General features: G+C 51.6%; 1 protein-coding gene across 1 annotated transcript; it reads right to left on the bottom strand.

Moving 5' to 3' along the window:
• Positions 1 to 22,749: 22,749 nt before the first annotated feature.
• LOC116957024 (cadherin-7-like) lies at positions 22,750 to 90,597 on the bottom strand. Its single transcript, XM_032978938.2, has 13 exons — positions 90,444 to 90,597; positions 78,900 to 79,459; positions 74,271 to 74,369; positions 65,930 to 66,128; positions 61,448 to 61,567; positions 57,205 to 57,372; positions 51,324 to 51,511; positions 44,647 to 44,900; positions 36,471 to 36,595; positions 34,213 to 34,331; positions 31,350 to 31,458; positions 30,598 to 30,900; positions 22,750 to 26,758 (listed from the first exon to the last, which is right to left on the bottom strand). The coding sequence occupies exons 2-13, from the start codon at positions 79,242 to 79,244 to the stop codon at positions 26,103 to 26,105; spliced, it is 2,685 nt and encodes an 894-aa protein (XP_032834829.2). The 5' UTR covers positions 79,245 to 79,459; positions 90,444 to 90,597; the 3' UTR covers positions 22,750 to 26,102.
• Positions 90,598 to 132,324: the final 41,727 nt, after the last annotated feature.

Genomic DNA, 132,324 nt, shown 5'->3' with positions numbered 1-132,324 from the left:
ACTGTTCTCAGGTGGAACAGATACAGCAGGAGAACTGTTCTCAGATGGAACAGATACGGCAAGAAAATTGTTCTCAGGTGGAACACATACAGCAGGAGAACTGTTCTCAGGTAGAACAGATACAGAAGGAGAACTGTTCTCAGGTGGAACAGATACAGCAGGAGAACTGTTCTCAGGTGGAACAGATACAGCAGGAGAGCTGTTCTCAGGTGGAACAGATACAGCAGGAGAGCTGTTCTCAGGTGGAACAGATACAGCAATAGAATTGTTCTCAGGTGGAACAGATACAGCAGGAGAAGTGTTCTCGGGTGGAACAGATACAGCAGGAGAAGTGTTCTCAGGTGGAACAGATACAGCAGGAGAACTGTTCTCAGGTGGAACAGATACAGCAGGAGAGCTGTTCTCGGGTGGAACAGATACAGCAGAACTGTTCTCAGGTGGAACAGATACAGCAGGAGAACTGTTCTCAGGTGGAACAGATACAGCAGGAGAACTGTTCTCAGGTGGAACAGATACAGCAGGAGAACTGTTCTCAGGTGGAACAGATACAGCAGGAGAACTGTTCTCAGGTGGAACAGATACGGCAAGAGAATTGTTCTCAGGTGGAACACATACAGCAGGAGAACTGTTCTCAAGTAGAACAGATACAGAAGGAGAACTGTTCTCAGGTGGAACAGATACAGCAGGAGAACTGTTCTCAGGTGGAACAGATACAGCAGGAGAGCTGTTCTCGGGTGGAACAGATACAGCAGAACTGTTCTCAGGTGGAACAGATACAGCAGGAGAACTGTTCTCAGGTGGAACAGATACAGCAGGAGAACTGTTCTGAGGTGGAACAGATACAGCAGGAGAACTGTTCTCAGGTGGAACAGATACAGCAATAGAATTGTTCTCAGGTGAAACAGATACAGCAGGAGAACTGTTCTCAGGTGGAACAGATACAGCAGGAGAACTGTTCTCAGGTGGAACAGATACAGCAGGAGAACTGTTCTCAGGTGGAACAGATACAGCAGGAGAACTGTTCTCAGGTGGAACAGATACAGCAGGAGAACTGTTCTCAGGTCGAACAGATACAGCAGGAGAACTGTTCTCAGGTCGAACAGATACAGCAGGAGAACTGTTCTCAGGTAGAACAGATACAGGAGGAGAACTATTCTCAGGTAGAACAGATACAGCAGGAGAACTGTTCTCAGGTGGAACAGATACAGCAAGAGAACTGTTCTCAGGTAGAACAGATACAGCAGGAGAACTGTTCTCAGGTGGAACAGATACAGCAGGAGAACTGTTCTCAGGTGGAACAGATACAGCAAGAGAACTGTTCTCAGGTGGAACAGATACAGCAGGAGAACTGTTTTCAGGTGGAACAGATACAGCAGGAGAACTGTTCTCAGGTGGAACAGATACAGCAAGAGAACTGTTCTCAGGTGGAACAGATACAGCAGGAGAACTGTTCTCAGGTGGAACAGATACAGCAGGAGAACTGTTCTCAGGTGGAACAGATACAGCAGGAGAACTGTTCTCAGGTGGAACAGGTACAGCAGACGAACTGTTCTCAGGTGGAACAGATACAGCAGGAGAACTGTTCTCGGGTGGAACAGATACAGCAGGAGAACTGTTCTCGGGTGGAACAGATACAGCAGGAGAACTGTTTCAAAGATCCAAAGAGTATGGATTCCTGCAGTCACGAAAGCCGACCGTGTCTGCCATAGCTTTTGCCTGGCTCGTCACGTGACTGGCCCGCTGTCGCTAGCATTTGATTGGCGGACTTAGCATGATGAAAGGTGTAGCATGCGGCAGTGCACCTTTAAGCTGTGTGAGAGGGATTAAGGTGCCTTGACAAAGGAATTAGCGTAAAAATTTGCATTTGATTGGCGGACTTAGCATGATGAAAGGTGTAGCACACGGCAGTGCACCTTTAAGCTGTGTGAGAGGGATTAAGGTGCCTTGACAAAGGAATTAGCGTAAAAATTAGCATTTGATTGGCGTACTTATCATGATGAAAGGTGTAGCACAGTGCTTTTTACCTACTTGACTTTACCGAATAGAACCAAAGAGTATGGATCCTTGCAGTCACGAAAGCTTCAAATCTAGAATGGCCCGTGCCTCTCCAATTGTGTCCACCTGTTTGGCTCGTGACCAGCCCGTCGTGGCGTGCGTCTGGCTTTTAGAGTTTGCGACCAGCCTGCCGTGGGCTCGTGACGCCTGTCCATCTCGCCTTGGTGAGGGCCCAGCTCCTCCGTGTGGCCGTGCTGCGCTGCCTGATCAACGCCAGCCCATTGTGGGTCTGCGATGGCACCAATGGTGATGCTCACGCGTGCTGTCCTGAGTCTCCGCGCTACATGGCGTCTCATCCCTGGCATGAAAGCCAGAAGCTGTTGGTCAGGGCCCACCCCGTCCGTCTCCTTCTGTGCATCGTCGCGAGGGGACAGGTCGGCTAAATAGGCAAAAAAATACTAAAGTTCAGGAGACGAATAGATACGGTGTGTTCTGTCCTCCTGAAAGGTGGGAGGCTACGCAACAGATGAGGACCAGATGTTTGTGAAGCGACAACGCTTCATTTCGAAGTTCAGAGGACCGTTTGCGTGCCTGCAATCATGACCAAACACACCCCTATCACCCGCCGCGTCACACAATACCTCAGCCAATCAGCACGGAGTTCACCCCAAATATCAATTATGATAGTAGCCACTTATATCAAATAATGTTTAACATTTGATAAGAAACATTTTAACGTCAAACAAACATCTGCCCAAAACATCTGTAGTGCCTCCTAAATTTCCTACAGTGTGATAATACTGCATAAACGAAGCAATACGTGCTCATAATTAATACTGCAATATTTAATATAAAATTATATGAATATGTAAATTATAGAAAGAATGTAACCTCTACAAAAAACACCTATTTTGCTCACCCCATTGATTCAATGTTAAATTACTCCTTATGCATTCCCAATTAACATCAAACGCAACACATGAACACCAAATGTGATCAACTATCACAAATCAATTTACATTACTAAAACATTCTAATCCTCATCCAACTCCGTTGTATTTATTGATTCGACTTCAGTTGATCAAAATAAGGCATCGTCATCTTATTACATTTCCCGAGCCCAAAAAAACCCGGCAAACTAACGCAATTAAACTCATTAAGTGAGCATCTCATTTCCTGCAATAATGACCAGACACACCTCATCACCCTCCACGTCACACAGCACCTCAGGTCAGTCCCTCTATTAATGGGATTGAGCACCATTCTTAACGTTGTAGACGCAATTATACATAAATCAAATTTAATATCAAAGTCTCAAATGTGAATATATTCATCACCGCGGGGAGTGAATCATTTTCTCCTGCGGCTCTTTCTTGCACACATCAAGCTAATACATCAATAAGTGTGCCTGACAGCCTCATGTTTGACCCTCAATGTGCGTTCTCTTAATAACAAAGCGAGATTTCGATTTAAAGCTTTCGTGACTGCAATGATTCATCTTCTTTGGTTCTTTCGGTAAAGTCACGTAGAATGAGAATAAAATAAGAAATTGATAAAATAAAATAACACAATAATATTCTCACGACGTTTCGGCCACAACACAAGCGGCCTTCATCAGGTGAAGGGACGAGACTGTCTGGTAGGACAGCGCTGGAGTGAAAGAGCCACGTTCAGATCACGGCCTTTAAGCTTAGAGTCGCGGCATCTCTTCAGAAAGGTGAGAGACTCGATTAGTTGAGCCTTCTTATCCCGGAGTCTGTTGAATGATCTTAAGGATGTGTGGAATCCCTCCCCATAGAGGCGGTTAAATTTCGAGACTCTTATCCCGGAGTCTGTTGAATGATCTTAAGGATGTGTGGAATCCCTCCCCGTAGAGGCGGTTAAATTTCGATTTAAATCGATTTAAATCGAAATTTAACCGCCACTGAGGAGTGAGATGCCCCTGTTGTTGTTACAGTCTGTGCGGTCCCCCTTCTTAAAGAGGGGGACCGCACAGACTTCTTAAAGAGGGGGACCACCAAGGCATCATTCCAATCCTGCAGAACCCATCCAGTGGTCCAGACTGTTATTTGATGCCAAGTAGGGCAATCTATGCACAAACGTTACCATCCCTCAGCATTTATCTTGGAAGATCATCTCTGCCCAGTGCCTTCCCTGGATTCAGACTCTGGATCGCCTTCAGTACTTCCTCACAGATGGCACCTCAGCCAGCCACTCACAGGGGGTGACTTCTTCTTCCAATATTTGTGGCACCGCAGCATCAGCAGGGTCATCCCCACTTTGTGCCATGATCTTTGCCAGGCTGAGGGATTTCCCCTCCCACAGAACCTCACAGAAATGCTCAGCAAATCTGATCACAGGCCATTGAGGCAGACTCCATCTCCTCAGCAACCCACAACCACAACCCATCCTTGCAGCGCTTCACGGCTCTACGAGCTAAGGCTGTGGTAAGCCTCCTCATTCTCTGACATGGTATGCTGTAGTCGATGAGAGTGGGCCTGTCGCTTTTGTCAGCCAGCTTGAACACCTCATCTGTCAGCCAGGGTCTCTGGGGAGGTCTGAACCGTGTACCCGAAAGCAGCCATTGCAGCTGCATGAGCCACAGTCATAAACCTCGCCCATTTCCTTTCGACATCTGGACATCTGGAGGAGTGGGGGACGATGCCAACCCCAGCCGCAAGCGATAATTAAATTCTCGCTTGTCACTTTCATCAGCTAGCCGAGACCATGCCACTATGGGTGTGAATGTGATCCTGGGTGTACCCATCACTGGAGTGGAAGAATGGCAGGAGCATCTTACAGATGACAAGTCGATGGTAAGTGGGCAGATCAGCTCTACGGTAGGTCCTGGTGTCAAGGATATGGGCCCGCATACGTTATTCCGTCACTATGTAGTCCAGCAGATGTTCTTGCTTGGACCCGGCACACATACATGATGTTGTTGACGCGCCGATGCTGGAACAGCGTTTTGGTAATTACAAGCCCATGGGCTGCACAAAAATCTAGCAGCCTCTTGCCGTTCTTATTGAGCTGATCTGGCCCATGCCTGCCAATCAATCCAGACAGGTGCCAGCATCATTAATAACTCGGGCATTGAAGTCACCCAACAAGATTTCTCTATCCTGAGGGGCCACTTTAGCTAGCACCTGTGACAGGAGGTCATATAAGGCATCTGACTCATTGGCCTTGCCTGCATCCCTCCACGGATGTTCGTCTTCAGTGGGGGCATAAGAAACCACGACCACCACTCCTTGCCTCCGATTGATGGGAAGGGAAGCCCAAAGTAGCCTGGAGCTTACAGCTTCCCACACCTCACCACCATGCTCCCACGCCCCCTTCATTATTTTAAGAAGAGCCACTCCTTGTTGCTTGGCAGTCTGGGCTGTCCACCTCTCATGGTGGCAGGAGCCAGCGCCGGTCCACCAGACCTCCTGAATACCACGGAGATCTAGGCGGTACTGGTCCAGCTCCCGACAGAGGAGTGGCAGCCTCTCCTCCGCAGTGAGCGTTTGAACAAACCACGTGGCCACATGTAGTGGTTTTTTGTTGTTTCTGGCCAGGAGACGTCTTAGACGCCTGTCCCCCTGGGGCCTCTGGGACAAGCTTATTAATTACATTTTTCCATCGTGGTTTAGCGGTAATTAATTGAAGGTGGAAGGGTTACCAGCCCCACCCATCCAGAGCCCCCTTTTGGCCGCTGTCGTGGTCACAAACGCCATAAGGGGAAAGGCCAATCGGAATGCACCCACTCACCCACTCACTCAGCCACTCGCTCACTCACTCATTGATTCGTTCGCTCACTCAAACAGCCACTCACTCACCCAGACATCCACACACTCACACATGTATCTACCCACCCAGCCACCCACATGCTCACTGACTCATCAACCCACTCACTCACACACACACCCACTCACCTATTCATTCACTCACTCACAGTCACTCACCCACTCACCCACTTACTCACTCGCACATCCACTCACCTCTTCATCCACTCACTCACCCACACACTCACACACTCGCTCACTCACACACCGACCCACTCACTCAACCAGCCATCCACACACTCACACACTTATCTACCCGCACACCCACACGCTCACTCAGCCCTCCTCCTTCTCCTCCCTCCTCCTTCTCGACGCCCACCCACAGGAAGGGAATGTAGGACAGATGAAGATTTGTCCACACTTTGATGCACTGCCATCTCCTGGCAGAGCCACGATCTTGCTTCCTCATATGGAACAGATGGAGATTAATCCACAAACTCTACTGTAACACCACATTCTCCTGGCCAGAGCAAGGGCTTACAGCTCCTCCTCAACACCCACCCACGGGTAGATGGGAGTGAGATGGAACAGATGGGGATTAGTCCACACACTTTTTATCGGCTGTTTAACGCCGTGTGGAATCTACATGGCCAGTCACTGCATCCCACAACCTCTGGGTATTCATGGCCACCGTGATGCCCTCACACCCATCTGTGCCTTCCCAAAATCAAAGTTTGGCCCTTTGCATCGGTGTAACAAAACACAATGTTTTGAAAGCAAGATGTCAAAAGTGCAACAGTACCCCACGGGAGGCAACAATCTGCGTCCAACATTTATTTGTCAAACGGAAGTTTGACCATCAACAACAAAACGCAGAATGTTAGCATCAGTCCAGCTGTCTCCTTGTGTGTGTGTATGTGAGCCGTGTTTCAGTTCAGGCCTGTCCATATGAGCAAGGTGCGGGACACAATGCATAAGTGGGCGGGAGAATGGAGAGGAAGAGGTGGGGCCTATGTAAAAATTGGTGTGGCCTCGGGAGCAATGGGGCCTCATCAGGCAGAGTTTGGGATGTCGATGGCGATGCACAAGTTCCGTTGGTCTCCTTGGCCTCCTTTGCAAGCAGCAGGGGTGGATTTGAGGCCAGCAGTGGCGGTCGCAGGGGTGGTGGCAACGGCGATGGTGGCGGTCGATCCGCCGGCATTGTCTGGAGTTGCCATGGTGGACTTGCGGGCGGTGGCCCACCAGTGAAAGTTCCGGTAGAATTTTTGAAATCTATCGGCCCTGGTGGCTTTGCCACGGGCAGAGGTGGTGGTGGTGGTGGTGGTGGCGGCGGTAGTGGCGGCGGCGGTGGCATCAGCAGAGGCCAACCTGCCAGGGGCAGCCGGCGTGGCGATGCCGGTGGATGATTTCCCGGTAGCGGCAGCCGACCGAGGCCGTTTTATCACAAATCTCGGCACGGCCGCGGTTGGGGTGTCAATGCCGGTGACTATTTCCCCAGCAGCAGCCAACCGAGGCCGTCTTATGACAAGTTTCGGATTGGTGGCGGCAGCTGTGGCGGTTTCATCGACGGCGGCAGCGGTCGAGGAATGGTGCGATGTGGCGGATGTGGTGACCGTCATGTTTCCAGCTTTGGCGGTGGAGCCTTCGGTGATGGCGGCGGCGGCGGCGCCGGCTGGGATGGCGGTGTTGCCATCCGTCGTGGCGGTGGCTCCGACAGCGGCGGCAGAGATGCTCTCAGTGGTGATGCCGTCAGCATCGTCGGCCCCGACGTTGAAATTGCCGATGCCAGACATGAGGGCTGTCAGCTGAGCTTGGGTTTTGCGCAGCTGCGAAAAGAGGCCCCCCAGATCGGCCTTCCTGGCCTCCTCCGCCCGGAGCAGGCGACGCTGCGCCTTGACTTTAGTACGGAGCGCCACGTTCTCCCGTTTGTAGCCTGGCATGGGCGGTAAAAATCGGCATTCTGTCAGTCGCGGCAGGAATAACTGATTACGCATCAGGGCATTCTTATTCATTGTCATTGCTGCATTGCTAATGGCAGCCCCCTGGTGTCCTGTCATGCGGCCCTTGACATGCGGTTCTCGACAAAACACAAATGTGGGAAACACCCCATCGTCGTGCAGTCACAAACCCCAATGGTTTGATATGTGCGGCGTGCCATCACATTGATGTCTTGTCGGCGAAAGTGACCCTCTTCTGAAAAATGGTGAAGCTCACTACATCGGGGCTGTGAAAATGTCGGCGCCCCGTGAGCAATGTGCTGTCTGACGAGAGAGACCGGCACACTGAAGTCGCATATGAGGGCTCATCGAACTCACATAGAGTGCCCTAGAATCAAGTTGCACAGACGGGTCCATAGATTCACCCAAGTTGCTCAGACAGACGTGTAGATTCACGCAGAGGTCTGTAGTCTCAAGTACACACAGATGTATAGATTCACACAGAGGTCTGTAGACTCAAGTTGCTCAGACAGACGTATAGATTCACACAGAGGTCTGTAAACTCAAGTTGCACAGACAGACGTAGAGATTCACACAGAGGTCTGTAAAGTGAAGTGGGTCAGACAAACGTGTAGATTCACACAGAGGTCTGTAGACTCAACTTACACAGACAGATGTATAGATTCACACAGAGGTCTGCAAACTCAAGTTGCTCAAACAGACGTATAGATTCACACAGGTCTGTAAACTCAATTGCACAGAAAGACACACAGCTTTACAAAGGGGCCCATAGACTCAGTCACTGACAAGGTTGGACAAAGGCTGAAACACCATTTTGGGGATGAAAATCTGAACTCGACTGTGATGTTCCCCAAGGAAGCAGGAACACGTGTAATGGCGGATCGTTTATATACACATTTGTACCCGAGACTGAGACACTCAGAAACCCACAGACGCACACAGAAACTCACAGATAAACACAGATACCTTCAGACAATTACAAAGACGTAGATACACTCAAAGAGACCCACACGTATGCACAAAGATGCACATACATGCATAGTAACTCATAGGCTTGCACAGAGACCCACAGGCAGATGAGACACACGCAGATACTCACAAACAGATAAAGAGACCCACAGAAACGCAACGAGACCCACAGATACTCACAGAGAACCATAGACACTCAGAAACGCATAGATACTCACACAGACCAACAAACGAGCACAGAAGCCAAAAAACACTCACAGACACCTACATACACACACAGAAACCCGAGGATGCCCATAGAGACAGACACATAAAGAGGCCCAAACATTTCCAGACACCCACAGATACTCACGCAGTTCCAGACACATTGACAGAGACAAATAGACACGCATAGAGACCCGCAGATGAGCCCGAAAACTCACAGACACACGCAGAGACCAACAAACACTCATAAAGTGTGCACAGAGACACAGACACGTATAGAGACCCACAGACATGCAGGGAGAACCACACATGAACACAGAAACCCACAGACACACGACGAGACCCGCAGACACTCAGGGAAACCCAAAGACCCACACAAAGCCCAACAAAGACAAAGATCCCCCATATAGCCTTAATATACTGTAGGGGAAAGTGCTGTTAGCGAGCAACTATGAAGGCCGGAACAGTACACGACGGGGTGGGTGGCCAGCACCACGCCCGACCGCCTTTGTCTTCCCAGTGGCACAGAGCCCCACGTATGCACGCGGAGACCCATGGACGCACAACAGGGACTCGCGGGCACCCAAAGAGACTCACAGATGCCCATGGAGGCGTAGAAACACGCAGAGAACCACCGACACTCCTTAGGCACTCGCGGATACTCGCAGACACTTACAGAGACTCGCACAAGGAGCGGCTTTGCTACTCACCACTGCTCCTGCGAAGAAGGACGAGGATCAATGTCCAGGATACGGCGAAGCCCACGGTCACCGCGACCCTCGCGGCCGTCGCCCCCGTAACCTCCATGGGGCTGCCCTTAGTTGGGGGCAGCTCACACGGGCAGCTGTTGCAGTGGTTCTCAACAGCTCCTCCTCCTACTCCTCCTTCTCCTCCAGTGCTGAAGCAGACCGACAGCGCTAGCCAAACGAGGTCGAGTAGCATCTCGAATTTGCGGTATAGCTTGGCGTCGTCTGACTCGCTGCTGTTGCACTGCTGTAGTCAAAGCAGGATACCACCACAGTCAGCATGGACTGCTGTAATCATAGCAGGTACCACCACAGGCAGTATGCACTTCTGTAATCATAGCAGGTACCACCACAGTTAGTATGCACTGCTGTATTCATAGGTACCACCACTGTCACCGCGCTTGTTGTGAGCCGTGTGAGATTTGCCGTGACGAAAGGGACTTCTGCTTTCGTGTGTGATGGTGTGGTGATGTGCACTCTGTGTGTGTGATGGTGTGGTGATGTACACTCTGTGTGTGTGATAGTGTGGGGGTGTGCACTCTGTATGTGTGATAGTGTGGTGGTGTGATGGTGTACACTCGTGTGTGTGTGTGTGATGGTGTGGTGATGTGTGCTCGTGTGTGTTCCTTGCGCAGCCTGAGTGAGGCCTAGCTAGATCGTGCGCCTGACGCAGCCTGAGGCCTAGCTAATAGTGCACCTGGCGCAGCCTGATTGAGGCCTGGTTAGTCGTGCGCCTGGCGCAGCCTGAGTGAGGCCTGGTTAGTCGTGCGCCTGGCGCAGCCTGAGTGAGGCTTAGTTAATCGTGCACCTGGCGCATCCTGAATGAGGCCTAGTTAATCATGCACCTGGCGCAGCCTCAGTGAGGCCTAGATAATAGTGCACCTGGCGCAGCCTGAATGAGGCCTAGTTAATCGTGCACCTGGAACAGCGTGAGTGAGGCCTAGTTAATCGTGTACATGACACAGCCTGAATGAGGCCTAGTTAATCGTTTACCTTGCGCAGCCTGAGAGAGGCCTAGCTGATCGTGCACCTGGGCGCAGCCTGAATGAGGCCTAGTAAATTGTCACGTGACACTGCGTGAGTGAGGCCTAGCTAATCGTGTACCTGGCGCAGCCTGAATGAGGCCTAGTAAATTGTCACGTGACACTGCGTGAGTGAGGCCTAGCTAATCGTGTGCCTGGCGCAGCATGAGTGAGGCCTAGTAAATCTTGCACAAGGCACAGCCCGAGTGAGGCTTCCAGTTACTGTAGCGGCCTAGTGCGTGCTCCGTCCACTGCTGCCCTGAGGGAAAGCCGTGCTCCGTCCACTGCTGCCCTGAGGGAGAGCCGTGCTCCGTCCACTGCTGCCCTGAGGGAGAGCCGTGCTCCGTCCACTGCTGCCCTGAGGGAGAGCCGTGCTCCGTCCACTGCTGCCCTGAGGGAGAGCCGTGCTCCGTCTACTGCTGCCCTGGGGCAGGGCCGTGCTCTGTCCACTGCTGCCCTGAGGGAAAGCCGCGCTCTCTCAACTGCTGCCCTGAGGGAGAGCCGTGCTCCGTCCACTGCTGCCCTGAGGGAGAGCCGTGCTCCGTCCACTGCTGCCCTGGGGCAGAGCCGTGCTCTGTCCACTGCTGCCCTGGGGTGGGGTCGTGCTCTCTCCACTGTTGCCCTGAGGCAGGGCCGTGCCCCGTCCACTGCTGCCCGGAGGGAGCCCCGTGCTCTCCACTACTGGCTTGAGGGAGAGACGCGCTATCTCCATCGCTGCCGTGAGGGAGCCAGACTCTCTCTCCACTGCTGCCCTGAGGCAGGGTTGTGCTCTCTCCACTGCTGCCCTGGGGCAGAGCCGTGCTTCTGTCCACTGCTGCCCTGAGAGAGAGTCGCGCTCTCTCCACTACTGCTGCCCCGAGATGTCGCGGGCGCTGCCCCAGAGCAGGGAGGTGCGGCTGCAGTCGTTCAACAAGCGGCTCAAGGACGACGTGCGCTCCATCCTGGACAACTTCACGGAGATCATTCGAGACGGCCAAGGGTTGTGAATGAAGAGTCCCCTGTGTGGGCTTCAGTGGGGCCGTCTGGACGGGCAGCAGAGACACGAGAGGCCAAGAAACGACATTCCAGTCGTGGGCTGAGCTCAAGGAGGGCTAGCTCGAGCACCATCCTGCGGCGGGGAAAGGAGGCGGTGCAAGCGGTTCAGCCGAGCCCACAACAGCCAAGAATCTGCTGTCTGGGAGAGGGGGGTGGGTGCTGTTCAACCCTAACACATGGGCGAGAAGCCGTGCATGTGTGACGAGTGCGGCAAGACGTTTTTCTCACGCTCGGCCTACAAGTATATATATTTTTCTATTCCACTTGTGTGTAAATCTGTGTATACCCCGGATATTTTAGAGATGGCAATTCTCCTGCTGTGTATCCTACTGCTGTCCCTCCCAGCCATATCTAGTGCCACACTCAACTCTACAAACGGCTACCCTCGTTATTTTGCGTCAATACTTGTTGCTCGATTTGCCACTACACCTGCAAATGAAACAGCTCAATGACACTTCTACACTCCATCATTGTATCCTTTTAAACCCTATCTTTGTCCTATTACTTCACCAGCACTTCTTCCAAACTTCATTCTGCTCTTAAAAATAACACCATCTGCGAGCTGCTGCTATTCGTCCAAGGTTCGCCGTTCTTCATCCTTTCACAGAAAATACTTATGCAAACTGTTAATTCTACTTTTCTTATTTCTGGGTGGTATTGAGCTTGATCCTGGCCCAAATGAAAAGAGCTCGTATAATTCTGTAGATTTTTCTGGCAGGAAAGGTGTTGGTGTTCTACATGTCAACATCAGAGGGCTTGTGATTAAATTAAGTCAACTAAAACTAGAAGTGGCAAATCTTGACCCGGACATTTTTTGCCTAACAGAAACATTTCTCACTCCTGCTGTCAATGACTTGCAGATTACGATTGAAAACTAAAACCTTTTTCGGCTTGACCGAGGATCTAAAGGAGGTGGAATTGCCATCTATGTTCGTAACACTATTGCATGTTCACCAGCTCACTCCTTGTTTAAAAAATGTTGCTTTGAAGGAGTGTGCGGCTATAGACCGCCTTGTGGGAAGGATGTTGAAGCTGCGTCGGCACTGAGAGAGCTTTTTGGGGGCCTCCCTAAAGGTGAAATAATTTTAGTGGGTGATCTAAATTGGAATTGGCTAAACCCGCCGGCCGTGGCCACAAATTTTACAGATGAATTTAACTTGTTTCAATTAAAAAATGTTCCCACAAGACCCAACCTAAAACATCCGGGACAGTCAACTCTGCTTGACGTCCTATTGACAAATGCCCCTCACAATTTCGCACTGACTGGTGTTCTGGGTAATAACCTTCGTGATCACTCCTTCATTTTTGGTGTGAGATCATCAGCCAGACCCAAAGCCCCCCCTAAAATTGTTGAGAAGCACTCTTTGAGGCACTTCAGCACTCAGGCATTTACAAATGATGTGCTTCACTCAGATATTGATAAGGTCTGTGATATCCCCAACCTGACTACGGCTTGGGAGACTTTCAGGTACACGTTTCTCCAAATTCTTAACAAACATGCTCCGTTGGTTAGATTTAAAACTAAAGGCAACCGCCCACCATGGTATGATCCTTTGATTACAAAGCTCATGAAAACTAGGGACAAGGCTTGGGCATGTGCTCAGAAAAGTAATTTGGTAAATGACTGGCTAGAATACAGGATTTTAAGGAATAGATGCGTAAAAAAAATACGGCATGCAAAAAATGCCTATTTTTCCTCCACTCTCCTGGAATCACATGAAAATGCCAGGATTTTTTGGAAAACAATCAAATCTATCGAAAAGGCATCCAAAACAGAAAATCTGCCCGTTGGACTTCACCGAAATGGGGAACATTTTTCAGATCCCAAAAAAATAGTTGACAATTTTAACCTTCATTTTTCTGAAGCTGGTAATCTTTTTGATAATGTATTGGGGGTCACCCCTGCTCCTGCAAATTCCTACACCCCTGTTCATACATTAAACGAATTTAGTTTCCAACCAATCCACGAAAGTAATGTTCTGAAACAACTGTCCTACCTCAAAGGGTCCTCCTCTACCGGAGCAGATAGTTTTCCCGTCTTTGCTCTACTAACTGTTGGTCACCTAATGTACAAACCTATAGCCCATATTTTCAACCTGTCCATCAAAGAAGCATCAGTTCCTCTAGAATGGAAACATTCCTATGTCCGTCCACTTCACAAAGGGGGCCCTAAAGCTGATCCCAATAACTAACGACCTATCTCAATTTTGTCCCCATTGATGAAAATTTTTGAAAAATTATTGAACTACCAAATTAGCAGTTTCCTGTCCACCAACAATCTACTACATCTAAACCAATCTGGGTTCCGGAAAAAATACAGCACCACATCTGCTGCATTAGACTCTTTGAATCAAATTTACAATAGCCTTGATAATAAGCAGTACTGTGCCTGTCTTTTTCTTGACCTGTCCAAAGCTTTTGATACAGTTGACCATAACACCCTGCTTAGTAAACTAAGTTGCCTCGGTTTTTCCGAGAACACAGTACAATGGTTAAAAAATTACCTCTTTTCTCGCACCCAAACTGTATTCACAGATGGTTGGAGGTCAAACAGTGTTAAGATAACAAAAGGGGTTCCACAGGGTTCCATCCTCGGCCCCCTCTTGTTCTCTCTTTATGTCAATGACTTGGGCACTGAACTGGATCATTCCAGGGTAAATCTTTTTGCAGATGACACGATACTGATTACTGCTGGCCTCTCTCCGGATGACGTGATTGCTAAGCTCCAGGGTGATTTCAACAAACTACAACATCAGCTAGTTTCTCTTAAACTAGTCCTGAATACCTCCAAAACCAAGGTGCTATGCTTCTCTCTGGGATTAAAGCAGGAAGTTATTTTTCCCCAATTACATTCCTTGAATAATTATCAAATAGAGCAAGTCAAGATCTATAAGTATCTTGGGGTCATCCTGGATTCAAAACTTAGTTTTGAAGATCACATTGGTTATATTGGTAAAAAGACAAAAATAAAAATTGGTTTTCTGTATCGACACAAGCACTGCTTCCCCACAATGTTCCGTTTGGAATTGATGAAAGCTACCATACTGCCTCTACTTGACTACTGTGACATCGTGTATAAATCAGCCCCAAGTACTGTACTGAAGAAGCTTGATTCCATCTATCACTCGGCCTTAAGATTTGCATTGAACTGCCCATATAGGACTCACCACTGTGATCTCTACATTGGGTCAAACTTAACATCTCTTAATGTTCGACGGCTTGTGCACCAGATCCTATTTATTCACGATGTACTTACAAAAAATTCCGCAGACTACCTACTGGATCTCCTCTCTGTTTCAAAGAACAAATTTGACCTCAGGTCTTCGCTCATTTACCAGCTTCACATTCCCTATTGCCGTACTAAAACTGGAGGAAGGGCCTTTGCTATTGATGCCCCTAGGGTCTGGAATGCTATTGCCAATAAACTGCAACTTGAATCACTACCTATGAGATCTTCACTCAAAACTGCTCTAGAGGAGTTGTACAACCCTAGCTGCCACTGCTATTCAGTGGCCTAAAATATGGCTCTAGATTTTGGTGTTATAATTAATTTATGTAGTTTATTGTAATAAATTCGGTCACAGTCCCTATGATCACTGTTACATTGGATTTATGGCTTTTATTTTGGTGATTTCGAAAAGTTTTTTTGTTTTGGCCATGTTTTTGTTTATTGTAGTACGGAGTTGACTGATGGCCTTAATCTTAGTTGTCTTGTGGTTATTGTTGTTGTTATTTTGACTTGCATCCCACTGGGATTTTTGCGCACAGCGTTGGTGTATGGTGCTATTTCAGGAATATTTTGATATTTTTTTCCTGTATTTTCTGTTTGCACAGTCACATAATCACTTTAAGACTTTTTTTGTTCATGTTTTTGTTTGTTGCGGTTGCACCCGATTCAAGTGCCGAATGGCTCACAGGGCTATACCAAATAAATGAACTATGAACTATGCTGGCTGTGGCTTCTGTGTGAGAGGTCACACTGTAGCACGTCACCGGAAAGGGGCGGGGCCTCGGCGACATCCCCGTGACGACACCCTAGAACGACGGTCACGTGGGCTGCTGCCTGCACGCACCTTGTGATGTCACAGACCCGCGTTCTGTGCTGTGTATTGCCCTTAAAGATAACACCCTGGTGGTGTTTTATTATCACTGGTGGTGTGTTACTAACAAACACTGGTGGTGTGTTATTAACACTGGTGGTGGTGTGCTACTAACACTGCTGGTGTGTTATTAACACTGGTGGTGTGTTACTAACACTGGTGGTGGTGTGTTACTAACACTGCTGGTGTGTTATTAACACTGGTGGTGTGTTATTAACACTGGTGGTGGTGTGTTGTTAACACTGGTGGTGTGTTATTAACACTGGTGGTGTGTTACTAACACTGGTAGAGTGTTATTAACACTGGTGGCGTGTTATTAACACTGGTGGTGTTTTGTTAAAACTGGTGGTGTGTTATTAACACTGGTGGTGTGTTGTTAACACTGGTGGTGTGTTATTAACACTGGTGGTGTGTTGTTAACACTGGTGGTGTGTTATTATCACTGGTGGTGTGTTGTTAACACTGGTGATGTGTTATTAACATTGGTGGTATGTTGTTAACACTGGTGGTGTGTTATTAACACTGGTGGTGTGTTGTTAACACTGGTGGTGTGTTGTTAACACTGGTGGTGTGTTGTTAACACTGGTGGTGTGTTGTTAACACTGGTGGTGTGTTATTAACACTGGTGGTGTGTTATTAACATTGGTGGTATGTTATTATCACTGGTGGTGTGTTGTTAACACTGGTGATGTGTTATTAACACTGGTGATGTGTTGTTAACACTGGTGGTGTGTTATTATCACTGGTGGTGTGTTGTTAACACTGGTGGTGGTGTGTTAACACTGGTGGTGTGTTATTAACACTGGTGGTGTCTTGTTAACACTGGTGGTGTGTTGTTAACACTGGTGGTGTGTTATTAACACTGGTGGTGTGTTGTTAACACTGGTGGTGTATTATTATCACTGGTGGTGTGTTATTATAACTGCTGGTGTGTTATTAACACTGGTGGTGTGTTATTATCACTGGTGGTGTGTTGTTACCACTGGTGGTGTGTTATTAACACTCGTAGTGTGTCGTTAACACTGGTGGTGTCTTGTTACCACTGATGGTGTGTTGTTACCATTGGTGGTGTGTTGTTAACACTGTGGCCGAGAAGACCTGAAGCTTCATGTGGCGCAACAGACCAGGTAGCTTTCACACAGCATTACGCAACAGATGAAAAGATAATGCCTCTGCTGTAAAGCTGGAACCCGCCATGAGCACACTGGCCAGGAATGGGAAACTCTCCACTCTCTCCACAACTGCCCTATCACCAATTGGGAGTTGTGGGGGTGGAGTGTCCGATGGTACAAAATACACAGGCAGGTGCTTAGTTTTAGTGGGGCTGATGGTAAGGCCCCACCTCTTTGTGGCACGCTCCAGGTTCAACAGCAGGGTCTCCAACTCCTCCTCTGAGTGAGAAGCAATTACCAGATCATCGACATACGTCAAATGGTTTACCGATACGGGAGCCATCCTTTAACCGCACCCGGGCATCGATCATTCTCCCGTTGTATTTGTACCAGATGGGAATTCCCCTGTTACAGCCATCGAAAGCTTCACAAACTACGTGTTCGAAATAGATGTTAAATAATGTGGGAGCCAGAAGACATCCCTGTCAAACCCAAAGGTATACGGAATGGCTGCGACTCCTAACCACGCAGTTTTAGCTGGGCCCTCTCACCATCATGAAGGTCCTTAAGGATTGTGAGCAGAGAGTCAGGGACTTCGAAAGCACGAAGAACAACCCAGTGCCCAAGCCTACTGATGGTATCATAGGCCTTGACCAGGTCAATAAAGCAGAAATGTAGGTCTTGCTGGAATTATCTACACATCTGCTTTAGCAGACAGACATAAAACATGGCATCTGTGCAGGACCACCCTTTCCTGAAACCACATTGGGGCTCTGTAAGGCTCTGCTCAGCGTGCCTGGCAAGGCGATGTTGAATAATCTTTGCCAGGACCTTTCCCGGCACACTCAGGAGTGACATGCCCCTGTTGTTGTTAAAGTCTGTGCGGTCCCCCTTCTTAAAGAGGGGGACCACCAAGGCATCCTTCCAATGTTGCGGAACCCATCCAGTGGTCCAGACTGTTATTTGATGTCATGTAGGGCAATCTGTGCACAAACGTCACCATCCCTCAGCATTTCTCTTGGGAGATCATCTCTGCCAAGTGCCTTCCCTGGGTTCAGACTCTGGATCACCTTCAGTACTTCCTCAACAGATGTCACCTCAGCCAGCCACTCACGGGGGTGACTTCTTCTTCCAATATTTGTGGCACTGCAGCATCAACAGCGTCATCCCCACTTTGCCGTATGATGTGTTCCAGGCTGAGAGATTTCCCCCCCCCCCACAAGACCTCAGAGAAATGATCAGTAAATCTGCAAACCTGTTCCTGGGGATCGGATATTGGATCACTGTTCTTTCCTCTAATGATTGTGATGGATGTGCATTGCAAGTTACTTTTTTGAAGGAATTCAAGAGCGATTTGTTATTGCAGGCCACTGTGGCAGATTCCATGTTCTCACGGCTCTCCAAACCTCTGAGTGAAGACTGTGGTTAGCCTCCTCATTCTCTGATGTGGGAGTCTGTAGACGATGAGAGTGGGCCTGTCGCTTTTTCTAGCCAGCCTGAGCACATCCCCTGTCAGCCAGGGTCTCTGGGGAGATCTGGTCCGTGTACCTAAGGCAGCCATTGCAGCTGCATGAGTCACAGTCCTAATCCTCGCCCATTTACCCTCAATATCCGGATGAGTGGGGGATGATGCCAACACCAGCTGCAAGCGATGATGAAATTCTCACTTGCAACTTTGATCAGCTAGCTGAGACCAGGCCACTAAGGGTTTGAATGTGGTCCTGGGTATACACCCACCACAGGCGTGGAAGAATGGCAGGCGCATCTTACAGATGACAGGTCGATAGTCATTGGGCAGATCAGCTTCACGGTAGGTCTGATGTCAAGGACATGGGCCCGCATCTGCTGTTCCGTCACTATGTAGTCCAGCAGATGTTCTTGCTTGTACCCAGCATGCATCCATTGAAGTCACCCAACAAGATTTCTCTATCCTGAGGGGCCACTTTAGCTAACATCTGTGACAGGAGGTCATAGAAGGCATCTGACTCATTGGCCTTGCCTGCATCCCTTCATTGATGTTCATCTTCGGTGGGGGCATAAGTAACCACGACCACCACTCCTCACCTATCGTTGATTGGAAGGCGAGTCCAAAGTAGCCTGGGGCTTACAGCTTCCCACACCTCACCGCCACGCTCCCACGCCCCCTTCATTCTCCCTGCTGTTTGGCAGTCTCCTGCCCCGGGTAGAGGACTGTCCACACCTCATGGTGGCAGGAGCCAGAGCCAGTCGACCAGACCTCCTGAATACCGGAGATTCAGGCAGTACACTTCCAGCTCCCCTACAGAGGACTGGCAGCCTCTCCTCCGCACTGAGCGTTCGAACATTCTCACGTGGCCACCCGCTGTGGCCAATAGAAAGTGTCAATCCCCCCACCCCCACGGGCACTGCTCATCACAGCGTTACCGCCCGGCACCAACAAGGAGGCAGGGGGTTGCTTTGCTGGACAGACACACATAGACCCACAGACAGACAACAGAGACCCACAAAGCGGTGTGACGCTACTACTCACCAGCAGACGACGATCATTTTCCAAGAGACGGCGAAACCGCACGGCCAATGCGGCCTCTGCCGGCTTCAGCGCCGTGCCCTCTGCGGAGCTGCCCTTAGTTGGGGGGCAGCTCACAGGGGCAGCTGTTGCAGGGGTTCCTCAACAGCGTCCCACTCATCCTCCTCCAGCGCTGAATGAAGATGGACAGCGCTCGCCAGACGGGGTCACGTGGGCTGCTGCTGCCGCGTGCCAAGTGGCAGTCTACCTAGACATTGCATGTCGGTGTTGTTGTTGTTGTTAACAACACACCACCAGTGTGTTGTCAAGAGCAATTCACTAGCCTCCTGCCTAAAATCACCTGGCAGTTCACCTGCATTGGTTCAAGCAAGACTGACTTCTGCCGACGAGACAATTAATGCTGAACCGAGTCCTATTTGGAGGAGCTTTTTTCTTCGATTATGCTCATCATTATGAGACCTCCTTTGCCAGTAACAAGATATAGTAATAGGTTTTACCCTTTTAACTGGCACAGTTAAAAGGGTAAAACCTATTACTATACTCATCATTCTTTGTTTTTTTTCGGTAAAGTCACGTAGAAATAAGAAATAATAAAATTGCACAATAGCATACGACGTTTCGATTGCAACACAAGCAATCATCATCAGGTACAGAAGAGCTAAATTTAAGAGAGAGAGAGAGGAAACGCATAACCGCAGACATACACACAGACACCCAAGCAGAGGGAATCAACATAGACACAACAGGGGATACAGAGGGAGAGACGGAGGAGCACACCAAATCAAACAGGGCTAAGCAAAATTTGGAAACTATATAAAGCAACACAGACGGTCGGTCAAAACACAATTAACGCATGGTCTGGTCGAATACGTTATTTCAAAGATTGCTAAATTGTAAGTATGCTATTATGTAATTTTATTATTTCTTATTTCTATCGTGACTTTACCGAAAAAACCAAAGTGTAATTCCTGCAGTCACGAAAGCGCCAAAATCAGGTTTATACTTATCATCATCATCAGCATTAGCCATGATTGATCCACTGCTGGATGAAGGCTTCCAAAGATAAGAGGGGCGCGCCCGTTCGCTAAAACACAGCGGGGTGGTGGGAATCAGTGATCGTGCATCTATCAGCGATCTAAACCCATGGCACCTCGGTCTATTCCGTGACCTACTGCTAGCGAGCCTTCGACACTTCGCGTGGCCTCAACGCGCACCTAGCCCGGCACAAGCGCCGTAGTGACGTGGCCGCCACTCAGTGGTGTTGCACTCAGCATGTGGGGAGTGGTGGAGCAGCAGTTAGCAAGCTCCAATGCACTTGGGGCGTTGTGCTGGCCGTCCATGGGTCTCTATGGTAGTCTATGGGTCTCTGTGTGAGTCTTTGGCTTTTAATGGCAGTCCATGGGTCTCTATGGTAGTCTATGGGTCTCTGTGTGAGTCTTTGGCTTTTAATGGCAGTTCATGGGTCTCTATGCGAATCCATGGGTCTCTATGGTAGTCTATGGGTCTCTGTGTGAGTCTTTTGCTTTTAATGGCAGTGCATGGGTCTCTATGGTAGTCTATGGGTCTCTGTGTGAGTCTTTGGCTTTTAATGGCAGTGCATGGGTCTCTATGGTAGTCAATGGGTCTCTATGGTAGTCTATGGGTCTCTGTGTGAGTCTTTGGCTTTCAATGGCAGTGCATGGGTCTGTATGCGAATCCATGGGTCTCTATGGTAGTCTATGGGTCTCTGTGTGAGTCTTTGGCATTTAATGGCAGTGCATGGGCCTCTATGCGAGTCCATGGATCTCTATGGTAGTCTATGGGTCTCTGTGTGACTCTTTGACTTTTAATGGCAGTGCATGGGTCTCTATGGTAATCTATGGGTCTCTGTGTGAGTCTTTGGCTTTTAATGGCAGTGCATGGGTCTCTATGCGAAGCCATGGGTCTCTGCACAATTCACTGTAGACCAGACTAGGCCCATCATCTCACTACACTTGAAAACCCGGTTAAATCACGGGGCCTTAGATTCAGATGATAAACGAGGATCTCACCATTGCCGGCTCAGATATAAATTCTTTGTGCTGCCATACCTTGTCGTTTGGGAGTTGGATATTCTTGAATTTACAGCGACTTCTCTACTGACAAACGAGTTAGGTTGCAGAGGTCTGTTCGTAAATCCAACTTTACTCTCTGTCGATTCCAAACACGTCGCACGGCGTGTACACTGAGCACGGGGAATGGCTTTAAAAGTTGTATAATCTCCTGCAGATGTAGATGCCACTGGTTCTTCATGTTCTACAAATGAAAATGCCACTGGTTCTTTACGTTCTGTAGATGGAGATGCCACTGGTTCTTTACGTTCTGTAGATGGAGATGCCACTGGTTCTTCACGTTCTACAAATGAAGATGCCACTGGTTCTTCACGTTCTGTAGATGGAGATGCCACTGGTTCTTCACGTTCTGTAGATGGAGATGCCACTGGTTCTTCATGTTCTGCAGATGCAGATGCCACTGGTTCTTCACGTTCTACAAGTGAAAATGCCACTGGTTCTTCACGTTCTGCAGATGGAGATGCCACTGGTTCTTCGTGTTCTGCAGATGCAGATGCTACCACCGCCATCTCTTGCGCGGCAGTTGAACTTGTGAATCTCGGTCCGAACGGGCAACTGGACATCTTCTTTCGTATATATAAAAACATTCTCCTGCGGAGGGGGCTGGTAGGAACGTTGGGTTGCTTGGTCAATGGCCAGGGTCAACGGCGGCACCACGTGGTGTATTCCGCACAATATGCCCGACTGTGAGGGCGGGCACAAGCCGGCGTGAGTAGGTTAAACGTTGAGTTTTATAAGGGCACCACGGGGTGAACAGCCACTCCCCACCCAGCCCCACCCCTCCCACCCCCCACCCAGCCCCTCCCTCCCCACCCCCCACCCTCCCCACCCTCCCCTCCCCACCCTCCCCAGCCCCTCCCCACCCAGCCCCTCCCCACCCTCCCCTCTCCACCCAGCCCCACCTCTCCCATTTTATCCGGGTGTCCGGATACACGTGGACAGACATCCACAGACATACACAATTAATCCCCTGCCTCCTGTGAGAATTAATCCTGGTTAAGGCTTCCAGTTCACTACGTTACCTGCCAGTAATAGCAGCAGATTAAATATAATCATTTTAGTTGTGTTATTCAATCAATTGTCTGTCCAGACACAGAGTCAATCTCATCCGTTCCTACATTAAACGAGTGAAGACAGCAGGTGTTTACAATGTGGCCGATGCCTTGGGAATTGGTGGCCGCACTCGCTTTGGTCGTATCTCTGAAAGTTCGTAAGTCGGGCGTTCATAAGTAGAGGAGTCCCCTGTATATAGCATCCAACTTTATTGAAAGCTTTCTTCATTTATACCGCGAGGGTTGATGTTGCTAAAGGCGCGTGAGCCTTCGCAGGGGTGGAACACGTTCGCAGGAGAAAGATCACGGCAGTCGGCAACACAGATGCCACAACCCCAAGGAGAATGTAAAACAAAACAAGCCGTAACACTGAGTGAATATGAATATGAATAATAATACAACTCCGAGTAATATTTTCTAAACGTCTACTGGTAAAACCCTTATAATAGGGGGTGTTCCCCCTTTTTTCTGGCAACAAAACTGAAACCTTTTTTACAAGGATTCATGTTGCTGCATTAACCACAATACCTGCAGTCAAAATGCAAACAAAAAACGCACTCTGATAATATATATGATGTATTGTCCTTGAAGCTGATTGGTCCACACCAAGGGACGGCTTTCTTTTGAGCCTCGACCCAATTGGTGCTCGACCAGATGACGCCAAAAGGCGTCACACAGCTCAAAGACAATGCACTATCAAAGTAATGAGGGCTCGGGGTGAGCATCTACATCATCATTAGACCTCCTTTGCCAGTACCAAAATGTAATGATAGGGTTGGCCCCCTTTTTTCTGGCAACAAAACTGAAATCTTTTTACAAGGATTCATGTTTACTGCATTAACCACAATACCTGCTGTCAAAATGCAAACAAAAAGCACACTCTGATAATATGATGCATTGTCCTTGTATCTGATTGGTCCACACCAAGGGACGGCTTTCTTTTGAGCCTCGACCCAATTGGTTCTCGACCAGATGACGCCAAAAGGCGTGCTGCATAAATTGTATTTGGGTACTGGCAAAGGAGATCTAATGATGGTAAATACTTGTTACAAATAAAGACTTCGTGAAGGTGGGGGGGGAGGGGGGAAACATTTGCGAACAGTTTGAGTAAAAAAAAAACTAAAAATATCATGTATCAAGAAACATCAGCAAATACTGAGACACGACAGGGGAAACCTCGCACTTCCACGGAGCTTCACGCAGGCCCCCCCCCCCAATCGTCGCACGAGTGAGACCCCCAACGGAGTCACGGAGTCAGCTGTGAGCCCACGAAGCACGTGTCAGGGCCTCGGCCCGCGATGCTCGGGAGCCCTCCCCCCCCCCCCCCCCCGATGCGCGATTTCCCTCGGCTGCATCGGCGGAATCGGAACTCGTCGTCGACCCGGGCCACCCCTTGTCATCAAAACTCCGCATCGAGCAGCAGCCGGCGGCGAAGTATGGTCAAGAAGCACCGGTGCCAGCCAACACGGAGTCGGGGGAGTCGGGGGAGGGGGAGGAGGAGGAGGGGGAGGAGGAGGGGGTAGGAGGAACGCCAGCACCGGAAACGGATCGAATCATTGTTTTTACCTCTCTCGAGAGAGAGAGATATTTTGTGCGATCGTGCGAGTTCCATCAAGGGCGTGAAGAGCAAGATGCAGGATGAGCTGGGCGCCGAAATCGACGGCGCATGGTCTGGAGGTTCTGATGAAAACGAACAAAGTGCGGGTTTGCCGAAGACCAATTCGCTGAGCAAATTCCATTGAGCTCCATCCGTGACGTTTGCCTGCCAATTGGATGCAGCTGTTGAAATGACTCGCGTCCCTGAGGTCCGCCCCCAACCCCAATGTTCCTTCGGTGACCTCTGATTTCCCATTCGGAACGTGAATATTCCAATCTTCCCGTGTTAGCGTTGGACGTGATGTTACTCGCAACGGGGGGGGGGGGGGGGGGGGGATTTCGACCGACGGAAAAGACGGTGCAAAGGGGGTGAAAAAAAATACTTGAACGGAACAAAAATCGAATCACGTTGCTTTCTGGAAGGCTCAAACAAAAACGTGCCCCCCCCCTCCACCACGATAAGGTCACCGTCCCGGAAGCGAGAACAAACGACTCCTCGCGGGTCCGTAAAAGCGCCCGCCAAGGCGAAAGAAGACGATTTAGTGGCAACGCACGCCGGCGATCGGCGTCGCGCGTACAAAAACGTCCCGCCGGCTCACGTGGGGGGGGGGAGTGAACACGTGGCCGTGTCGTCGTTTAGAACTCTCCACCCACCCACTCAAGGCAGTCCACAACCACGTGGCTACCCCGGCCAGGAGAGCCATCCCTGGGGGGTCGATGGTCGAATTGGGGAGAAACCGCCCCGGGGTCGGCTGAGCTTTGACGTCACGGTGTTGGATGCAGTACTTCCGGTTTAGTTAGAAAGGTTTTGCCCACGGAGCGCGATTGGCTTCGAGGTCCTCTGGAAACGCACCGGGGGTTCACGGCGAGATTGTGACGTGTGGGACGGGGTGGGTCTGGGGGGGTGGGTGGGGTGACGGTGACAACAGACGACCTCTAGGTTGGGGAATCAAACGAGCAGGCGCTCCGTGCTGCGAGGCAGAGGTGTTACCACTCCGCTTGTGCCACCACCTTGCCACGCATGCATTACGAGCCACCGTGGCAGAGCACGCGGTGGCTCGTAAGTCAAGAGAGATGCGTGGGGGAGGGCGGGGTGGAGGTGAATGAGTTGAGTGAAGGTGAATAATTTGAGTGAAGGTGAGAGGTGAATGAGTTGAGTGAAGGTGAGAGGTGAATGAGTTGAATGAGTTGCGTGAAGGTGAGAGGTGAATGAGTTGAGTGAAGGTGAATGAGTTGAATGAGTTGCGTGAAGGTGAGAGGTGAATGAGTTGCGTGAAGGTGAGAGGTTAATGAGTTGCGTGAAGGTGAGAGGTGAATGAGTTGAGTGAAGGTGAGAGGTGAATGAGTTGAGTGAAGGTGAGAGGTGAATAAGTTGAGTGAAGGTGAGAGGTGAATGAGTTGAGTGAAGGTGAGAGGTGAATGAGACGCGTGAAGGAAAACCTGGCAAACGAGTTTCCACTGCAAAACGCTACGAACAATTGCGAATACAAAAATCTAATTACAGAACGTGCCGCACTAACGCAAAGAGTTAAACACATTGCGGGGCTGATGTATAAACCGGTGAAGCCTGTCACGTGAACAAGAAGCGCCCAATCAGTTACGAGTTCAGCGCCCACGGGTCACGTGTTCGAGAGGAGGCGCCTCGCGTTTACCCTCCAGCGCCACCGGTGGTGCTCAGCCGGCATCTACGCGTCTTGGCGTGGCACGCGAAACGTGCCACGCCAAGCCTTGCCGCGTTGGCCGCGCCTCCTGGCGGCGGCGGGTGTTTGAACGACGCATTCAAGCTCGCGCGATCGAACCCACGTTAAAAAAAAAATAAAAGATTAAAAAACCACCGCCGAATCCACTTTATCACGGATATTATTGCTCGCGATATTACAAAAGTAAACCTTCCCCCCCAACCCCCCCCCCCACCCCGCCCCGCCAAGATGTCACCAAATAAAAAGGAAATTAATAATTCAGACCACCACCACCACCGTCGTCATCGTCGTCGTCATCGTCGTCGTCGTCGTCATCCTCCACATCGCTGCCATGCGAATACAGCCGCGCCAGCTTCTCAAAGCGCGGCCCCCACTCGTCCAGGTAGTCGTAGCGTCCCGCCGCGTCGCGCCGACGCCGGGACCCCCCTCGTACGTCGCCGCCGTCGCCGCCGTCGCCGTCGTCACCGTCGCGAGCCGAGCCGAGGGAGCTGAGCGAGCCGGCCACGGAGCCCCCGCCCTCGTCGCCGTACACCTGCACCGAGTCGTACGGCGGGGCCGCCTCGTCCCCGTCCGCCCGGCGCAGCCGCTCGGCCACGAGCGCCGACACGCCGGCGCCGGGCGGCCGGGCCGCCCGCGGGCTCCGCCGAGCCGCCGCCGACGGCCGCGTCAGCGGCGCCGGCGCGGCCGCCGGCGACGGCGGACGAGGGGGGCGGGGCCAGCGGGGGGGGCGGGCGGCGAGGGCGCTCACGTCGAAGGCTCGCGTGTCCTCCTCGCCGCCGCCCTCGTCGTCGTAGCTGACGACGTTGTCGCGCACGATGGCGCCCTCGTCGCTCGCGACGTCCGTGCAGTCGGAGCGCAGCGGCCCCGCGCAGCGGCGACGCAGCGCCAGCAGGAGCAGCGCGAGGGCTGCGGGGGGGCGGGGTGGGAGGGAGGTGAGGGAGGGGAGGGAGGGAGGAGAGGGAGGTGTGGGAGGTAGGAGAGGGAGGGAGGTTAGCGACGTCTGTCACCCGCGTCAGAGGTCAGGCAACGCCTGTGTCCCCCCCTCCCCCCCCCCCGCAGCAAGAAGGGCCTCCGATCAGGCACCGTGGAGGTGACGGCTGTCGTTTGGATCGCGCTCTGACGCGTCACTCTCTGACGCGTCAGAGAGTGACGTGTCAGAGTGTGACGTGTCAGAGTGTGACGTGTCACACTCTGACACGTCACTCTCTGATGCGTCACACTCTAACGCTTCAGAGCGTGACGCGTCACACTCTGACATGCACTCTCTGACACGTCACGCTTTCACGCATCATGCTCTGAAGCGTCACGCTCTGACGAGTCACGTGTTCACGCGTCACCGCACGCGAACCCAACGACGTCACACAGCAAGCGGTGTGAATGTCGCCTCGTCGTTTTTTGCTCTGAATGTGTGAACATTGGGAGAGGCCTCCGATGATGTGGCGCGTTCGAACCAAAATGGGTGAAAGGATTTGATGAAATGCTACAATCTATGCTGCTCCACTGGTCGGAACAATAAGCCGCGTGCCTACTGTCAACCTTGACGCTGCTATTATTGATTTGAAGCTTTCGTGACTGCAGGAATCCACACCTTTTGGTCGTTTCGGTAAAATTCACGTGGGTAGAAAATTAAGCGACCGTCTTTTAGTTCGCTTGTGTTGCGATCTAAACTTTCGTGATCTATTAATTTTCTATCGACGTGACTTTACCGAAAGAACCACAGGGTATGGTTCTATTATTGTACAACCTCTCGCAGATCTTCGGCAACCCAACCCAGCCACTCTCACTTACTCCTCGGGATTAACTGAACTCGCACTGCCCTGTCCACCCCATATTTGCTGTTGTAGTTGTTGTTAAATCTTCCATTCCACTCCCACAACTGCCCATTGACTGACAGCCTCACAACTCCACGTCACAGCCACGAGGTGTAGGGGCTGGGTGCTCTGTACCCACAGGGGTGCTGTTGGAATTCACATCCAGCAACGCTGTGAGTCGGGAGAATCGTCCCTATTCGGCGACTCCTCCACCTACGAACGGGTTAGGTTCCAGAGGTCTGTGTTCGTAAGTCGATTTGTTCATACGTCCAGCTTTACTCTCTGTCGATTCCAAACATGTTGTACGGCGTGCACACTAAGCACGGAGAATGGCATTAATAGTTGTATAATCCCCTGTAGATGTAGATGCCACTGGTTCTTCACGTTCTGTAGATGTAGATTACTCTGGTTCTTCACGTTCTGCAGATGTAGATGCCACTGGTTCTTCACATTCTGTAGATGTAGATGCCACTGGTTCTTCACGTTCTGCAGGTGTAGATGCCACTGGTTCTTCACGTTCTGTAGATGTAGATGCCACTGGTTCTTCACATTCTGCAGATGTAGATACCAATGGGTCTTCATGTTCTGCAGATGTAGATGCCAATGGTTCTTCACGTTCTACAGATGTAGATGCCACTGGTTCTTCACGTTCTACAGGTGTAGATGCCAATGGGTCTTCATGTTCTGCAGATGTAGATGCCACTGGTTCTTCACGTTCTACAGATGTAGATGCCACTGGTTCTTCACATTCTGCAGATGTAGATGCCACTGATTCTTCAAGTTCTACAGATGTAGATGCCACTGGTTCTTCACGTTCTGTAGATGTAGGTGCCAATGGTTCTTCACGTTCTGTAGATGTAGATGCCACTGGTTCTTCACGTTCTGCAGATGTGGATGCCACTGGTTCTTCACGTTCTGCAGATGTAGATGACACTGGTTCTTCCCGTTCTACAGGTGTAGATGCCACTGATTCTTCACGTTCTGTAGATGTAGATGCCACTGGTTCTTCATGTTCTGTAGATGTAGATGCCAATGGGTCTTCATGTTCTGTAGATGTAGATGCCACTGGTTCTTCACGTTCTGCAGATGTAGATGCCACCACCGCCATCGATTGCGCGGCGGTTGAACTTACGACTCTCTGTCCAAGCAGGTGACTGGACATACGGGACCAAGTTTGTTCGAACCTCTGAAAATTCGTAAGTCGAATGTTCGTAAGTTAAATGTTCGTAAGTCGAAAGTGTGTAAGTCGAATGTTCGTAAGTCGAATGTTATTAAGTCGAATGTTCGTAAGCAGAGGAGTCCCTGGAGTTTCCGTACAGCCCCTCGATTGCCTCATGCACGAGGCAGCATCTCCGTAAGGATTGTGTTACCACCCTCATTCATGAATGTGTGTCTCCCTGTGTCTCTCTGTCTCGTAAGTGCACCTGAATCTCCGTGTGGGGTGCCGTTCCCACACACCCCCTGTCTGTGTGTGTGTGTCGCTGCGTCTCCTCGTGTCTCCTCGTGCGTTTCTGTGTCCATCCGCGCGTTCTCCTGTACATCCCCAACGCACAGGCTGTCTTTCTCCACATCCCTCTGTCTCTCAGGCCTCCCTGTCTCCACCAATGTCCCCGTGTACCCCGCTGTGTCTCCTTTCATCCCCAGGCCTCCCTGTCTCCACCAATGTCCCCGTGTCTCCCCTCATCCCCAGGCCTCCCTGTCTCCACCAATGTCCCCGTGTCCCCCCCACCTGTGTCTCCCATCGTCCCCAGGTCTCCCTGTCTCCACCAATGTCCCCGTGTCCCCCCCACCTATCTCCCATCATCCCCAGCCCTCCCTGTCTCCACCAATGTCCCCGTGTCTCCCATCATCCCCAGCCCTCCCTGTCTCCACCAATGTCCCCGTGTCTCCCATCATCCCCAGCCCTCCCTGTCTCCACCAATGTCCCCGTGTCTCCCATCATCCCCAGCCCTCCCTGCCTCCACCAATGTCCCCGTGTCTCCCATCATCCCCAGCCCTCCCTGTCTCCACCAATGTCCCCGTGTCTCCCATCATCCCCAGCCCTCCCTGTCTCCACCAATGTCCCCGTGTCTCCCATCATCCCCAGCCCTCCCTGTCTCCACCAATGTCCCCGTGTCTCCCATCATCCCCAGCCCTCCCTGTCTCCACCAATGTCCCCGTGTCCCCCCCGTCTGTGTCTCCCATCATCCCCAGCCCTCCCTGTCTCCACCAATGTCCCCGTGTCTCCCATCATCCCCAGCCCTCCCTGTCTCCACCAATGTCCCCGTGACTCCCATCATCCCCAGCCCTCCCTGTCTCCACCAATGTCCCCGTGTCTCCCATCATCCCCAGCCCTCCCTGTCTCCACCAATGTCCCCGTGTCTCCCATCATCCCCAGCCCTCCCTGTCTCCACCAATGTCCCCGTGTCTCCCATCATCCCCAGCCCTCCCTGTCTCCACTAATGTCCCCGTGTCTCCCATCATCCCCAGCCCTCCCTGTCTCCACCAATGTCCCCGTGTCCCCCCCGTCTGTGTCTCCCATCATCCCCAGCCCTCCCTGTCTCCACCAATGTCCCCGTGTCTCCCATCATCCCCAGCCCTCCCTGTCTCCACCAATGTCCCCGTGTCTCCCATCATCCCCAGCCCTCCCTGTCTCCACCAATGTCCCCGTGTCTCCCATCATCCCCAGCCCTCCCTGTCTCCACCAATGTCCCCGTGTCTCCCATCATCCCCAGCCCTCCCTGTCTCCACCAATGTCCCCGTGTCCCCCCCGCCTGTGTCTCCCATCATCCCCAGGTCTCCCTGTCTCCACCAATGTCCCCGTGTCCCACCCCCCGCCCGTGTCTCCCATCATCCCCAGCCCTCCCTGTCTCCATCAATGTCCCCGTGCCCCCCCCCCCCCGCCTGTGTCTCCCCTCGTGTGTGTGTGTCCCCCACCCCCCGGTGTCTCCGCACCCGTGAGCAGGAGCACGCTGCCCACGAGTGCCGCGATCGCTTGCGGGCTGAGACCCGCGCGGCGCGAGCTCCACGCGCGGCCCCCTGCAGGCCCACCGGAGCCCGGCAGGGGGCACGCGTGGGGCCCCGTGCCCGTGCCGTCACCGCCGCCGTCACCGTCACCACGGCACGGGCACGAGTGCAGGAGGACGAGGGCCGAGCCCGTGAGGCGCGGCGAGCCCGAGTCCGTGACGAGCACCAGCAGGGACAGCGGGGACACGGCCAGATGACCGGAGACGCGCGACAGCAAACTCGCCGTGCCGTCTACACTGGCGGGGACACGGGGGGGGGGGTGGGGGAGGGGGAGAGGGGGAGGGGGTGGGGGTGGGGGGGAGACGCGGGGGGTGGGGGAGGGGGGGGGTGACGCGGGAGGGAGACATGGGGGGGAGACATGGGGAGGAGGTAGACACGGGGAGAGAAGACACAGTGAGACTCGGTCCTTGTGTGTCCCCACGTGTCCCCGTGTCCCCACGTGTCTCCTCGCGTGTCCCGCGTGTCTCCCCGCGTGTCCCCCACGTGTCCCCGGTGTGTCCCCACGTGTCCCCCCACGTGTCCCCACGTGTCTCCAAGCATGTCCCTCCACGTGTCTCCCTGCGTGTCCCCACGTGTCCCCACGTGTCCCCCACGTGTCCCCACGTGTCTCCCTGCCTGTCCCCACGTGTCCCCGGTGTGTCCCCACGTGCCCTCCACGTGTCCCCGGTGTGTCTCCGTGCCTCCGTTGTCCCGGAGCGTGATGTTGGGGTGAGCGTCTCTGCACGAGAAGTTGAATGGCCGCGCGTTCTGAGCCTCGTCCCGGTCGACGGCTCCTAGGAGCGCGAGCTCCTGCAGGTAGGGCAGAGTGAGCTCACCACTCCCACTCTCATCCTCACCACTCTCACCCTCACCACCACCACCCTCACCACCACCACCCTCACCACCACCCTCACCACCACCCTCACCACCACCACCCTCACCACCACCACCCTCACCACCACCAACTCACTCACCACCACGCTCACTCACCAACTCACTCATCACCACCTTCACCACCACCCTCACCACCACCCTAACCACTACCACCACCCTCACCACCACCACCCTCACCACCACCAACTCACTCACCACCACACTCACTCACCACCACGCTCACTCACCACCACGCTCACCCCACAACCATCACTCATCCCCACCAACTCACTCACCACCCCACTCACCAGCTCACCACCACGCTCACCCTCACTCACCCTCACTCACCCTCACTCACCCTCACCAACTCACTCACCAACTCACTCACCAACTCACTCACCACCACGCACACCCTACCACCCTCATGCTCACCAACTCACTCACCAACTCACTCACCGCCACACTCACCCTCACCACCCTCACTAACCCTCACCACCACGCTCACTCACCAACTCACTCACCGCCACACTCACCCTCACCGTTTGCAACCACTCAGAATGATTGCAATCAACCAGGCGACGCGCTCATTGTGTGCTAATCGACTCTGTGTGGCTTTACATTAAACACTTCCTAATCTTACTCAATTCTGCCTCCTCAAACTTCCGATTTTCTTACTCTAAATATTGACGTGCTGGTTTGTTTATATTCCATTGCCTCTCCTCCGGCCACTAAGGTCACGAATTCCACGCAAATCTCTCCCAATGTTCTCTGCCTCAATCCACCCACCCCTCTCTCTCTGTCCTAACCCCTCCCCCCTCTATTCCATTGTCTCTACCACGGCCACTATGGTCACGAATTCCACACAAATCTCTCCCAATGTTCTCTGCCTCAATCCACCCACCCCTCTCTCTCTGTCCTAACCCCTCCCCCCTCCATTCCATTGTCTCTACCACGGCCACTAGGGACAGGAATTCCACGCAAATCTCTCCCAATGTTCTCTGCCTCAATCCACCCACTCCTCTCTCTCTGTCCTAACCCCTCCCCCCTCCATTCCATTGTCTCTCCTCCGGCAACTAAGGTCACGAATTCCACGCAAATCTCTCCCATTGTTCTCTGCCTCAATCCACCCACCCCCCTCTCTCTCTCTCTGCCCCAACCCCTCCCCCCTCCATTCCATTGTCTCTACCACGGCCACTAGGGGCAGGAATTCCACTCAAATCTCTCCCATTGTTCTCTGCCTCAATCCACCCACACCCTCTCTGCTCCAACCCCTCCCCCCTCTATTCCATTGTCTCTACCACGGCCACTAGGGGCAGGAATTTCACTCAACTCTCTCCCATTGTTCTCTGCCTCAATCCACCCCCTCAGGGGGTGGGAAACGTTTTTTTTTTCTGCCAAGGGCCATTCGGATATTTATGTAACGTCATTCGCGGGCCATGCAAAATGATCAACTTAAAAATTTTGCCCGTTATATTTGGCCAAACATTTCATTAACTCGCCGCCCCTCCCAATGCGATGGTCTGGAACCGCTTCTCTTTGTCGATGCATGGCGATGACGATGTTAGCCGGCTATTGACGATGATGCCGCCGCCGCTGCTACCCGCAACCGCTTTTCAAGGTTTTGCCTCTAGATTCATTGAATTTCGAGGCCCGCCTGCGGTTACCTTCGGCAGAGCCACGCCAGACGTTCACCGCCCCTGGTTTAAAGCCTCGATCCACAGTGGCGCTGTCTTTCAGTTTGTCATTCTTTGGTGGAGCGTGGTAAGCCAGGGTGGGGGGGGGGGGGGTTCATATTCTTGGTTCTTTTGGTAAAGTCACCATGAGAGATTCGTTCATGAGGCTATCCGCATATACAAACAAACACAGAGACAATTTCAACCGAGAAGATGGATTCTGGCTTAGCAATCATTGGAAGGATTTGATAAACCATTTCGGGTCTTCTTAATTGATTTATCACGCTTAAGGTGGCTTTCAGACCGCATCCATTATTTTCGTCTCCCCCCCTCCTCTTTAACGAACATAGATGGACTCGTCCATCTGAATGACTGTCAAATCGCTCTCCGTGGTGCTAACGTTAAAAAAACGCAACTTTTTTTCAAATTTTCTTGTTGTGGTTTTCACACCTGACGATGATGATTGCTTCTTGTGTTTGCAGTCGAAATGTCGTGAGAATTTTATTGTTTTATATTTGTATTATTTTATTGTTTCCCTTCTACGTGGTGGTGACTTTACCGAAAGAACCAAGAATATGAATCCCTGCAGTCACGAAAGCTTTAAATCAAAATTCAAGGTGCGGGTAATAAAAGAGTTTGTCCCCTTTTTTCTGGCAACAAAACTGAAACCTTTTAACAAGGATTCATGTTGCTGCATTAACCACAATACCTGCTGTCAAAATGCAAACAAAAAACATACTATGATAATATGATGCATTGTCCTTGAAACTGATTGGTCCACACCAAGGGACGGCTTTCTTTTGAGCCTCGACCCAATTGGTGCTCGACCAGATGACGCCATCTGGTCGAGCACCAGGCCAGGTGCACGTTGAGGCCACGTGAAGTGTCGAACGCCCGCTGTCAGGAGGTCACAGGGCAGATCCAGGTGCCACGGGTTGACTGACTGAGATGACTGGCTGATGCACCACCTGCGCTTTAACCACCCGGCGGCCCGCTCGTTGTTGTGAGCGTCGCTCACCTGCCCTTCGGTGACGATGTCGCACGTGTGAGCGACTGTAGGCTTGGGCTGCGGGGCATTGTCGTTGACGTCCGTCACCACCACCTCAACCCAGACACGGCTGTCCTGGCTTGGCATACCTAGACACACACACAGCACTCACTCACCACTCACTCACCACTCACTCACTCACTACTCACTCACTCACTCACCACTCACTCACCACTCACTACTCACTCACTCACTACTCACTCACCACTCACTACTCACTCACTCACCACTCAACCACTCACCACTCACCACTCACAACTCACTCACTCACAACTCACTCACTCACTCACTACTCACTCACTACTCACTACTCACTCACCACTCACTCACTCACCACTCACTCACTCACCACTCACTCACCACCACCTCCACCCAGACATAGCAGTCCTGGCTTGGCACACCTAGACACACTCACACAGCACTCACTCACCACTCACTCATCACTCACCACTCACTCACCACTCACCACTCACCACTCACTCACTCACCACTCACACTCACCACTCACTCACCACTCACTCACCACTCACAACTCACTCACTCACTCACTACTCACTCACTCACTACTCACTCACTCACTCACCACTCACTCACACCACTCACTCACCACTCACTACTCACTCACTCACTCACCACTCACTCACTCACCACTCACTCACCACCACCACCTCCACCCCGACACGGCTGCCCTGGCTTGGCACACCTAGACACACTCACCACTCACTCACCACTCACTCACCACTCACTAACCACTCACTCACTACTCACTCACCACTTACTCACTCACCACTCACTCACCACTCACTCACCACTCACTAACCACTCACTCACTACTCACTCACCACTCACTCACTCACCACTCACTCACCACTCACTCACTCATTCACCACTCACTCACCACTTACTCACCACTCACTCACTCAGTGAGTGTTGTGAGTGAGTGAGTGGTGTGAGTGAGTGGTGGGAGTAAGTGAGTGAGAGGTGTGTGAGTGAATAGTGAGTGGTGTGAGTGGTGTGAGTGGTGAGTGGTGTGAGTGAGTGAGTGAGTGGTGTGAGTGAGTGAGTGGTGTGAGATAGTGAGTGGTGTGAGTTGAGTGGTGTGAGTGAGTGTTGTGAGTGAGTGAGTGTTGTGAGTGAGTGTTGTGAGAGAGTGAGTGTTGTGAGTGAGTGAGTGGAGAGTGGTGTGAGTGAGTGAGTGTTATGAGTGAGTGAGTGAGTGTGTGAGTGAGTGAATGTGTGGTGAGTGAGTGAGTGGTGTGAGTGAGTGAGTGGTGTGTGAGTTAGTGAGTGTTGTGAGTGAGTGTTATGAGTGAGTGAGTGTTGTGAGTGAGTGAGTGGTGTGAATGAATGAGTGGTGTGTGAGTTAGTGAGTGTTGTGAGTGAGTGAGTGTTGTGAGTGAGTGTTGTGAGTGAGTGAGTGTTGTGAGTGAGTGAGTGGTGAGTGGTGTGAGTGAGTAAGTGAGTGGTGTGAGTGAGTGAGCGTTGTGAGCGAGTGAGTGTTATGAGTCAGTGAGTGTTGTGAGTGAGTGAGTGGTGTGTGAGTTAGTGAGTGTTGTGAGTGTGTGAGTGAGTGAGTGTTGTGTGTGAGTGTGTGAGTTAGTGAGTGAGTGTTGTGAGTGAGTGAGTGGTGTGAGTGAGTGGTGTGAGTGAGTGAGTGGTGTAATGAGTGAGTGTTGTGAGTGAGTGTTGTGAGTGAGTGAGTGTTGTGAGTGAGTGTTGTGAGTGAGTGGTGTGAGTGAGTGAGTGTTGTGAGTGAGTGAGTCGTGTAGTGAGTGACTGTTGTGAGTGAGTGGTGTGAGTGAGTGAGTTAGTGAATGAGTGTTGTGAGTGTTGTGAGTGAGTGTTGTGAGTGTTGTGAGTGAGTGGTGTAATGAGTGAGTGAGTTAGTGAATGAGTGAGTGTTGTGAATGAGTGAGTGTTGTGAATGAGTGAGTGTTGTGAGTGTTGTGAGTGTTGTGAGTGAGTGAGTGTTGTTAGTGAGTGAGTGTTGTGAGTGAGTGTTGTGAGTTTTGTGAGTGTTGTGAGTGTTGTGAGTGTTGTGAGTGAGTGTTGTGAGTGAGTGAGTGTTGTGAGTGTTGTGAATGTTGTGAGTGAGTGGTGTAATGAGTGAGTGGTGTGAGTGAGTGAGTGTTGTGAGTGTTGTGAGTGAGTGAGTTTTGTGAGTGTTGTGAGTGTTGTGAGTGTTGTGAGTGAGTGAGTGTTGTGAGTGTGTTTGTATGTTTGTGTACCTTCCTCGTAGGCCCACACGCTCAAGTTGTACAGCTGAGTTGTCTCCCGGTCCAGAGTCTCCCGCGTGCTCAGCTCCCCGCTCACCGCGTTCATCTCGAACACACCGGCTCCCTCCACGCGGTACCTGGGCAGGTGGGACACAAACACACACACAGGTGAGACACACAGGTGAGCACGGACCTAGTTGAGACACATACAGGTGAGACACACACACAGGTGAGACACACAGGTGAGACACACAAAGGTGAGACACACACACAGGTGAGACACGAACACCCCAGGTGAGACACACACACAGGTGAGACACACAGGTGAGACACACAGGTGAGACGCACAGGTGAGACACACACAGGTGAGACGCACAGGTGAGACACACACAGGTGAGACGCACAGGTGAGACACACACAGGTGAGACACGGACACAGGTGAGACACACAGGTGAGACACACACACAGGTGAGACAACAACAACAACAACCGCCATTCACCACTAAGTGGCGGTGACGTCACCACGACGCTTGTGCCAGGCTATGTGCACCCTGAGGCCACGTGAAGTGTCGAACGCCCGCTGGCAGGAGGTCACGGGGCAGACCCAGGTGCCACGGGTCGACTGACTGAGATGACTGGCTGATGCACCACCTGTGCCCCCTACTGTGCCAACCTGCTGTGCTTTAGCCACCCGGCGCTCCGCTCGCTGTTGTGAGCGTCGCTCCTCCGCCCTCCGTTGTTGTTGGAGGGCGACTGCCTCCAACTGCCCAGTAGCATCCTTCACGAGCCTCCTCCACAGAGGCCGATCTTGACACCGCTGGTACCAGTCATCGGCAAGTCCACTCAGCTCCACGTCCTCCTGTACCACATCACTCCATCTCTTCTCTAGCCCGTGCCACGCCCGCTTAGCCCCCTCAATCCGGCCAAACAAAAGCTGTTTCGGCATGCGGTGGCTGGGCATGCGGGCTACATGACCCAGCCATCGAAGCCTTGCCTGCCGGAGGAGCTCACCGATGGGACCCTGCCCAGATCTTTCAAGGATTTGTGAGCTCCTCACACAATCCAGTCTGGTTAAACCCAGGATGGATCGTAGGCAGGCCAGCCTAAATGTTTCTAACCGGCGAAGATGTTCCATTAGGGGGGTCCACGTTTCGCAAGCGTAGAGAAGGGAGGGAATGACCGTGGCCGAGAAGACCTGAAGCTTAGTGCGGAGCGACAGACCAGGTAGCTTCCACACAGCGTTACGCAACCGATGAAAAGATATTGCCGCTCGACTGATTCGGAGTGAGACCTCTGCTGTTAAACTGGAGCCAGTCATAAGCACACTGCCCAGGTATGGGAAACTCTCCACTCTCTCCACAACTGCCCCATCACCGATTGGGAGTTGTGGGGGTGGAGTGTCCGATGGTACAAAATACCCAGGCAGGTGCTTAGTTTTGGTGGGGCTGATGGTAAGGCCCCACCTCTTAGTGGCACGCTCCAGTCTCAGCAGCAGCGTCTCCAACTCCTCCTCTGACTGAGCAGCTATTACCAAGTCATCAGCATACATAACGTGGTTGAGCAATAGGGAGCCATCCCTTGACCGCACCCGGGCATCGATTAGCCTCCCATTATATCTGTACCATATGGAGATTCCCCCGGTACAGCTATTGAAGGCTTCACGAACTACGTGGTCAAAATAGATGTTAAATAATGTGGGAGCCAGAGGACATCCCTGTCGCACCCCAAGGTGTACAGGGAATGGCTCTGACTCCCGGCCACGTAGTTTTACCCGGGCCCGCTCACCATCATGAAGGTCCTTAATGATCGTGAGCAGAGGGGCAGGTACTCCAAAAGCACGAAGAACGACCCAGAGCCCAGGCCTACTGATGGTATCATAGGCCTTGACCAGGTCAATAAAGCAGAGATGTAGGTCTTGTTGGAATTCCCTACACCTCTGCTGTAGCAGACGGACAGAAAATATGGCATCTGTGCAGGACCGCCCTTTCCTGAAACCGCTTTGGGGCTCCGCAAGCCTCTCCTCAGCGTGCCTGGCAAGGCGATGCTGAATAATCCTTGCCAGGACCTTTCCCGGCACACTGAGGAGTGAGATGCCCCTGTAGTTGTTACAGTCTGTGCGGTCCCCCTTCTTAAAAAAGGGGGACCACCAGGGCATCCTTCCAATCCTGCGGAACCCGTCCAGTGGTCCAGACTGTTGTTATGATGTCATATAGGGCAGTCTGTGCACAAACGCCACCCTCCCTCAGCATTTCGCTTGGGAGATCATCTCTGCCCGCTGCCTTTCCTGGTCTCAGACTCCGGATCGCCTTCAATACTTCCTCAGCAGATGGCACCTCAGCCAGCCACTCACAGGGGGTGACTTCATCCAATATTTGAGGCACCGCAGCCTCAGCAGGGTCATCCTCACTTTGTGCCACGGTGAGACACACCCCAGGTGAGACACACACACAGGTGAGACACACACCAGGTGAGACACGGACACAGGTGAGACACAAACACAGGTGAGATACACACACAGGTGAGACACACACACAGGTGAGACACACAGGTGAGACACGAACACAGGTGAGACACGCACACACCCCAGGTGAGACACACACACCAGGTGAGACACATACAACAACAAGCGCCATTCGCCACTAAGTGGCGGTGACGTCACCACGACGCTTGTGCCAGGCTATGTGCACCTTGATGCCACGTGAAATGTCGAACGCCCGCTGGCAGTAGGTCACGGGGCAGACCCAGGTGCCACAGGTCGACTGACAGAGACGACTGAGATGACTGGCCGATGCACCACCTGTGCCCCCTACTGTGCCAACCTGCTGTGCTTTAGCCACCCGGCGCTCCGCTCGTTGCTGTGAGCGTCGTTCCTCCGCCGTCCTTTGTTGTTGGAGGGCGACTGCCTCCAACTGCCCAATAGCATCCTTCACGAACCTCCTCCACAGAGGCCGATCTTGACACCGCTGGTACCAGTCATCGGCAAGTCCACTCAGCTCCACGTCCTCCTGTACCACATCACTCCATCTCTTCTCTAGCCCATCCTGCGCCAGTTTAGAACCCTCTATCCGGCCAAACTAAATCTTTTTAGGCATGCGGTGGCTCGACATGCGGGCTACATAACCCAGCCAACGCAGCCTTGCCTGCCGGAGGAGCTCACCGATGTGTGAGCTCCTCACACAATCGCAGACAGGCAAGCCTAAATGTCTCTAACCGGCGGAGATGTTCCATTGGGGGGTCCACGTTTCGCAAACATAGAGAAGGGAGGGAATGACTGTGGCCGAGAAGACCTGAAGCTTCGTGCGGAGCGACAGACCAGGTACCTTCCACACAGCGTTACACAACCGATGAAAAGATATTGCCGCTCGACTGATTCGGAGTGAGACCTCTGCTGTTAAACTGGAACCGGTCATGAGCACACTGCCCAGATATGGGAAACTCTCCACTCTCTCCACAAGTGCCCCATCACCGATTGGGAGTTGTTGGGGTGGGTTGCCCGATGGTACAAAATACCCAGGCAGGTGCTTAGTTTTGGTGGGGCTGATGGTAAGGCGCCACCTCTTGGTGGCAAGCTCCAGTTCCAGCAGCAGCGCCTCCAACTAGTCCTCTGAGTGAGCGGAAATTACCAAATCATCAGCATACATAACGTGGTTGAGCAATAGGGAGCCATCCCTTGACCGCACCCGGGCATCGATCAGCCTCCCATTGTATCTGTACCAGGTGGAAATTTCTCTGGTACAGGCATCAAAGGCTTCACGAACTACGTGGTCGAAAAATATGTTAAGTAATGTGGGAGCCAGAGGACATCCCTGTCGCACCCCAAGGTGAACAGGGAATGGCTCCGACTCCCGACCACGTAGTTTTACCCGGGCCTGTTCACCATCATGAAGGTCCTTAACGATCGTGAGCAGAGGGGTCAGGTACTTCGAAAGCACAAAGAACAACCCAGAGCCCAGGCCTACTGATGGTATCATAGGCCTTGACCAGGTCAATAAAGCAGAGATATAGGTCTTGTTGGAATTCCCTACACCTCTGCTGTAGCAAACAGACAGAAAATATGGCATCTGTGCAGGACCGCCCTTTCCTGAAACCACATTGAGGCTCCGCAAGCCTCTCCTCAGCGTGCCTGGCAAGGCGATGTTGAAAAATCCTTGCCAGGACCTTTCCGCACTGAGGAGTGAGATGCCCCTATAGCTGTTACAGTCTGTGCGGTCCCCCTTCTTAAAGAGGGGGACCACCAGGGCATGCTTCCAATCCTGTGGACCCGTCCAGTGGTCCAGACTGTTGTTATGATGTCATGTAGGGCAGTCTGTGCACAAACGCCACCCACCCTCAGCATATTTCTTGGGAGATTATCTCTGCCCGGTGCCTTTCCTGGTCTCAGACTCTGGATCGCCTTTAGTACTTCCTCAACAGATGGCACCTCAGCCAGTCTCTCACAGGGGATGACTTCTTCTTCCAATATTTGAGGCACCGTAGCCTCAGCAGGGACATCCCCACTTTGTCCCACGATGTCTTCCATGTCGAGGGATTTCCCCTCCCCCAGGACTTCACAGAAATGCTCAGCAAATCTGCAAACTTGTTCCTGGGGGTCGGAGATTGGATCACCGTTTTTTCCCCTAATGATGATAATAGGTGTGGCACTGCAGGTTACTTTTTTGATGGAGTTAAATAGGGATTTGTGATCGCGGCCATTGAGGCAGACTCCATCTCCTCAGCAATCCGTGACCACCACCCATCCTTGCAGCACCTCACGGCCCTCCGAACCTCCGAGCGAAGGCTGCGGTAAGCCTCCTCATTCTCTGACGTGGGATTCTGTAACCGATGACAGTGGGTCTGTCGCTTTTTCTCAGCCATCCTGAACACCTCCTCTGTCAGCCAGGGTCTCTGGGGAGGTCTGCACCGCGTACCCAAAGCAGCCATTGCAGCTGCCTGAGTCAAAATCCTAAACCTCGCCCATTTACCCTCGACATCTGGAGGAGTGGGGGGCGATAGCAACCCCAGCCGCAAGCGATGATGAAATTCTCGCTTGCAACTTTCATCAGATAACTGAAACCAGGCCACTTTGGGTTGGAATGGGGTCCTGGGTGTACACCCACCACCGGAGTGAAATAATGGCAGGCGCATCTTACAGATGACTAGTCGATGGTCAGAGGGCAGATCAGCTCCACGGTAGGTCCTGGTGTCAAGGACATGGGCCTGCATCCGCTGTTCTATCACTATATAGTCCAGCAGATGTGCTTGCTTGGACCCGGCATGCATCCATGATGTCGTGTGGATGTGCCGATGCCAGAACAGCGTGTTGGTAATTACAAGCCCATGGGCTGCACAAAAATCTAGCAGCCTCCTACCGTTGTTATTGAGCTGATCTGGCCCATGTCTTCCAATCACTCCAGACCAGGGGCCAGCATCATGACCAACTCGGGCATTGAAGTCACCGAACAAGATGACTCTATCCCGAGGGGCCACTTTAGCCAGCACTTGTGACAGGAGGTCATAGAAGGCATCTGAATCATTGGCCTTGCCTGCATCCCTCCACGGATGTTCGCCTTCGGTGGGGGCATAAACAACCACGACCACCACTCCTCGCCTCTGGTTGATGGCAAGGCGAGCCCAAATTAGCCTGGGGCTTACAGCTTCCCACACCTCACCGCCACGCTCTCACGCCCCCATTCATTATTTTCTTAAGAAGAAGAGCCACACCCTGTTGTTTGGTAGTCTCCTGCCCCGAGTAGAGGACTGTCCACCCCTCATGAAGGCAAGAGCCAGAGCCGGTCCACCGGACCTCCTGAATGCCACAGAGGTCCGGGCGGTACCGGTCCAGCTCCCGACAGAGGAGTGGCAGCCTCTCCTCCGCAGTGAGCGTTCGAACATTCCACGTGGCCATCCGTAGTGGCTTTTCGTTGTTTCTGGAGGAGCCCCGAGGGTAGAGATTCAATGTCCTCGCTCCGCCAATTGGGGTTTGGCCAGGAGACGTCAAAGACGCCTGTCCCCCCGGGGCCTCCGGCACAAGCTTATTAATTAAACCACGCACACACACGCACGCACGCACACACACGCGCACTTACGCACGCACACACACGCACGCATGCACACGCACACATACACGCACACACACTCACGCACACACACACGCACACACACACTCACACACACACACACCACACACACCCTCACACACTCACACACACACACTCATACACACACACTCACACCCTACACACACACACACTACACACACACGTACACACTCACACACTACACACACACATCACACACACATTACACACATACACTCACACACACACACCCCACACACTCCACACACCACACACATACACTCACACACTCGCACACACACTCACACACTCACACACACCACATACACACACACACCACACACATTACACACACACACTCGCACACACACACCACACACACACTCACACACACACTACACACACACTACACACACACATACACACACCACACACACACTTACACACACATTACACACACACACTCACACACACTCACACACAGACACACTCACACACACATATACACACACGCACTCACACACACCCCACACACACTCACACACTACACTACACACACACTACACACACACTACACTCACACACACACTCACACACCCCATACGCACACTCACACACCATACACAGACACGCACACTCACACACCCTACACACACACCCCCCACACACACGCATACACACACGCACGCACACTCACACACACACTCACACACACACTTACACACACGCACGCACACCGCACACACACACATTACACACACACATTACACACACACATACACGTACACACACGTACACACACACACACTACACACACTCACACACACGCACTCACACACACACTCACACACATTACACACACACATACACGTACACACACACACACTCACACACATTACACACACACATACACGTACACACACACTCACACACATTACACACACACACTACACACACACAGACACTCACACACTACACACACACTACACACACTATACACACACACTCACACACACACCCCACACACACCCCACGCACACACACACATTACACACACACACTCACACACACACCACACACAGACACTCACATACACACTACACTACACACACACACTACACACACACACTACACACACATACACGTACACACACACGTACACACACCACACACACTACACACACACACTACACACACTCACACACACTACACACACACACCCCACACACACTCACACACACACTACACTATACACGCACACACTACACACACACACTACACACACACATACACGTACACACACACGTACACACACCACACACACTCACACACACACACCCTACACACACACCCTACACACACACACTCACACACACACTACACTACACACGCACACACTACACACACACACTACACACACACACCCTACACACACACACACTACACACACACACCCTACACACACACACTCACACACGCACACACACACTACACACACACTACACACACACACTACACACACATACACGTACACACACGTACACACACCACACACACTACACACACACTACACACACACACTCACACACGCACACACAACACACACACACCCTACACACACACTACACACACCCTGCATACACACACACTACACACACACCCTACACACACACCACACACACTCACACACACACACTACACACACTACACACACCCTACACACACACCACACACACTCACACTCACACACACACCCTACACACACCTTACACACACCACACACACTAACACAAACACCCTACACACCCCCTACACACTACACACACACACTACACACACACCCTACACACACCCTACACACCACACACACCACACACACACCCTACACACACACCCTACACACACACCACACACACTCACACACACACACCACACACACACACCCTACACACACACCACACACACACACACCACACACACCACACACACACACTACACACACACACCCTACACACACACACTAACACAAACACCCTACACACACCCTACACACACACACTACACACGTACACCACACACTCCACACACACACCCTACACACCCCCTACACACCACACACACCACACTCTCACCGGATGGGCCGTCGCGCGTGGTCGGGGTCTCGTGCCGTCACGGAGCCCACGGCCGTGGCCGGCTTGGCCGCCTCCGAGACGTGGAAGCGGTAGCGAGGCGCCGAGAATGCGGGCGGCTCGTCCTCGTCGCCCACCACCACCAGCAGCGCCGCCTCGTGCGGGGGCCCCCAGGGCACGGGCACGCCCTGGGGGCGCGACGCGCTCAGCACCTGGACTCGCAGCGCGTGAGAGCTCTGTCTCTCGTAGTCCAGCCGCTGGGGGAAAGGGGGGGGGAGGACAAGGGGGGTGGGACAAGAGGGAGACACGGGGGGGGGGCAAGGGGGGGCACGGGAGGAGGAGAAGGGGAGACACGGGGGGGGACGGGGGGGGGACAAGGGGGACACGGGTGGAGAAGGGAGACACGTGGGACACGAGGGGAGACAAGGGGTGATGGGGTGGTAGAGGGGTAGACACAGGGAGGTGTTGAGATATCGACGCGCTGAGACAAGGGTAGATAAACAGGTGCTGCAGGTGACTTTAAACTTTGATGGGTGTCTAGATGGTGCTGGCAATTCACAGAATACACCGCGTAACACTCTTTGGTTCTATTCGGTAAAGTCACCACGTAGGTACAAAAAAAAATCACGACGTTTCGGCCACAACACAAGCGGCCTTCATCAGGTGAAGGGGCCAGACTGTCTCGAGGACAGCGCTGGAGTGAACACAGCCAAGCTCAGAGGAAGGTCAGCGTCTCGATGAGCTGTCACTTCTTGTCTCGTTGTCTGTTAGAAGCTCTAACAGATGGGGTGAAAACCCTCCCCGTAGAGGCTATCAATTCAACTCCAGCGCTGTCCTCATGACAGCGCGGCCCCTTCACCTGATGAAGGCCACTTGTGTTGTGGCCGAAACGTCGTGATTTTTGTTGTTTTATTTTTTTTACCTACGTGGTGACTTTACCGAATAGAACCAAAGAGTATGGATCCTTGCAGTTACGAAAGCTTCAAATCTAGAATACACTGTGTAACAAAATAATACGTATATATATAAATATATTTTTGCTCCTGGGTAATAAGTGTTATTTTACAATTGTCTATGCCTCGCAAGAACAGAAAATGGATATTCCCACGAACTTAGCTTTTGTGACCAGGACATAAAAGCAATGTTAATAATCCACTCCGTTAATAACAAATGTGTGTAACAAATGTATATTTTTTTGTTTCTGGGTACCAAGTGTTATTTTCCAATTGTTTATGCCTTTAAAGTACGAAAAAAATGGATATTATTCCCCGTAAGCTTTGCTTTTGTGACCAGGGCAGTGATATTTATAAATGTACCTATTTGCAATTAAAAAAAAAAACGTGGCGTGCGTTTGTGTAATTTCTTCACTTAAAATCCTGGTCACAAAAGCAGAGTTTGTGGGGAATAATGATAATAATAACAACCATGTTCTTCTATGCTTTTGAGGCGTAAGCATTTAGAAAATAACACTTACTACGCATGAAGAAAAATTCGTGTTACACAGTGTTTAATCACAATTCACGGTCTCGTGCAGCCGAGAGCCTGCAATCAAGCGCCATTCATTTCGGTCAACCCGAAATGCACCTAGCCTGGCACAACAGCCAACCCATGGCATCTGGGTCTGTCCCGTGACCTCCTCGTGCACCTAGCCTGGCACAACAGCCAACCCATGGCTGCACCTGCTGGGTCTGTCCCGTGACCTCCTCGTGCACCTAGCCTGGCACAACAGCCAACCCATGGCTGCACCTGCTGGGTCTGTCCCGTGACCTCCTCGTGCACCTAGCCTGGCACAGCAGCCAACCCATGGCACCTGCTGGGTCTGTCCCGTGACCTCCTCGTGCACCTAGCCTGGCACAGCAGCAGCAGTCAACCCATGGCTGCACCTGCTGGGTCTGTCCCGTGACCTCCTCGTGCACCTAGCCTGGCACAGCAGCCAACCCATGGCTGCACCTGCAGGGTCTGTCCCGTGACATCCTCGTGCACCTAGCCTGGCACAACAGCCAACCCATGGCTGCACCTGCTGGGTCTGTCCCGTGACCTCCTCGTGCACCTAGCCTGGCACAGCAGCCAACCCATGGCACCTGCTGGGTCTGTCCCGTGACCTCCTCGTGCACCTAGCCTGGCACAGCAGCAGCAGTCAACCCATGGCTGCACCTGCAGGGCCTGTCCCGTGACCCCCTCGTGCACCTAGCCTGGCACAACCGTCAACCCATGGCTGCGCCTGCGTCTGTCCCGTGACCCCCTCGTCCACCTAGCCTGGCACAACCGTCAACCCATGGCTGCACCTTGGTGCTTAAAGCGTGAGTTGACCACTAGGGCCCCCAGGCCCCTGGGTGCTCACAGCGTGAGTTGACCACTAGGGCCCCCAGGCCCCTGGGTGCTCACAGCGTGAGTTGACCACTAGGGCCCCCAGGCCCCTGGGTGCTCACAGCGTGAGTTGACCACTAGGGCCCCCAGGCCCCTGAGTGCTCACAGTGTGAGTTGACCACTAGGGCCCCCAGGCCCCTGAGTGCTCACAGCGTGAGTTGACCACTAGGGCCCACAGGCCCCTGGGTGCTCACAGCGTGAGTTGACCACTAGGGCCCCCAGGCCCCTGAGTGCTCACAGCGTGAGTTGACCACTAGGGCCCCCAGGCCCCTGGGTGCTCACAGCGTGAGTTGACCACTAGGGCCCCCAGGCCTCTGGGTGCTCACAGCGTGAGTTGACCACTAGGGCCCCCAGGCCCCTGGGTGCACACATCAAGCGTAACACCTGGGGGCCTCTTGGTACACACAGCGCATGCTGAAAACGAGAGCCTCTCGGAGAGTACAGTGCTTCTGTACAACCGAGCCACTGGTCGGCACGCTACAATACGCCGTGACAAGATACAATATTCACCTACAAGTCAGTTCATTCTGCGTAACAGGACAGTGTTGAAGGGCGTCATGTTACGGCAAGCCGTTCGTTTATTTGACTTTACCGTAACCTGCAATCCCTTTGTTTTAGCGAGTTGCCCATTTTTCCCTAGCTAGCTGTCCGTATGATTCAGCTTGTTAACAGAAATTAGTCAGCTCGCTGTCATCATTGCCAGCCAGCTGCCCTTACAAACCAAATTAGCTGCACTAGAAAGCCAGCTAATGAGACCGAGGACTCGTCGTTTGTCAAGAGCTTAGTTAGCCGTTGACAAATCAATTATTTAAAAAAAATACACGGCGGTTTTGTGAAACATTAAAAAAATATATGCCAAAAGCAATATTTGTTCATACGCTAACGCATATATAAGAGACCCAATCCATACTTAAAGATTAAGGAAAACCCCATTCACTTTTCCATAGACCGTCTGTTTTTAGATCCACGGAAGTAGATAATGCCAGTGTTGACATGCAAACTGACGACAGCTCTGACGAGATATATTCTTGGTTCTTTCGGTAAAGTCACCTAGAAGGGAAACAACAAAATAATAAAAATAGAAAAAACAATAAAACAACTATATTTTATTGTTTCCCTTCTACGTGGTGGTGACTTTACCGAAAGAATCAAGAATGTGAATCCCTGCAGTCACGAAAGCTTTAAATCAAAATCTCTCACCAGGTCTTTTTTTCCCCCTTCCCCATCGATGGGATGTGGCCTAATGTGCATAGTCTCCACTAAGTCACTTCACTGACTTATCAGAAACCTTTATTGGTTGTTCAACCAATGCAACATAATTATCTCCGTGTCAGGCAGGTCCGTGAGACATTTGTTTGTTAGGAAAAGCCAACAGACCGATGCCCGTTTTTCTTGCCTGGTGCTCCACGGTAATATATTCAGAGACTTTTTATCTTTTTCAAAAACAACAGCCTTTTTTAAAGGCTATTTCAACAATCCCCCCCCCCCCCCCCCCCTCGAAGGGCTATTTTCTAACAGCCTTTTTAAAGGGTTAGGGTTATTTAATTTTACGTAATTTTCTAATTTTATTTTTATTTTATATACTCAAAGCTGCCTTTCGGCAAAAGCAGACTATAAAATACTACCAGTTGATTGTATGTTCCAACAACAGTATTTGAAGAGTGTTGCCGTTATATTCTTGGTTCTTTCAGTAAAGTCACCGCCACGTAGAAGGGAAACAATAAAATAATAAAATTATAAAACAATAAAATTCTCACGACGTTTCGACTGCAACACAAGCAATCATCATCACACCTGATGGTGATATTGTTTCCCTTCTACGTGGTGGTGACTTTACCTAAAGAACCAATAATGTGAATCCCTGCAGTCACGAAAGCTTTAAATCAAAAGTGTTGCCGTTATTAATATATGTAAAATTAATTATTGTTTAATAAGTATTGAGATCTATATATGTAAAAAAGGGAAATTTGTGAATGTTTGTGTCTGTTCGAAATGTTTAGCATACGTCCCGACATGAAACAACTTTGAAATGTATACATAATCTTTGGTTCTATTCGGTAAAGTCACGTAGGTAAAAAAATAAAATAACAAAAAATCACAACGTTTCGTCCACAACACAAGTGGCCTTCATCAGCTGACTTTACCGAATAGAACCAAAGATTATGGATCCTTGCAGTCACGAGAGCTTCAAATCTAAACTTGGAATTTGGCATGTGGGTAGCTTCCAGACTGTATGCAATACAAAAAAGTATTAAAATAGACTTTTGTATTTGTGGGTGGGGGGCGCAATAATGGATATATTTTGCACGGCAAGTGAGCTGTGACGTCACACCTGTGATGTCACCCGCATGCGGCAGCGTCACGCAGCGTGCCTGCTGACGTCACGCATCCCCCTGCCCCGCCACCCTCCGCTTTGGCCGCGTGATAATCCAAAACAAGGATCCAAGTCCCGGGCGAAGCCGGGTGGTAAAGCTAGCATGCTATTAATATATTCATATGAATGGCATGCTGGTTCTGAAATACGAACCACAAACGTTGGAATGGTTGTTCTTCCAAAAGGAAAGCCAAAAAAAGAGGCAGTTTTGCTTCAAAGTGTTCCACTCATTGCCAACTTCTATCAAAAACCCTCTGAGAGTAATAACGCTGACAGCGGAAATATTGCCAGCTGTAATGAAGGAACAGGCACGAGATCAGTTTCCAGTAATGTTGTGACTCCCCCCCAGAGCCATCCCTTGAAGGCAAACCCTCAACAGCTAATGGTGTACGAGAACCATCATTTCCACCTCAGGAGCAGTTGGGCAGCTCACGAGAATCAAATCAGCAACCAAAGCCATTCCTGGTGCTGTGAGGTCACTGACCCTGCATTATGGCAAAGCACTTCCAGTGAAATTTCGATTTAAAGCTTTCGTGACTGCAAGGATTCATCTTCTGTGGTTCTTTTGGTAAAGTCACGTAGAATGAGAATAAAATAATAAATTGATAAAATAAAATAACACAATTAAATTCTCACGACGTTTCGGCCACAACACAAGCGGCCTTCATCAGTGACAGTCTCGTCCCTTCACCTGATGAAGGCCGCTTGTGTTGTGGCCGAAACGTCGTGAGAATTTTATTGCGTTATTTTATTTTATCAATTTATTAATGTATTCTCATTCTACGTGCCTTTACCGAAAGAACCAAAGAACACTTCCAGTGACATTGGTAAGTCAGTGCTCATTGAGAGAGGAGCAGTCCCCTTCCAAAATCGCCGTGAAAAATACCGAACTTCAGTCCGAGATAGAGCGCTTGGTGGAAGCACTAGAAGTTTCAACCATGAACTTCTGAACTGTATATTGCCAAATGGGCAGAAGGTTTCAAGAACAGTGGCTACTGTACTCACCCTAAACAGGTTGTGTGTAACTGTTTTGTATGCAAACAGTTCTCCGGCAAGCTCTGTGGCTTTAGCCAGGTGTTTTAGTGACTGGAAGTACTCTGGAAGAATACGGGAACACGAATAGAGTGCAGAACGCAGATCCACGCATGCTTGCCTTGCACCAGCGGACAAAGGGCAGTGCTATAGATGGAGATCTCATGCAGCAATCTGATGGGGAACGTGAATAAGGGAGGGACATTTTGAAAAGACTTGTAGCAGTGATCAAGTTCTTGGGTGAAACGACGACTTGCGTTTGGGGCAGATGATGAACGGTTTTTGGTCAACCCATAACGATACTTTCCTTGACATCCAAGAATGGCTATCACAGTTTCACCCATTCTCAGCTGAACATATTTAAAAGTTTGGTTGGCGGAAAAGGAAGAAACACGGTGTCCTATTTGCCGTCGACAATTTGTGAAAGAACTCATTGAACTGATGGGTCAGAAAACTCGCCCAACAGTAGCAGGTGAGATTCGGGATGCCAAATATTTCTCAACAATTGTTGACTCCACCGCAGGCCTGTAACGTGTGGACCAATTGACGTCCATACTCCGGTTTGTTAACAGCAGCGGGGAATGTGGTGGAACGATTCCTGGCCTTTGAGCTAATTGGTCAAAGTTTAGCAGACTTTGTGACTTTGATGGTGGGGAGGGCCTTGGGTTGGACCTCTCAAACTGTAGAGGTCAGTCACGTGACAATGCAAGCTACATGTCAGGAAAATACAAAGGGCTACAGGCCCACCTGAAACAAAACACAAAAACCCTCCGATGGAGTATGTGCCTTGCGCAGCACATTCACTTAACTTAGGAGGAGTAGGAGGAGGAGGAGTAGGAGGAGGAGGAGTAGGAGGAGGAGGAGTAGGAGGAGGAGTAGGAGGAGGAGGGTGAGAATGACGAGGTACCTGGGCGAGGGTCACGACGCCCTGGTTGGAGGCGGGGTCCGTGTGGACGTGGAAGAACAGTGAGGAGGGCGAGGGCAACACGCGGAACGCCGCCTCCGCGTTGGGGCCCTCGTCCGGGTCCGTGGCCCCGAGCCTGCCCAGTTCCTCACCCAGGGCGGCGCCCTCTCGCACGTGGAACTCGAAGGAGGCTGCGTCATCATCGTCACCATCATCAACGTCGTCGTCATCGTCGTCATTATCAGCATCACCATCATCACTATCAACATTTTTATTATTACCATTACCATCATCATTATTGCCATTGTGATTGCCATCATCACCACCATCAACATCACCACCATCATCATCACCATGATCACCGCCATGATCATCACCGCCATGATCATCACCGCCATCATCATCATGATTACCATCACTGCTATCACCACCACCATCAACATCACCACCACCACCATCATCATCACCATCATCATCACCATGATCACCGCCATGATCATCACCGCCATCACCATCATTACCATCACTGCCATTATCATCATCACCATTACCATCACTGCCATCACCATCAACATCACCACCACCATCATCATCATCACCACCATGATCATCACCACCATCATCATCACCATGATCACCGCCATGATCATCACCGCCATCATCATCACCGCCATCATCATCATTACCATCACTGCCATTATCATCATCATCACCATTACCATCACTGCCATCACCACCACCATCAACATCACCACCACCATCATCATCACCATCACCATCATCACCGCCATGATCATCACCACCATCATCATCACCATCATCACCACCATGATCATCACCGCCATCATCATCATCATTACCATCACTGCCATTATCATCATCACCATTACCATCACTGCCATCACCACCACCATCAACATCACCATCATCATCGTCATCACTGCCATCACCACCACAACCAACATCATCATCATCATCCTCTTTGGTTCTTTCGGTAAGCAGGCGCCTGCTTCAGCAGTCTCCCTGCTGTGATTGTCTCACCCGATGACTGTCGCTTGTGTTGCGATCGAGACGTAGTGACCTATAATTATTTTCTACCCACGTGACTTCACCGAAAGAACCAAAGAGTATGGATTCGTGCAGTCGCGAAAGCTTCAAATCAAGATCATCATCATCATCATTACCATCACTGCCATCATCGCCACCACCATCATTGTCGACATCCATCAGTTATTCACCAATCATAATCACCATCATCGAACATCGCCACTGGGGACAGAAAGGTGTGCTCACACCAACCAATAAAGCGGCTCGTCCTCCGAATGAATACGGCTGTGGGGGCGTGATGGTGAGGTATGGGAAGCTGTAAATCCCAGGCTATTGTGGGCTTGTCTCCCCATGAACAGGAAGTGAGGAATAGTGGTGATGGCTTACACGCACACCGAAGATGAACATGCGTGGACGGATGTAGGCATGGGCTGATGAGTCAGATGAATTCTATGACCTCCTCCCCCACACGCTGGCTAAAGTGGCCCCTCAAGATACAGTTATTATCATTTTGCATGACTCTAATCCCCAAGTGAGTCAAGATGCAAGCGAATGTGCAGGAGTGGCCGGAAGGGCATTGGCCAAAGCAGCTCAATAACAATGGCAGGAAGCTGCTTCTGTCCATCGTCTGCAACATCGTGAATGCGCGCATGACGAGTCAAACTAAAATATGAGCAAATATATTTATGGCAAAGTAAACGCGGGCCCCGTGTCGTTGACACCAGCGCCTCACGTGGAGCTACAGCGGTGGGACGTCCACCGAGGACCCCATTCGAACCCACAATTGGCTGGCCTTGGCAAGCTGACGAAGGCTGCGGACAGGAATTGCACCGTCGCTTGCAGCCGGAATTGGCATCGCCGCCACCTCCAACCAACTGATAATATCCGCACTGGGTACGCGGTCCAGACCCCTCCAGAGACCCTGGCTGACGGAGCAAGGCGTTCTGGCTCGCCGAGAGAAAGGCGACAGGGCCCGCTCCCGACGCGCCTACAACATCCCACGCCGGAGAATGAGGGGGGGGGGCTTGCCGCCCCCCCCCCCTCTGCTTGGAGGTTCGGAGAGCCGTGTGCGCCACGCTGCAAGGGTGGAGTAGGGGGGGGGGGTCCCCTGCCTCCAGCGGCCCGCGATCCAAAATAACTCTTTAACTTCGTCAAGAAAAGAAGACCTGCGTTACCCGCACCTATCGCCGTATTGATACTCCGACAGCCAGCAACAAGTTTTTGCGGATTTTTTTTTTTTGGGGTGGGTGGGTGGGGAGATCAATCCCCTTGAGCCCAGACGTCATTGCACGTCTGTCTGCCTTTTGACAGAAATTAGCGGAACACGGTGTCAAGAGCACGCGGCTGATCCCCGGTTCGCACTTACGCTTGTGACTCGTGCTCTTTGGTTCTATTCGGTAAAGTCACGTAGGTAAAAAAAATAATACAACAAAAATCACGACGTTTCGGCCACGACACAAGCAGCCTTCATCAGGTGAAGGGATCAGGCTGTCTCGAGGACAGCCTGATCCCTTCTCGAGACAGCCTGATCCCTTCACCTGATGAAGGCCACTTGTGTTGAGGCCGAATCGTCGTGATTTTTGTTGTTTTATGTTTTTTTACCTACGTGACTTCACCGAATAGAACCAAAGAGCATGGATCCTTGCAGTCACCAAAGCTTCAAATCTAGAACTTGTGCTCTTGCCGCGACACGCATGGGGCACGGGAGTCCGAGTCAAACTTGGGGGCGAAGAACTCCGTCACCTGTGCAAAGAAACGAGTCCCAAAACATCTCTAGTGCCCTAGCTTATTACAGAGCAATTCAGACACTACACTACTTTCCACTGCACTATACACTACACTATACACCACACTATACACTGCACTATAGACTACATTATACACCACACTATACACTACACTATAGACTACATTATACACTACACTATACACTGCACTATAAACTACATTATACACTACATTATACACTACACTATAGACTACGTTATACACGACACTATACACTGCACTATTGACTACATTATGCACTACACTATACACTACACTATACACTACACTATACACCACACTATACACTGCACTATAGACTACATTATACACCACACTATACACTGCACTATAGACTACATTATACACTACACTATACACTACAGTGACTACACTATAGACTACACTATACACCACACTATACACTGCACTATAGACTACATTATACACGACACTATACACTGCACTATTGACTACATTATACACTACATTATACACTACACTATAGACTACATTATACACTACACTATACACTACACTATAGACTACATTATACACGACACTATACACTACATTATAGACTACATTATACACTACACTATACACTGCACTATAGACTACATTATACACTACACTACACTATACACTACACGATACACCACACTATACACTGCACTATAGACTACATTATACACTACACTATACACTACACTATAGACTACATTATACACTACACCATACCTGTCAACCCCTTATCAGTGCGCTTCCAGGTGTCGGAGGGACCGCCTCAGCGACCGTCCCGGAAGTGGCCGCTGTTACCGACAGCCGCATCGGCAGAAGCAAAAACTGGGTGCAGGCAATCCCCGGTTGAGGCCCTTCTTGCGGCGCGCCATTTTGGAACGACGCGAGATTTGTGTTTGAAAGTTCCTGGCGGGACCACCGGGGTACCCACAAGCCCCCCGGCTTCCGCATGGAACTGCGTTGCGACGTCATTTCGTGCCCGCCGAAGGCGAGGGGCACGCCGAGCCAATTCCCCTCGACGAGCTCCACACGACGCGCCAATCAGGGTTCACGTGTGCGGCGGGAAAGGGGTCGCCGAAAAATAAGTAAGTTGATGACACGCGGGAGGTGTTTGTCGCGACGTGCGCCACCCCTAGGCCTGGCATCTCGAGCCATTTGGCATTGCCAGAGGTGCCGGATGAAGCTAGCGGCGGGGCCTGTAGCATACGTTATCAAGGGGCCCTGAAAACATCAATGAAGAACGTAAATATTAAAACGGAAATGTTTCACTTGCAAGGTAAAGTAAATTGTATTTTTTCATTTGCTATACAGCCAGATAATACGACAAATCGCTAACCTTAAACACCCAGTAGTTCATAAAAGTTGAAGGGCGGTATAGTACTATAGTAATAAAGTGCGGGGCCCGTAGCTACTACATGCGTAGTAGCTACTACTAAGTAAGTTGACAGCGATTTCGACTTCTACTACACGTGTAGTAGTAACTACTACACGTGTAGTAGTAGCTACTACACATGTAGTAGCTCCTACTACACATGTAATAGTAGCTACATTTGGTAGTAGCTACTACTACATGTAGCTACTACTACACATGTAGTAGTAGCTACTACTACATGTGTAGTCGGTGGCTTGCGTCCCCGGTGCCGCAATCCTCCTCTTTAAGAGCAGCTGTGTGATGCCTTCCTATATTGGTGTCTTTCTTGCCCTACTCCTCGCAAAATCATCCACAAGATCCCGAGTGCTCTGCTCTCGTAAAATGAGACTTTGCCGAGCTACCGAAGGAGCAATAGCTCACGAGCAGTATTGCTGGAAAGCGAACCTTTCCCTATGCAATCTGTGCTCCTATGCAGGCTTGAGTTGGACGCTCCCTTACGTGAAGAGCGCATGCGATCGTTAACAACGCCTTAGGCCTCAAGCACCCCCCTTCCCCTGTATGGACGCACGTTGAATTCCCATCGCACCGTACGTAGCCAACCGTGCTAATCCCATAGACTCATCACACAGAGACCCATAGACTCATCACACAGAGACCCACAGACTCATCACACAGAGACCAACAGACTCATCACACAGAGACCCATAGACTCACTACACAGACACCCATAGACTCATCACACAGAGACCCATAGACTCATCACACAGAAACCCACAGACTCATCACACAGAGACCCATAGACTCACTACACAGACACCCATAGACTCATCACACAGAGACCCATAGACGCATCACACAGAGACCCATAGACTCATCACACAGAGACCCATAGACTCACCACACAGAGACGCATAGACTCACCACACAGAGACCCAAAGAATCATCACACAGACACCCATAGACTCATCACACAGAGACCCACAGACTCATCACAAAGAGACCCATAGACTCACTACACAGAGACCCATAGACTCATCACACACAGACCCATAGACTCATCACACAGAGACCCATAGAGTCATCACACAGACACCCATAGACTAATCACACAGAGACCCATAGACTCATCACACAGAGACCCATAGAGTCATCACACAGACACCCATAGACTCACTACACAGAGACCCATAGACTCACCACACAGAGACCCATAGACTCACCACACAGAGACCCATAGACTCACTACACAGAGACCCATAGACTCACCACACAGAGACCCATAGACTCACACACAGACACCGATAGACTCATCACACAGAGACCCATAGACTCATCACACAGAGACCCGTAGACTCACCACACAGAGACCCGTAGACTCATCACACAGAGACCCATAGACTCACCACACAGAGATCCATAGACTCACTACACAGAGACCCATAGACTCACCACACAGAGACCCATAGACTGATGACACAGAGACCCGTAGACTCACCACACAGAGACCCACAGACTCATCACACAGAGACCCATAGACTCACCACACAGAGACCCATAGACTCACCACACAGACACCCATAGACTCACCACACAGAGACCCGTAGACTCACACACAGACACAGTGAGTACCCTGTGAGTGACGAAGCCCCTCCCCCCCCTTCCCCCCCCCCCCCTCACCGTTGGTGAAGCGTGGCGGGTTGTCGTTGACGTCTCCCAGGGTGACGCTCACGGTCGCCGTGGCAACGAGCCCCCCCTGCAGGCCGCCCATGTCGCGAGCCGTAACCACGGCGCGTAGCCATGGCAATGCCTCGCGGTCCAGGTCCCCCTGAAGAGTTCGCAGCTCGCCTGGCGGGGGGTTGGGGGGGGTTGGTTGTAGGTCAGCACACGCTGAGTGTAGTGATGGTGGTGGTGTGGGTGTGTTGGGTTTGGTTGTAGGTCAGCACACGCTGAGTGTAGTGATGGTGGTGGTGTGGGTGTGTTGGGTTTGGTTGTAGGTGAGCACACGCTGAGTGTACGTGATGGTGTTGGTGAGGGTGTTGGGGGTTTGGTTGTAGGTGAGCACACGCTTAGTGTACGTGATGGTGTTGGTGTGAGGGTGTTGGGGGTTTGGTTGTAGGTGAGCACACGCTGAGTGTAGTGATGGTGGTGGTGTGGGTGTGTTGGGTTTGGTTGTAGGTGAGCACACGCTGAGTGTAGTGATGGTGGTGGTGTGGGTGTGTTGGGGGTTTGGATGTAGGTGAGCACACGCTGAGTGTACGTGATGGTGTTGGTGAGGGTGTTGGGGGTTTGGTTGTAGGTGAGCACACGCAGAGTGTACGTGATGGTGTTGGTGAGGGTGTTGGGGGTTTGGTTGTAGGTGAGCACACGCTGAGTGTACGTGATAGTGTTGGTGAGGGTGTTGGGGGTTTGGTTGTAGGTGAGCACACGCTGAGTGTACGTGATGGTGTTGGTGAGGGTGTTGGGTTTGGTTGTAGGTGAGCACACGCTGAGTGTACGTGATGGGGTTGGTGTGAGGGTGTTGGGTTTGGTTGTAGGCGAACACACGCTGAGTGTACGTGATGGTGATGGTGTGGGTGTTGGGTTTGGTTGTAGGTGAGCACACGCTGAGTGTACGTGATGGTGATCGTGTGAGTGTTGGGGGTTTGGTTGTAGGTGAGCACACGCAGAGTGTACGTGATGGTGTTGGTGAGGGTGTTGGGTTTGGTTGTAGGTGAGCACACGCTGAGTGTAGTGATGGTGGTGGTGTGGGTGTGTTGGGTTTGGTTGTAGGTGAGCACACGCTGAGTGTACGTGATGGTGTTGGTGAGGGTGTTGGGGGTTTGGTTGTAGGTGAGCACACGCAGAGTGTACGTGATGGTGTTGGTGTGAGGGTGTTGGGGGTTTGGTTGTAGGTGAGCACACGCTGAGTGTAGTGATGGTGGTGGTGTGGGTGTGTTGGGGGTTTGGTTGTAGGTGAGCACACGCTGAGTGTACGTGATGGTGTTGGTGTGAGGGTGTTGGGTTTGGTTGTAGGTGAGCACACGCTGAGTGTACGTGATAGTGTTGGTGAGGGTGTTGGGGGTTTGGTTGTAGGTGAGCACACGCTGAGTTTACGTGATGGTGTTGGTGAGGGTGTTGGGTTTGGTTGTAGGTGAGCACACGCTGAGTGTACGTGATGGTGATGGTGTGATTGTTGGGTGTTTGGTTGTAGGTGAGCACACGCTGAGTGTACGTGATGGTGATGGTGTGAGGGTGTTGGGGGTTTGGTTGTAGGTGAGCACACTCTGAGTGTACGTGATGGTGTTGGTGTGAGTGTTGGGTGTTTGGTTGTAGGTGAGCACACGCTGAGTGTACGTGATGGTGATGGTGTGAGGGTGTTGGGGGTTTGGTTGTAGGTGAACACAAGCAGAGTGTACGTGATGGTGCTGGTGTGAGGGTGTTGGGGGTTTGGTTGTAGGTGAGCACACGCTGAGTGTACGTGATGGTGCTGGTGTGAGTGTTGGGGGTTTGGTTGTAGGTGAGCACACGCTGAGTGTAGTGATGGTGGTGGTGTGGGTGTGTTGGGTTTGGTTGTAGGCGAGCACACGCTGAGTGTACGTGATGGTGATGGTGTGAGGGTGTTGGGGGTTTGGTTGTAGGTGAGCACACGCTGAGTGTACGTGATGGTGTTGGTGTGAGGGTGTTGGGGGTTTGGTTGTAGGTGAGCACACGCTGAGTGTACGTGATGGTGTTGGTGAGTGTTGAGTTTGGTTGTAGGTGAGCACACGCTGAGTGTAGTGATGGTGGTGGTGTGGGTGTGTTGGGTTTGGTTGTAGGTGAGCACACGCTGAGTGTACGTGATGGTGTTGGTGAGGGTGTTGGGGGTTTGGTTGTAGGTGAGCACACGCAGAGTGTACGTGATGGTGTTGGTGTGAGGGTGTTGGGGGTTTGGTTGTAGGTGAGCACACGCTGAGTGTAGTGATGGTGGTGGTGTGGGTGTGTTGGGGGTTTGGTTGTAGGTGAGCACACGCTGAGTGTACGTGATGGTGTTGGTGTGAGGGTGTTGGGTTTGGTTGTAGGTGAGCACACGCTGAGTGTACGTGATAGTGTTGGTGAGGGTGTTGGGGGTTTGGTTGTAGGTGAGCACACGCTGAGTTTACGTGATGGTGTTGGTGAGGGTGTTGGGTTTGGTTGTAGGTGAGCACACGCTGAGTGTACGTGATGGTGATGGTGTGATTGTTGGGTGTTTGGTTGTAGGTGAGCACACGCTGAGTGTACGTGATGGTGATGGTGTGAGGGTGTTGGGGGTTTGGTTGTAGGTGAGCACACTCTGAGTGTACGTGATGGTGTTGGTGTGAGTGTTGGGTGTTTGGTTGTAGGTGAGCACACGCTGAGTGTACGTGATGGTGATGGTGTGAGGGTGTTGGGGGTTTGGTTGTAGGTGAACACAAGCAGAGTGTACGTGATGGTGCTGGTGTGAGGGTGTTGGGGGTTTGGTTGTAGGTGAGCACACGCTGAGTGTACGTGATGGTGCTGGTGTGAGTGTTGGGGGTTTGGTTGTAGGTGAGCACACGCTGAGTGTAGTGATGGTGGTGGTGTGGGTGTGTTGGGTTTGGTTGTAGGCGAGCACACGCTGAGTGTACGTGATGGTGATGGTGTGAGGGTGTTGGGGGTTTGGTTGTAGGTGAGCACACGCTGAGTGTACGTGATGGTGTTGGTGTGAGGGTGTTGGGGGTTTGGTTGTAGGTGAGCACACGCTGAGTGTACGTGATGGTGTTGGTGAGTGTTGAGTTTGGTTGTAGGTGAGCACACGCTGAGTGTACGTGATGGTGCTGGTGTGAGTGTTGGGGGTTTGGTTGTAGGTGAGCACACGCTGAGTGTACGTGATGGTGTTGGTGTGAGTGTTGGGTTTGGTTGTAGGTGAGCACACGCTGAGTGTACGTGATGGTGCTGGTGTGAGTGTTGGGGGTTTGGTTGTAGGTGAGCACACGCTGAGTGTACGTGATGGTGTTGGTGTGAGTGTTGGGTTTGGTTGTAGGTGAGCACACGCTGAGTGTACGTGATGGTGCTGGTGTGAGTGTTGGGGGTTTGGTTGTAGGTGAGCACACGCTGAGTGTACGTGATGGTGTTGGTGTGAGTGTTGGGTTTGGTTGTAGGTGAGCACACGCTGAGTGTACCTGATGGTGTTGGTGTGTGTGTTGGGGGTTTAGTTGTAGGTGAGCACACGCTGAGTGTACGTGATGTCGCTGGTGTGACGGTGGGTGTAGCGGTAGTACGGAGTTAGACTGATGGCCTTAAATCTAAGTTTTCTTGTGGTTGTGGTTGTTGTTGTTTGACTTTGCATCCCGTTGGGATTTTCTTTTTTGGCGCAAAGCGTTGGTGGTGTACACGGTGTGGCTTTTCATTTCGGGAATATTTTTGCCGTTTTTATTTTTGTTTCCCCCCCCCCCCCCATGGATGTTCTCTTTTTGCGCAGAGTCACACACACGCTGTCACTTTAAGGCGTTTTTCTTGTTCGTGTTTTTTAGTTTTTGTTGTTGGTTTTTTTTGGGGTTTGTTGCGTTTGCACCCGATTCAAGAGCCGGATGTCTCGCAGGGCTCGATACCAAAGTAACCCGAAATAACCTGACATAATATAAACCGAACCCGGCCGACCCGCGTTCGATTCCCCGCTCACGGCCGACGCGAAACACGCAAGTGACGATTATCGGAACTGGTGCTGGCCATCCCCTAGGTCGACTCGGCCTCAAATGAGTAACCTGCTGCTGTGTGTGTGTGTATATAGTGGTAGTAGTGTGTAGTAAACATCGCCACTGGGGAGACAAAGGCGGCCGGGCGTTGGTTGCTGGATCAACCGGCCCTCCTCCTCGCGTGCGAACCGTGCCGGCCTTCGTAGGCGCCCCCCTTACGGTCTGTTACAGGCTACGCGGGGAATCTTTGTCGCGAGTTGTGGGCCGAGCACCTGTGCTGGCGTTGATGCTGAAATACTCTCCCCCCTCGTGCAGCGTGTACACCAGCTTCGCCGCATTCCCATACGAAGGGTCGTCGGCATCCGTGGCTTCGAGGCGCATCACCAGTGTACCTGCCACACGCACACACAACACACGCACCACACACACACGCATACATGCGTGCAATGGCAGGGTGCCACCTGTCGGCCTGACACTGGTAATCGCCGGTCATGGGTACGTTGCTCAACGTCCGGTTACGAGGCGGGGCGTGTCTGGGGGTTCAGGCGAAAGGCGGAGTCGGTCGAAGGTTCTGGAAGGGGGGCGTGGCCCGGAGGCGGGGCTTGGCACGTTAGGCTGGACCAGGGGTCACCAAACTACGGCCCATCAGTCCATCAGGCTCGCCGAAGGTACTTGAATTTGGTTGATAAAACGTACGCGACACGAGACGTTGTGATGCAATTTAAATATGTTTGGAATACTGGGAGATGTTCACGCGTGCGGAGACCTCCTGACTGCTATGTTCCTTAAATTTACTATTTTAAATTTTAAATTATTGTATCTAGATTTTCTTGTTTATTGTAATGTTTGCTTATTTCGCGCCATCACAGGTCCTTCCCCGGCTCGTGGGTAGCTCCGCCCACGCTCTGACGTTACCTTGGTTTCCATGGCAACGTCATGGCAACACGTTACCACGGTTTCCATGGCAACGTCATGGCAACACGTTAGCATGGTTTCCATGGCAACGCACACAAACGCGCATCTTTCCCGCCCCCGACGCTCCAGAAATATTTATTTGTTACGCGGCCCCACCGTGAAAAAAGTTTGGTGACCCCTGGGTTGGAGCAATAGCAGAGGTGCGGTGCCTGTCGCGGGTTCCTGCGTCCCTACCCCGACCACGTGGCCGATCATCCTCGAAGGCTCGTCGTCGTCGTCGTCGCTCCGCTAGTCGGGCAAGCTGCGTAAGTTGCCCACGAGGGGTAAGGGTCGTGTGACGGGGTCGGCTACGTGTAGCTGCGTTACCCAGCGTGTTCGTAATTAATGAGTCGCTCACTCAAAATGTAAAGCGTCCCCCCATCCCGTGTAGCCTTAAGCAGACTGTCGGGGGCAAGCGCTGTTAGTGAGCAGCAGCACCTGTGAAGGCCGGCACACACACTCATTCACTCACATTCACACACACTCTCTCACACACACACATTCACACACACACTCACACACTCACACTCTCACACTCATTCACTCACATTCACACACACTCTCTCACACACACACATTCACACACACTCACACACTCACACACTCACACATTCTCACACTCATTCACTCACATTCACACACATTCTCTCACACTCATTCACTCACATTCACACACACACACTCACACACTCAAACACTCACACACACGAAGATAAAGACAAAGACAAAGATCCCCCATATAGCCTTAACAGACTGTAGGGAGCAAGTGCTGTTAGCGAGCACCTATGAAGGCCGGAACGGTACACCACCGCTCCCACACACACACTCACTCACATTCACACACACACATTCACACACACTCACAGAAACACTCACACATTCACACACACACACATTCACACACTCGCACACACATTCACACACACTCACTCACATTCACACACACTCACTCACATTCACACACTCACTCACATTCACACACACTCACTCACACACTCACTCACACTCACACACACATTCACACACACTCACTCACACACACATTCACACACACTCACGCACATTCACATACATTCACTCACATTCACACACAAACTCACTCACATTCACACACTCACACTCACTCACATTCGCACACACATTCACACACACTCGCTCACATTCACACACTCACACACACTCACACACACACTCACTCGTACACACACTCAGAGACACAGACAAACAGACTGTTGGGGCAAGTGCTGTTAGCGACCAGCAGCACTTACGAAGGCCGGCACGGTGCAACACGAGGGGAGTGGGTGGCCAGCAACCACGCCCGGATGCCATTGTTCTACCGAGCGCCGATGTTTATGCACTGCCCCAAGGTACTCATTTGAGGATGAGTCCATCTAGGAGAGGCCCAGGACCTATTCAGAGGGTCGTCACTGGTGCTGTTGGCCATGTGCGGGAATGGAACTCGTGTTATCTGGTTGTGCGCTAGCCCGTACACTAAACCTCGCTGAGAAGCACACTCAAACACTCATGTGACCACGCACGCAGACATGTAGATAGATAGAGAGATACAGACACATACAAATACATACAGGCACATACAGACATACAGACACATACAGATACATACAGACACATACAGACATACAGACACATACAGACATACAGACACATACAGATACATACAGATACATACAGATACAGACACATACATACACACATACAGACACATACAGACATACAGACATGTATACAGAGGTCCCACAAGTAGTCACAACCAGCGCCGTAAAGCAGTTGCCTGAAATCTGAGTCCCACACTTGTATGCTTGTGTGAGCGAATACCTGGACTGTGAGCGAGTACCTGGACTGTGTGTGAGTACCTGCGCTGTGTCTCAGTACCTGAACTGTGTGCGAGTTCCTGGACTGTGAGTGAGTTCCTGGACTGTGTGCAAGTACCTGGACTGTGTGTGTGAGTACCTGCACTGTGAGTGAGTTCCTGCACTGTGAGTACCTGCACTGTGTGAGCTCACGATCATTAAGGACCTTCATGATGGTGAGCGGGCCCGGGTAAAACTACGTGGCCGGGAGTCAGAGCCATTCCCTGTACACCTTGGGGTGCGACAGGGATGTCCTCTGGCTCCCACATTATTCGACATCTATTTTGACCACGTAGTTCGTGAAGCCTTCAATAGCTGTACCGGGGGAATCTCCATATAGTACAGATATAATGGGAGGCTGATCGATGCCCGGGTGCAGTCAAGGGATGGCTCCCTATTGCTCAACCACGTTATGTATGCTGATGATTTGGTAATAGCTACTCAGTCAGAGGAGGAGTTGGAGACGCTGCTGCTGAGACTGGAGCGTGCCATTAAGAGGTGGGGCCTTACCATCAGCCCCACCAAAACTAAGCACCTGCCTGGGTATTTTGTACCATCGGACACTCCACCCCCACAACTCCCAATCGGTGATGGGGCAGTTGTGGAGAGAGTGGAGAGTTTCCCATACCTGGGCAGTGTGCTTATGACTGGCTCCAGTTTAACAGCAGAGGTCTCACTCCGAATCAGTCGAGTGGCAATATATTTTCATCGGTTGCGTAACGCTGTGTGGAAGCTACCTGGTCTGTCGCTCCGCACTAAGCTTCAGGTCTTCTCGGCCACGGTCATTCCCTCCCTTCTCTACGCTTGCGAAACGTGGACCCCGCTAATAGAACATCTTCGCCGGTTAGAAACATTTAGGCTGGCCTGCCTACGATCCATCCTGGGTTTAACCAGGCTGGATTGTGTGAGGAGCTCACAAATCCTTGAAAGATCTGGGCAAGGTCCCATTGGTGAGCTCCTCCGGCGGGCAAGGCTGCGATGGCTGGGTCATGTAGCCCGCATGCCCAGCCACCCCATGCCGAAACAGCTTTTGTTCGGCCGGATTGAGGGGGCTAAGCGGGCGCGGCACGGGCTAGAGAAGAGATGGAGTGATGTGGTACAGGAGGACGTGGAGCTGAGTGGACTTGCCGATGACTGGTACCAGCGGTGTCACGATCGGCCTCTGTGGAGGAGGCTCGTGAAGGACGCTACTGGGCAGTTGGAGGTAGTCGCCCTCCAACAACAACGGAGGGCGGAGGAGCGACGCTCAGAACAACGAGCGGAGCGCCAGGTGGCTAGGGCACAGCAGGTTGGCACAGTAGGGGGTACAGGTGGTGCATCAGCCAGTCATCTCGGAAATCTCAGTCAGTCGACCCATGGCACCTGGGTCTGCCCCGTGATCTCCTGCCGGCGGGCGTTCGAAACTTCACGTGGCCTCAGGGTGCACATAGCCTGGCACAAGCGTCGTGGTGACGTCACAGCCACTTAGTGGCGAATGGCGGTTGTTGTTGTTGTTGTGAGTACCTGCACTGTGAGTACCTGCACTGTGAGTACCTGCACTGTGAGTGAGTACCTGTACTGTGAGTACCTGCACTGTGAGTACCTGCACTGTGAGTACCTGCACTGTGAGTACCTGTACTGTGAGTGAGTATCTGCACTGTGAGTACCTGCACTGTGAGTGAGTACCTGTACTGTGTGTGAGTACCTGCACTGTGAGTACCTGCACTGTGAGTACCTGCACTGTGAGTGAGTACCTGTACTGTGAGTACCTGCACTGTGAGTACCTGCACTGTGAGTACCTGCACTGTGAGTACCTGCACTGTGAGTGAGTATCTGCACTGTGAGTACCTGCACTGTGAGTGAGTACCTGTACTGTGTGTGAGTACCTGTACTGTGAGTACCTGCACTGTGAGTACCTGCACTGTGAGTACCTGTACTGTGAGTGAGTACCTGCACTGGCCATCTCCTGCACCGTGCCGTAGTAGGGCTGCCTGCCCACGAACCGCGGCTCGTTGTCGTTCACGTCCTGCACGGTCACCACGAAGTCCGACGGAGCCGCCAGCGCCCGCCCCGTCTCCGCGTCCTTGGCACGCGCCTGGAGCCGGTAGCGGTCACGTGCCTCGCGGTCCAGACGCCGCATCACGAACACCTACGGGCGTCACGGGGAGAGATTTATAGATAGATGATTGAGAGATAGAGAGAGAGATAGAGAGAGATAGAGAGATAGAGAGAGATAGAGAGATTCAGAGATGATTGAGAGATTGAGAGATGATTGAGAGATAGATAGAGAGATGATTGAGAGAGATAGAGAGATTGAGAGATGGTTGAGAGATCGAGAGAGAGAGAGATAGAGAGATCGAGAGAGATAGATAGAGAGATTTAGAAATTATTGAAAGATAGAGAGAGAGATCGAAAGATGATTGAGAGATCGAGAGATTGAGACATGATTGAGAGATAGAGAGAGAGATCGAGAGATTGAGAGATGATTGAGAGATAGAGAGAGATAGAGAGAGATTGGGAGAGAAATAGATAGAAAGATCGAGAGATAGAGATTGAGAGACAGAGGGATGATTGAGAGATAGAGAGAGATAGAGAGATCGAGAGCTGATTGAGAGATAGAGAGAGATAGAGAGATGATTGAGAGATGATTGAGATAGAGAGATTGAGAGATTGAGAGATAGAAAGATGATTGAGAGATAGAGAGAGATGGATAGAGAGATAGAGAGAGATTGAGAGATCGAGAGATGATTGAAAGATAGAGAGAGATTGAGAGATCGAGAGAGATAGAGAGATGATTGAGATAGAGAGAGATTGAGAAATTGAGAGGTAGAGAGATGATTGAGAGATACAGAGATGATTGAGATAGAGAGATAAAGATAGAGAGATAGAGAGAGAGATTCAGAGATCGAGAGATGATTGAGAGATAGAGAGAGAGATGATTGAGAGATAGATAAAGTGATAGAGATTGAGAGATCGAGAGATGATTGAGAGATAGAGAGAGATAGAGAGATAGATAGAGAGATTGAGAGATAGAGAGAGAGATTGAGACATTGAGAGATGATTGAGAGAGAGATTGAGAGATAGAGAGATGGAGAGATTGAGAGATAGAGAGATGATTGAGAGATAGAGAGAGATAGAGAGATAGATTGAGAGATAGAGAGAGATAGAGAGATTTAGAGATAGAGAGATGATTGAGATAGAGAGATGATTGAGAGATAGAGAGAGATGATTGAGATAGAGAGATTGAGAGATGATTGAGAGATTCACGGCGTCCAGGCCCGCGTCTGCAGCGCAAGAGAGGACCGGGCGCGAGGTCCCCGTGGGCAGGTTTTTTTCGGGCCCTTCCTGGCGGTGGCCTTTAACATTCGACTTGGCCAGGCCCTCCTGGGTAAGCTCGCTGGAACAGGCCACGCACGTGCCTGCCTTCGAGGGCATTGCCACGGCCTGAGAGATTGTCTGGCTCGTCCCTCCCTTCTCCCTCCTCCTTCCTCCTCCCTCCCTCCACCTCCTCATCCTCATCCATCCGCTGCCTTGGCCTGTGCTTCCGGGAGCAAAAAATGGCCGGGTCTTATCTCGTGGCAGATTGTCGTAGAGGCTCGATGCAAGGCGCTTCGCAACAATCGCAAAATGTTATTGCGTTATTTTATTTTATTAATTCATTATTTCATTCTCATTCTACGCGGCTTTACCGAAAGAACACGAAGAAGATGCATCGCAAAATGGCGCCTTAAGACGACAGTGGTTGACGTACCGGGCTGGGTTATCGAAAGGCGGCCGTGTCGTCATGGTGGTAAGCGGTCGGGGGAGCGCTTGGGGTGGGGCTAAGTGGGTGGGAGTGGGCGGTCGCAGTAGCAGTAGGGACGGGTAAGCGCGAAGAGATGCGATTTCAGGTGGAAACTGGGGGGAGCGGGGCTTGACGAAGATCCGTCGTTTTACGTGACTCGGAACCCCGGCGGCAACATGCGACCGGCCGTTGTGGCAGCGGCCCACGTGGGCCCTGTTCAGGCGCCCTGGAGATTTTTTATATTTAAAAAGTCTCCCAGGTTCCTGACACTCGTGCCGGACCATGCTGATCCCCGTGCCCGTACGGGGATCGAGCATGGTCCGGCACGTGTGTCAGGAACCTGGGAGACTTCGTAGCTTATCGGGTTCCTCCGCCAGTCTAAATAGAGATTCCCGATATTTCATCTTCTTTGGTTCTTTCGGTAAAGTCACCACGTAGAATGAGAATAAAATAATAACTTGATAAAATAAAACAACACAATAAAATTCTCACGACGTTTCGGCCACAACACAAGCGGCCTTCATCAGGTGAAGGGACGAGACTGTCTGGGGGACAGCGCTGGAGCGAAATTTCCGATATTCTTGGTTCTTTCGGTCAAGTCACGTAGAAGGGAGACAATAAAATAATTTAAAATATAAAACAGTACAATTCTCACGAAAAATTTCCTTGCTGTGGTTTTCACAACCTTGATGATGATGATTGCTTGCTTGCGTTGCAGTCGAAACGTCGTGAGAATTGTATTGTTTTATATTTTCAATATTTTATTGTTTCCTTTCTACAGGACGTGGTGGTGACTTTACCGAAAGAACCAAGAACATGAATCCCTGCAGTCACGAAAGCTTTAAACCAGAGGTTCCGATGATCGAGCAAGCTGCTGGTCCCCAGGGGCAACTCCTCCTTCCGCCTGGGACTGTCGCTCCCTTGGCCGAGGGAGGCTCTCTTCCTCTGTGGGGTTGATTCCTCTTCGGCGAAGGCTGCGAAGGAGCCGGGCACCTGCTGGGCTACAGCAGCAAGCAGCGGTATACCCAAAACCTTTACGGCACCAGGGACCGGTTTTGTGGGAGACAATTCTTTTGCACGGACCGGGGGTGGTGGTGGGGGTGGTGGTTCATCATTTGGGTCTTTCCCCCCCCCCCCCCCCGCCTTTTCAAAGAATCTCTCCAGCGGCGTTTTGCTTTTTTGACTCATTGTGGCTACTACCAGGGGGGTTAGCAGCTCGTGGTGCTTAGCAACGCTGTGACTGAGTGGCGCAGTGCGGGAAAGAGGCGCGGACGGAAGTGGTAAACGATAAAAAAATGGCGGACGGGCCACGTGCTGACTCACCACTCCCACCACGTGCTGCTGTGCGGCCCGGTTCCTAACGGGCCACAGGACCGGTACCGGTCCCGTGGCCCTTGGGTCGGGGACCCCCCCCCCTCTGCCCTAGAGTATTGAGAGTGAGGCCACTCAACTCCTGAGAGATGGACCTCTCCTGGGCTTTCTCCTCCTCTGCTTGGGCCCTCTCAGCTCCGCTGGGACATCCACCCATTGAGTCCCACTCAGTCTCAGAGCGCTTCACGGAGCTGTAACACTCGCGAGAAGTCTCGCGTGCCCCGAGCCTCTGGGCTAGAGCAGTCCTCCTGGCCCTGACCCACGTGACAGCAGCAGCAGCAGTTCAACGCTGCCCACGTGACCATGACACCCTCCCCCCCCAAAAAAAACCCGCCCCCGCAGCTGTGTGAGGCTGTGTATCACCTTGGTATCACCGCCGGGAGGCTAAAATGCAGCAATTTCAGAATCAGAATATCGATTTATCCTGCTGGAGGAATCCGATGAGCTATGAAGCTCTTTTTCACAGATGTCCAGTAGAGGCACCGGGTCAGAACGTTACAAAAACAAGCACGATAGTCGTGCAAAGTACAAGAATGGTAAACAAATCACCCAAACTCTTTGGTTCTTTCGGTAAAGTCGCGTAAGGTATAAAACAAAATATACCTTATTTTATACGTGGGCATAAAACAAAATATATATACGTGACTTTACCCAAAGAACCAGAACGTATGGATTCCTGCAGCCACGAAAGCTTCAAATCGAGATTAAATCACCCAAAACACAAACACATTAAAACTAAACCATCCCCATCCACCGAGGCAAAGCCCACTGACGCATTAACTTATTTTTCAAAAGCGAACTGGCAGACGAATGATAGCCCAACCAAGTGGAATAGCAGATGACGCAGGTGGTGGTGCATCGGCCAGTCATCTCAGTCAGTCGACCCGTGGCACCTGCTGGGTCTGCCCCGTGGCCATCCTGCCAGCGGGCGTTCGACACTTCACGTGGCCTCGGAGTGCACGTGGCCTGGCACAAGCGTCCTGGTGACGTCACATCACTTAGTGGCGAATGGCGGTTGTTGTTGTTATTGTGTGTATGTGTATGTGACTGTGTGGGGAGCGGTAGTGTAGTGGTTAGCGCGCTGCGCTATGAACCTGGCGACCCGGGTTCGATTCCCGCTCACGGCCAACACCAGTGACGATTATCTGAACCGGTCCTGGGCCTCCCCTAGGTCGACTCAGCCTTAAATGAGTACCTGGAGCGGTACGTGGTAAACATCGTCACTGGGGAGACAAAGGCGGTCGGGCGTGGTGCTGGCCACCCACTCCCTCGTGTACCGTTCCGGCCTTCATAGGTGCTGCTCGCTAACAGCACTTGCCCCTACAGTCTGTTACAGGCTACATGGGGGATCTTTGTCTTTGTGTGTGCCTTCGAAACTTCACGTGGCCTCGGCGTGCACCTGGCCTGCCAACAGGCGCTGTGTGACCGCCACTAAGTGGTGGTTGTTGTTATTATTATTGTATAAAACTTGGTGGTGGGGGCCGGTAGTAGTCAGTGTATCTTGATAAAATGAATTGTCCGGTAATTGTGTTCTTCTCCCCTCTCTTTATAACGAGGAATATACAATCGTCGTCATCGGCCGTGATAAATCCAATAAATCCACTGCCGTGTTATTTCTTATTATTGCGAATACCAGGTCGCGATTCATTGCAATATTTCGTCGCGTCTCGCCTGACCCGTGGTCTTCGTGTTGTTCACTTACAACATGCGGACGTCAGAGGGCGCCGGTCTCATTTGAATTGCTATGCGTTCAGTGGAATGACGCCGTCCGCCTCTGATGCAGGTTCACTCGCTTGCACTCACAGCCACGATGCTGCAAAAGTAAGTCAAATTTAAGCGCGATTTTGAGACGGCCATCAAGTGGAGCCCCTTGTGCTACTCTGGACGTAGCTCTTGTGGGGAGCGGTGGTGCCGCGGTTAGCGCTCCGAGCCGGCGCGAACCCCCCCGAGTTCCGTTAACCGAATCGGCCCTGGACCTCCCCTGGGTTGGCTCAGCCTCAAATGAGTGTCCGGTTGCGGTGGTGCGCTAAACATCGCGGGCCGGGCGGAGACCAGGTCGGCCCGCGCGTGGTGGCTGGCCACCCTTCGTGTGACACAGTGCCGGCCTTCACAGGCGCTGCTGCTCGCTAGCGGCACTTGCCCCCGACAGTCCGGGGGACCTTCGCCCTTGTCATGGGGACCCCTTTTTGCTCGCGGGGGGGGGGGGGGGGGCATCCCCAGTGGGCGTTGACGGGCCATGGCCGCCAGCCAGCGCGGAACTTTAGCCGCCTGCTCCCTCTCCGTGAGCCGCGTCTTTAAGCCAGCCGGTCGGGATTGGGCAAAACAAAACAAAAAATGAGCCTAGGGCCCATTTTTCCGGGCCAGGCAACCGCAGTGTCAATGAACCTCAGTCACACGTGGGGGGAATCCTGTCCATGTGTGTGCGTATTGGCCCGGGGGATGCCCCATCGGAGCAAGGCCCCCTCCATTCTCTTCCACCGGGGACATCAAGTAGGCGAGTTTGGCTCCTGCTGTGCGCCGATTGGCCGGGCCCATAACGACGTCGGCAGGCGCTTGCGGCGCTGCGTGCCACCGAACGGCGATCCTGGCGGGCCCTCTCGTCGCACCGAGGCGCGGGCAGGGCACAACGCTAAGAGTCTAGAAACAATAATAAGGCAATTATTTTTCTCTTTTTTATTTTACCGGGTAAGACCCCACTGAGCTATTTAGCACCTATTTCAGAAGCCACCTGGGCAACACAAATGTTAACAGCTCAACAAAATTGTTTCTCGCATAGAAATGATTCAGAGGAGCCAAATAATCCTAACGCATGCTTCTACCATTCGGGAATACTTCTCACAGAACGCGGAAGGCGTACCGTCATTATAACGCGGAACGAGTACCGTCACAGCGTGTAACGTGCACCGTTATAGCGTGTAACGTGCACCGTTATGACGTGTAACGTGCACCGTTATGACGTGTAACGTGCACCGTTATGACGTGTAACGTGCACCGTTATAGCGTGTAACGTGCACCGTTATGACGTGTAACGTGCACCGTTATGACGTGTAACGTGCACCGTTATGACGTGTAACGTGCACCGTTATAACGTGTAACGTGCACCGTTATAGCGTGTAACGTGCACTGTTATAGTGTGTAACGTGCACCGTTATAGCGTGTAACGTGCACCGTCATAGCGTGTAACGTGCACCGGCATAGCGTGTAACGTGCACCGTTATAGCGTGTAACGTGCACCGGCATAGCGTGTAACGTGCACCCTTATAACGTGTAACGTGCACCGTTATAGTGTGTAACGAGTACCGTCACAGCGTGTAACGTGCACCGTTATGACGTGTAACGTGCACCGTTATAACGTGTAACGTGCACCGTTATAGCGTGTAACGTGCACCGTTATAACGTGTAACGTGCGCCGTTATAACGTGTAACGTGCACCGTTATAACGTGTAACGTGCACCGTTATAGCGTGTAACGTGCACTGTTATAACGTACACCGTTATAGCGTGTAACGTGCGCCGTTATAACGTGTAACGTGCACCGTTATAACCTGTAACGTGCACCGTTATAGCGTGTAACGTGCACCGTTATAGCGTGTAACGTGCACCGTTATAGCGTGTAACGTGCACCGTTATAGCGTGTAACGTGCACCATCATAACGTGTAACGTGCACCGTCATAACGTGTAACGTGCACCGTCATAGCGTGTAACGAGCACCGTCATAACGTGTAACGTGCACCGTTATAGCGTGTAACGTGCACCGTTATGACGTGTAACGTGCACCGTTATGACGTGTAACGTGCGCCGTTATGACGTGTAACGTGCACCGTTATGACGTGTAACGAGCACCATCATAACATGTAACGTGCACCGTCACAGCGTGTAACGTGCACCGTTATAGCGCAGAACGAGGACCTTTCTAATGCAGTTTCTGGGCGGCCGACGGACAACTGCTTTACCTGAGTCTGCGCGGCACAGCGGTACAGTGCGCGACGCGATGTTACTCCGTGTGTGCGCGCGAGTGCGCAAATCGTCTATCTCGTCAAATATTATTGTCTTCTTTTTTTTTCACGGGGAATTATTTTGGCTTCACACGTTTTCCGTTTGGCGTGGCGCCTGTCCTAAAGGCGTCTACCGTGTTGCAAGAGCACTCACTGTCAGTGCTCAGGTGAGCATATGTGTGTGTACAGGTGTGTGTACAGGTGCGTGTACAGGTGTGTGTACAGGTGAGTGTACAGGTCAGTGTACAAGGGTGTGTACAGCTGAGTGTACAAGTGAGTGTACAGGTGTGTGTACAGGTGTGTGTACAGGTGCGTGTACAGGTGTGTGTACAGCTGTGTGTACAGGTGAGTGTACAGGTGTGTGTACAGGTGAGTGTACACGTGTGTGTACAGGTGAGTGTACAGGTCAGTGTACAAGTGAGTGTAAAAGTAAGTGTGTACAGGTAAGTTTACAGGTGAGTGTACAGCTGAATGTACAGGTCAGTGTACAGGTGAGTGCACGGGTGAGTGTACAGGTGAGTGGACAGGTGAGTGCACAGGTGTGTGTACAGGTGAGTGGACAGGTGAGTGTACAGGTGAGTGTACATGTTAGTGTACAGGTGAGTGTACAAGTGAGTTTACAGGTGATTGTACAGGTCAGTGTACAAGTGATTGTACAGGTGAGTGTACATGTGAGTGCACAATTGAGTGTACAGGTGAGTGTACATGTGAGTAGACAGGTGAGTGCACAGGTGAGTGTACAGCTGAGTGTACAAGTGTGTGTACAGGTGAGTGTACAGCTGAGTGTACAGGTCAGTGTACAGGTCAGTGTACAAGTGAGTGTACAAGTGAGTGTACAGGTGAGTGGACAGGTGAGTGTACAGGTGAGTGTACAGGTGAGTGGACAGGTGAGTGCACAAGTGAGTGTACAGGTGAGTGGACAGGTGAGTGCACAGGTGAGCGTACAGGTGAGTGTACATGTGAGTGCACAAGTGAGTGTACAGGTGAGTGTACATGTGAGTGTACAGGTCAGTGTACAGGTGAGTGTACAGGTGAGTGGACAGGTGAGTGCACAAGTGAGTGTACAGGTGAGTGGACAGGTGAGTGCACAGGTGAGTGCACAGGTGAGCGTACAGATGAGCGACCATCTCCCCATCCTCACCTCCCCCGTGCTTGTGTCCACTGTGAACTCGGTCCCAGCTCCTTCCCCCCACAGCTCATAGCGCACGGAGCCATCACCCTGGTCAGCCTCCAGGTGAACCTAGGGGGGCACAGGTACAGGTGAGTGTGTATTATGGGTGACAGGTGAGTGTATATTAGGAGGTACAGGTGTGTGTATTATGGGGTACAGGTGAGTATATTATGGGGTACAGGTGTGTGTATTATGGGTCACAGATCAGTATATTATGGGTCACAGGTGTGTGTATTATGGGTCACAGGTGAGTGTATATTAGGAGGTACAGGTGAGTGTATTATGGGTCACAGGTGTGTGTATTATGGGGTACAAGTGAGTGTATTATGGGGTACAGGTGTGTGTATTATGGGTCACAAGTGAGTGTATTATGGGTCACAGGTGAGTGTATTATGGGTAACAGGTGAGTGTATATTAGGAGGTACAGGTGTGTGTATTATGGGGTACAGGTGAGTATATTATGGGGTACAGGTGAGTGTATTATGGGTCACAGGTGAGTGTATTATGGGTCACAGGTGAGTGTGTTATGGGTCACAGGTATGTGTATATTAGGAGGTACAGGTGTGTGTATTATGGGGTACAGGTGAGTGTATTATGGGTCACAGGTGAGTGTATTATGGGTCACAGGTGAGTGTGTTATGGGTCACAGGTATGTGTATTATGGGTCACAAGTGAGTGTATTATGGGTCACAGGTGTGTGTATTATGGGTCACAGGTGAGTGTATTATGGGTCACAGGTGAGTGTATTATGGGTCACAGGTGAGTGTATTATGGGTCACAGGTGAGTGTATTATGGGTCACAGGTGAGTGTATTATGGGGTACAGGTGAGTGTATTATGCGACACAGGTGAGTGTATTATGCGGCACAGGTGTGTATATTATGGGTCACAGGTGTGTGTATTATGGAATCACAGGTGAGTGTATTATGGGTCACAGGTGAGTGTATTATGGGTCACAGGTGAGTGTCTTATGCGGCACAGGTGAGTGTATTATGGGTCACAGGTGTATATATTATGGGTCACAGGTGAGTGTATTATGCGGCACAGGTGTGTATATTATGGGTCACAGGTGTGTATATTATGGGGTACAGGTGTGTGTATTATGGGATCACAGGTGAGTGTATTATGGGTCACAGGTGAGTGTATTATGCGGCACAGTCGAGTGTATTATGGGTCACAGGTGTATATATTATGGGTCACAGGTGAGTGTATTATGGGGGACAGGTGTGTATATTATGGGTCACAGGTGAGTATATTATGGGTCACAGGTGAGTGTATTATGGGGTCACAGGTGAGTGTATTATGGGGTCACAGGTGAGTGTATTATGGGTCACAGGTGAGTGTATTATGCGGCACAGGTGTGTGGGTCTTAGGAGATATAGGGAGGTGAGTGTCGTGGTGAACGGGGAGGGGAGGGATGTGGGGAGTGAAGTGTCGAGGTTCTGCAGCCCTGACGATCAATGACAACTCCCATGTTGTGGACACTGTGCATCGGTGTGATGTCGGCGTTCATGTGTCCGGATGTCCAGGCAGATATGATAGTACTGTGTAGGAACCTCCTGGTGACACCACCACCAGCCCACAGGGGATTATTGTGTCCGTCCGTCTGTCGTGCATCCAAAAATGGGAGGGGTGGGGCTGGGTGGAGAGGGGAGGGTGGGGAGGGGCTGGGTGGGGAGGGAGGGGCCTGGTAGGGAGGGGAGAGTGGGGAGGGGCTGGGTGGGAGGGGTGGGGCTGGGTGGGGAGGGGCTGGTCACCCCGTGGTGCCCTCATAAAACTCAACGTTTAACCTACTCACGCCGGCTTGTGCCCGCCCTCACAGTCGGACATATTGTGCGGAATGCACCACGTGGTGCCGCCGTTGTTGTTGACCCCTGGCCACTGACCGAGCAACCCAACGTTCCCACCAGCTCCCTCCGCAGGAGAATGTGTTTTAATCGCAGCCTTCATAAATGTTGCAGGTCAATCGGGTGCAATTCTCCAGGGGAGTGGGTGGGAGACGACCTCTCTCTAGCGGTGGCCCACCTGCTCTGTGCTTTCAAGGCACCTTAAGCAAAACTAGAGTCGTGAATTCGAACGCAGGTGCGATCGTTAGAGATGCATGCTGCGAAAAATTGCCTCTTTCAGAAATGGACAATGAAAGACACGGCATACTGTAAGTGCGACTGTGTCCACGCAAACCCAATTTGTGGACCACGTAGAAAACCCACTGTTAAGGGGCCGTCCATAAATGACGTCACGCTCCTAGGGGGGGGAGGGGGTCAGACATTTGTGACCATGTGTGACGAGGAGGAGGGGGAAGTGGTTGAGAAATGTGACGTCACGTCAAAATGCGCAATTTTAATTAAATATAGAATTGTTATAACAACGCCAATTGTTATAACAACACTCCTACAACATCAGAGTGCAGCGCCACATTAAATACGCAACTACAGTGACAATAGTTTAAAGCGATTTGAAGCACGTTTACATTTGTGAAGATGTGTGACGTGGGGGGGGGGGTGGGGGTTTGAGTAATGTGACGTCACGTCAAAATTGCGCAACTTTAAATATAAACACAGACACAACACGTTCCACTTAATTAAATAGACTTTGTAATCGATGTGTTCTTCCTACAACATCAGAGTGCAGCGCCACGTTACATACGCAACTACAGTGACGATAGTTTAAAGCAATTTGAAGCATGTGTTTTATTTTATTTCTTAGGGGGGGGAGGAGCTTAGTGACGTCATATTTTAAGGGGGAGGGGGGGGCGGTCTGACTTTTTGTGACGCCGTGTGACGAAGGGGGGGTCGGGGGTCAAAAATCGCGTGACGTCATTTACGGACGGCCCCTAATAGGCTGTGCTCCCTCAATGGAGGAGGGGGTAGCAACGCAGTGCAACCTCTCTGCTCAAGCCCTCCAATTGTGCCGATGAGACCTCGACATCGGCATTCAGCTCCTGAACGCGAGGAGAGTCCCGCCTCTGAGCGCCATAGCGGCCTTCCTCGCTGTGTTGTAGATTATTGCACTGTCATCATAGCAGCTGGGAAAGGTACAACGCGCTGTTTCATGGGCGTCCAGCGGCGGTAGAGAAGGCCCTGCCCCCCCTTGCTCCTTAGGCTACATCCCTTTCTATTCGCATTCTATGGCCACGCAGATAGAAAAAATAATTATTTCGATTTAAAGCTTTCGTGACTGCAAGGATTCATCTTCTTTGGTTCTTTCGGTAAAGTCCCGTAGAATGAGAATAAAGTAATGAATTAATAAAATAACACAATAAAATTCTCACGACGTTTCGGCCACAACACAAGTGGCCTTCATCAGGTGAAGGGACGAGACTGTCTCAAGGACAGCGCTGGAGTGAGCTTGGCTGTGTTCGCTCCAGCGCTGTCCTCGAGATAGTCTCGTCCCTTCACCTGATGAAGGCCGCTTGTATTGTGGCCAAAACGTCGTGAGAATTTTATTGTGTTATTTTATTAATTCATTATTTTATTCTCATTCTACGTGACTTTACCGAAAGAACCAAAGAAGAAAAAATCATAATAACAATGAAGTAATACAAATGTAAATAAAAGTGAGTGAAAAATGAATAATAATAAATGTCATGACGTTTCGATCGCAACACAAGCGGTCGTTCCTGATGACTTTATTCTCATTTAGATTTTATTATTTTATTGTTATTATTTGTTTTCTTCCATCTCGGTGACTTTACCTAAAGAACCATAGAATCTGAATTCCTGCAATCACGAAAGTTTGAAGTAAAAAACCCATCCCTTCCTGTTTAGGCCCCGCCCTTTCCTGTTTAGGCCCCGCCCTTTCCTGTTTAAGCCCCGCCTATTCCCGTTTCAGCTTCATCCTTTTCATCGTAAGGAACCTGATGATGATCATCACCTGATGATGATTGCATGTGTTGCAGTCGAAACGTCGTGAGAATTTTACTGTTTTATATTTTTATTATTTTATTGTTTCCCTGCAGTCACGAAAGCTTTAAATCAAGAGATAATGAATGTTGATTACCCTATGATTAACCCAAACAGTAATGGCTATCCATTGTAATTTATACGCGTACATTGGCCCCTCCTCTCTCTCTGGCCTTCCTACCTGATCGACTCACAAGTGATGACATCACATTCATCCCTCTATTTAAGATCAAAACAGGAGGAGGATTTCTCCACAACTTTGACTGTTGCCTGATGATGTTGGTTGCTGTAACTACTGGCAAAAACGTCATCCTCGAATCGTAAATGTTGTGGGTGTACCCTCCAACACACCGGTGTTGCTGCACTAGTGACGAATCGGCATGCTTTGTTTTGTTCACGTGACAAACCTCACTAACTGGCTGTGCGTCGGGTGGTGGCGGGTTTAACGGCACATTGACATTCACGCGATATAATCCCCAAAAACCTCTATCATGGACATTACGGAGGGATGAGCTTGCTTGGGTGGTGTGGGGGATGGGGGCGTTGTGGAATGAAGGAGTGATCCGCCGCCAGATATGGCCGTGGTGGAGTGCGGGCAATATGGGTAGGAGCGCGGATGATCCACCACCACGACCACCACCACAGTCCCTCTCTGAAGGCAGCAACAGACTGCTTGGCGGAGGGACCACGCGACTTACCCGTCCGACTTTGATCGGCTCGGTGCCCGTGTATTCCTCCACCACGAAGAATTGGTTCCACACCCAGCTCCTCGGGATCCGCCTCCTGGGTCCGCCATCGTGGGTAGGCCCAACGCCTTCTTCCGGCACAGGCCCCGCCCCGTCAAAGGCAAACCCTGCCCATTTGCCCTGGGGGCCCGCCCACTTCCCGGTAGGCCACGCCCCATCGAGCGAAGGCTCCGCCCATTCCACGACAAGTCCCGCCCTCTTGCCGCCCTCCGGTTGGGTGGCCGCGGTCACGTGGGTCCCCGCAGCCAGCTCAACAGCCAATAGGAAGCAGCAGGGAAGGAGGTGCGTTATGGCCATTTCGGATATTGGTTAGAATGAAAAAAAAAATTTGTCGAATAAGGGATTTAGTTTGAGAAAAGTTTCAGGTGAGATGAAACGCCCTCGTTTCACGAGCCTAGCGATGGCTCGACATTTGTTTTTTGAACTTCCCGACTCCGGGGCGTGATTGGCTGTTGCAGTCAGAGGCGCTGCATTTCGTCAGGTTGAACTCCGTCGCAGGCCAAGCGGGCCACCTACAGGGAGCAGAAGAGAGAGGTTAGCGTTCAGGAGTCGAGCAGGAGTTGCTAAAGGTTAGGGGTCATCATAGGGATCCATTGTTTCATTGGGGTAGGGGTCGTGATAGGGGTACGGGTAAGGATAGTGATGTGGTAGGGGTTGCGATAGGGGTACAGTAAGGGTAGTGATGTGGTAGGGGTTGTGATAGGGGTGAAGTTAGTGATGTGGTAGGGGTTGTGATAGGGGTGAGGGTAGTGATGTGGTAGGGGTTGTGATAGGGGTACGGGTAAGGGTAGTGATGTGGTAGGGGTTGTGATAGGGGTACAGTAAGGGTAGTGATGTGGTAGGGGTTGTGATAGGGGTGAGGGTAGTAATGTGGTAGGGGTTGTGATAGGGGTAAGGGTAGTGATGTGGTAGGGGTTGTGATAGGGGTAAGGGTAGTGATGTGGTAGGGGTCGTGATAGGGGTAACGGTAGTGATGTGGTAGGGGTTGTGATAGGGGTACAGTAAGGGTAGTGATGTGGTAGGGGTCGTGATAGGGGTACGGGTAAGGGTAGTGATGTGGTAGGGGTTGTGATAGGGGTGAGGGTAGTGATGTGGTAGGGGTTGTGGTAGGGGTAAGGGTAGTGATGTGGTAGGGGTTGTGATAGGGGTAAGGGTAGTGATGTGGTAGGGGTTGTGGTAGGGGTAGGGATAGTGATGTGGTAGGGGTTGTGATAGGGGTACAGTAAGGGTAGTGATGTGGTAGGGGTTGTGATAGGAGTACGGGTAAGGGTAGTGATGTGGTAGGGGTTGTGATAGGGGTAAGGGTAGTGATGTGCTAGGGGTTGTGATAGGGGTACAGTAAGGGTAGTGATGTGGTAGGGGTTGTGATAGGGGTAAGGGTAGTGATGTGGTAGGGGTTGTGGTAGGGGTACAGTAAGGATAGTGATGGAATGGGGGTTGTGATAGGGGTAGGGGTTGTGGTAGGGGGTAGGGGTAAAGGTAGTGATGGGGTAAGGGTAGTGATAGGGGTAAGGGTAGTGATGTGGTAGGGGTTGTGATAGGGGTAGGGGTAAGGGTAGTGATGTGGTAGGGGTTGTGGTAGGGGTAAGGGTAGTGATGGAGTAAGGGTTGTGATAGGGGTAAAGGTAGTGATGTGGTAGGGGTTGTGGTAGGGGGTAGTCTCAAAAGCCATTAGTGGAAATTCCACATTCCTATGGCTGGGATACATCCTGAGGGTCATCCAGGCCACTTCCTGTGAGCAGCCCCCTGGGAGTATTCATAAACTCACACTCACCACTCACACTCACCACTCACACTCACCACTCACACTCACCACTCACACTCACCACCCATACTCACCACTCACACTCACCACTCACACTCACCACTCACACTCACCACCCATACTCACCACTCACACTCACCACTCACCACTCACCAATCACACTCACCACTCAAACTCACCACCCATACTCACCACGCATACTCACCACTCACACTCACCACTCACACTCACCACTCACACTCACCACCCATACTCACCACTCACACTCACCACTCACACTCACCACTCACACTCACCACCCATACTCACCACTCACACTCACCACCCATACTCACCACTCACACTCACCACTCACACTCACCACTCACACTCACCACCCATACTCACCACTCACACTCACCACTCACCACTCACCAATCACACTCACCACTCACACTCACCACTCACACTCACCACCCATACTCACCACTCACACTCACCACTCACACTCACACCACACTCACCACGCATACTCACCACCCACACTCACCACTCACACTCACCACTCAGACTCACCACTCACCACCCATACTCACCACTCACACGCACCACTCACACTCACCACCCACACTCACCACTCATACTCACCACGCATACTCACCACTCACACTCGCTATTCACACTCACCACTCACACTCACCACCCACACTCACCACTCACACTCACCACGCATACTCACCACTCACACTCACCACTCACACTCACCACTCACACTCACCACGCATACTTACCACTCACACTCACACCACACTCACCACGCATACTCACCACCCACACTCACCACTCACACTCACCACTCACACTCACCACCCATACTCACTACTCACACTCACCACTCATACTCACCACGCAAACTCACCACTCACACTCACCACTCACACTCACTATTCACACTCACCACTCACACTCACCACGCATACTCACCACTCACACACCACACTCACCACGCATACCCACCACTCACACTCACCACCCATACTCACCACTCACACTCACCACTCACACTCACACCACACTCACCACGCACACTCACCACTCACACTCACCACTCACACTCACCACTCACACTCACCACTCACCACCCATACTCACCACTCACACTCACCACTCACACCCCCCCTACTCAAGTACCACGTATGGTGGGAGGGGTAGTGTTAAGTGACGGGGATTAGTGGAACTCCTGGGCAAGCTACTCAAGTACCACGGATGGGGGAAGGGTGGGGGGTAGTGTCGGGTGAGAGTTGTATGGTAGACAACTTTTCACGACTGAAACACCCTAGTGATGGTGGTGGTGGTGTGTAAGGGTGGGAGTATTAGACCGGAGATACGGAGGACGTGAATGTAAAACCCTAAGGCAGCTGAAGTGTAAAGGCACGGATGTAGACATAAAATAAAACGTTCATAAATCGCGAGACGTCGTGTGATTCACTTTAATTTTGCCTGCGATTTCATTTGAATGTTATTTGTTTTAATTCCTGCACAAGTGTCTTCACCCGAGAGAACCAATGGGTATGGCGATTTCTGCAGTCACGAAAGCTTCAACTCTAGAAACGATTTAGGTTTCGTCGACCTGCCCGTAGCTCTTTGTCAGGAGCCACCTGCCCACCACAAATGTTAGCGGCTCATCGAGGTGGCTTTTCATCATCATTCATCATCATTCATCATCATCGTGTGGCAATGTATAGTACTCTAAATGTGGTGGGGTCGGGATCAAAGTGACCGATCCAATTGTAAACCAGGCGAGGTGGTCAACATCTCAAGCAGGGTAAGAGAGAGAGAGACACGCAAACTCCAAACACAGCAAGCGTTAGGGCCAGGATCGAACCCACGACCTCCTGTGTACCAGGCGAGGAGGTCAACATCTCATCGCAGGGAAAGAGAGAGAGAGAGACACGCAAACTCCAAACACAGCAAGCGTCAGGGCCAGGATCGAACCCACGACCTCCTGTGTACCAGGCGAGGTAGTCAACATCTCATCACAAATATACAGCAGGCGTCAGGGTAGGGATCGAACCCACGACCTCCTGTGTACCAGGCGAGGTAGTCAACATCTCATCACAAATACACAGCAGGCGTCAGGGTAGGGATCGAACCCACGACTTCCTGTGTACCATGCGAGGTAGTCAACATCTCATCACAAATATACAGCAGGCGTCAGGGTAGGGATCGAACCCACGACCTCCTGTGTACCAGGCGAGGTAGTCAACATCTCATCACAAATATACAGCAGGCGTCAGGGTAGGGATCAAACCCACGACCTCCTGTGTACCAGGCGAGGTAGTCAACATCTCATCACAAATATACAGCAGGCGACAGGGCCAGGATCGAACCCACGACCTCCTGTGTACCAGGCGAGGTAGTCAACATCTCCTGAAACGACTTTGGGGGCTCCGCAAGCTTCTCATCAGCACGAACCCTGCCAACGAAATGAGAGCGGTCCCCTTTCTGAAAAAATAAAGATGGGGATCACCAGGGCACCCTTACAAACCAGACAAAGATCCCCCGTATATCCTTCAGCAGGCTGTCGGGGCAAGTGCTGTTAGCGAGCAGCACCTAACACACAGACACACAGACAAAGTTCCCCCGTGTAGCTTTTAGCAGGCTGTTGGGGCAAGTGCTGTTAGCGAGAAACACCTAACACACAGACACACAGACAAAGATCCCCCGTGTAGCCTGTAGCAGGATGTTCGGGCAAGTGCTGTTAGCGAGCAGCACTTAACACACAGACACACAGACAAAGATCCCCCGTGTAGCCTGTAGCAGGCTGTTGGGGCAAGTGTTGTTAGCGAATAACACCTAACACACAGACACACAGACAAAGATCCCCCGTATAGCCTGTAGCAGGCTGTTGGGGCAAGGGCTGTTAGCGAGCAGTACCTAACACACAGACACACAGACAAAGATCCCCCGTGTAGCCTGTAGCAGGCTGTTGGGGCAAGTGCTGTTAGCGAGCAGCACCTAACACACAGACACACAGACAAAGTTCCCCCGTGTAGCCTGTAACAGGATGTTGGGGAAAGTGCTGTTAGCGAGTCGCAGCACCTAACACAGACACACAGACAAAGATCCCCCGTGTAGCCTGTAGCAGGCTGTTGGGGCAAGTGCTGTTAGCGATTCGCAGCACCTAACACACAGACAAAGTTCCCCCGTGTAGCCTGTAGCAGGCTGTAGGGGCAAGTTCTATTAGCGAGCAACACCTAACACACAGGCACACAGACAAAGTTCCCCCGTGTAGCCTGTAGCAGGCTGTAGGGGCAAGTGTTGTTAGCGAGCAGCACCTAACACACAGACACACAGACAAAGTTCCCCCGTGTAGCCTGTAGCAAAGTGTTGGGGCAAGTGCTGTTAGCGAGCAGCACCTAACACACAGACACACAGACAAAGATCCCCCGTGTAGCCTGTAGCAGGCTGTTGAGACAAGTGCTGTTAGCGAGCAGCACCTAACACACAGACACACAGACAAAGATCCCCCGTGTAGCCTATAACATGCTGTTGGGGCAAAGGCTGTTAGCGAGCAGCACCTAACACACAGACAAAGTTCCCCCGTGTAGCCTGTAGCAGGCTGTAGGGGCAAGTGCTGTTAGCGAGTCGCAGCACCTATGAATGTGCACTGCGGAACACGAGGGGATGGGTGGTTTAGCACCACGCCCGGCCGCCTAACCGGAGCGCCACCGCTCCCCACACAAACACAGACACCAGAAGCTCTCCGCTTCCTTTAAACAAAAACAAATTCCCGTCCGTTCAGGGCGCTCATCCCGTGTCCTTCCTGCGAATCTGTGCGTGCGTTTCCCGCACGTCACCACCACGTTCACTCACCACCACATTCACTCACTATGTTCACTCACTATGTTCACTCACCACGTTCACTCACCACCACGTTCACTCACTATGTTCACTCACCACCACGTTCACTCACCACACACTCACCACGTTCACTCACTATGTTCACTCACTATGTTCACTCACCACGTTCACTCACCACCACGTTCACTCACTATGTTCACTCACCACCACGTTCACTCACCACACACTCACCACGTTCACTCACCACAGCTCACCACACATTCACCCACCACGTTCACTCACCACCACGTTCACTCACCACCATATTCACTCACCACCATGTTCAATCACCACCACGTTCACTCACAACGTTCACTCACAACGTTCACTCACCACACACCATGTTCACTCACCACTATGTTCACTCACCACGTTCACTCACCACCACGTTCACTCATCATGTTCACTCACCACCACGTTCACTCACCACCACGTTCACTCACCACGTTTACTCACCACCATATTCACTCACCACCATGTTCACTCACCACCACGTTCACTCACAACGTTCATTCACAACGTTCACTCACCACACACCACGTTCACTCACCACACACCACGTTCACGCACCACCATGTTCACTCACCACGTTCACTCACCACCACGTTCACTCACCACACACTCACCACACACTCACCACACACTCACCACAACTCACCACACACAATACTCTTTGCACACCCTCTCCAAGAGTAATTATACCAGGTGCGCAAGTGATGGTGACCAGGGACTTAACACAGACTTACATAGAGACCCACAGACTCACACAGAGATCCATAGACTCACATAGAGATCCACAGACTTACATAGAGACACAGACTCACACAGCAATCCATAGACTCACAGAGAGACCCACAGACTCACACAGAGATCCATAGACTCACATAGAGACCACAGACTTACATAGAGACCCACAGACTCACACAGATCCATAGGCTCACATAGAAACCCACAGACTTACATAGAGACACAGACTCACACAGAGATCCATAGACTCACACAGAGATCCATAGACTCACATAGAGACACAGACTCACATAGAGACACACAGACTTACAGAGAGACTCACAGACTCACACAGAGATCAATAGACTCACATAGAGACCCACAGACTTACATAGAGATACAGACTCACACAGACACCCACAGACATACATAGAGACCCACATACTCACACAGAGATCCATAGACTTACATAGAGACCCACAGACTCACAAAGAGACACACAGACTTACATAGAGACTCACAGATTCACATAGAGACCCACAGACTCACACAGAGATCCACAGACTTACAAAGAGACCCACAGACTCACACAGAGACCCACAGACTCACACAGAGACCCACAGACTTACATAGAGACACACACTCACACAGAGATCCACAGACTTACATAGAAACCCACAGGCTCACACAGAGACCCACAGACTTACATAGAGACACACACTCACACAGAGATCCACAGACTTACATAGAGACCCACAGACTGACACAGAGATCCATAGACTCACATAGAGACCCACAGACTTAGATAGAGACACAGACTCACACAGAGATCCACAGGCTTACATAGATACACAGACTTACATAGAGACCCACAAACTCATACAGAGATCCACAGATTTACATAGAGACCCACAGACTCACATAGAGATCCATAGACTCACATAGAGACACACAGACTAACATAGAGAGACAGACTTACACAGACTCACACAGAGATCCCTAGACTCACATAGAGCCACAGAATTACATAGAGATCCACAGACTCTCATAGAGACCCATAGACTCACATAGAGACCCATAGACTTACATAGAGACCCACAGACTCACATAGAGTCACAGACTTACATAGATACACACACTCAGACAGAGATCCACAGACTTACATAGAGACCCACAGACTCACACAGAGATCCATAGACTCACATAAAGACCCACAGACTTACATAGAGACAGAGACTCACACAGAGACCCACAGACTCATATAGAGACTCACACAGAGAACCATAGACTCACACAGAGATCCAAAGACTCACAAAGAGACCCGCAGACTTACATAGAGACACAGACTCACACAGATACCCAGAGACTTATATAGAGACCCAAAGACTCACACAGAGATCCATAGACTCACACAGAGATCCATAGACTCACATATAGACCCACAGACTTACATAGAGACACAGACTCACACAGAGATCCACAGACTCACACAGAGATCCACAGACTTACATAAAGACTCACAGACTCACATATAACCAGAGACGTACATAGAGACTCACAGACTTACACAGAGATCCACAGACTTACATAGAGACCCACAGACTCACACAGAGACTCACAGACCTTCACAGAGATCCACAGACTTACATAGAGACCCACAGACTCACACAGAGACCCACAGACTAATACAGAGACCCACAGACTTTCATAGAGACATACACTCACACAGAGATCCACAGACTTACATAGAGACCCAAAGACCCACAAAGAGATCCATAGACTCACACAGAGATCTATAGACACATAGAGATACAGACTTACATAGAGACATAGACTCACACAGAGACCCACAGACTTATATAGAGACCCAAAGACTCACACAGAGATCCATAGACTCACACAGATATCCACAGACTTACATATAGACCCACAGACTCACATAGAGACACAGACTCACATAGAGATCCGCAGACTCACACAGAGATCCATAGACTCACATAGAGACCCACGGACTCACATAGAGATACAGACTTACATAGAGACACACACTCACACAGAGATCCACAGACTCAGAAAGCCATCCAAAGACTCACAAAGAGACCCACAGACTTACATAGAGACACAGACTCACACAGAGACCCACAGACTTATATAGAGACCCAAAGACTCACACAGAGATCCATAGACTCACACAGAGATCCATAGACTCACATATAGACCCACAGACTTACATGGATACACAGACTCACAAGGAGATCCACAGACTCACACAGAGATCCACAGACTTACATAGAGACACAGACTCACACAGGGATCCACATACTTACATAGAGACCCACAGACTCACACAGAGATCCATAGATACACATAGAGACCCACAGACTTACATAGAGACACAGACTTACATAGAGACTCACAGACTCATACAGAGATCCATAGACTCACACAGAGACCCACAGCCTTACATAGAGACCCACAGACTCACACAGAGATCTATAGACTCACAAAGAGACCCACAGACTTACATCGAGACACAGACTCACGCAGACTCACACAGAGACCATTGACACACATACAGCCACAGACTTACATAAAGAGATCCACAGACTTACACAGAGACCCACAGACTCACAAAGAGATCCATAGACTCACATAGAGACTCACAGACTTCCATAGAGACACAGACTCACACAGAGATCCACAGACTTACATAGATACACAGACTCACACAGAGACCCGGAGACTCACACAGAGACCCACAGACTTACATAGAGACACACACAAAGAGATCCACAGATTTACATAGTGACACACAGACTCACACAGAGATCCATAGACTCACATAGAGACCCACAGACTTACATAGAGACACAGACTCACACAGACTCACACAGAGATCCATAGACTCATATATAGCCACAGACTCACATAAAGCCCCACAGACTCACACAGAGACCCACAGACTCAAACAGAGATAGACAGACTTACATACAGACCCGCAGACTCACACAGAGACCCACAGACTCACACAGAGATCCACAGACTCACACAGAGATCCATAGACTCACATAGAGACACAGACTCACATAGAGACCCACAGACTCACACAGAGACCCACAGAATTACCTAGACCAACAGACTCACATAAAGACCCACAGACTCACACAGAGACCCACAGACACACACAGAGATCCATAGACTCACATAGAGACCCACAGACTTACATAGAGACTCAAGACTCACAAGAGATCCATAGATTCACATAGAGACCGACAGACTTACATAGAGACCCAGACTCACATAGAGATCTATAGACTTGCATAGAGACCTACAAACGTACATAGAGACACAGACTCACACAGAGATCCATAGACTCACATAGAGACTCACAGACTTACATAGAGACCCACACACTCACACAGAGACCCACAGACGCACACAGAGATCCACAGACTTACATAGAGACCGACAGACTCACACAGAGATGCATAGACTCACATAGAGACCAACAGGCTTACATAAAGACCCACAGACTCACACAGAGACCAACAGACGCACACAGATCCACAGATTTACATGGAGACCCACAGACTAACATAGAGAGACCAACTGACTCACACAGAGACCCACAGACTCACATAGAGACCCACAGACTTATATAGAGACCCACAAACTCACACAGAGACCCACAGACGCACACAGAGATCCACAGACTTACATGGAGACCCACAGACTCACACATAGATGCATAGACTCACATAGATACCCACAGACTTACACAGAGACCCACAGAATTACATAGAGACACAGACTCACACAAATATCCGTAGACTCACATAGAGACCCACAGACTCACACAGAGATCAATAAACTTACATAGAGGCTCACAGACTTACATAGAGAGCCACAGACTCACACATAGAGCCACAGACTTACATAGAGACCCACAGACTTACAGAGAGACCCACAGACTTACATCGAGACGCACAGACTTACGTAGAGAGACCCATGGACTTACAGAGACCCACAGACTCACAGAGAGACCGATTGACTCACATAGACACCCACAGACTTACATAGAGCCACATACTTACACAGCGATCCACAGACTCACACACAGACCCATAGACTTACATAGAGAGTCCCATATACAGTAATTACATATAGAAACATATACTTACATAGAGACCCATAGACTCACGTAAACTCACAAGGATCCACAGACTCTCACAGAGACCCATAGACTCACAGAACCCACAGACTCACACAGAAATCATAGACTCACAGAACCCACAGACTCACACAGAGACCCATAGACTCACAGCACCCACAGACTCACACAGAGACCCATAGACTCACAGAACCCACAGACTCACACAGAGACCCATAGACTCACAGGTCCCACAGACTCACACAGAGACCCATCGACTCACATAGAGACCCACAGACTTACATAGGAACCCATAGAGATACATAAACTCACAGAACCCACAGACTCACACAGAGACCCATAGACTCACAGAACCCATATGCTCACACAGAGACCCACAGAGTAAAATTAAGGCTAACGGACTTCCATTGAGGCAAAAACTTACACAGACACCCTTAGACACGTACCCATGGAATCAAACAGATCCGCTAACAGCACTTGCCACAACAGCCTGCTACAAGCTACACGGGGATCTTTGTCTGTGTGTCTGTTTGTGTGTGTGTCTGTGTGTCTGTGTGCGTCTGTGTGTGTGTGTCTGTGTGTGTGTCTGTGTGTATGTCTGTGTGTGTGTCTGTGTGTGTGTCTGTGTGTCTGTGTGTGTGTGTCTGTGTGTGTGTGTCTGTGTGTCTGTGTGTGTGTGTGTCTGTGTGTGTGCCTGTGTGTGTGCCTGTGTGTCTGTGTGTGTCTGTGTGTGTCTATGTGTGTGTCTGTGTGTGTGTCTGTGTGTGTGTGTATGTGTGTGTCTGTGTGTGTCTGTGTGTCTGTGTGTGTGTCTATGTGTGTGTGTCTGTCTGTGTGTGTCTGTGTGTCTGTGTGTGTGTCTATGTACCTGTGTGTGTGTCTATGTGTGTGTGTCTGTGTGTGTGTCTGTGTGTGTCTGTGTGTGTGTCTGTGTGCGTGTGTGTCTATGTACCTGTGATGCGCGTGGAGGAGCCGCTCCCGCTGAGCTGGAATCTGTCGCCTCCTCCTGCTGCTGCTGGGGACAAGCAGAGAGATGGGCGAGGTAGTGAGGGGAGAGAGTGGGCGGGGAGTGCGTGAGAGTGTGTGTGGGGGGGGGGGCTACGTGTGTGTGTGTGGGGGGGGATACGTGTGTGTGTGGGGGGATACGTGTGTGTGTGTGGAGGGGGGGGGATACGTGTGTGTGTGTTTGTGCGAGTGTGTGTTTGTGAGTGCACAGACTGTAACAACTACAGCGGCATCTCACTCCTCAGTGTGCCGGTAGATGTCAGGGCAAGGATTGTTCAACATCGCCTAGACAGGCACGCTGAGGAGAGGCTTGCGGAGCCCCAATGTGGTTTCAGGAAAGGGCAGTCCTGCACAGATGCCATATTTTCTGTCCGTCTGCTACAGCAGAGGTGTAGGGAATTCCAACAAGACCTACATCTCTGCTTTATTGACCTGGTCAAGGCCTATGATACCATCAGTAGGCCTGGGCTCTGGGTTGATCTTCGTGATTTCGGAGTCCCTGACCCACTGCTCACGATCATTAAGGACCTTCATGATGGTGAGCGGGCCTGGGTAAAACTACGTGGCTGGGAGTCGGAGCCATTCCCTGTACACCTTGGGGTGCGACAGGGATGTCCTCTGGCTCCCACGTTATTTAACATCTATTTTGACCACGTAGTTCGTGAAGCCTTCAATAGCTGTACCGGGGGAATCTCCATTTGGTACATATATAATGGTTAGGCTGATCAATGCCCTATTGCTCAACCACGTTATGTATGCCGATGATTTGGTAATAGATGCTCATTCAGAGGAGGCGTTGGAGACGCTGCTGCTGAGACTGGAGCGTGCCACTAAGAGATGGGGCCTTACCATCAGCCCACCAAAACTAAGCACCTGCCTGGGTATTTTGTACCATCGGACACTCCACCCCCACAACTCCCAGTTGGTGATGGGGCAGTTGTGGAGAGAGTGGAGATTTTCCCATACCTGGGCAGTGTGCTTATGACCGGCTCCAGTTTAACAGCAGAGGTCTCACTCCGAATCAATCGAGGGGCAATATATTTTCATCAGTTGCGTAACGCTGTGTAGAAGCTACCTGGTCTGTTGATCCGCACTAAGCTTCAGGTCTTCTCGGCCACGGTCATTCCCTCCCTTCTCTACGCTTGCGAAACGTGGACCCCCCTAATGGAACATGTTCGCCGGTTAGAAACATTTAGACTGGCCTGCCTACGATCCATCCTGGGTTTAACCAGGCTGGATTGTGTGAGGAGCTCACAAATCATTGAAAGATCTGGGTAAGGTCCCATCGGTGAGCTCCTCTAGCAGGCAAGGCTGCGTTGGCTGGGTCATGTAGCCCGCATGCCCAGCCACCGCATGCCGAAACAGCTTTTGTTCGGCCGGTTCGAGGGGGCTAAACGGGCGCGGCACGGGCTAGAGAAGAGATGGAGTGATGTGGTACAGGAGGACGTGGAGCTGAGTTGATTTGCCGATGACCGGTACCAGCGGTGTCAAGATCGGCCTCTGTGGAGGAGGCTCGTGAAGGACGCTACTGGGCAGTTGGAGACAGTCGCCCTCCAACAACAACGGAGGGCGAAGGAGCGACCCTCACAACAACGAGCGGAGCGCCGGGTGGCTAAAGCGCAGCAGGTTGGCACAGTAGGGTGTACATGTGGTGCATCAGCCAGTCATCTCAGTCAGTCGACCCGTGGCACCTGGGTCTGCCTCGTGACCTCCTGCCAGCGGGCGTTCGACACTTCACGTGGCCTCAAGGTGCACATGGCCTGGCACAAGCGTCGTGGTGACGTCACCGCCACTTAGTGGCGAATGGCGGTTGTTGTTGTGAGTGTGTCAGTGTGTGTGAGTGTGTGTGTGTTTCTGTGAGTGTGTGTTTGTGTGAGTGTGTGTTTGTGTGTGTCTGTGCGTGTCTGTGTGTGAGTGTGTGTGTATGTGTGTGTCTGTGTGTATGTATGTCTGTGTGTGTCTGTGTGTGAGTGTGTGTGTATGTGTGTGTCTGTGTGTATGTGTGTCTGTGTGTGTCTGTGTGTATCTGTGAGTGTCTGTATGTGTCTGTGAGTGTCTGTGTGTGTCTGCGTGTGTGTCTGTGTGAGTGTGTGTGTGTGTCTGCGTGTGCCCGTGTATCCGAATGTACGTGTGTTCTGCGTTGCCGTGCGCTTAGATCGACTCAGCCTCTGGCGGGAGACAAAGGCGGCCGGGCGTGGTTGCAGGCCACTTTCGTAGTGCTTGCTGCTCGCTAACAGCACTTGCCCCAACAGTCTGCTAAGGCTACACGGGGGACCTTTGTTGCGTTGCGTTTGCCCGTCTGCGTTCGTCTCCCCTTCCTGCCTCGTCTCATTATCTCCGCGGTGTCTCTCCTCCCACGTCTCCCGAACGTTCCCATGCGCACGTTGTTACGCCCCACGGACACACGCCTTTAATTTAATTCGGCTCATTTGAAACAGTTTAAACACCCAAAATCCCCACCCCCCCTCTGAGTCACAAGTCTGAAACTGGTTTTGACTTTCAGTGTCTCATCAGCAGTGCCAGGTTTTTTTCAACCATTGCTTGCGAACTGCCAGATATGAGGGAGACAAGGACCGGTTTTGACTTTCAGTGTCTCAGCAGCAGAGCCAGGCTTGCTGCAAACAATTGCTTGTGAATTGATCGATATGCATAGGCAATGACTGGTTTTGACTTTCAGTGTCTCATCAGCAGACCCAGGCACGCTTTAAGCCAACGCCAAGGCGAACGTTCCCTTGACGGCATCCCACAGTAAGCGGTGGGGCATTGTCGGTTGGCGTTTTTCAAATGAATCCCCTTGCCGGGTGACAAACTGCTCAGAATGCCGCAGTCAGGGCTCGTCGCCGGAACACCCGCCGCATGACCACGTGTCCCCGGATCTCTTCTCGTTAACACTGCCTTACCCGGTCTTGAAACGGGCGGCAGAGTTCAGGAGGCTTCTCGCTCTCGCGGCGTCAACGATTCAGAGTTTCCCGGAGGCACCCTGCGTCACCAAACGACTCCCGCGGCCTCGTCCGCGCGGCTCGCTCTCGCCCTCTCTCCCCGCGGGAGCGCAGAGCGGCCTGCGCACGACGCTGGGCCGTCCCACGCCGACAGCGCCGACCACCGTAGATAGCCGACGACTCTCCCGCAACGCGACGTCTAGCGGGGACGGCGACGGCGGCGGCGACGGCGGCGACGGCGGCGACGGCGGCGATGAGTTGAGTCCCACTCCCGGTATGGCAGCCTCGAGCCCCCCAGCTCTCGGCTCCTTTTATTCTCCCGGAGCGGCCCCCGGGGCTCCGCCCTGGCCGCGCCTCCCTTCTCGAACCCGCCGGCAGCAGGTTCCAGAGGCGCCTCCAGGCGGGGTCCTCCGTGAACCCTTGCCCCGGTTCCTCCGCCCTGCCGACACGCAGTTTCCGCTGCTGCCCACCGGCTGGCGCTGTTACACTCTACACTCTCACGGGCTGTCAAGGGACACCGGTGAGACTAGGCCATGAAGAAGCATGTCCCTCTGCAGCATGGTGGCATTGTCGAAGGCGAGACGTTGTCAAAGACAATGCCGTCGAGTTTCCTTTGGGCCTTTCGGTAAAGCCACGTAGATGGAAGAAAAATAATAAATATCACCGACGTTTCGATCGCGCGCAACACAAGCAATCGTCATCAGGTGAACACACATATAGCGGGAGAGCCTGAGGCAGGAATCGTATAACCTTCTGCCTCAGCGCCGGAAGCTGCGATGTACAAATTTAAAGGGGAGCCTCAATTGGACGCGAACTCACGAAACAGCTCGGCAAACGCAGCTGTCTCCTAACCCCAGAAAAAAACCACCCCCTCTATTATAAACGACATTGGTGTTAAACTGACTAACCCCCCCCCCCCCCCCTGAGGGTCGTTAAGATCGGCAGACTCCGGCACCTTCCGTGCGTGCCTCGATCCCCCGGGGCTGCTGAGCGAGGCGACTTTCTACGGCCGCGCCGCGGTTTGCGGAAAGTCGCCACCGTTGCCGCACACGAACAAAAACAAAAAATCGTTCGTCCCATCGCCTGGGCGCGCCTTTGAGTCTCGTCGTCTTGAAAACAAAAACAAAAAAATATCCAAGGCCTTCTTGAGTCAGGTCATTCTACTTAGCTGCTCGTTCTCCCCTGGCCTTTATCCTTATTCTTGCAAGGCGCCTCTAGGCATTGCGTGGACGGCGCCTTCGATACGAGTGTCAATTATGATGATGATGATGATCGTCTTTGGTCCTTTCGGTAAAGTGACCACGTAGAATGAGGATAAAATAATAAATTGATAAAATAAAATAACACAATAACATTCTCACGACGTTTCGGCCACAACACAAGCAGCCTTCATCAGGTGAAGGGACGAGACTGTCTGGAGGACAACGTGAGAATTTTCTTGCGTTATTTTATTTTATCAATTTATTATTTTATTCTCATTCTACGTGGCGGTGACTTTACCGAAAGGACCAAAGAAGATGAATCCTTGCAGTCACGAAAGCTTTAAATCGAGATGATGATGATGATGATATTGATGTGTCGCAGTCACGCCACTTGCGCCTTGGAGGTGACCTGCATATAAAAGGGGACGTCCCCCCCATCCCCCCCTTCCCCCCCACCTCCCCTCACTGAATTTCACCACCCTAGGATGATTTCCGAGCCATCTTAGGGGTTTTGGCCTCTGTGGGGCTGGTTGGGGTTGGTGGTGGGGGAGGAGGAGGAGGAGGAGGCGGTGGGGTTGTCTCGGCCAAGATTCGACTGTGGGGCCCAAGCCTCCATCCCGCCGACTCACTTTGACCGAAATAGCTACGGATGGGGTTGTGTTTTTATTATTTTATTTTACTTTAAACCCCGCGTGCAATAACATGTCAGGCAATAACTGCACGCCGCTAGTATATATTAGATATTGTTTAACACGAAGGCTCTCGCGACCAATTCACAGCTGTGAACGTTGTGCCGGGTTTGGTCTCGGAACCCACCGTGAGGGAGACGGTCTCACAAATGGCAGCGTTGATTCATCATAAGCGGGAGGTTATAAGTCGTAATTCGTTGTGCTCCCAGCACGCAACTACCGGAATAGCAGAACTCCCCATGGGCGTGGGCAGGCAATGCGACCAGACCTGTGCCTGCTAGGATGTGGATGATTTCATTTGTATCTCTGTATGTTTGCTTGGGGCAATATGTTTACCGTTCTTCTACTTTGCACTACGAATCTTGTTTCTGGGCTGTGTTTGTTGTTTCTTGCAACGTTCTTAGCCTGTACCCCCCCCCCCCCCCCTTTACTGGGCAGGTTCATCGGCTTTTCCCCTGCGGTACAAATACAACGTTCTGACCCTGAAACAAGGCGAAACTATCCGATATCGGAAGTCGTAAACGTATATATATCTATTTACATTGATGATAGGTTTGTACCCTTTTATCCGGCATTACCCCGGGCTCTCAGTACTCTGATGGTGCGTTGTCTTTGAGTTGCGCGCCTTTTGGCGTTGTCTGGGTCGGACACCATATGAGACTTTTGCTCTAACAAAAGCTGTCACTGGTGTGGACCGATCAACTTCAAGGGCGATGCACCATGCATTATCAGAGCGCTGTGGGTTTTTTGCTTGTTTGCATTTTGACCGCGAGTATTGCGGTGAATGCAAACATGATCCCTTGTTTTAAAACAAAAAACGGTGTCAGTTTTGTCACCAGATAAAAAGGGTAAAAACCTATTATCATATTTTGCTACTGGCAAAGGAGGTCTTATGATGATTTTATATATATAAACATTCTTGATTTGAAGCTTTCGTGAGTGCAGGGATCCTTACTCTTTGGTTCTCGCGGTAAAGTCACGTGGGTACGTATACATGCACTTGTGGAAGAGGGCTTCATTGCTCATCCGATTCCTCCTGCGGGACGGATACAATGTTCTGATTCTGAAAATGACGCGTGGGGGTGGGAGTCAAATTAAAATAAAACACCTGATAAATAAATAAATAAACCACCTAGTCTGAGGGCTGTCGCCTGATGATGCTGGTTGCAATTACTGGCCAAACGTCAGATTGTAAAAGTGTTGCGGATCTACTCGGTAGCACACAACCGGATAGTGCGGTGCCAGCAACGAATCGGCACGTTCTGCTCACGTGGCACAAACCTCACTAAGTGGCTGTGTGTCGGGTGGTGGCGGGTTTAACGACACATTTATATATTCATGCGATCTAGTCGTCACCTTCCCCCCCCCCCCCCCATAAATAAAGCCTGAATTATGGATGATGGTGTTCAAATAAAACCCTGAGAACAATCTAGGGAGGAGGAGGGAGGATGCAATCCGTGTGGATGAAACAACAACAACAAAACACCCCATCAGATCAATTCATCAATCGGTGATGAAGGGGAGGATACAAAACAAAGACCAGATGGGATGGCTTCATTGCCAATCAACCAGGGCCGTCTCCTAGGGGAGAACTCGCCCAAGAGTCACGGGGTTTGGGGGGGGGGCAAAATGCCGCAACGCTGCGCGCTGCCAGAGTGCCACGGTCTTTTGACGTCCACGTGCGAGTGAGCGAACGCCGCCAAAAGCAACTCCCGTCTGTGGCGGTCGAGGCCGTCGGGAGAAGTGGGTTACTCCGCCGTGCATCGGGCAGGCAGCGAGCTCCCATCGACGGCGATGGGAGCTCGCTCGACGCACAAGCGTGCGTCCATCAGTCGTGGGCACGTCCGCTCGTTCGTTCATTCGTTCATTTGTTCGGTCTTAGAAGAGGTTTGGGGCTTACGCGGCACGCCGCGAGGGTATGGACTTTGAAATGACGGGAACCAGCGGCAGGCAAGATCGGCCTCTGTGGGAGGAGGAGGAGGAGGAGGCAGGTGGAGGAGGAGGAGGCAGGTGGAGGAGGAGGAGGCAGGTGAAGGAGGAGGAGGAGGCAGGTGGAGGAAGAGGAGGAGGCAGGTGGAGGAGGAGGAGGAGGCAGGTGGAGCAGGAGGAGGCAGGTGGAGGAGGAGGCAGGTGGAGGTGGAGGAGGAGGAGGAGGAGGCAGGTGGAGGAGGAGGAGGAGGGAGGTGGAGGAGGAGGAGGAGGCAGGTGGAGGAGGAGGCAGGCGGAGGAGGAGGAGGCAGGTGGAGGAGGATGAGGAGGCAGGTGGAGGAGGCAGGTGGAGGAAGAGGAGGAGGAGTAGGAGGAGGAGGAGGAGGCAGGTGGAGGAGGCAGGTGGAGGCAGTCGTCCTCCAGCAACGATGCCGGGGCAGAGGAGCGACGCTCACGATAGAATCTCACCACCGTGGCCAATTCCGTTAAGTCCGCGTGAACGAAAAGAAGCATTTATGCTTACGGCCATTTGGGCTGAGGTCACGTGGCCCGCATGCCCAGCCACGGCGTGCCCAAGCAGCTTCTGCTTGGCCGCATGGATGGAGCTAAACTGGCGTGGCATGGGCTAGAGAAGAGATGGAGCTGATGCGGTACAGGAGGACGTGGAGCTGAGTGGACTTGCCGATGACTGGTACCAGCGGTGTCAAGGTCGGCCCCTGTGGATGAGGAGGCTCGTGAAGGACGCTGCTACTGGGCAGTTGGAGGCAGTCGTCCTCCAGACACAGGGCAGAGGAGCGACGCCGGGCATATAAAATGCAGAAAGTTGGCACAGTGGGGGAGTAGAGATGGTGTATCTGTCAGTCATCTCAAACAGTAAACCCGTGGCACCTGAGTCTACACGGTGACCTCCTGTCATGGAGCCTTCGACACTTCACGTGGCCTCAACATACACCTAGCTTGGCACACGCTCTGTGTTGACATCACCACCAGCCGTGAGGTGCTGCAAGGATGGTTAGTGGCCGCGTGTTGCTGAGTAGATGGAGTCTGCCTCATTGGCCCGCAATCACAAATCGCTCTTGAATTCCATCAAAAAAGTAACCTGCAGCGCTACACCTATTACCATCAATCGGGGACAATAATGGTGATCCAATCTCCGACCCCCCAGGAACAGGTTTGCAGATTTGCTGAGCATTTCTGTGAGATCCTGGGGGAGGGGAAATCCCTCGACATGGAAGACATCGTGGGACAAAGTGGAGATGACCCTGCTGAGGCTGCGGTGCCTCAAATATTGGAAGACTAAGTCACCCCGTGTGAGTGGCTGGCTGAGGTGCCATCTGTTGAGGAAGTACTGAAGGCGATCCAGAGCCTGAGACCAGGAAAGGCACCGGACAGAGATGATCTCCCAAGCGAAATGCTGAGGGAGGGTGGCGTTTGTGCTTAGACTGCCCTACATGACATCACAACAACAGTCTGGACCACTTCACGGTTTCCGCAGGATTGGAAGGATGCCCTGGTGGTCCCCCTTTTTAAGAAAAGGGACCGCACAGACTGTAACAACTACAGGGGCATCTCATTCCTCAGTGTGCCGGGAAAGGTCCTGGCAAGGATTATTCAGCATCGCCTTGCCAGGCACGCTGAGGAGAGGCTTGTGGAGCCCCAATGCGGTTTCAGGAAAGGGCGGTCCTGCACAGATGCCATATTTTGTGTCCGTCTGCTACAGCAGAGGTGTAGCGAATTCCAACAAGACCTACATCTCTGCTTTATTGACCTGGTCAAGGCCTATGATGCCATCAGTAGGCCTGGGCTCTGGGTTGTTCTTCGTGCTTTTGGAGTACCTGACCCTCTGTTCACGATCATTAAGGACCTTCATGATGGTGAGCAGGCCCGGTTAAAACTACGTGGCCGGGAGTCAGAGCCATTCCCTGTACACCTTGGGGTGCGACAGGGATGTCCTCTGGCTCCCACATTATTTAACATGTATTTTGACCACGTAGTTCGTGAAGCCTTCAATAGCTATACCGGGGGAATCTCCTTTTGGTACAGATATAATGGGAGGCTGATCGATGCCCGGGTGCGGTCAAGGGATGGCTCCCTATTGCTCAATCACGTTATGTATGCTGATGATTTGGTAATAGCTGCTCATTCAGAGGAGGAGTTGGAGACGCTGCTGCTGAGACTGGAGCATGCCACTAAGAGGTGGGGCCTTACCATCAGCCCCACCAAAACTAAGCACCTGCCTGGGTATTTTGTACCATTAGACACTCCACCCCCACAACTCTCAATCGGTGATGGGGCAGTTGTGGAGCGAGTGGAGAGTTTCCCATACCTGGGCAGTGTGCTTATGGCTGGCTCCAGTTTAACAGCAGAGGTCTCACTCCGAATCAGTCGAGCGGCAATATCTTTTCATCGGTTGCGTAACACTGTGTGGAAGCTACCTGGTCTGTCGCTCCGCACTAAGCTTCAGGTCTTCTCGACCACGGTCATTCCCTCCCTTCTCTACGCTTGCGAAACGTGGACCCCCCTAATGGAACATCTTCGCCGGTTAGAAACATTTAGGCTGGCCTGCCTACGATTTATCCTGGGTTTAACCAGACTGGATTGTGTGAGGAGCTCACAAATCCTTGAAAGATCTGGGCAAGGTCGCATCGGTGAGCTCCTCCGGCGGGGAAGGCTGCGATGGATGGGTCATGTAGCCCGCATGCCCAGCCACCGAATGCCGAAACAGCTTTTGTTCGGCCGGATTGAGAGGGCTAAGCGGGCGCGGCACGGGCTAGAGAAAAGATGGAGTGATGTGGTACAGGAGGACGTGGAGCTGAGTGGACTTGCCGATGACTGGTACCAGCGGTGTCAAGATCGTCCTCTGTGGAGGAGGCTTGTGAAGGACGCTACTGGGCAGTTGGAGGTAGTCGCCCTCCAACAACAACGGAGGGCGGAGGAGCGACGCTCAGAACAACGAGCGGAGCGCCGGGTGGCTAAAGCACAGCAGGTTGGCACAGTAGGGGGCACAGGTGGTGCATCAGCCAGTCATCTCAGTCAGTCGACCCGTGGCACCTGGGTCTGCCCCGTGACCTCCTGCCAGCGGGCGTTCGACACTTCACGTGGCCTCGGAGTGCACATAGCCTGGCACAGGCGTCGTGGTGACGTCACCGCCACTTAGTGGCGAATGGCGGTTGTTGTTGTGTGTCTGCGTGTTTTTGTGAGTGTGTGTATGTATGTGAGTGTGTATGTGAGTGTGTGTCTGTGTGTATGTGTGAGTGTGTGTGTATGTGTCTGTGTGTGTCTGTGTGTATGTATGTGAGTGTGTATGTGAGTGTGTGTCTGTGTGTATGTGTGAGTGTGTATGAATGTGAGAGTGTGTGTATGTGTCTGTGTTTGTGTGTGTGAGTGTGTGTGTATGTGTGAGTGTGTGTGTCTATGTGAGTGTGTGTGTGAGTGTCTGTGTGTATGTGTGAGTGTGTGTGTATGTATGTATGTGAGAGTGTGTGTATGTGTCTGTGTGTGTGTCTGTGTCTGCCTCTGTGTCGCTGTTCACGCTCCCGTGGCTGAGCCCGTGTCAGTCGTTATTTGGGTCTTGTCGTCATCTCGCAGTTCCTCTCGCTCCCTCCCCCATCGCTCGTCACACGCGCCTTCTATGTCAGCTGCGATGTGGATGAGAGGGGGAGAGCGAGGGACAAGAGAGTGAGTGGTGTGGGGGTGAGTGGGTGAGTGGGTGAGTGTGTGAGTGGGTGAGTGGTGTTGGGGTGAGTGGGTGAGTGGGTGAGTGTGTGAGTGGGTGAGTGGTGTTGGGGTGAGTGTGTGAGTGGGTGAGTGGGTGAGTGTGTGAGTGGGTGAGTGGGTGAGTGGTGAGTGGTGTTGGGGTGAGTGTGTGAGTGGGTGAGTGTGTGAGGTGGTGAGTGTGTGAGTGGGTGAGTGATGTTGGGGTGAGTGGTGTTGGGGTGAGTGGTTTTGGGGTGAGTATGTGAGTGGGTGAGAGAGTTAGTGGTGTTGGGGTGAGTGTGTGAGTGGGTGAGTGTGTGTCGGGGTGAGTGTGTGAGTTGGTGAGTGGTGTTGGGGTGAGTGGTGTTGGGGTGAGTGGTGTTGGGGTGAGTGGTGTTGGGGTGAGTGGTGTTGGGGTGAGTGTGTGAGTGGGTGAGAGAGTTAGTGGTGTTGGGGTGAGTGTGTGAGTGGGTGAGTGGGTGAGTGGTGTTGGGGTGAGTGGTGTTGGGGTGAGTGTGTGAGTGGTGTTGGGGTGAGTGGGTGAGTGGGTGAGTGGTGTTGGGGTGAGTGTGTGAGTGGGTGAGTGTGTGTGAGGGTGAGTGGTGTTGGGGTGAGTGTGTGAGTGGGTGAGTGGGTGAGTAGTGTTGGGGTGAGTGTGTGAGTGGGTGAGTGTGTGAGTGAGTGAGTGTGTGAGTGGGTGAGTGGTGTTGGGGTGAGTGTGTGAGTGTGTGAGTGGGTGAGTGGGTGTGAGTGGGTGAGTGTGTGAGTGGTGTTGGGGTGAGTGTGTGAGTGGGTGAGTGGGTGAGTCGTGTTGGGGTGAGTGGGTGAGTGTGTGAGGTGGTGAGTGGTGTTGGGGTGAGTGTGTGAGTGGGTTAGTGGGTGAGTGTGTGAGTGTGTGAGTGGGAGAGTGGGTGAGGTGGTGAGTGGGTGAGTGTATGAGTGGGTGAGTGGGTGAGTGTGTGAGAGGGAGAGTGGGTGAGGTGGTGAGTGGGTGAGTGTGTGAGTGGGTGAGTGTGTGAGTGGGTGAGTGGTGTCGGGGTGAGTGTGTGAGTGGGTGAGTGTGTGAGTGGGTGAGTGGTGTTGGGGTGAGTGGTGTTGGGGTGAGTGGTGTTGGGGTGAGTGTGTGAGTGGGTTAGTGGGTGAGTGTGTGAGTGTGTGAGTGGGAGAGTGGGTGAGGTGGTGAGTGGGTGAGTGTGTGAGTGTGTGAGTGGGTGAGTGGGTGAGTGTTTGAGTGGGAGAGTGGGTGAGGTGGTGAGTGGGTGAGTGTGTGAGTGTGTGAGTGGGTGAGTGGGTGAGTGTGTGAGTGGGAGAGTGGGTGAGGTGGTGAGTGGGTGAGTGTGTGAGTGTGTGAGTGGGTGAGTGTGTGAGTGGGTGAGTGGTGTCGGGGTGAGTGTGTGAGTGGGTGAGTGTGTGAGTGGGTGAGTGGTGTTGGGGTGAGTGGTGTTGGGGTGAGTGTGTGAGTGGGTGAGAGAGTTAGTGGTGTTGGGGTGAGTGTGTGAGTGGGTGAGTGTGTGAGAGGGTGAGTGTGTGAGTGGGTGAGTGGTTTTGGGGTGAGTGGTGTTGGGGTGAGTGTGTGAGTGGGTGAGTGGTGTTGGGGTGAGTGGGTGAGTGGTGTTGGGGTGAGTGTGTGAGTGGGTGAGTTTGTGTGAGGGTGAGTGGTGTTGGGGTGAGTGTGTGAGTGGGTGAGTGTGTGAGGTGGTGAGTGTGTGAGTGGGTGAGTGGGTGAGTGGTGTTGGGGTGAGTGTGTGAGTGGGTGAGTGTGTGAGTGAGTGAGTGTGTGAGTGGGTGAGTGTGTGAGGTGGTGAGTGTGTGAGTGGGTGAGTGTGTGAGTGGGTGAGTGGTGTCGGGGTGAGTGTGTGAGTGTGTGAGTGGGTGAGTGGTGTTGCGGTGAGTGTGAGTGTGTGTACACGTGTGAGTGTGTAAGTGTGTGTGTGAGTGTGTGTGTACACGAGTGTGAGTGTGTGTGTACGCGTGTGTATCTGTGAGTGTATGTGTGTATACGTGTGTGTACACGTGTGTGTACACGTGTGTATCTGTGAGTGTGTGTACACGTGTGTGTGTGTGTACACGTGTGTGTGTGAGTGTGTACACGTGTGTATCTGTGTGTGTTTGTACACGTGTGTACACGTGTGTATGTGTGAGTGTGTGTGTGTGTACACGTGTGTATCTGTGTGTGTGTGTGTACACGTGTGTGTGTGAGTGTGTACACGTGTGTATCTGTGTGTGTACACGTGTGTACACGTGTGTGTGTGAGTGTGTAAGTGTGTTTGTGTCTCCCCGTATCTCAACACAATGCACGGAAAGGCGCTTTCCGTTCGTTCGGGCGGAGGGAACGCACCAGGGACACAGACAGACACGGGCTCACACACACACACACACAGGCACACACACAGACACACACACAGACACACACACGCCTCAACAAGCACACACACACGCCACAACAACCACACACACACATGCCCCAACAACCACACACACACGCCACAACAACCACACACACACACGCCTCAACAACCACACACGCCACAACAACCACACACACACACACACACGCCCCAACAACCACACACACACACGCACCTCAACAACCACACACACACACGCCCCAACAACCACACACACACACTTACCTCAACAACCACACACACACACACGCCCCAACAACCACACACACGCCACAACAACCACACACACACACACACACGCCCCAACAACCACACACACACACGCACCTCAACAACCACACACACACACGCCCCAACAACCACACACACACACACACCTCAACAACCACACACACGCCACAACAACCACACACACACACTTACCTCAACAACCACACACACACACACGCCCCAACAACCACACACACACACACGCCTCAACAACCACACACACACGCCCCAACAACCACACACACACACACGCCCCAACAACCACACACACGCCCCAACAACCACACACACACACGCCTCAACAACCACACACACACACACGCCTCAACAACCACACACACACACGCCCCAACAACCACACACACGCCCCAACAACCACACACACACACACGCCCCAACAACCACACACACACACGCCTCAACAACCACACACACACACTTACCTCAACAACCACACACACGCCACAACAACCACACACACACGCACCTCAACAACCACACACACACACGTCCCAACAACCACACACACACACGCCACAACAACCACACACACACGCCCCAACAACCACACACACACACGCCTCAACAACCACACACACACACGCCCCAACAACCACACACACACATGCCTCAACAACCACACACACACACGTCCCAACAACCACACACACACACGCCACAACAACCACACACACACGCCCCAACAACCACACACACACACGCCACAACAACCACACACACACGCCACAACAACCACACACACACACGCACAGGAAGATGACCGGGGCGGGGAACGGATTTCCCCGTGTGCGTTAAATACGCGCGCGCGTGTGGCTGTGTGTGTGTGTCTGTGTCTATACCTGTGTCTGTCTATACCTGTGTGTGTGTGTCTGTGTGTATGTCTGTGTATGTGTCTGTGCGTGTCTATACCTGTGCGTGTATCTGTGTGTGTGTGTCTATACCTGTGTGTGTGTGTCTGTATGTCTGTGTGTATGTCTGTGTGTATGTGTCTGTGTGTGTGTCTGTGTGTGTGTGTCTATACCTGTGTGTGTGTGTCTGTGTGTGTGTCTGTGTCTGTGTCTATACCTGTGTGTGTATTCTGTGTGTGTATCTGTGTGTGTGTCTGTGTGTGTGTCTGTGTGTGTATACCTGTGTGTGTCTGTGTGTGTCTGTGTGTGTGTATCTGTGTGTCTATACCTGTGTGTCTGTGTCTTTACCTGTGTGTCTGTGTCTATGGTCACGGGTTGCTGAGGAGATGGAGTGTGCCTCAGTGGCCCGCGATCACAAATCTCTATTTAACTCCATCAAAAAAGTAACCTGCAGCGCCACACCTATTACCATCATTAGGAGAAAAAACGGTGATCCAATCTCCGACCCCCAGGAACAGGTTTTCAGATTTGCTGAGCATTTCTGTGAGGTCCTGGGGGAGGGGAAATCCTTCAGCCAGGAAAACATCGTGGCACAAAGTGAGGATGACCCTGCAGAGGCTGCGGTGCCTCAAATATTGGAGGTTGTCACCCCCTGTGAGTGGCTGGCTGAGGTGCCATCTGTTGAGGAAGTACTGAAGGCGATCCGGAGTCTGAGACCAGGAAAGGCACCGGGTAGAGATGATCTCCCAAGCGAAATGCTGAGGGAGGATGGCGTTTGTGCACAGACTGCCCTATATGACATCATAACAACAGTCTGGACCACTGGACGGGTTCCGCAGGATTGGAAGGATGCCCTGGTGGTCCCCCTCTTTAAGAAGGGGGACCGCACAGACTGTAACAACTACAGGGGCATCTCACTCCTCAGTGTGCCAGGAAAGGTCCTGGCAAGGATTATTCAACATCGCCTTGCCAGACACACTGAGGAGAGGCTTGCAGAGCCCCAATGCGGTTTCAGGAAAGGGCGGTTGCACAGATGCCATATTTTCTGTCCGTCTGCTACAGCAGAGGTGTAGGGAATTCCAACAAGACCTACTGCTTTATTGACCTGGTCAAGGCCTATGATACCATCAGTAGGCTGAGTTGTCCTTCGTGCTCACGATCATTAAGGACCTTCATGATGGTGAGCAGGCCCGGGTAAAACTACGTGGCCGGGAGTCCGAGCCATTCCCTGTACACCTTGGGGTGCGACAGGGATGTCCTCAGGCTCCCACATTATTTAACATCTATTTTGACCACGTGGTTTGTGAAGCCTTCAATAGCCCTACCGGGGGAATCTCCATTTGGTACAGATATAATGGGAGGCTGATCGATGCCCGGGTGCGGTCAAGGGATGGCTCCCTATTGCTCAACCACGTTATGGATGCCGATGATTTGGTAATTGCTGCTCATTCAGAGGAGGAGTTGGAGACGCTGCTGCTGAGACTAGAGCGTGCCACTAAGAGATGGGGCCTTACCATCAGCCCCACCAAAACTAAGCACCTGCCTGGGTATTTTGTACCATCGGACACTCCACCCCCACATCTCCCTATCGGTAATGGGGCAGTTGTGTCGAGAGATTCGAGAGTTTCCCATACCTGGGCAGTGTGCTTATAACCGGCTCCAGTTTAACAGCAGAGGTCTCACTCCGAGTCAGTCGAGTGGGAATATCTTTTTATTGGTTGCGTAACGCCGTGTGGAAGCTACCTGGTCTGTCGCTCTGCACTAAGCTTCAGGTCTTCTCGGCTACGGTCATTCCTTCCCTTTTCTACGCTTGCGAAACGTGAACCCCCCTAATGGAACATCTTCGTCGGTTAGAAACATTTAGGCTAGCCTGCCTACGATCCATTCTGGGTTTAACCAGGCTGGCTTGTGTGAGGAGCTCACAAATCTTTGAAAGATCTGGGCAAGGTCCTATCGGTGAGCTCCTCCGGCAGGCAATGCTACGTTGGCTGGGTCATGTAGCCCGCATGCCCAGCCACCACATGCCGAAACAGCTTTTGTTCGGCCGGATCGAGGGGGCTAGACGGGCGCGGCACGGGCTGCAGAAGAGATGGAGTGACGTGGTGCAGGAGGACCTGGAGCTGAGTGGACTTGCCGATGACTGGTACCAGCGGTGTCAAGATCGGCCTCTGTGGAGGAGGCTCGTGAAGGACGCTATTGGGCAGTTGGAGGCAGTCTCCCTCCAACAACAACGGAGGGCAGAGGGGCGACGCTCACAACAACGAGCGGAGCGCCGGGTGGCTAAAGCACAGCAGGTTGGCACAGTAGAGGGCACAGGTGGTGCATCAGCCAGTCATCTCAGTCAGTCGACCCGTGGCACCTGGGTCTGCCCCGTGACCTCCTGCCCGCGGGCGTTCGACACTTCACGTGGCCTCAAGGTGCACATGGCCTGGCACAAGCATCGTGGTGACGTCACCGCCACTTAGTAGCGAATGGCGGTTGTTGTTGTCTGTGTCTATACCTCTGTGTGTGTCTGTGTGTGTGTCTGTGTGTGTCTGTGTGTGGGGAGCGGTAGTGTAGCGGTTAGCGCGCTGCGCTATGAACCTGGCGACCCGGGTTCGATTCCCGCTCACGGCCAACACCAGTGACGATTATCTGAACCGGTCCCGGGCCTCCCCTAGGTCGACTCAGCCTCAAATGAGTACCTGGTGCGGTGAGTAAACATTGCCACTAGGGAGACAAAGGCGGTCGGGCGTGGTGCTGGCCACCCACCCCCTCGTGTACCCTTCCGGCCTTCATAGGTGCTCGCTAACAGCACTTGCCTCTACAGTCTGTTAAGGCTACATGGGGGATCTTTGTCTTTGTGTGTCTGTTTCTATACCTCTGTGTGTGTGTGTCTGTGTATGTGTCTGTGTATGTGTCTATGTCTATGTCTGTGTCTGTACCTGTGTGTGTGTCTGTGTACTGCGCCATGAACCCAATAGCCCGAGTTCGATTCCCTCTCACGTCCACCACCAGTGACGATTATGCGAAGCGGTCCTGGGCCTCCGCTAGGTCGACTCAGCCTCAAATGAGTACCTGGTGCGTTGCGTAAACAAGAGCAAAACAGGGGAATGCGAGATCCGATCGAAATCCCTAATTTCGATCGGATCATTGGGGTTTATCAGTAATACATCGGCATTTCGCGATCCCCACTGCCACTGTGTAGCATATCATCACGTGCCAGGGACTCTATAAGATGATAGGACAACAGTCTGGGTCCATCATTGGCAATAAGTAACGGCAAAGCGGTTATAAGTGACTCACAGAATTGTGCGCAGTTGCGTCTACGATTTCCCTGAAGGCATCGATCAATTCGGGTCTTAATTGATTGTTCACGCTTACGGTGGCTTTTAGACCGCATCCATTATTTTTCGTTTCCCCCCTCCTCTTTTCCGAACATAGATGGACTCGTCCATCTGAATAACTGCCAAATCGCTCTCCGTGGTGCTGAAGTAAAAAAAATGCCAATTTTCAATTTTTCTTGCTGTGGTTTTCACACCTTGATAATGATTGCTGGTGTTGCGGTAGAAACGTCGTGAGAATTTTATTGTTTTATATTTTTATTATTTTATTGTTTCCCTTCTACGTGGTGGTGACTTTACCCAAAGAACCGGGAGTATGTATCACAGCAGTCACGAAAGCTTTATTATTTTATTGTTTCCCTTCTACGTGGTGGTGACTTTACCCAAAGAACCGGGAGTATGTATCACAGCAGTCACGAAAGCTTTAAATCAAAACAGATGGACTCGTCCATCTGAATAAACTGCCAAATCGCTCTCCGTGGTGCTAACGTTAAAAATAAAAACGCCACTTTTTTCAAATTTTCTTGCTGTAGTTTTCACACCTGACAATGATGATTGCTTCTTGTGTTGCGGTAGAAACGTCGTGAGAATTTTATTGTTTTATATTTTTATTATTTTATTGTTTCCCTTCTACGTGGTGGTGGCTTTACCCAAAGAACAAAGAATACAAGCAAAAGTAGTTTGGGCTTAGTCTCTGGGTCTCTGTTGTAATCTCCACGTGACGATGATAGACCACTACGTTGAGCCGCTGTCATTTGGGGCCGTCCATAAATGACGTCACGCACCTTAGGGGTGGGGGAGGGGGGGTCAGATATTTGTGCCGATGTGTGACGAGGGCGGGTGGGCGGTGGTGTGTTGAGAAACGTGACGTCACGTCAACATTGCGCAACTTTAAATATTAATACAGACACAACACGTTCCACTTAATTAAATAGACTTTAGAAATATGTTTTTACCCTTTTAACTGGCACAAAAACTGACACCTTTATTCAAGGCATCATGTTTGCAATAAACACAACACAAGCAGTCAAAAGAGACAACTCTGATAATTATTATTATTAATAATTATCAGAGTTGTCTCTTTTGTATGCATTGTGACTGCTTGTGTTGTGGTTATTGCAGACATGATGCCTTGAATAAAGGTGTCAGTTTTTGTGCCAGCTGAAAGGGTAAAACCTATTTCTATATCTTGTTACTGGCAAAGGAGGTCTCATAATGTAAATAGACTTTGTAACGAATGTGTTCTTCCTACAACATCAGAGTGCAGCGCCACGTTAAATACGCAACTGCAATGACGATAAAGGCCATTTGAAGCGCCTTTTATTTTAAAAATGGAAATATGTTTTTATTTTGGGGGCGGGGTGGGGGGTGAGGGCAGAGCTTAGTGACGTCATATTTGTGGGGGGGTCTGACTCTTTGTGACGTCGTGTTACGAAGGCGGGGGTAGGAGGGGTCAAAAATCGTCCAAAATCGCGTGACGTCATTTATGACGGCCCCCTTTGGCGGGGCGGTGGCCGGGTGGCGGTGGGTGGAGGTGGGTGGGGGCCTTGCCTGGTAGTGCAATGCAAATCGTACTGAGGGCTGGGCCATCAGCTGCGATGAATGTCTACGGAAGGCACGGGCGGCTAATCAGACTCGCTTCAAGTGAAGCTCCTTTGGCGTCCGAGGGAAACAGGACGCAGTCCCGTGCATCCTGTTGATCAGTCGATGAGTCCGCAAGAGACTTTGTGTGTGTGCGGGGTGGGGGGAGCGGTGGGACAGCAGTTAGCGCAGCTCCGCTTACGTGTTCCGAATCGCGCTCGTGGGCCACCGGAGCCTGTGACGATGATTGCCTGAAGAAGTGCGGTCCGAGGCCTCCCCTAGGTCGACTCGGCCTCAAACGGGTATCCTGGTGCGGTGCGTCGAGGCAAAACACCACCACCGGGGAGACAAAGGCGGCCGGGCGTGGTGTTGGCCAGCCAGCCCGTCGTTGCACAGTGCCGGCCATCGTGGGTGCTGCTCGCTAACAGCACTTGCCCCTACAGCCTGCTACAGGCTACACGGGGGAACTTTGTCTGTGTGTCTGTGTGTTAGGTGCTGCTCGCTAACAGCACTTGCCCCTACAGCCTGTTACAGGCTAAACGGGGGAACTTTGTCTGTGTGTCTGTGTGTAAGGTGCTGCTCGCTAACAGCACTTGCCCCGACATCCTGCTACAGGCTACACGGGGGATCTTTGTGTGTGTGTGTTAGGTGTTGCTCGCTAACAGCACTTGCCCCGACAGTTTGCTACAGGCTACACGGGGGATCTTTGTCTGTGTGTCTGTGTGTTAGGTGCTGCTCGCTAACAGCACTTGCCCCAACAGCCTGCTACAGGCTACACGGGGGATCTTTGTCTGTGTGTCTGTGTGTTAGGTGCTGCTCGCTAACAGCACTTGACCCAACAGCCTGTTACAGGCTACACGGGGGAACTTTGTATGTGTGTCTGTGTGTCTGTGTGTTAGGTGCTGCTCGCTAACAGCACTTGCCCCTACAGCCTGTTACAGGCTACACGGGGGAACTTTGTCTGTGTGTCTGCGTGTTAGGTGCTGCTCACGGCACTTGCCCCAACAGCCTGCTACAGGCTACACGGGGGAACTTTGTCTGTGTGTCTGTGTGTTAGATGCTGCTCGCTAACAGCACTTGGCCCAACAGCCTGCTACAGGCTACACGGGGGATCTTTGTCTGTGTGTCTGTGTGTTAGGTGTCGCTCACTAACAGCACTTGCCCCTACAGTTTGCTACAGGCTACACGGGGGATCTTTGTCTGTGTGTCTGCTTGTGTGTGTGTCTGTGTGTCTGTGTGTGTGTCTGTGTGTGTGTGTCTGTGTGTGTGTATGTATGTGTCTGTGTGTATGTGTGTGTCTGTGTGTCTGTGTGTGTGTGTCTATGTGTGTGTGTCTGTCTGTGTGTGTGTCTGTGTGTCTGTGTGTGTGTCTATGTACCTGTGTGTGTGTCTATGTGTGCCGGATGGGCAACTCTGTCGTGGACAGCGCTGTGGGGGGAGATCCAATTTTGATTGGCTCCTCCCCTCATGGCATATGTGTCCACCACAGGGGCTAAACGGGGGCTCTGGACGGGTGCGAGGGGCTGGTAACCCCTCCACCTTCAATTAATTACCACGAAACCACGAATTAAACTGAAATATGTAACAACTAAGCTTGTGCCTGAGGCCCCGGGGGGCCAGGCGTCTATGACGTCTCCTGGCCAAACCCCAATTGGCGGAGCCAGGAGATTGAATACCTACCCTCGGGGCTACTCCAGAAACAACGAAAAGCCACTACGGGTGGCCACGTGGAATGTTCGAACGCTCACTGCAGAGGAGAGGCTGCCACTCCTCTGTCGGGAGCTGGACCGGTACCGCCTGGATCTATGCGGCATTCAGGAGGTCCGGTGGACCGGCTCTGGCTCCTGCCACCATGAGGGGTGGACAGTCCTCTACTCGGGGCAGCAGACTGCCAAACAACAGGGTGTGGGTCTTCTTTTGAACAAAAGAATAAAGGGGGCGTGGGAGCGTGGCGGTGAGGTGTGGGAAGCTGTAAGCCCCAGGCTACTTTGGGCTCGCCTTCCCATCAACCGGAGGCGAGGAATGGTGGTCGTGGTTACTTATGCCCCCACCGAAGATGAACATCCGTGGAGGGATGCAGGCAAAGCCGATGAGTCAGATGCCTTCTATGACCTCCTGTCACAGGTGCTGGCTAAAGTGGCCCCTCGGGATAGAGTCATCATGTTGGGTGACTTCAATGCCCGAGTTGGTCATGATACTGGCACCTGGTCTGGAGTGATTGGAGGGCATGGGCCAGATCAGCTCAATAACAACGGTAGGAGGCTGCTAGATTTTTGTGCAGCCCATGGGCTTGTAATTACCAACACGCTGTTCCGGCATCGGCGCATCCACACAACATCATGGATGCATGCCGGGTCAAAGCAAGAACATCTGCTGGACTACATAGTGACGGACCAGCGAATGCGAGCCCATGTCCTTGACACCAGGACGTACCGTGGAGCTGATCTGCCCTCTGACCATCGACTAGTCATCTGTAAGATGCGCCTGCCATTCTTCCACTCCGGTGGTGGGTGTACACCCAGGACCCCATTCCAACCCAAAGTGGCCTGGTCTCAGTTATCTGATGAAAGTTGCAAGCGAGAATTTCATCATCGCTTGCGGCTGGGATTGGCATCGTCCCCGACTCCTCCTGATGTCGAGGGTAAATGGGCGAGGTTTAGGACTGTGACTCATGCAGCTGCAATGGCTGCTTTGGGTACGCGGTCCAGACCTCCCCAGACACCCTGGATGACAGAGGAGTTGTTCAGGATGGTTGAGAAAAAGCGACAGGCCCACTGTCATCGGCTACAGAATCCCACGTCAGAGAATGAGGAGGCTTACCGCAGCCTTCGCTCGGAGGTTCGGAGAGCCGTGAGGCACTGCAAGGATGGGTGGTGGTCGCGGGTTGCTGAGGAGATGGAGTCTGCCTCAGTGGCCCGTGATCACAAATCTCTATTTAACTCCATCAAAAAAGTAACCTGCAGCGCCACACCTATTACCATCATTAGGGGAAAAAACGGTGATCCAATTTCCGGCCCCCAGGAACAGGTTCGCAGATGTGCTGAGCATTTCTGTGAGGTCCTGGGGGAGGAAAAATCCCTCAGCCAGGAAAACATCGTGGCACAAAGTGAGGATGACCCTGCTGAGGCTGCGGTGCCTCAAATATTGGATGAAGTCACCCCCTGTGAGTGGCTGGCTGAGGTGCCATCTGCTGAGGAAGTATTGAAGGCGATCCGGAGTCTGAGACCAGGAAAGGCAGCGGGCAGAGATGATCTCCCAAGCGAAATGCTGAGGGAGGGTGGCGTTTGTGCACAGACTGCCCTATATGACATCATAACAACAGTCTGGACCACTGGACGGGTTCAACAGGATTGGAAGGATGCCCTGGTGGTCCCCTTTTTTAAGAAGGGGGACCGCACAGACTGTAACAACTACAGGGGCATCTCACTCCTCAGTGTGCCGGGAAAGGTCCTGGCAAGGATAATTCAGCATCGCATTGCCAGGCACGCTGAGGAGAGGCTTGCGGAGCCCCAATGCGGTTTCAGGAAAGGGCGGTCCTGCACAGATGCCATATTTTCTGTCCGTCTGCTACAGCAGAGGTGTAGGGAATTCCAACAAGACCTACATCTCTGCTTTATTGACCTGGTCAAGGCCTATGATACCATCAGTAGGCCTGGGCTCTGGGTCGTTCTTCGTGCTTTTGGAGTACCTGACCCTCTGCTCACGATCATTAAGGACCTTCATGATGGTGAGCGGGCCCGGGTAAAACTACGTGGCCGGGAGTCAGAGCCATTCCCTGTACACCTTGGGGTGCGACAGGGATGTCCTCTGGCTCCCACATTATTTAACATCTATTTTGACCACGTAGTTCGTGAAGCCTTCAATAGCTGTACCGGGGGAATCTCCATATGGTACAGATATAATGGGAGGCTAATCGATGCCCGGGTGCGGTCAAGGGATGGCTCCCTATTGCTCAACCACGTTATGTATGCTGATGACTTGGTAATAGCTGCTCAGTCAGAGGAGGAGTTGGAGACGCTGCTGCTGAGACTGGAGCGTGCCACTAAGAGGTGGGGTCTTACCATCAGCCCCACCAAAACTAAGCGCCTGCCTGGGTATTTTGTACCATCGGACACTCCACCCCCACAACTCCCAATCGGTGATGGGGCAGTTGTGGAGAGAGTGGAGAGCTTCCCATGCCTGGGCAGTGTGCTCATGACTGGCTCCAGTTTAACAGCAGAGGTCTCACTCCGAATCAGTCGAGCGGCAATATCTTTTCATCGGTTGCGTAACGCTGTGTGGAAGCTACCTGGTCTGTCGCTCCGCACTAAGCTTCAGGTCTTCTCGGCCACGGTCATTGCCTCCCTTCTCTACGCTTGCGAAACGTGGACTCCCCTAATGGAACATCTTCGCCGGTTAGAAACATTTAGGCTGGCCTGCCTACGATCCATCCTGGGTTTAACCAGACTGGATTGTGTGAGGAGCTCACAAATCCTTGAAAGATCTGGGCAGGGTCCCATCGGTGAGCTCCTCCGGCAGGCAAGGCTGCGATGGCTGGGTCATGTAGCCCGCATGCCCAGCCACCGCATGCCGAAACAGCTTTTGTTTGGCCGGATTGAGGGGGCTAGGCGGGCGCGGCACGGGCTAGAGAAGAGATGGAGTGATGTGGTACAGGAGGACGTGGAGCTGAGTGGACTTGCCGATGACTGGTACCAGCGGTGTCAAGATCAGCCTCTGTGGAGGAGGCTCGTGAAGGATGCTACTGGGCAGTTGGAGGCAGTCGCCCTCCAACAACAACGGAGGGCGGAGGAGCGACGCTCACAACAGCGAGCGGAGCGCCGGGTGGCTAAAGCACAGCAGGTTGGCACAGTAGGGGGCACAGGTGGTGCATCAGCCAGTCATCTCAGTCAGTCGACCCGTGGCACCTGGGTCTGCCCCGTGACCTCCTGCCAGCGGGCGTTCGACACTTCACGTGGCCTCAGGGTGCACATAGCCTGGCACAAGCGTCGTGGTGACGTCACCGCCACTTAGTGGCGAATGGCGGTTGTTGTTGTTGTTGTGTGTCTGTGTTTCTGTGTGTCTATCTCTGTGTGTGTGTCTGTGTGTGTCTGTGTGTGTGTTTCTGTGTGTGTCTATCTGTGTGTCTGTGTGTGTGTGTCTGTGTGTGTGTCTGTGTGTGTGTCTGTGTTTGTGTATGTCTGTGTGTATGTGTGTATGTCTGTGTGTGTGTGTCTGTGTGTGTTTGTGTCTGTGTTTCCGGCCTTCATAGCACTTGCCCCTACAGTCTGTTAAGGCTATACGGGGGATCTTTATCTTTATCTTTGCATGTCTGTGTGTATGTGTGTATGTCTGTGTGTGTCTGTATGTGTCTGTGTGTGTGTATGTCTGTGTGTGTGTTTGTCTGTGTGTGTGTCGGTGCATGTGTCTGTCTGTGTGTGTGTATGTCTGTGTGTTTCTGTGTGTATGTCTGTGTGTGTGTCTGTGTGTCAGATGCCTTCTATGACCTTCTGTCACAGGTGCTGGCTAAAGTTGCCCCTCGGGATAGAGTCATCTTGTTGGGTGACTTCAATGCCCGAGTTGATCATGATACTGGCACCTGGTCTGGAGTGATTGGAGGGCATGGGCCAGATCAGCTCAATAACAACGGTAGGAGGCTGCTAGATTTTTGTGCAGCCCATGGGCTTGTAATTACCAACACGCTGTTCCGGCATCGGCGCATCCACACAACGTCATGGATGCATGCCAGGTCCAAGAAAGAACATCTGCTGGACTACATAGTGACGGACCAGCGGATGCGAGCCCATGTCCTTGACACCAGGACCTACCGTGGAGCTGATCTGTCCACTGACCATCGACTAGTCATCTGTAAGATGCGCCTGCCATTCTTCCACTCCGGTGGTGGGTGTACACCCAGGACCCCATTCCAACGTAAAGTGGCCTGGTCTCGGCTAGCTGATGAAAGTTACAAGCGAGAATTTCATCACCCCTTGCGGCTGGGGTTGGCATCGTTCCCCACTCCTCCTGATGTCGAGGGTAAATGGGCGAGGTTTAGGACTGTGACTCATGCAGCTGAAATGCCTGCATTGGGTATGCGGTCCAGACCTCCCCAGAGACCCTGGCTGACAGAGGTGTTCAGGATAGTTGAGAAAAAGCCACAGGCCCACTGTCATTGGCTACAGAATCCCACGTGAGAGAATATGGAGGCTTACCGCAGCCTTCGCTCGGAGGTTCGGAGAGCCGTGAGGCGCTGCAAGGATGGGTGGTGGTCGCGGGTTGCTGAGGAGATGGAGTCTGCCTTAGTGTTCCCGCGATCACAAATCTCTATTCAACTCCATCAAAAAAGTAACCTGCAGCGCCACACCTGTTACCATCATTAGGGGAAAAAACGGTGACCCAATATCCGACCCCCAGGAACAGGTTTGCAGATTTGCTAAGCATTTATGTGAGGTCCTGGGGGAGGGCAAACCCCTCAGCCAGGAAAACATCGTGGCACAAAGTGGGGATGACCCTGCTGAGGCTGCGGTGCCTCAAATATTGGAATAAGTCACCCCCTGTGAGTGGCTGGCTGAGGTGCCATCTGTTGAGGAAGTACTGAAGGCAATCCGGAGTCTGAGACCGGACAAAGATGATCTCCCAAGCGAAATGCTGAGGGAGGGCGGCGTTTGTGCACAGACTGCCCTACATGACATCATAACAACAGTCTGGACCACTGGACGGGTTCTGTAGGATTGGAAGGATGCCCTGGTGGTCCCCCTCTTTAAGAAGGGGGACCGCACAGACTGTTACAACTACAGGGGCATCTCACTCGTCAGTGTGCCGGTAAAGGTCCTGGCAAGGATTATTCAACATCGCCTTGCCAGGCACGCTGAGGAGAGGCTTGCGGAGCCCCAGTGCGGTTTCAGGAAAGGGAGGTCCTCCACAGATGCCATATTTTCTGTCCGTCTGTTACAGCAGAGGTGTAGGGAATTCCAGCAAGACCTACATCTCTGCTTTATTGACCATCAGTAGGCCTGGGCTCTGGGTTGTTCTTCGTGCTTTTGGAGTCCCTGACCCCCTGATTACCATCATTAAGGACCTTCATGATGGTGAGCGGGCCCAGGTAAAACTACGTGGCCGGGAGTCAGAGCCATTCCCTGTACACCTTGGGGTGCGACAGGGATGTCCTCTGGCTCCCACATTATTTAACATCTATTTTGACCACGTACTTCGTGAAGCCTTCAATAGCTGTACCAGAGGAATCTCCATTTGGTACATATATAATGAGAGGTTGATCAATGCCCTATTGCTCAACCACGTTATGTATGTCGATGATTTGGTAATAGCTGCTCATTCAGAGGAGGAGTTGGAGACGCTGCTGCTGAGACTGGAGCGTGCCACTAAAAGATAGGACCTTACCATCAGCCCCACAATAACTAAGCACCTGCCTGGGTATTTTGTACCATCGGACACTCCACCCCCACAACACCCAATCGGTGATGGTGCAGTTGTGGAGAGATTCGAGAGTTTCCCATACCTGGGCAGTGTGCTTATGACCGGCTCCAGATTAACAGCAGAGGTCTCACTCCGAATCAGTCGAGCGGCAATATCTTTTCATCGGTTGCGTAACGCTTTGTGGAAGCTACCTGGTCTGTCGCTCCGCACTAAGCTTCAGGTCTTCTCGGCCACGGTCATTCCCTCCCTTCTCTACGCTCGCGAAACGTGGACCCCCCTAATGGAACATCTTTGCCAGTTAGAATCATTTAGGCTAGCCTGCCTACGATCCATCCTGGGTTTAACCAGACTGGATTGTGTGAGGAGCTCACAAATCCTTGAAAGATCTGGGCAAGGTCCCATCGGTGAGCTCCTCTGGCAGGCAAGGTTGCATTGGCTGGGTTATGTAGCCCACATGCCCAGCTACCGCATGCCGAAATAGCTTTTGTTCGGCCGGATCGAGGATGCTAAACGGGCGTGGCACGGGCTAGAGAAGAGATGGAGTGATGTGGTACAGAAGGACGTGGAGCTGAGTGGACTTGCCGATGACCGGTACCAGCGGTGTCAAGATCGGCCTCTGTGGAGGAGGCTCGTGAAGGACGCTACCTGGGCAGTTGGAGGTAGTCGCCCTCCAACAACAACGGAGGGCGGAGGAGCGACGCTCACAACAGCGAGCGGAGCGCCGGGTGGCTAAAGCACAGCAGGTTGGCACAGTAGGGGGCACAGGTGGTGCATCAGCCAGTCATCTCAGTCAGTCGACCCGTGGCACCTGGGTCTGCCCCGTGACCTCCTGCCAGCGGGCGTTCGACACTTCACGTGGCCTCAGGGTGCACATAGCCTGGCACAAGCGTCGTGGTGACGTCACCGCCACTTAGTGGCGAATGGCGGTTGTTGTTGTTGTGTGCGGCTGTGTGTGTGTGTGGCTGTGTGTGTGTGGTTGTGTGTGTGTGGCTGTGTGTGTGGCTGTGTGTCTGTGTGTGGGTGTGTGTCTGTTTGTGTGTCTGTGTGTGTGGCTGTGTGTGTGGCTCTGTGTCTGTGTGGCTGTGTGTGTGTGGCTGTGTGTGTGTGGCTGTGTGGCTATGTGTGTGTGTGTGGCTGTGTGACTGTGTGTTCGGCTGTGTGTGTGTGGCTGTGTGTCTGTGTGTGTATGTCTATGTGTGTGTGGCTGTGTGGCTGTGTGTGTGTGTGTGGCTGTGTGTGTGTCTGTGTGTGTGGCTGTGTGTATGTGTTTGTGTGTGTGGCTGTGTGTCTGTGTGTGGCTGTGTGTCTGTGTGTGTGTCTGTGTGTGTGTCTGTGTGTGTGGCTGTGTGTGTGTGGCTGTATGTCTGTGTGTGTGGCTGTGCGTCTGTGTGTGTGTCTGTGTGTCTGTGTGTGTGTCTGTGTGTGTGTCTGTGTGTGTGGCTGTGTGTGTGTCTGTGTGTGTGTGTTTAGATTCCCGCTCGCGGCCAACAACACCAGTGACGAGTATCTGAATCGGTCCTGGGCCTTACCCTAGGTCGACTCAGCCTCAACCCACTACCTTGTGCACTGTGGGTAAACGTCGCCACTGGGGAGACAAAGGCAGCCGGGCATGGTTGCTCGCCACCGGCCTTCATATGCCCTTGCTCCAATCGTCTGTTAAGGCTACAGGGGGATCTTTGTCTTTGTGTTGAGACACTGGAATTGATCTGCAGCCTGTTAAGAGGAGCTGATGCAGATGATGGATCGTAAATGTGTTTAAATGTGTGTAGGGGGGGGGGGGGTCAGGGCCACGTTGCTTGGGGCAATGCAATGGGGGGGGGAGAGAAGAGTGGATGTTCAACTTGTACTAAAGGACACTGATTCCACTCACACACTCACACACACAGCTCACGAAGCAAAAACAAAGACCCCCCCCCCCCCCGTACAGCCTGTAACAGACTGTAGGGGCAAGTGCTGTTAGCCAGCAGCAGCACCTATGAAGGCCGGCACACACACACACATTCACACGCACTCTCACAGTCACACACACTCACATTCACTCACATTCACACACACATTCACTCACATTCACACACACATTCACGCACATTCACACGCACATTCACACACATTCACTCACATTCACACACACATTCACACACATTCACTCACATTCACACACACATTCACACACTCACACACACTCACTCACACACACACTCACTCGTACACACACTCAGAGACACAGACAAAGATCACTCCCATCCCTAGTGGCCTTGACAGACTGTAGGGGCAAGTGCTGTTAGCGAGCAGCACCACCTATGAAGGCCGGCACGGTGGCACACGAGGGGGGGTGGGTGGCCAGCAACCACGCCCGGCCGCCTTTGTCTCTCCCAGTGGCGATGTTTACACAATGCACCGGGGAATTCGTTTCGAGGCTGAGTCGACCTTGGGGACGCCCACGACCGGTTCAGATAATCGTTGCTGGGTGTTGGCCACGAGCGGGAATCAGGCCCGGGTCGCCGGCTTAGCAGGGCATCAAATCAAGCGATGCACTATCCCTCCCCACCGCTCTCCACTCTACGCACACACGCACGCGCACAGCACAAATGCACAATTTAATACAAGCCGACGCGAGTGAAAGCTAGAATTCATGATCTGTTGGTCCTACAACTCCACCATTCACGGGTCTCTAGGGCCCTAATTTATTAGAATGTAGACCTCCTAACCAATCGCACTTTGTGTCATGTTGTCATTCTTCCCGTGGTCCCTCACCACCACCCCCCCCACCACCCGATAAGTTCCTTAAACTTAAAACTTCAAAGCCCATTCAGTTCCGATTCGACAGGTAAAAAAACAAAGTTTAGCTCGTTCCCGATGGGCTGCGTGCAGGTCACCGCATCATTGCGGTGACCGCGGCCGTCTGGAACGCTCTCCCTCCTTGCGTTGTTAGGAGTCCGCTGGAGTTACGCGATTTTAAATGCCATAGTCGAGATTGACGGGCTCACTCATTCGGAACTGCTTCGTGTGTCAAAGTTTGTTGCCCTTCCCTCAGCACCTCCGATAAGCACGGTTGGTTAAGTACGAAGCGAAGAAGGTTCAACATACATACGTAGACTCACACGGAGAGCCATAGACTCACACAGAGAGCCATAGACTCACACAGAGAGCCACAGACTCACACAGAGAGCCATAGACTCACACAGAGACCCATAGACTCACACAGAGACCCATAGACTCACACAGAGACACATAGACTCAAACAGAGAGCCATAGACTCACACAGAGACCCATTGACTCACGCAGAGAGCCATAGACTCACACAGAGAGCCATAGACTCACACAGAGAGCCATAGACTCACACAGAGAGCCATAGACTCACACGGAGAGCCATAGACTCACACATAGACACATAGACTCACACAGAGACACATAGACTCACACAGAGACCCAAAGACTCACGCAGAGACAAATAGACTCACACAGAGACACATAGACTCACACAGAGAGCCATAGACTCACACAAAGATCCATATACTAACACAGAGACCCATAGACTCACGCAGAGAGCCATAGACTCACACAGAGAGTCATAGACTCACACAGACACCCATAGACTCACACAGAGACCCATAGACTCACACAGAGACCCATAGACTCACGCAGAGACCCATTGACTCACACAGAGACCCATAGACTCACACAGAGCGACATAGACTCACGCAGAGAGCCATAGACTCACACAGAGACCCATAGACTCACACAGAGACCCATAGACTCACACAGAGAGCCATGGAATCACGCATAGACCCAAAGACTCACACAGAGAGCCATAGACTCACACAGAGACACAAACTCAAATAGAGACCCATAGACTCACACAGAGACCCATAGACCCACACAGAGAGCCATAGAATCACGCATAGACCCATAGACTGACAGAGGGACCCCATAAACTCACACAGAGACACAGATTCAAACAGAGACCCATAGACTCACACAGAAAGCCATAGACTCACACAGAGAGCCATAGACTCACATAGAGACCCATAGACTCACACAGAGAGCCATAGACTCACACAGAGACACAGACTCAAGTCAGAGACCCATAGACTCACACAGAGACCGATAGACTCACACAGAGAACCATAGACTTACACAGAGACCCATAGACTCACGCAGAGACCCATAAACTCACACAGAGACCCACAGACTCACACAGAGACCCATAGACTCACGCAGAGACTCCCATAGACTCACGCAGAGACCCATAGACTCACACAGAGAGACATAGACTCACACAGAGACCCATAGACTCACACAGACCCCTTAGACTCACTCAGAGACCCATAGACTCAAGCAGAGCCCCATAGACTCACACAGACCCCAAAGACTCCCACAGAGAGCCATAGACTCAGACAGAGACCCATAGACTCACACAGACTCCCATAGACTCAAACAGAGACCCAGACACTCACACAGAGACCCATAGACTCACACAAAGACCCATAGACCCACACAGAGACCCAAAGACGCACACAGAGACCCAGAGACTCACACACAGACCCGTAGACTCACACAGAGACCCAGAGACTCACACAGACCCCAAAGACTCCCACAGAGACCCACAGACTCACACATAGACCCATAGACTCACACACAGACCCATAGACTCACACAGAGACCCAGAGACTCACACAGAGACCCATAGACTCACACAGAGACCCATAGACCCACACAGAGACCCATAGACTCACGACACAGAGACCCATAGATTCACACAGAGACCCATAGACTCACACAGACCCCATAGACTCACTCAGAGACCCATAGACTCACGCAGAGACCCATAGACCCACACAGAGACCCATAGACTCACACAGAGACCCATAGACTCACGACACAGAGACCCATAGATTCACACAGAGACCCATAGACTCACACAGACCCCATAGACTCACTCAGAGACCCATAGACTCACGCAGAGACCCATAGACCCACACAGAGACCCATAGACTCACACAGACCGAATAGACTCACACAGAGACCCATAGACTCACACAGAGATCCATATACTCACACAGAGACCCAAAGACGCACAAAGAGACCCAGAGACTCACACAGAGACCCATAAACTCACACAGAGACCCATAGACTCACCACACAGAGACCTATAGACTCACCACACAGAGACCCATAGACTCACCACACAGAGACCCATAGACTCACACAGAGACCCATAGACTCACCACACAGAGACCCATAGGCTCACCACACAGAGACCCATAGACTCACACAGAGACCCAGAGACTAACACAGAGACCCATAGACGCACACAGGGACCAATAGACTCGCACAAAGACCCACAGACTCACACAAAGACCCATAGACTCGCACAGAGACCCACAGACTCACACAGAGACCCATAGACTCCCACAGAGAGCCATAGACTCAGACAGAGACCCATAGACTCACACCGACCCCCATAGACTCACACAGAGAGCCATAGACTCACACAGAGAGTCATAGACTCACACACAGACCCATAGACTCACACAGACCCCATAGACTCACTCAGAGAGCCATCGACTCACGCAGAAACCCATAGACTCACACAGAGACCCATAGACTCACCACACAGAGACCCATAGACTCACACAGAGACCCATAGACTCATCACACAGAGACCCATAGACTCACCACACAGAAAGCCATAGACTCATCACACAGAGACCCATAGACTCACCACACAGAGACCCATAGACTCACACAGAGACCCATAGACTCACACAGAGACCCATAGACTCACACAGAGACCCATAGACTCACACAGAGACACATAGACTCACACAGAGAGCCATAGACTCACCACACAGAGACCCATAGACTCACCACACAGAGACCCATAGACTCACACACAGACCCATAGACTCACCACACAGAGACCCATAGACTCACCACACAGAGACCCATAGACTCACCACACAGAGACCCATAGACTCACCACACAGAGACCCATAAACTCACACAGAGACCCATAAACTCACACAGAGACCCATCGACTCACACACAGACCCATAGACTCACACAGAGAGCCATAGACTCACAAAGACCTCCATAGACTCACACACAGACGTATAGACTCACACAGAGACCCATAGACTCACAAAGAGACCCACAGACTCACGCAGAGAGGGGGGCGCATGGCCAAGGGCGGAGAGACCCTGGCCACGAGTATAAAAGCCGGGCCTGTGGACGAGTCCGGCAGTCATCGTCAAGCTGAAGAAAGAAGACCAGCGAGGCTAGGACCCTGGGAACCCCCCAGACCCGGCGTCCTTCTAAGGGCCAGGGCTGTAGTGGGCCAATGGTTGACCCTGGGAAACCCCCAGACCCGACGTCCTTCTAAGGGCCGGGGCTGTAATGGGCCAGTGGTCGGGACCCGTGGACGTTGGCTGGGTCGGGTCAGAATAGCCTCCCCTGAGGTCCCCTTAGCCGGAGGGTTTGAGAGTACGTAGCCCCAGTGATAGGACAATCTCGCCCAGATGCTACACCTCCCCAGGTGTCGGGTGGAGGGGCCGCTACCCCTCTGTGTCAGGGACCTGTGCGTCACGTGATCTGTCTTCTTGGACCCGCTACACAAATTCCACAAGATTCCGCTCGAGAGACCATCTCTGCCCGGCACTTTCACCTGGTCTCAGGCTCCCGATCGCCCCTTTTTGCACTTCCTCGACACGACTCACCTTGCACCTGCACAGGTGGAGGACAGGGGACGTGCGGTCAGGGGAGGCAGAGCCTCACCTGTCATACTCTCCAATGAAAATAGCTGTTACAAAAAAAAGAATAATATAATAAAATAAAATAAAAATCAAGATTTCTCCACTGATCCGTGTTGTAAATGACATTTCTGTACGATTCCAGTCACTTTTAGAGTCAAAGTCGCCAAATTTACGGGGGCACCGCTGCCAATACAGAGATGAAACGAGAGGTGAGGCAGCGACGAGCTCAGCCTCCCCTCTGATTGCGCAACCCCTCAGCAACTGGATGGAGCGCGGGCAATAAGCGCGTGCCAGTTACTATCTCAGTATGCCACCAATGTGACGTTTGTAGACCCCTTCATTTCATGTCCTCGCCTTCCATACTCCAGGTAACTTGTTTCACGCACCTGTGCAGGGGTGTTGCGTGAAGAGAAGCACGCTGTCACATAGCCGTGGCCACAGACACGTCTGCTACAGCCCCGCCCCTCGGTGGGGAATTGGCATTAAGGGCCAGGAGCCAGAGAACTCGGGGCTGTGCGTTGGGGTAAGCCGAGAGTGAAGAACCAGTGACGAAGGAAGGCCGGCGACATAGACCCTGAGCTCTTCCCTGACCCGCTGCCCTGTTCAGGGCCGGCAGGGCAAGCCGGTGCGGGGGCCCCAGAGCCTCAGAGTCCTTCTCAGCAGGGCCGGTCTGTCTGGTTGGGTGCCCGTGGCCTGTGCCGTGACCAGGGCCAGGTCAGATAGCCTCCTCCTAGCGCCTGTAGCGGAGGAACCGTGAGCAGAGTGGTTAGGCTGTTAACCTAGAGGGTGTCCCGGTGTGAGTCCGGGTGGAGGGGCCGTTACCCCTTCTCAGTGTAACCCTGCCAAGCTTGAATAAACAGTGCTGCCTCTACTCCACCGCCTCCGTGTCCCGTGAACCCACTACACCTGTATAAAGATATTTAGGCTCGCTGGTCTCGTCATGAAACTGCAATGAAAAAGCACGAGGGGAGGCAGCTGTCACATCTGCCTCACTGAGGTGGATGTGTCTAACACGCCCCCCATCAGCGGGGACACGCCCCCCTCAGTGAGGACACGCCCCCTCAGTGAGGACACGCCCCCTCAGTGAGGCCACGACCCCTCAGTGAGACCACGCCCCCTCTCAGTGAGGCTACGCCCCCCTCAGTGAGGACACGCCCCCCTCAGTGAGGACGCATCCCCCTCAGTGAGGCCGCGCCCCCCTCAGTGAGGCCACACCCCCCCTCAGTGAGGCCACGCCCCCCTCAGTGAAGCCACGCCCCCCCCCTCAGCGTGTGAATCCTGCTCTGACACTAGCAGGTGCCTCCCCAGCCATTGACCTCACCGCACGTCACTGGTGGAGAACCTTTTGCCGAGACTCGCGTGGCATCGGGGCCATCAACAGCAGCTGCCACAGCACTGGAAATGCGCGCAGCTGTGCAGTGTGACAGAGCCCACTGTTGTGATGCACTCGCGAAGCGTGATGATCGTGGTGATCGCCAACAGCCAATGTCTCTCATCATCATCGTTATCGTTATCATCACCGTCAGCTTGTGGCGTTCTCTAGTCTAGCACCGTTTTGAGACGAGGCTCAACAGAAAGCCGTCTCTGGTGTGGACCAATCAGTTTGAAAAACGATGCCACAGATATTATCAGAGTTTGTGTTTTTCGTTTGTTTGCATTCTGACCGCAAGTATTGTGGTTAATGCGGTGACGTGATTCCTCGTAAAAGGTTTCAGTTTGGTGGTTGAACGTCTCAACACAGCTGGTTTTTGATACTCTTTGGTTCTATTCGGTAAAGTCACGTAGATAAAAAATAAAACAAAAAAATCACGACGTTTCGGCCTCCCACACAGCTTAAAGGACGCGACCTGGGGCTTGGCTGTTTTCACTCCAACGCTGTCTTCTGGACAGCACGGTCCCTTCACCTGAAGAAGGCCGCTTGTGTTGTGGCCGAAATGTCGTGATTTTTTTGTTGTTTCATCTTTTACCTACGTGGTGACTTTACCGAACAGAACCAAAGGGTATGGATCCTTGCAGTCACGAAAGCTTCAGATCTAGAACAGCTGACTTTTGCTGCCAGACAAAATGGGAAAACCTCTCCCCAAGATGGGGCCACTTGAGGTAGCACCTACGACGCCAGGTTCGAGAAGGCGTCTTGGCTCACAAGCCTCGCCTGCATCCCTCCACACCGATTTTCACCTTCACTGGGGGCTGAAGCCGCCGGGCGCTTTGCTCGGCCTCACGGCGATGGGGATCTGAGAGTCCTCACATAGCCTGGGAATCATGGCCTCCGGCAAATCCACTGCCACGCTGAAATGCCCACCTGGATCATGTTGCTCAGGAGCAGAGTCACTCCCTGCTCTTTCGGCAGCTACCTGCGCTGCGGTGGAGGACTTGCCCCAACCTTCGCGGTGACTGTAACCAGCGCGCAAGCCCAAAGCATCCCACGGCGGCCAATGGCGGTACCGGTCCGGCTTCGGACAGAGTGCCGGCAGCCTCTCCTCCTGGGATATTCCGCGTGGCCGACCGCAGCGTTTTCCTGCCGCTTGTGCGGGAGACCAGAGGAGGGTTGGCGGGTGGGGGGAAGGGAGTGAGGAATGGGGAGTTCAGTCACCTGGCCCCGACAAGTGGGGCTTGACCAGGAGACGTCACAGGCACCTATCAAGCCTGGGGCCTCCGTGACGCGCCAATTCCCGGTCGTGTTCTACCGTGGCCTTTTGGGTAATGTAGTTAGGCCTGTTGATTTACGAGCCCCGTCTCGCACACGCACCAATAGAGGCGCACATACGCACGTGAACTCAACAACACTGCCACCAGACGTGTACATCAAACACGGAAACAGGACTTGGTAGGGGCAAGTGCTGTTAGCGAGCGCCTATTGAGGCTCACATACGCACGTGAAATCAACAACACTGCTACCAGGCTTGTACATCAAACAGGGAAACAGGACTTGGTACGGGCAAGTGCTGTTAGCGAGCGCCTATTGAGGCCGGAACGGCACACGAGAGGGGGTGGGTGGCCAGCGACACGCCCGGCCGCCTTTGTCTCCCCCAGTGGCGATGTTTACACAGCGCACACCAGGAACTCATTTGAGGCTGAGTCGACCTAGGGGAGGCCCAGGACCGGTTCAGATAATCGTCACTGGTGTTGGTGGCCGTGACGGGAATCGATCTCGTGTCGCCAGGTTCATAGCGCAGCGTAGCGCTAACCGCTACACCACCGCTACCAACAGTGTACGCAAACACACATAGACACACACACACATAGACACACGTGTGCACACACACACGTAGAAACACGTGTGTACACACACAGACACACCTGTGTACACAGACACACAGACGTGTGTACACACACAGACACGTGTACACAGACACACACGTGTGTACACAGACACACACACGCGTGTACACACACACAGACACACCTGTGTACACAGACACACACACGTGTGTACACACACACACGTGTGTACACAGAGACACACACACGTGTGCACACAAACACATAGAAACACGTGTGTACACACACAAGACACACCTGTGTACACACACAGACACAAACACGTGTGTACACACACAGACACACACACACATACGTGTGTTCACACACACACACGTGTGTACACACACACATACACACGCGCACGTCACGTGCTCGCTTCTAACCAGGGCCGACAGACGCGGGTCACGTGCCCCCAGGGCGCACGCGCCAGATGCGCGCCCAAAATAAGTGAATGAAGGAAATTAAACAAATTAGAGCGGTCGCCTAAATAATAAATTAATTACCACCCTCACTGTGTCTCTCTGTGTCTCCTGTGTCTCTCTGTGTCTCCCTGTGTCTCACTGTGTCTCTCTGTCTCTCATTGTCTCTCTGTGTCTCTGATTGTCTCACTGTCTCACTGTGTCTCTCACTGTCTCTCTGTGTCTCCCTGTGTCTCTCATTGTCTCACTGTGTCTCTCTGTGTCTCTCATTGTCTCTCTGTGTCTCTCATTGTCTCACTGTGTCTCACTGTATCTCTCATTGTCTCACTGTGTTTCCCTGTGTCTCTCATTGTCTCCCTGTGTCTCTCATTGTCTCTCTGTGTCTCCCTGTGTCTCTCACTGTCTCTCATTGTCTCCCTGTGTCTCTCATTGTCTCACTGTGTCCCACTGTGTCTCCCTGTTTCTCTCACTGTCTCTCTGTGTCTCCCTGTGTCTCTCATTGTCTCACTGTCTCACTGTGTCTCTAATTGTCTCTCTGTGTCTCCCTGTGTCTCTCATTGTCTCACTGTGTCCCACTGTGTCTCCATGTGTCTCTCACTGTCTCTCTGTGTCTCCCTGTGTCTCTCATTGTCTCACTGTGTCTCACTGTGTCTCTAATTGTCTCTCTGTGTCTCCCTGTGTCTCTCATTGTCTCACTGTGTCTCCCTGTGTCTCCCTGTGTCTCTCTGTGTCTCCCTGTGTCTCTCATTGTCTCACTGTGTCTCACTGTGTCTCCCTGTGTCTCTCACTGTCTCTCTGTGTCTCCCTGTGTCTCTCATTGTCTCACTGTCTCACTGTGTCTCACTGTGTCTCTCATTGTCTCTGTGTCTCCCTGTGTCTCTCATTGTCTCACTGTATTACTGTGTCTCCCTGTGTCTCTCATTGTCTCACTGTGTCTCTCATTGTCTCTCATTGTCTCACTGTGTTTCACTGTGTCTCCCTGTATCTCCCTGTGTCTCTCATTGTCTGACTGTGTCTCTCATTGTCTCCCTGTGTCTCCCTGTCTCTCACTGTCTCACTGTGTCTCTCATTGTCTCACTGTGTCTCACTGTGTCTCTCAGTGTCTCACTGTGTCTCTCATTGTCTCACTGTGTCTCCCTGTGTCTCTCATTGTCTCACTGTGTTTCCCTGTGTCTCTCATTGTCTCCCTGTGTCTCACTGTCTCTCACTGTCTCACTGTGTCTCTCATTGTCTCCCTGTGTCTCTCATTGTCTCACTGTGTCTCACTGTAAATCTCCCTGTGTCTCACTGTGTCTCCCTGTGTCTCTCACTGTCTCACTATGTCTCACTGTGTCTCTCATTGTCTCTCATTGTCTCACTGTGTCTCACTATCTCCCTGTCTCTCACTCTCTCACTGTGTCGCACTGTGTCTCCCACTGTCTCACTGTCTCACTGTGTCTCTCATTGTCTTCCTGTGTCTCTCATTGTCTCCCTGTGTCTCTCACTGTCTCACTGTGTCTCTCAATGTCTCACTGTGTCTCACTGTGTCTCTCATTGTCTCACTGTGTCTCACTGTGTCTCACTGTGTCTCACTGTCTCACTGGGTCTCACTGTCTCACTGTGTCTCCCTGTGTCTCACTGTGTTTCTCCGTGCCTCACTGTGTCTCCCTGTGTCTCACTTGTCTCTGATTGTCTACCTGTCTCTCACTGTCTCACTGTGTCTCTCATTGTCTCACTGTGTCTCTCATTGTCTCACTGTGTCTCTCATTGTCTCACTGTGTCTCACTGTGTCTGTCATTGTCTCACTGTGTCTCACTGTGTCTCACTGTGTCTCCCTTTCTCAGTGTCTCACTGTGTCCCACTGTGTCTCCCTGTGTCTCACTGTGTCTCTCAGTCTCACTGTGTCTCCCTTTCTCAGTGTCTCTCATTGTCTCACTGTGTCTATCTCCCTGTCTCTCACTGTCTCACTGTGTCTCACTGTGTCTCTCATTGTCTCCCTGTGTTTCTCATTGTCTCACTGTGTCTCACTGTCTATCATTGTCTCCCTGTGTCTCCCTGTGTCGGTTATTGTCTCACTGTGACTCTCATTGTCTCACTGTGTCTCAATGTGTCACCAGTCTCAATTTATATACACACTCACTTCCTGTTTCACCAGACTCAATTTATATACACACACACTTCCTGTTTCACCAGTCTCAATTTATATACACACTCACTTCCTGTTTCACCAGACTCAATTTATATACACACTCACTTCCTGTTTCACCAGTCTCAATTTATATACACACTCACTTCCTGTTTCACCAGACTCAATTAATATACACAATCACTTCCTGTTTCACCACTCAATTTGTATACACACTCACTTCCTGTTTCACCAGACTCAATTCATATACACACTCACACTTCCTGTTTCACCAGTCTCAATTTATATACACACTCACACTTCCTGTTTCACCAGTCTCAATTTATATACACACTCACTTCCTGTTTCACCATCCTCAATTTATATACACTCACACTTCCTGTTTCACCATCCTCAATTTATATACACACACACTTCCTGTTTCACCAGACTCAATTTATATACACACTCACGTCCTGTTTCACCAGCCTCAATTTATATATACACTCACACTTCCTGTTTCACCAGACTCAATTTATATACACACTCACTTCCTGTTTCACCAGTCTCAATTTATATACACACTCACTTCCTGTTTCACCAGTCTCAATTTATATACACACTCACTTCCTGTTTCACCAGACTCAATTTATATACACACTCACTTCCTGTTTCACCAGTCTCAATTTATATACACTCACACTTCCTGTTTCACCAGACTCAATTTATATACACACTCACTTCCTGTTTCACCAGTCTCAATTTATACACACACACTTCCTGTTTCACCATCCTCAATTTATATACACACTCACTTCCTGTTTCACCATCCTCAATTTATATACACACTCACTTCCTGTTTCACCATCCTCAATTTATATACACACTCACACTTCCTGTTTCACCATCCTCAATTTATATACACACTCACACTTCCTGTTTCACCAGACTCAATTTATATACACACACACTTCCTGTTTCACCAGTCTCAATTTATATACACACTCACTTCCTGTTTCACCAGACTCAATTTATATACACACTCACTTCCTGTTTCACCAGTCTCAATTTATATACACACTCACTTCCTGTTTCACCAGACTCAATTTATATACACACTCACTTCCTGTTTCACCAGTCTCAATTTATATACACACTCACTTCCTGTTTCACCAGTCTCAATTTATATACACACTCACTTCCTGTTTCACCAGACTCAATTTATATACACACTCACACTTCCTGTTTCACCAGTCTCAATTTATATACACACTCACGTCCTGTTTCACCATCCTCAATTAATATACACACTCACTTCCTGTTTCACCATCCTCAATTAATATACACACTCACTTCCTGTTTCACCATCCTCAATTAATATACACACTCACACTTCCTGTTTCACCAGACTCAATTTATATACACACTCACTTCCTGTTTCACCAGTCTCAATTTATATACACACTCACACTTCCTGTTTCACCATACTCAATTTATATACACACTCACACTTCCTGTTTCACCATCCTCAATTTATATACACACTCACTTCCTGTTTCACCATCCTCAATTTATATATACACTCACTTCCTGTTTCACCATCCTCAATTTATACACACTCACTTCCTGTTTCACCAGACTCAAATTATATACACTCACACTTCCTGTTTCACCAGTCTCAATTTATATACACACTCACACTTCCTGTTTCACCATACTCAATTTATATACACTCACACTTCCTGTTTCACCATCCTCAATTTATATACACACTCACTTCCTGTTTCACCATCCTCAATTTATATACACACTCACACTTCCTGTTTCACCATCCTCAATTTATATACACACTCACTTCCTGTTTCACCAGACTCAATTTATATACACACTCACACTTCCTGTTTCACCATCCTCAATTTATATACACACTCACTTCCTGTTTCACCAGTCTCAATTTATATACACTCACACTTCCTGTTTCACCAGTCTCAATTTATATACACACTCACTTCCTGTTTCACCATCCTCAATTTATACACACTCACTTCCTGTTTCACCATCCTCAATTTATATACTCACACTTCCTGTTTCACCATCCTCAATTTATATACACACTCACTTCCTGTTTCACCAGACTCAATTAATATATACACACTTCCTGTTTCACCATCCTCAATTTATACACACACACTCACTTCCTGTTTCACCAGTCTCAATTTATATATACACTCACTTCCTGTTTCACCATCCTCAATTTATATACACTCACACTTCCTGTTTCACCATCCTCAATTTATATACACACACACTTCCTGTTTCACCATCCTCAATTTATATACACACACACTTCCTGTTTCACCAGACTCAATTTATATACACACTCACTTCCTGTTTCACCATCCTCAATTTATATACACACTCACTTCCTGTTTCACCATCCTCAATTTATATACACACTCACACTTCCTGTTTCACCAGTCTCAATTTATATACACACTCACACTTCCTGTTTCACCATCCTCAATTTATATACACACTCACTTCCTGTTTCACCAGCGTGTTCTAAAGACACGAATTGGAAATAACACGATGAATGTATTAAGGAGGACATTTTATATATGTATAGAAAATGTATTGTCACACGATATTATCCATAATGCGGTGTTCTTCAGGAACGCAGCTACTGCATTATAGAACAGACTGTACACAAAACTACTTCCGGTTTCACCAACTTCAATTCATGTACAGTCACACCTCGGTATACGACCGCTTTGGAATACGTCGAATTTGGTACACGTTACGTCTTGACGAAAAATAACGTCTTGTGATACGATGTCTTGCTTGGGATACGACATCTTGGGGTACGACATCTTGGGGTACGACGTCTTGGGGTACGACATCTTGGGGTACGACGTCTTAGGGTACGACATCTTGGGGTACGACATCTTGGGGTACGACGTCTTGGGGTAC

Source organism: Petromyzon marinus, chromosome 69 (assembly GCF_048934315.1).
Source record: "Petromyzon marinus isolate PM22_M1 ecotype Great Lakes invasive population chromosome 69, UKy_Petmar_22M1.pri1.0, whole genome shotgun sequence".
Taxonomy (NCBI): domain Eukaryota; kingdom Metazoa; phylum Chordata; class Hyperoartia; order Petromyzontiformes; family Petromyzontidae; genus Petromyzon; species Petromyzon marinus.
Note: the sequence above shows the minus strand (reverse complement) of the source record. Positions and strands in the feature narration are given on the sequence as shown.

What these genes read in the sequence shown, in the direction of transcription:
- LOC116957024 (XM_032978938.2), bottom strand. Translation starts at nt 79,244, where the DNA reads ATGGCCATAACGCACCTCCTTCCCTGCTGCTTCCTATTGGCTGTTGAG. An exon ending in CAGCATCAACGCCAGCACAG is followed by an intron (nt 57,373 to 61,447) that starts GTGCTCGGCCCA and finishes ACCCCCCGCCAG; the next exon opens with GCGAGCTGCGAACTCTTCAG. An exon ending in GCGTCGTGACCCTCGCCCAG is followed by an intron (nt 44,901 to 51,323) that starts GTACCTCGTCAT and finishes CCTTTCCCCCAG; the next exon opens with CGGCTGGACTACGAGAGACA.